General features: G+C 39.4%; 2 protein-coding genes across 4 annotated transcripts; both read left to right on the top strand.

The window, feature by feature from the left end:
- Window positions 1–15120: 15120 nt before the first annotated feature.
- On the top strand, window positions 15121–15971 carry LOC116870716 (transmembrane epididymal protein 1-like). The gene has a single exon (XM_032862698.1). The coding sequence runs from the start codon at window positions 15121–15123 to the stop codon at window positions 15892–15894; it is 774 nt and encodes a 257-aa protein (XP_032718589.1). The 3' UTR covers window positions 15895–15971.
- A 7633-nt stretch (window positions 15972–23604) lies between these two features.
- Window positions 23605–97226, top strand: RGSL1 (regulator of G protein signaling like 1). Of its 3 annotated transcripts, none has more exons than XM_032862695.1 (20): window positions 23605–23698; window positions 26657–26739; window positions 30201–30275; window positions 34501–34630; window positions 36122–36226; window positions 37229–37390; window positions 38493–39472; window positions 46706–46768; window positions 47180–47402; window positions 50129–50236; window positions 72071–72176; window positions 79541–79734; window positions 81010–81127; window positions 81521–81626; window positions 83907–84036; window positions 87724–87898; window positions 91701–91839; window positions 92073–92197; window positions 95451–95560; window positions 96856–97226. In XM_032862695.1, exons 1-20 carry the CDS (start codon window positions 23686–23688, stop codon window positions 96972–96974), a joined length of 3264 nt encoding a protein of 1087 aa, XP_032718586.1. In that variant the 5' UTR covers window positions 23605–23685; the 3' UTR covers window positions 96975–97226. The 3 variants fall into 3 exon arrangements, with proteins under 3 accessions (XP_032718586.1, XP_032718587.1, XP_032718588.1); XM_032862696.1 differs by having other exon boundaries at window positions 30188–30275; XM_032862697.1 differs by lacking the exon at window positions 30201–30275.
- Window positions 97227–128956: the final 31730 nt, after the last annotated feature.

The raw sequence follows: 128956 nt of genomic DNA, 5'->3' as shown, positions 1-128956 counted from the left end.
TCTCTGCTCAGCAGGGAGCCTGCTTTCCCCTTTCTCTCTGCCTGCCTGCTTCTCTGTGTACTTGTGATCTCTCTGTAGATAAATAAATAAAATCTTTAAAAAAAAAAAAAAAGAATGTTACATTGGGATAATAACGTTTTTAGAAAATGCTTTTCCAAGCATTATCACTTTCAATTTTCACAACACCCAAATATGTAAGAAGAATTGTCACTCCCTTTAATTAGATGATTGAGGTTCAGAGAAGCAATGTGACTTCCCAAGTAAGAAAAATTAGGATTCAGTGGGGTGGACCAAGTTCAATGCCAATTTTATTTTATCAGCATGTGCTGCCAGCATGAATGCTTGGAAAGAAGGGGACAGAGCAGTATGAGGCAGGAATGGGAGGGCACACAGAAGGAAAAATGAGAGGGTACCCAAATCCACAACTTTATGCATGGAATTAGATGTTAACTAGTGGAATCCCTGAGAATAGACCTGTCATTATACTCAACTCACCTTTGAAAGATCATGCAAAGGATAGTCAAGTATTTAGAATATAAGAACCAAGCTGATGTCCTGACAAGAGAAAAAAACTGTGACAAGCAGAATAAAACTTAAAAGCCTGTAACAATTTGGGTCTAAGTGTAGATACTCATAGTGCTCCCTCCATATCCTAACCTGCCTTCCTATATGATGACTGAACAAAATAGCCAAGCTATAAAAAGATAAAAAAGTAAAATATATTCATCATATCTTATCAAAGGTAGCAGATATGTTTTAATACATTTTAGCAATAATCATGCCTAAAATTGTTTCTAAAACCCATTTTTATTCCAATTTCCTGGGCAATTTGATGGCAGACAAAATTAGGTGTTATTGTCATTAAAAAGTAATTCACTTGCATAAACATTATTAAGTGCCTAGGACCAGTGCGTCAGATCTCAAAGTCATGGGATACCCTTTTCTGCTACGCAAGAGTGAGCCATTAAAAACTCAACTTGAATTTTGTTTCTGTGCATCAGGTAGACCTGGTGGAACTTTTCATTGTATGCTACGTATGTGTCCCTGGAGCAGTAATAGTTCCCCTTTCCGTCCTGGAAAAAGAGGTAGAAACTCATCCAGAAGGAATAAAAGACATTGTCCTAACTACACTGCCAGGATGGCAAAAAGAATTTTGTGTTCCTAAAGTTTGGAGCCTCCTCCTGGGGAGAGTGAATGGCTCTCTCTTTGTCCTGAAAATGCAGGCCTTTCCTCATGGTGCTCAAACTCTTGAAGCAGAAGAAGTCAGAATGGGCTTTTGGGCTTCAGGAAGTTAAAAGTGAACAGCTGCCTGACCCTGGAGAAAATCCCAGGGACTGGGAGTAAATTCAATCACGTCTTCTGAGTAGGGCCTCAGAGGGGGCACCAGGAGTCCTCCAGGATTGAATGGGAGAGAGAAGGTCCTGGGGCCCAGGTAACAAGCACTGGCATCGGAGGCCATACCGAGTGACTGTTACTCAGAATGGCCCTCCTTCCAAGGCCTCTGCTGGCTTGAATGGAGGCTAGACTGTGGCAGCCACTACATTACTGAGGCTAAATCACCAGAAACATAGAGCTTCAGCGCCCCTCCCGAGCTGGAAGGGCAGAGACATTGTTGCTGTATCAACAGCAAAAATACTACATCATGTCTCTCCTCTATCTGAGAAAGGCTGTTTGACAGACTACACGACTGCCTTAGTCATGGGGTTCTTGCAGAAGGAGGGAGATAGCGGTAGATGTGGTAGATGACGGAGGATCCATTTCCTGACAATCTGGTAGACTGGGGCTGGAGCCAGTTCTATTTTCATTTGAGAAGTGACTGACATTACTTCTGTCCAGAGAGCATGAAACCATTTATGTGTAATTTTTTTTTTTTTTTAACATCTCGGTAGTCAGAAGACCAGAGAAAAGGACTAGATCTTCTCATGTCTGATGTTCATAAAACCATACCATCCACTCTTATGGCTATTAAAGGAGGTGAGTAATTCTGATGCTCTTCCTCTTAGCAGTCCCATCTGCATCTACCAGATTTGACACGGTGATGCTTCCGCCAGCCAGTTAGTTAGCCAGCCCAAGATACATCAGAATAGCCTTGTGTTGCAACACTTAAAAAATCAAGTCTGGGTCCTGAATATGCCTCCAAGAGAGGAAACGTGCTTGAATTCCCCATCGTGAGAAATGAGAGCTTTCATATTGCATGGAGTACTTCGTAGTTTTTAGGGAGATTCCGAAAGCTGGCCCGCATCCTCGGCTGGCTGACTTGCTGGCTGAAACCTCACAGTGCCACATCTAGCAGATGCAGATGGGATTGCTAGGAACACTTCAGGGGACTTCAGGTTCTCAAGAGGCCTTAAAGTAAAGGACCCTCTCCTCCTTCCCTCACATGAGAAATTGGGCTCCCTTGTGGGCGTGAGTCTCTTAAGCTCATGATGGATATAATGTTAATGAGAATGGGCAGGTCCTCTTAGTTATGGTCATTAACACAGATTATGTGTTTAGTGGGATATTTCTGATGGCTGTAACCCTGACTTAAGTAGTTGGGATTTTCCGTAATTGGCTCCCTTATGTCTAGCCTCCCAATGAAAGGAGAAATCAAAATCCTTTTCAGGTGGTTTGAGACTCAGTTGCCGTCCAGCTATGTTCTCTGATTTCTCATAGGTATTGTAAAGCTCCTGAGAGGAATAGATGTGGGACGAAAGAGAGTTACATTAGGGACCCTCCTATGGGAACAACCTCAGCCCCCAGAGGAGGCTATTTCTAGACTGTGGAACACCCTCTTCCAGCCCCATGCATACAGTGGCTAGGCTGGACCAGCAACACCATACCCTCAGAAGAAAGCAAAGCACCCACCTAGATGTGTGAACTGCCCCAACAACTCAACACCTTTGCTCCCTTTAAAAGATGAACCTCTTGGGGCGCCTGGGTGGCTCAGTGGCTTAAAGTCTCTGCCTTCAGCTCAGGTCATGATCCCAGGGTCCTGGGATCGAGCCCCGCATCAGGCTCTCTGTTCGGCAGGGAGCCTGCTTCCCTTCCTCTCTCTGCCTGCCTCTCTGCCTACTTGCGATCTCTGTCTGTCAAATAAATAAATAAAACCTTTTAAAAAAACATAAACAATATAAATAAATATAATATAAATATATAAATATAATATAAATATAAATAAATAAATAATATAAATAAAAATAAGTAAATAAATAAAATCTTTTTTTAAAAAAAGTAAAAGATGAACTTCTCTTTAATAACTTCTCTTTCCTTCTCCAAGGACTTCTGTTTTTGGCAACATAACAGGCTGATCTAATCCCCCTCCCACTTCCACAGGAAAAGACATGGGGGATAAAATAAATAAGATGTAGCAGAACAAGATCGTTATTTTTTTTTAATCCAAGATCTAAAGAAGAAACCTCCCAATCCCCAGGTGATAAAATATAAACTGTAGCTCAGAGCTAGAGGACAAGATCGTGAGTTGATTCCGTGGCCCTGCTAGCTGGGGTTTTCATGCCAGTAGGGGTACAGGAGGTACGTGCTTGGGCTCAGACATTGGCAAAACTAAAACACAGATTTCTACATAAAGGCTGGATTTGGAAGTGATCCTGTCAGTGTAAGAGAGACTCAACAAATTCTTCCCACCAGCTCAGGAAGTAAGGAAGCTGTTCTCTGGTACGAGCCCAGGGAAGAAAATAAAACAAGGCCCATGTGAGAATCTGCACCCTCTTTGAATTCACACTATTTAAGGTGGGGGGGGTTGTCCAAGAATCTCAAGCCAAGAAATTAATGTCAAATGGAGTTAGCATCAGCCTAGTGTCCAGCGAATCACATGAGACTCTCAAAGGAAAAAGCAACCCTAGCGGAAGAGGGTTCACCATCAGATCCGTAGCCCCCTGCGCAAGGAGACTGTAGCAGTTTGCTAGAGGTGACGTAACAAAGTACCACAAACTGAGGGGTTCCAACAGAAATGTATTGTCTCACAGTTCTGCAGGTGAAGAATCTGAGTTCTAGGTGTCAGCAGGGTTGTTCCTTCTGAGGCTGTGAGGTGGGGTCTGCTCTGTGCCTTCTCCCTGGTAGTCTTCAGTGCTCCTTGGCTTGAAGAAACATCCGCTCTATCTCTGCCTTCATTTTCTTTTTTTTTTCCCTCATTTCATTTTTTTTCACATTTACTTTTTAAAATTAGTTTCAGAGGTAGCTTTCAGTGATTCACCGGTTGTATATACCACCCAGTGCTCATTATATCCTGTGCCCTTGTTAAAGTCCATCACCCTGTTACCCCATGCCCTTCCCCTCTCCCATAAGAATGTCTTATGGTTTGTCTCCCTCTCTGATTACATCTTGTTTTATTTTTCCCTCCCTTCCTCCAGGCTCCTCTGTTTTGTTTCCTAAATTCCATGTATGAGTGAGATCATAGGATAATTGTTTTTCTTTGGTTGACTTATTTTGCTTAGCATAATACCCTCTAGTCCCATCCACATTGTGGCAAGGGGCAAGATTTCATGTTTTTGGATGGCCGAGTACTATTCCATTCTGTATCTATACCCCATCTTCTTTATCCATTCATCTGTTGGTGAACATCTGGGCTCTTTACATAGTTTGGCTACTGTGGACATTGCTGCTATAAATATTGGGGCGCAGGTACCCCTTGGAATCAATACATTTCTATCTTTGCAGTAAATACCTAGTAATACAATTGCTGGATCATAGGGTAGCTCTGTTTTCAACTTTTTGAGGAACCTCCATACTGTTTTCCAGACTGGCTGCACCATCTTGCATTCCCACCAACAGTATAAGAAATTTCCCCTTTCTCCATGTCCTCGCCAACATTTGTTGTTTCCTGAGTTGCTAATTTTAGCCATTCTAACCATGAAGTGGTATCTCATTGTGCTTTTGAGTTGTATTTCCCTGATGCCAAGTGATGTTGAACATTTTTTCATGTGTCTGTTGGCCAACTGTATGTCTTCTTCGCAGAAATGTCTGTTTATATCTTCTGCCCATTTCTTGGCTGGATTATTTGTTCTTTGGGTGTTGAGTGTGATAAGTTCTTTATATATTCTGGATACTAGCCCTTTATCTGATATGTCATTTGCAAATATCTTCCCCCATTCTGTCGGTTGTCTTTGGATTTTGCAGACTGTTTCCTTTGCTGTGAAAAAGCTTTTTATCTTGATGAAGTCCCAATAGTTCATTTTTGCTTTTGTTTCCCTTGCCTTTGGAGACATGTCTAGCAAGAAATTGCTATGGCTATGGGCTCCATTTTTAATTCCAGTTCTACTGTGTAAAGTTGTATGACCTTGACCCAATTACTTAATTCTCCAAACTTCTGTTCCTTCAACTGTAAAATGGAAACAGTTATTTGTTTGCCTTCTTAATAGCCCCCTGCCTCTTCTTTTATCCTAAAGAAAATCCTCCCCCAAATTTGTGTATGTCCGTGTGTGTGTGCACGCATGTGTGCAGGTGTGGGCACACTTAGTTACTCTCTTCCTTCTGTGTATCAGAGGAGGCGGGCCTAGGCATCAGCCCCAGCAGCAGAGAGTGAAGCAGGTTGAGCCCAGTGGTGATTCCCTTGCTGGTGTTGGGTTTAGGAGTGGGCATGAAATCCAGGTCCTGTCGGGGAAATGTCCCTGTCGTAAAGAAATCCTTTATGTATATATTTAAATCTATATAGATATCTCTATAGAGATATATCTCCAGGCTGGGTGGCTTTATATACTTAATGAAGAAAAAAAGCTCTCTTCTCTGCCTCTGGACATTCTGTAAAGATGTGCCATTGGGAAGTGTGGCAGCAGCTTGAAACAATATGGTTGTTAATCTGTGAACAATACCAATGAGGATGGCAGAGAGAAAAACTAGAGAGAATCTGAGTCCTTAATGACTTTACTCGGCCACTGTACTAACCAGCTCTGGGACTAGTCTACCTGTGAAGTTCTTGTTAAGTGAGACAATACATTTCTTAATGTTTAAGTCAGTGGAATCAGGGTTTCCTACTGGTTACATCCCAAACATCCTAAGTGATTTATTACCTCATATATTTATGTAAATAAATGAGGTATTCCTATAAAGTGTTTAGCACTGTGAAATGTTAACAATTATCATTAATAAAACACTTAATTGAAGAATTATTTACTGCTTTCTTCCTTACTAAAGTGTGTCATAGTTCTCTAAAAATATATAAGAATGTTTTTGGCCAGAACCTAAGCTTCTGCTCCTTTAGTGCCCAATTTGGCTACCAGACAAAACACATAGTAGATATTTAATGTATATTTCATGATTAATTAATATATTTTTATTTTTTCCCTAAATATAACCCTGATAGACAATCTAACCTGGGTGCCTTGTGTTTGGTGGAGACTGTGTGTCACCAAGAAGAATATTTTATTTTGTCACTGGGCAGTGAATTCCAAGAGGATCTAAGTAGTTTGAAAAATGGGGAAAATGGCAGCCCTTTCTAAAACTGGAAAGTGCAGTAATCACAGGCTGTTGGGGCTCCCTGGAAATCCTCTTCATTTTATAGCTGAGGCCCTTCTTCATGTTCTAGAGGCCAGTCCAGGACAACAACCCAGCCTCCAGACCCTGCTTCCACCCCTTTCCTGCCCTTTGTCATTACTTTCTTGACTTTCTCCATAGTCAGCTTCCCTTACAACCTTAGTAATAGGGAAGCCCTCTCCCTAAAGGCCATTTGGGCTGCCAGGAATTCGTAGGAGTCCATGGGAATCTGTGGGAATCTGTGCATCCACTCCCTCCCAAGGTCATTCTGCAGAGTCACTGCCAGGGACCAGGTGGCCTGGCATGAGATCTGAGATTCGGCATCCTTTGCTGACTGCAAACATCAGCCCCTCATCCCTGAGGGGTCACTGAGGGCTAGAGGTTGAAAAGAAGCCTCTGCCTGTCGACACACTGATCAGCCCCTAGTGTGGAGGGCTGGTAACAAGGGTAGGGAGGGCCTCCCCATCCAAGTCAAAAGAGGGTACAGCATCTAAGCATGGATGGTGCCCTCCATCTCAGGGTGAGATCAAAAAGCTGTTAAAAGACTTTCGTTCCAATCTGTCCTAGTCTGGCTCTGTATATGGCCTAGCCCCACCCTCACCCCTGCCCCCAGACACCATACACATTCATAACTTTGTTCATGCCATTTTCCACACCTGAATGCTCCCACCTTCTCTCATCTGCTCCCCATCCCCATGTTATTGGCCTGTTGAATTTAAATTTCAGCGCAAATGTCTGCCTTTCCATCAGAGTTAACTACACGCTCCTCTATGTCCCACCATACTTGGTTTATTCAACATAAAATTTAACTCAAAATGGGGTCAGTTGGGTCTTTTTTATTAAATCAGTGCTTCTCAAACTTTATACACATAAAAATCACCTAGAGATTCAGATTCGGTAGGTCTGATTTGGAGCCTAGGAGTCTGCATTTTTAACAAGCTCCCAAGTGATGCTGACATTGGTGGCCTATGGGCCACTCTGAATGTCCAGGTACTGCTTTTGAGTTCCATGAGGGCAGGTGTCATGTCTTATCCGTCCTTGTAATATCAGCTTTTAGCACAGTGTCTGGCTGATTATATATAGTTAATACAAATACACTGAATTTAGATGAATCAAATTAAGGCATTGGTGGTTCTGAGGTGTCTCCTTTAAGTGCAAATGTGGGATCTGGGCAGCATTAGACAGCTGTAGCTGGGGTGGCAGAAAGTGAGGTGGGGCAGGAATTGGGGGTCATAGGAAACCAGAGTAAGTCAGCATTACAGATCCAGCCTTTATCAGCCTGTTTATGTTCTAAAAGTCTGAGTGACACTAATATGTAAACCAGAAGGCCAATTTATTAATTAACATTAGAGGATCTGTCTTTCCAGCGATGGAAATACCAGTGCCTGCCAATGAGATACTCTCCTGTTCCCCATCACCCATCCATGCTCCCTGCCCCCCAACCCCTCACTCTAGGATCAAAGTGGCTCTGGTTAATTTAACTCAGAACCTTGATTGAACATAGATAAACTAAATGAACTGGCAGGTAAAAGAAAAGCTTGACAGGGGTGTTTGGGAAGCTCAGTCAGTTAAGCATCTGCCTTCAGCTCAGGTCATGATCCCAGAGTCCTGGGATCAAGCCCCACATCCCATCGGACTTCTTGCTCAGCGGAGAGCCTGCTTCTCCCTCTCCCTCTGATTGCCACTCCCCCTGCTTGTACGCTCTCTCTCTATGTCAAATAAATAAATAAAATCTTAAAAAAAAAAAAGAAAGAAAGAAAACTTGATAAAATTTTTCCTTTCCCAAAAAGACTGTACTTCTGTAATACTTATTTTCTCCCAATAGTCTTTGTCCTTGGGTGGCACTGGATAAAGACAGATATATTCTTGTTTCCAAGTGTTTGGGTCTTTCTGGTGTCACAGGCCCCATCAGTGGAGGGACTAGGTGAAAAAGGGGGTCACAGCCTTCACCCACGTATTCTTTGCCTCATGTTGATCTGGACTTCCCTTGTACTTCTTAGTGACAGTCAACTTGAGACTAAGTGTCTCAGCGTAGACTTTGTTATGAACTAACCCACTAACCATGTTACATCCTGTGAATCACTTTCTGTGCTTCAGTTCCTTCCTTCCTTTGTGAATCTTCAGAGATTTGGAAGAAATAGGCTCTATGATCTCATCCAGCCCTAAGATTGCCAACTTAAAATACTTTATATTTATAACCTGCTTTAAAATACTATATTTCATGGGTGCCCCATATGTAAATGCTCACATTTACCTATGAGAAGAATGAATCTTAGAGAAAATGAATACCTTGTCTTAAAGCATCCACCTAGCAAATGGCCAAACTAGGTGTCAAACACCAATCAGACTCCTCATTTTCTTAATCACTACCTGATAAGGTCTCCTGGAGCCAGGACAAGGAGGGTTTTTTACTTCTCTCCCACCCTTGGGAAAGAAAGCACAACCTGCTCCCTTGAGTCCCTTTTTCTTTGTCTCCGTCTTCCCAGGGTCTGGGCTGCTTTCAACCTTTCTTTCCTTTCTGTTGAGTTCCCCATGTTCTCTCTGTTTCCTCCATCTCTCTTTCTCTCCTCCACCTTCCCTTCCCTCTGCCTGCCTGTCCATCCCTCATTTAGCCTCCTCCCACCTCTCTTCCTGCATGCCTGCATCTCTTGATAAACATTGTGCGTTCTGCTTTTATAAAGATGTCACCCCATACTCCTGGGTGAATCTGTGGGCTAGTTAGGGCAGGAAGATAGTGCCCATGCATGGCCTAATGATGAGGATGGTGTTTTCTAGTCTAGAGCAATGGTTTCCAAGCCTCAGGAAAGATGGTTTCCAAGCCTCAGGAAAGATGGCCTGCATTGGAATCACCAATAGTTAGGGGGTGGGGGGTTGGTTGGGTATAACTCAAAATTCAGATTCCTAGGCCCCTACCCAGAGGGACTTTATTCATTAGGGTCAGGGTGAAAATTTAGTGCTCTGTATTTTTAAAGCCTCTTCTGAGATAATTATTATGAACAGCCAAGTTTCATACCTTACTATTGGCCTGTGCCCACCAGACCCTGTCCCTAGGAGTGAGTCAATGAGTAGCCAAGAATCCACTACAGTACCAGGAGAGCTGCTTCTGGTGGAGGTCTTGTTTGTAGATTATAAAACATCAGTTTGTAAGTGGGCACTTGCTCCTTCCCCACCCCAGGAGTCTGCGCCATCAGTGGTGTATCTGGCTCAATATGGGGAACTCCTTGCTCCTGCCACATTCGGTCAAACAGAAGCTCTTGATTTACATTCCACCTATTTTTAGTCACAAAACCCCAAATCAATAGGATATGCCCATTCCTTTTATCCTTTTAGATGATACTTCTTCTTTCATACAGTAAGGAGTAAGAGGAGAGAAATTTTTGTTTATGTCCCTCTAATGGAACGTGAATTTTCCAATTATTGTATCAGGACTTTCAGCATGAAATCTGTGGGTTCTGAAAGCCACACATGTAGAGCCTGGTTTGAGGCCATCTAGTCTACCCCTCACTAACGAACCTCAATTGCTGAAAGACAAACGTTCTTTGAATATGAGCTCTGTGCGGCATTACCAAGCTCTTTGCTGGGATTACACTCTGCCCTTGGTTTATACTGTGTGCTCTCAGTACAGGGAATATTGCCCCCAAGAGAGAGAGTATTTGTGTTACAGTTATGCCAAGTCCTCCACACCCATAGATCCAAGGACAAAGGAGTCGAAGATAAAATTTGAACTCACATATGTTAGCCTCTCCAGCTGTTCACTGGGAATGATCATATTTGTCCTGACTTCTACAGCTGGGGTGAGCTCTTTCCTCTAATTAAATAGGTCTGGTCTTTTGTTTCACTTATTTGTCATTTAGCTCTTAGCATTAGTAGCCTTGCATCATTTGTATGTATCTGTTCTGTCTTTATAATTAGATTATAAAGCATTTTATGGTAGAAATCCTGTGTTCATGTGATACTTCACTCATATATTCATTTATCAAACACTCACTGAGCACCTCCAGGCATGGGGCTAGATTCTCAAGAGAAAAAGAAGACAAGACATGGTCTCCAACTTCAAATGTTTCCTAGTAAATAAGGAGTGGTAAAACCATGTGACTGTACAGATGAGTATAAGTGCATGTGTGTAAGTGTAACTATAGAGATGTGTATCATTCCTTGTTGAGAGGAGACAATACTCAAGCTGAGCTTTGAAGGAGAAAGGAGGAGTTTCCCAAACAGAGAAAGAATGTGGAATAAGAAGTCCATTGCAGGCTGAACTTGAAGCTTCTTATATGCCTAAAGACAATGATACATGTAGGAAGGGACCGGAAATGAGGCCAGGCCAAAGCGAGAGACACCTTCCAGGATTAATGTAAGGTCATGGATTTTATCCACAAAGCTATGGATGCTACTAGAGAATTTAAATTAGCCAATGGTATCATTAAGTCTCTATTCCCAAAGCTCACTCTGGCTGCAGTGTGGATAGGAATAGATGAGGATTGGAACCCAGTTAAGGGATGTGGCAACAAAACAAAGTTGGTCATGCTTGGACAAGGACAGTATAGGTGGGGATACAATGTCCAAAGAACTTGTTGATTAATACATTGAGAGGAGAAGGGAGTTGAGGGAAATTGGAAGGGGAGGTGAACCATGAGAGACTATGGACTCTGAAAAACAATCTGAGGGTTTTGAAGGGGCGGGGGGTGGGAGGTTGGGGGAACTAGGTGGTGGGTATTGGAGAGGGCACAGATTGCATGGAGCACTGGGTGTGGTGCAAAAACAATGAATACTGTTATGCTGAAAAGAAATAAAAAATTAAAAGAAAATATTGTAGGGGTGAGTGAAAATTTGTACTACCACTTTGAAGAGAGATACATCACTAGTTATTAAATTTTGAGAAGGTAATGGTTCTGTGACTCAGAAATGCTAGTTATGGTTATCTCCTCTAAAGAAAAATATTAACTCAGCATTGTTTGTTAAAAAGTAAATCAGCTAAACCAACACGTCCATCACTAGGGGGCTAGATAAAGAAAATAATATTAAATGTATCAGTACTATCGATATAACAAAATACTTCTATACATATAACAAAATAGTTCTGTCTCAAGCATCATTATGACTGAGTGAAAAACAGCCAGTAGTAGAATGATACATGTAAGTGTTGATGTCCTAGAGAAAAATCTCATTTTGGAATTTGGAGAGGCCCATTGCAAACAGCTGTCTTCCTACCTTCTCCCCATAAAGCAGACTGAATAGACATTCAGTCACACTTATCTGCACAGTGCTTCTACCTAAAATTCTTATTTTTGTAAAAAAAAAAAAATTAACACTAAGTAGATACAAAATAACATTATTAGAATACATATAAACTCTACAGAGTAGATGTAAGCAACACTCCTGTGGTCCCCACCAACTATAAGAACAGAAAAACATTGTTATTTTCCATGCCTGTGTCCCTCTCAAATCTATCCTATTCATTCCCCTCTGGGAGGTAACCACTTTCCTGAATTTTGTTTATGGTTCTATGTATGTGTTTACATTGTTTAATTTTGTGTGGTTTTGACCTTTTTATATATGTGGAACCTCACAGTATATGTTATTTTGTGACATTCTTTTTTCATCTAAATATATTTTTGAGGTTCCATGTTGGTATCAGTCAGAGTTCCCCAGAGAAGCAGAACCCACAGAAGATATATATAAAGGAGATTGATCATGAGGAAATGGTTCGCATGATTACAAAGGCACAGAAATTCACCATCTGCTGTCTCCAAGCTGGAGACACTGTAGTATAGTTCCAGTCAGAGTCTACAGACCTGAGACCAAGGAAGCTGATGATATAAACCCAGTGTAAGGCCAGAAGATCTATGTCCCAGATCAGCAGACAGGCTGGAAGAAAAAGGTATGAATTCCATCTTTCTCTGCCTTTTGTTCTGTTCAGTCCCCAAAGGATTAGATGAGGCCCACCCACATTGGGATGGACAATCCACTTTACAATATCCACTGATTCAAATGTTAATCTCACAGATATACTGGAAATAATGTTTAATCTGGGCATCCTGGGGTTCAGTCAACACATAAAATTATCATGATGTTGTTGAATGTAGCTGTATTTTTCATTCTTACTTCTCTACCATATTTTATTTTATGAATATCATACAAGTTCATCTATATATTTTAAAGTTGAGGGACATTTTTATTATTCTTCCTTCTCTCCGCCAGCTATAGACAGGGCTGCTGTGGACCATTCCTGCATATGATCCTTGTGTGGATGCGTTACCATATACCATATACAAGTAAGGCTGTAGATCTTCAACTTTCTATATTATGCCATATAATATCAAATTCTTTTCCAAAGTGATTGTATCAATTTATATTCTTATTAGCAATATGTTCATTATTCTGTTTTTTTCACATTGTCAGACAGTTAGTTGTCAAGCTAATTTTTGTCAGTCTAGTGGATGAGAAATGATAGTTAGCAAGCAAAGGGGGACTGCAATCCTACTGCTACAAATAACTGAATTCTGCTACAACCCCGTGAGCTTGGAAGAGGACTCAGATTCAGCATGAAGTGCAGCCTGGTCAACATCATGACTGTACCTCTTGAGACTGGGAGCAGAGGACTGACAAAGCTCTGTCTGCATCCTGACCCACAGGAAGTGAGATAAATGCATATTGTTGTGTTTTTTTAAGATTTTATTTATTTATTTGAGAGAGAGACACACAGAGATAGCTACAGAGATAGGGAGAAAGCACAAGCAGGGAGGAAAGGGAGAAGCAGCCTCCCCGCTGAGCAGGGAGCCCTATGCAGGCGTGGGTGCCAGCACCCTGGGATCATGACCTGAGCCAAAGGTGGACGCTTAACCAACTAAGCCACCCAGTCCCCCAAATGCATGTTGTTTTAAGCCACAGAATTAAATTGTGTTAAACTGTTACACAGCAACAGATAATGAATACATTAATGGATCCACGGAGAAGGAAATATAACCCCAATATGCTAATTAGTTCTGCTGTAAGCAGAACTGATATAATCTATGAAAGGGCTGAGAGCTGTTTTCTTTAGTTAAATTGTTGGCGAAGGGTTTAGATCAGCCTCAATGGTTTAGGCGCTCAATCCCTTGACTGATGTGTGACGAGGAAAGCAGGATTTGTCAGCAAGTGACAGCTCCCATTTAACCCACGTGGCTAGAGGAGATACTTCCCAGGAGAGGGGAGCTTTCACAGTTAAAACAACAACAGAATTCTGTCATGCTAATGCAATTGGGAGAGACAATTAGAAAAGACAGGTGCATCTAAAAGGAGATCATTTTTTCATTATTGAAGTTCATATGATTATAAAAAATCATTTGAAAATTAGCAAGAGCATAGGTACATGCAACAAGATGGTTAATATGAAGATCAATCTAAAATTGTGGTTTTTTTATATCAGCAAAAATTATAGGGGCACCTGGGTGGCTCAGTGGTTTAAAGCCTCTGCCTTTGGCTCAGGTCATGATCCCAGGGTCCTGGGATCGAGCCCCGCATCGGGCTCTCTGCTCAGCGGGGAGCCTGCTTCCTCCTCTCTCTCTGCCTGTCTCTCTGCCTACTTGTGATCCCTGTCTGTCAAATAAATAAATAAAATCTTTTTTAAAAATTATAAAATAAAATGGAAGATCCGTTGGTAGACCAAAAGAGAATTTACTAACAAATGAACCAAAATGGAAATCTGTAGGATCAGTATGAGAAAAATTTAACCTGAGACATTCCTGCACTTGAATGACTGTCATGAAGTGTTATATGACCATTACATTCTAACTAAATGCTTATTCCATGAGAGAAAATATTTGATGGCTACTTCACACTAAGCTTAGTTTAATAGGATCTTCTTTCTAACCAGTACATACATATTACTAAGTGATTCAAATTTTAGTCCGCCTAAGAGCTACCTGGGAGTGTGTCTTGGAATGCTTATTTCGAGACACCACCCTCAAGAAATTCCGAATTAGCACCTCTGAGTAGAACCTGTTCACCTACATTTTAACTTGGAAAAACATTGCTTCAGCTCAGAGGAGAGACTCTCAGGAGGAAAGATCTCTCTGGAGATCAGCAGAAGACAGATCCTCAGGTGGGAATATTTTTCTGGCAAGCCTCAAACAACGTCAGAGAAATTGAATATTGTACGTATATGTTTACCCAAGACTCTTTCTACCCAGGAGAATACATTTGTACCTAGCACTTGTATGAGATTATATATGAGGAATCTTAAGGGATATGCCCCACACTGTATCCTCTCCACGCTTTCTTTCGGTTCTTCCTTAAGATCTATGAATTTGGGAAGTAAGGAAGATAGCGATGGCATGAAGAGCATGTAGGAGGAGAGGCAAGGGGAGTCTATAGCATAATCTCTGAGAACTGTAGGTGTCCAGGCACTGTGATGGAGAATATGCTTATTTTACTGTTTGGCAATGCTTGGTTAGCTATCAATGAACCAGAGCAGAAGACCAGAACGGAAACCATGACACCCACCCCAGCATAAGTTTGGGTTTCCTCCAAAGCCATTTTTCCGTGTATGTGGATGCAGCAAGCTGGAGAGAAGATATAAGTAGGCTTCAGGAAGCTCCCTCCACACTCTAGAACCCAAGGCGAACATTTCTGAGCTGCTTCTCTCTCCCTTCGGTCAGATCTACCTTCAGTTCCATGGGAGGCTTTGAGGGCCATCTGTACCCAGGACTGTCTCTCTTCTTCTATGGACTTTATCATGCACGACTAGTCTCCAGGGCCTTAATATGCAACTACCCTGTCCAGTATCTGCCACGCTATCCCTGGAGCAAAGGACGATGGGCAAGACTGCAGCAAGTATGTTATGTTGGGCTGGTGAAGATATTAAGTGCCTTCATTTTAGCAGCCCAAGAGCTGCATAACATACAGGGACAGTTTGTACTTATCAGCAAGATATATCATCAGAGAAACTTTTTGTACCGCAAACAGTGGCAACATTTCACTCTCTATATGGCCTTCTTTCTGAGCGGGTGTGTGGATGTGGTGAGCCAGAACTTGCTGCCCCAGCGGTGTGCTGCTCTGGAGCAGGGCGCCCAAGCCCTGGGCATGTTTCTCTTTCTGCCTCTGATGGTGTCTCACATGCAGGACTCTGAAGGTGTGGAGCTGCAGTCCCACGTCCTGCTCACCAAGGCCATATTCCTGCTGGCACTGGTGGTGGTCGCAGAGCTGTGGGCTCCCGATATGCTGCAACTTTGGGTGATGAAGGCCTTTTTTTATATGTTGACAGGCTCTTGGCTGATTCAGATAGGTTTTATGCTGTACAAACCAATTTCTGGCTATAAATGGATGGACGATGATGAAAACAACATTATATTTGTCACCACCTTCTTCTGCTGGCATGTGGCTTTCATTGCCATTTTGATGATCTGGGTCTACGGCTTCTCCGTTGTGTGGTATTGTTACATTTGTTGATGTCCGAACCTGGGGAAGCCCAGAATGGTTCCTATCACCTGCACATTCTGAAACACCTGGATGAGAAGTTGTGGGAAGTGGTGGTGGTAGAGAGGAAGACGACAGAGGCAGCAGACTCTCCTGGGATGGACCTACACCGTCTCCCCTCTGGCTTCTCTCAGTCTCATTTGCTGAGCAGTGTGCTGGGACAGGCAACTGAAACACAAGAGGCATGTCACAATGACCTTCATTCTCGGCTCCCCAAGTATTTCCCCCACCTCCTCTTCCTCTCCTCAACTCCAGCCAAGGCATTCTCTTTGCCTTTCTCCTCTCTGTAATCTTCACATCTCCCCCAGGAGAACATGAAAATAAATGTACTATATCTTCCCTTTGGGTCTTTATATATATATATATCCTCACTCACCCAAGAGAATACTGACCACAAGTTACATTTAGTACATCATAATTTACCCATCATAGTAAGCACCTCCTCACCCTTTCTCTTTCTGGATCTCTTCAATACCTACACAAAATCTAAACTGTTATTTTAACTAGAAAGGGCTCAGAGAACAATTGCTGAATTATTTTCTTATGGTTTGTCAAAGAGATCTTTTGTTTTCAGCTTTATTAAGATATACTTAATTTACAAGCAATTGCACATATTTAATGTATATATTTTGGTGAGTTCGGGCATATGTGATACCATGATAACATCACCACACTCCTGGAAGGCAATTTCCTCCGCAGGGTCTAGCACAACAGAGCAGCACCTTGCACATAGCGAGGGCGCAAAAGGACCCGTGTGCTTCCAGGAGTGAGTCTCACTGAGTGTAGAGTCTGTCAGATTCTTCTGCTTGGATAGATCAGCCCATTATTCTGTACACACCTCAATCCATTTCCAAGTAGTAGACTCACCTGAAACAACTCCTTTCTGGTTCTCATGTGTCGTGAAATTCAGTGGCTTATTTATCCCACAAAAAAAAAATTTTTTAATCCTCACACCTATCTTATCATGTAGGTTTATAGATGATAATCTAATACTCAAAAGGTTTAAAAAAAACACTAGCTTAAGGCAGTCAGATATCTAGTTATGTCGTATAATGCCATGCCTGGGTGTCCACAGAGGTGGAATTCTAAGTAGTAGAGTTAAATTGCTGGCAACTTGCAAAACAATGTCTTTATGACCCCTGCTATGCTTCTTTCCCTGCTGTGCCCAGGATACAGACAATCTGTTAGGCTTCTCTTACTCTTGGTCATGATTATAATATCCAGGCTTACGACAGAGTGAGGCTGGGGCAGAGATTCTAGGGGGTCATCATCCTTCCGGTTGCCCTTTTGCTTCTAGTTCTTAGGAAAACTGGACATACCTGTCTTCCTTTGGTTCTGGACTTATTCTTCCTGGTTAATTTTCTAGTTCAACAGTTATTGTGTAGCGGGGGTGAATTATTGTCTTCTTCTTTTTTTTTTTTTTTTAAGATTTTATTTATTTATTTGACAGAGAGAGATCACAGGTAGGCAGAAAGGCAGGCAGAGATAGAGGAGGAAAATGGCTCCCTGCCAAGCAGAGAGCCTGATGCGGGGCTCGATCCCAGGACCCCGGGATCATGACCTGAGCCGAAGGCAGAGGCTTCAACCCACTGAGCCACCCAGGTTCCCCAAATTATTGTCTTCTTGTTAAGGTTTTCTACTCTGTGGTTTGAGGAGCTGTGAGCATTTAGAGTTACTGCAAAGGGGGTGGTGCTTCCCAGTGTCATTTCAGGGGTGGTCAGCAATGTCTCTGAATGCGGGATGGCATGCATGTGACCGGCAGGCACCAACTCTCCAGGGAGGGCTTTCACCTTGCACCAGTAGGGTATCCAATCAGGTTACAATGCTGCTCTCCACTGGGGATAACAGTGGTCTGTGGGGTGGAAATAAAATATTTCTTAGGCATTAGTTCAGCTTCTTTGCCTCTCCTTGGTCCTGGTGACCCGTGGAGCTTTGCAGTCCTCTCTGTAGGTCCTGCCCTGTTCCTGGTTGTCACCTCTGGGTCCCTTCCCCTTGTTTCTCCCTCACAGTCTTGGGTATTTTTCAGGACTTGCCTAACCTTGCAACTCATCCTTCCTGAACCCTAGCTGAACCTCTTCGAGTGTCGTGAAGTTGGGAAAGCAGGGAATCTGTTTTTCCTCTGCATTCTTTCCTACTGATATGGCAAACCTCTGTTTTCTACTTCACTCAGCCCTCCTATTTTTGAATTAAGAGCATGGTTTGGATTTTTTTAATCAAAAAATTGACTCTTCTTTTCTTACAATTACAATCAAACCTCATCTTGTGGCAGTGTCTGCCACTAACTGGGGAAAAAGTTATTTACAAGGGTGGAAAAGCAAAGCCTAATATTAATATATTAATATTTCAAGATATTATCTCTCTACAAAGATGAAGTTGAAGAGATACCATCTTCTGATGACAGATACCATCATCTACTGACAGATCTGTCCCTTTCTGAGTACTTTTGAGCTCCTGGTAGATGCTGATGAACTCATCTCCTGTAGTAAATTAATGCCTCCCGATATTATTATGTCTCACAATATGTACCTTTGAGGAAAATAATAAATATTAGCACGGTCACAACGCCACAAAGAATTATTACTAAGGGCTGATACAATGGTGGAATGGACAGACCTGATGTTTGGATGAAAGGGTCTTTCTGTTCTCTTCACATCACAGTAGGCATGAGCACTCTGAAAGTAATCCTTTGGATTTGTATCTTGGGATGTAAAACCTTTGGAATGTAAAACCAACTGAAGATAAATTTAGAAACAATAGCAACAGCAAAAACCCCCGAGTTGTAGAGAGAAAGGTGTAATCTTCACCACCGCCCACCAGAGGGCACATTTTTACATAAGCCTGGAAAAGGTCATTGCTCTGTTTGGTGTTGCAAGTATCAATTTAGAAAAAAAGGAAGGGATGAAGAGAAGGGCAAAAAAATCCATAAGCAGGTGTTATCCAGGCATCTGGTAGACATAATGAAGGTCTGTTTGTTTCTTGTTAGACTTAGGCGTGTGGACTTGAGTAAACACAGAATTCAAATACTAGGTATGGATTATAGATAGATAACTGGAAACATTGATATATAGATACATAAGGTATATAGGTGTATACATGTATAAATATCCATGCATTTATATATAGATAGATATGTGTGTATCTCAAAAAAAAAAAAAGTGTACAACGCCCTTCAAGCTGAAATGGCTGCTGTTTTTTTAGCAACTTTATAAAATAATCAAAATGCTTTTGTTTAGCTCATCACATAATAGATATGCATCAAATAGTTGGTGAAGGAGTAAATAAAATATCTAGGACAGGAGTAGCACAGATGAAATGTTGGTTTAATTCTCTTCTGCGTTTTGATGGATAAGTAGGAGTTTGTTAGAGGAGTTCAGGATAGGAATTCTGAGGTCTTTTGTTTCCTCTGCTCAGACACCAAAGCCCAGCAAACACAACCTTAGCAGAGCAGTTCCAGGGATGGAATTTCATGGCCCAGTGATACAGAGAACACTACCAAGTTCCTGTCCCTTAGGATGGGTGGCTAAGGAAGAGCCACACAAAATTGTTTAATGAGAAGTTTAATAATTTACTTTTCAGTTTGAAGGCAGAATATTATTAATGGGCTCTTACTAATTGAAGGGGAATATTGTTCCAAAATAACAAAAGCATTTGCAATTACTTGTATTGCAGTTAACATCCAATAGATTAGGCATACATTGATATACTAATTATTAAATTTTTTAACTTGACATAAAAAATTATTTATAAATGTAATATTATTTAAAATTGCTATCATTTGTTCACCATCTTTCAATAAAATCATGCATTTGATAAATCATGCATATCATAAATCATAGGAAAAAAATTTTCCTAAACAGATGCCATTTCCATATTTTGTTAGTTGAAATTCCTTAGTTGTTTCATATTATAAAATTTAAATTTAAATTTACCCACTCAACCAAAAGAAATAAAATTATTGTTGCCAACTTCTTGAGGCTTCTCTGTCCAAAACTCAGAATTTTTATACATATTTTAGGTCAAAGAATATAAGATCAAGACTAACCCTTTCTTTGTAGGATTATATACATTTTTGTTGTTGTTTGTTTTCTGTTTTACTTTGGTTTTTGTTTTTATATTTTTGTTTTGTTTTGTTTTTTGTTTTCTGTTTTGTTTTGTTTTTGTTTTGCCTTTGGCCAAGACTTCACTAATCACCAGTCACAAAAGATTGTACCTCTTGGGGCGCCTGGGTGGTTCAGTTGTTAAGCATCTGCCTTCAACTCAGGTCATGATCCCAGGGTCCTGGGATGGAGCCCCTCATTGGGCTCCCTGTTCAGTGGGAAGCCTGTTTCTCCCTCTCCCACTCCCCCTGCTTGTGTTTCCTCTCTTGCTGTCTCTGTCAAATAAATAAATCTTAAAAAGAAAGAAAAGAAAAAGAAAGGTTATACTTCTTATAACTTCAGTATCTTTCCTTAAAATGAATTGTTAGCTAAATAGCCCTATTTAGCCCTAAATAGCCCTATTTTAGTGAAAGTCTTTTCCAGTTTTTATTCTCTTTCTGTATTACTGTAGCTAAATGCACCAAGTCCTATTATGTACCATTATGTAGCATTTTAACCCCTTTATGTAGGACACAATTGCACTTCCTTTGACTTTAAGAATTACATGTATTTCATCGACCACCATTCTGAAGTCTTTGATTGAAATCTATTATATCAGCAAAGATGACAAAAATTAGGAGTAAGGTCTAAACTCTGCATGCTGCATCTTTTCCTTAGATAGCTAACAATGAGCAGTAATGCACACAAAGTTCTAAATCAGAAGGCACAGCTTTGCTTAGGAGAATTCTATTGTCTGTCGATATTATATCTCAAGCTTTCCTAAGTTAACACTGGGACAATGACTCTGTGTTACTTGCTTTATCTCTCCCGGACCCTCTTTCAGTGTCCCCTTTCCTCAATCACAATTTTTAGGTCTTTATATTTGGGCAGGACTTCAAGCTTTCCATATGGCCTTCACTTCCATTTCTCAGCTAAACTGAACATACATTAGCCGGTACCTACTACTGCCGGGCACTACGGGACGTGGAGTACCACTTCGTCTATGCCATTTCCTTTCAGCTCATTTCACCCAATTCCTAAGTAGTGTGATTCATTGTCCTACTGTTAAAAGAGGATGCCAGTTGGAGAGAACAGATTGCAAGGGAGCAACTCTTACAATTTACTGTCATCCAACTTTCTAGGTGTTTAACACCCTTTCTTCAGTCCCTTTCCAGATGGCTCATCCTCTCCCACCTTGGGACTTACGAATCACTAAACTCAGCTTCCAGGGGTTTTGTAAACTGGTGGGTATTATTTCGGCAGGCAGTATCTCCTGGCTATTCTGTTCACTGAAAACATCAGCCTACCAGAGTCTTGAATTCCCTTTCTCTGGAGGGCTGTCGGGCACTTGGTTATCTTATCAAACAATTCTTCCATTTTTCTGGTTCTCTTCCCATAGGAAGTGAATATTCAAATAAAAGACCATCACCTCTGTAAACCTTAATAATTTAGCCAGAAGTTACTGAGAAGAGTCAATCAGTGTCATACCCAAGAAAGGGTTAAAAGACTTGAAAAGTTCTGGAATAGTTGGGAAGCCTGTCATGTCTAAAAAATCTTCTTATCCCAAAGAAAAGAAATTCGGAAGGTGCCAGGCATTTAATAATGAGCCACCAATAATCATTTACATTTGAAAAAATGTTATGCTTCCTTTGGTTTATGTAAAGACCAAACACTCTTTTTTAAAGTGACTTTGATTTTTAAAGTGAAGAGATTTGTGTTCCAAGATGAGTTGGTAGCCTACCATATTTCTTCAATCAATTATCAGTTACCTCCTTTGTTAGTCAGTGTAATACACACACACACACACACACACACACACACACACACACACACGAGAGAAAGAGAGAGAGAGAGAGAGAGAGAGATATCAGGGCAAAGCTCTGGATGGTTTACTAATCTCTAATCTCATCTATTCCTTAGCTTATCCTGTCCTTTGGAAAAGAGCTATCACAACCTGGGCAAAGAAGAACAAACAAACAAAAAACCTTTCCAGTCTCTTCCTAAAAGAATGGCATATGTAACACTGATATATATACCCACATTCCTTAACGGATTGTCCTCAATGAGGCTGCGAGCTCTCCTCCAGATCACTCACCCACCCTTCCCTGAAGCTCAGAGAGGCTACTGGAGCTATTAACAACTTAATGGAGCCTTGTCACTCAACAGTGGCAAGGACTAAAAGCCAACATCACTGGCTACAGGCATTTCAAGCATGATCCCTGACCTTTCAAGACCTTTTAGTTCCCAAAAGGAAAGGGAATCAGATGTCTCCCAAACTTGTGTGATAAGAATCACGTGGGGTACTTGTACATTACCATGTCCTTCCTCTGAAAGCTCTGACTTAGAAGGGCAGGGGTGGGGCTCGGGGATCCATATATTTTACAGGTGCCCCAAGATGATGATTATTCACAGGCAACTACAGGAAATTTTTGAATTAGATAGATTTGAGTTCACATCTCAGCTCTGGTACTTAGTGGCTGTGTGTTGGGTCAGATCTATAATGCAATGATTTCCCAGATCTCTGGGTGTCTCCTTACCCCAGTGTATGTTTACCCTGGAAATGGCAGCAGATCTCTTCAGTAAAGATCAGGAAAGAGATTCATAGTAATTTCTGAAAGAAGTCCAGGGACTGAAAGAAGTCCAAGGGGTTTATTTTTAAGTCCATTCAAATGCATGTGAAAAGTAGGTATGATTTACTAGCATGTTTGAAATAACATGGGCTCTTGAATCAAATAGGCAGACTAAAATCTGTGTTGTACTTCCTATCTTTCAGTGAAAGGGAGGTAATAACCTCTAGTTTGTGGGTTAAGAATCGAATTAGAACAAACTATAAATACCTAGCCTAGCTTCTTCCTCATGGAAGATGTTCAACGAATGTTTATTCTATTCCTTTTCAATGCCAATGGATTATGAAGTAACCCACAGCCAACCAGAAGAGAAACTATCTGGGAAAGAGGAGAAAGGGTAGAAAACACACATGGATAGTTGGTTGAATTTGCCAGCTTATCTGGAAGATAAGTCAACTCATTAAACATTAAACATTCACCAAGTACCTATTAAATTTCTAGAAGGATCTTAGACACAAGAGACACATTAGAAATAAATGAACAGATCCTTGTTTCCCTGAAGCATAGAGTCAAGATAAAGAGACAGAACTAGGGCTGCCTGGGTGGCTCAGTGGGTTAAGCCGCTGCCTTCAGCTCAGGTCATGATCCCAGGGTCTTGGGATAGAGTCCCACATGGGGCTCCTTGCTCGGCAGGGAGCCTGCCTCTCTCTCCACCTCTGCCTGCCTCTCGTCCTGCTTGTCTGCTTTCTCTCTCTCTCTTTCTGACAAATAAATAAATAAAATCTTTAAAAAAAAAAAAAGAGAGACATAACTAAAACTCAGGACCTGTATAACTTGAAAATAATCTATGAAGAACTTGTCAGAGCACACAAAATAGTATATGGACTAAAAGCCTAAGTATAGGAAGAGTCTGGTACATTCCAGGAGATCCAGGAGATGAGGTAACAAAGACTTATCTTCAGACTGAGGTCTACACCAGACAGAAATAGGCCACTTCCTGATAGAATCTGGAACCCCTTGGAGGGGGTGTCACCGCATGTTCACAAGGGGTGGAGTTCTGTTGACTGGGGGCTAAAATTCTGCCTCCTAATCAATCACAGTGGCAGGGAAAGCATGGCAACATGAGCAATGCCGGTGAGTATCTAAAAGGGATGTTTCTGAGGCTTTTAGCTCCCCCTACATAAGGCAAACCTCTCACCTTCCCAGTCTTAAACCACATACGGCTTTTACGTTTCATGCCCTTTATTTCCTTTTTTCCTTCTCCTCCTCCCCAACTCCCACCCCCACTTTATGCCACCTGATCTTTAAGAAGAGGACAGAGCCCCAATCATAGAAGAGTAAAGCAACTAAGAAGGAGGAAGGAAAACACAGATTGGGCTATCACGTGCCATGTCTCCTCCAGGGAGAAGGCTAGCATGAGGTTTGGGATTACCCAATGATTTCATTTGGTCCCAAGTCAGTATTATTGTATGGAATGAATGTTGAAGGCCTGCCCAAATTACTAGGAAGTTTTAAGGCAGAACAGGTGAAAATAGAAACACAGGAATGAAGACATAGTAGGATAAGGAAGGGAAAGGTGTGGAAAACCTAGTTTCTATACCCCATTAAGACTGTCTTATTAGTGGCAAATTCTGTCATAGTCAAGCCCCTTGTCACCATCAGCATGTATAGCTATGGAACACAATCAATTGGGAAATTTCTGCCAAACCCCACTTTCCTGCATTCAGATTGTCTCAATAATCTTATTAAAAAATCCATGCCAGGCTCTCTGAATGATAAATCAACAATTGAACAAAAGCTCAAAAGACTGAAGAACTCTTGAAAGAACAGTTCATTCAACTTTTATAAAGCTTCGATATTAATGTAAGCACTTTAGTGCCTAGGAGAAGAATATTAAAAGACAGAGCTCCTCATCTCATTGAGCTCAGTCTATTGAGGAAGACAGATGATACATCAATGGAAGAAAACAGTGACTTGTTAATTATAATAATGGGAGATATAAATAATGGTGCAGGGGGTAGCGACTGACTTTATAATTGTGGTAGATTCTACCATGATTGGTTCACCAAGAAGATCATGTGTAAACCAGTTCTTGATGACTAGTGATTTGCAAACAAATGGGTTGAGAGGACATTTTAAGTGATGGGAATATGGAGATATGGAGATTGAAAGTGAGAGTGCATAGCACGTGTAGGAAAGAGCAATATCTTGGCTGGCAAACAGGAGGAAGCATGGTATGGTGCTGGCACATAACCCAAAGGCCAGATCTGGTGAAGCCTTAGATTTGTAGGATGCTGAGTAGTTTTGGAAGGACTTTAACAATCACAGCATTAAAAGACTATAGTGGCAGTATGTGGAAAGCGCTTGGAAGGGAAAGTTAGGGAGACCAATAGGTGAGAGATGATAGGACCTGAAAAAAGGACAGTGACTTAATGGATGGAGAGGAAAGGATAGATTCCAGAGATATGTAGGAGGAGAGACCACATAACATGGTCCTCCATTTCTTAGGGGAGTATTTGAGAGGAAGAGAAACAGAACAAGGGGGTAATCAAAGATGATTTTCAGGATTCTGACTTAGACAATTGAAAGAGTGGTGGTTCTAGTGATTGAGATTGGGAATACAGGAAAAAGATCAGGTTAGGAAGCAAAATGATCAGATCAGCTTTGAAAATGTTGAGATGGAAGTGCTAGTAGATGTCCATGGAGGGATGTCCCATAGCTCATTGGATATTTAGAACTAGAGCCAAGGAAAGAAGTCTGGACTAAAAACATATGTTTTGGAGTCATTCATGTGGACGACATAAAATAGATCAGTGAATGCTTCTAAAAAGAAGAGCAAAGATATCTGTGTAGCAAAGGGCAAACTGGACATCAGCTATATTGCAATAGTGTTTGATTTGGGGTTCCTATTTCTATTACACAAAGATAATAGCGACCATCATTATGAAAAATGTTTAGTTTTCTTATATTATCACAACTGCACTCTAGCAGCTGTGAGTGGCACTTACTATTCTCACCGGACATTTAACTAGACTAAGAGACAGGACTAATATAGTATTTATGTTGCTCATTTTATATGTTGTTCATTATAAACTTTGGGTATGATGGGAAAATGCTGGGCATTGATAAAACAACTGGATTATTCACTTGTTGGATATTGGGCATTAAAGAGCATACACAGTGAGTTAGAGCAAACTTTGAGGGGACACACAGTCCACCTGTGTGAGTACTTGGCTTCATGACATTCAACATTCATCCCCTCAGATTAAATTCCACTACACAATGATCAGCCCTGAAAGGAGTAATAAATACTTTGCATGACCCAATCAGTATTCAGAAAAGTTCTTGTTGGGTCTAAATCAACAAGTTGAAATTCAAATGGAATAAATGTAAGTTCCTGCCCTTGGTTTCTGAAAAGTGACTGCATGAATAAAGGATAGTGGATAGTGGAGTTAATAGTGTAATATGGCAGGACCCAAAGCTAACCCCATTTTGGGCCACACCAATAGAACATATAAATGGACAAAGTTGGCTCTGCTCTTCCCTGGGAAGCATGCAGAGTGCTTGAGTTGCAGGTGCCACTCTAGTCAGAGAGGGAGGACACAGGTAAAAGGAGGCCATTTGAAGAATGGCTGAAGAATTGTTTAGTGACTGATGAGCCAGAAGGGTTGGAGGTGGACAGAAGGTTGAGATGGTTTTATAAATATGGGAGCATCAAACTATTTAAGAGGACTTAGATGAATTCTGTTGAACTTCAGACAGCAGAATTTCTGCAAATGGAAAGAAGATAAAAGAAGACAGTTTACAATAGGAAAGTCTTCCTAACAATTTCATTTCTTCATAAATGGAATAGGTAGCCCTGGGAAGCTGTGAGTTCCCCACAGTTGGGAGTGTTTAAGCAGAGCATTATTGCACAGAAGAGTCCTGGAAAGAAGGAAAAATCAAGATAGATGACCCTAAAGGTCATCAAATGCTGAGATTTGGCCAAGTTAAATAATCTGTGCTATTTCTTTGTTTTCTCATCCCGAAAACAACCTTGGTTCATAAGGTTTTATTTGTTTGTTTATTTGTTTGCTTTTTCTCCCCATATAGAGATAATCAGTTCTACAAATCTTATAATTCTGCTAGAGGATGAAATCTTTGCCGACTTTTTCAACACATTTCTTTCTCTTCCGGTAAGTATTCCCAGAATTAAATTCAAATGTTTGCTCAATAGCCAAATAGTGAATCACACTGAGCTGAGTTACATTTAAAAAATAAATAAATAAACTACTAACTCAAGACTATTTAAATTTGAGCAAATAAGTAGGAACCAGAATCTCCTTTAAGATCTCTGGGAGTTTCCCATTACTGATAAATCCCAAACCCTCAGCTTTCTGGGTTGCATTTGCTTGTCTGGTTATTTCCCATCACATCCTCTGCTGGCACCCAGATCTGTAGGGACAGCAACTGCACCCTCACGTAGTACACCTGGCATTTTCTCACCGCTGCACCCCTTCTTGGCTGTGTTGTTAATTTTTATAATTCCACCTACCAAAGTCTTTTTTTTTTTTTAGATTTTATTTATTTATTTGAGAGAGAGAGAGGGAGAGCATAAGAGGGGAGGGGCAGAGGGGGAAGAATAAGTAGACTTCCCACTGGGAAGGGAGCCCTATGTGGGGCTCTATCCCAGAATCATCACCTGAGCCGAAGGCAGCCGCTTAACCGACTGAGCACCCAGGCGCCCCACCACCTACCAAAGTCTTAACCATTTTTCAAATCTCTACTTAAATCCTATTCTTGAGAAATTTCTATCTCCTAATAGAAACTTATTTCTCCCTGCCTTTGAGTCCCATTGGCACTTTCCAACCCTGTTGTATTGTATGGGTGTGTCTCTCCCACTTAGTTGTGAGACTGTGAATTCCTGCAGGACAAGGACCTTGAATTACGTATTTTGCTCTATTTTTCTTACCAGGTGTTTGGCATCTAGCACTTTCTAAGCTGTTGCCTGAAACCGAACATGTATTTCCTTAACCCATGCAGCTAAAATCTGAAACGTCAGATCCAAACGTTAGATCCAAACCTAGACTGATCCCTATCTTTTTTGGTTTAAGTTTCTGTTTATATTTTAAAGTTTGTGCCGTATAATTTGTGGCTCAGTGTGTCCTTTCCCATGTAACACTACATATTAAAAGGTGAAATTTCATACAACTGGGGAAAAAACATTTTGTGCTACTTCACAAATATTTATTGGGTAGTTACTTTGTGCCAGCCAGTGGGCTTGGTACTGGGGATACAGATATTAATGATGCCATTGCTGTTCTCAAGGAATTCCCAGTCTAATGAGAATAATATTTAAGGTAAGTGCAAATGGGGTTCTAAGTGACATGATAGGAGTGTCTAGAAGGCAGCAAGAGTATAAGTGCATCAGAGCTGTAGGTCAGGAAGGGCTTCCGTGAATAGAAGACACAAGCAAGTTTTTAAAGACAACAACATATTTGACAATTGGCTGGAAAAGAAAATGGGGAGCAAAATGTGAATAAACAGGTAGGAGGAAAAGATGGGGTGGGGGAGGGGTTGAGTATTAAGAAGCAGAGACCTTACAAACAGAATGGAGTAAGTAAAGGCACCAGAGAGAACAATCTTGTGGTACTTGGGGAGAAACTCTAAGCAGCTAAGGCAGGCTGAAGAAGTTGTGACAGGCAGACCTAGCAAGACACAAAACAGCACAGATGGACTCTGAGAGCAGGCAGGCATCATTCTGAAGGTACTAGAGAGCCATCAAAGGGTTTCAAGTAAAGAAGTAACATGACCAGACTTTGATTTGGGAAAATTATTTCTGCTGAAGTCTGACCATAGTTTGGTCTATCTGGGGGATCATGGTAGAGGCAAGGAGACCAGTTAGGAGATTATTTCAGTGAGGGAGGTCTAAAGGCAAGAGAATGAAGAGAATGGAATAAATAAGAGATTTTTTAGGAAGAAAAATATTGGACTTGTCACTGTTTTAATGCAGGGAGAGTTGGTACCTAGGGGAGGAGTCAGGTGCTACTGTCTTTTTTTAAATGAAAGGTTACAGAAGTAATCGTGAGGCATTCTCGTTAATTCATCAACACAATTTATGCAGCCTATACTAATGTTCTAGAAATGGTGAGAATGGTGTGGAAAGTAGAATGCCAGCCAAGAATGTAAGAAAGTCTTGGCCATTTAGGCAGCTATGGTCTATTTAGAGAGACAGTATTAGTTCCTGTTGAATACCACTGTCAATTTATAATTTGGCCATTTAATTTCTATAATCACCCTGGGTGATGGACACCATTCCCTTCTCACAGATGAATCTCAGAAATTAAATGACTTGCCTAAGAAAATATGGCAAGTCTGGGGAAGTTCCAGGACCCAACCAGGTTTTGAGGCTCTATACCTGGCATGTTTTCCACATCAGCCTCATGGGCTCTGTGGTACCAACATCATGTGGTGAGACTGCTTCCATGTGCTACTCCCACAATAACCTCATGACTCCTTAGCCCTACCACACATCTCATAAAGGCATTTTCACGTGCCGGGCAGGGCGTGTCACGTCAAACCCCGAGTGCAGAGCAGAGAGGGGTCACTAAGGACTGAGCCTCCTTCACAGCCTGATATTTGTAAGGTACAATAGGTACCACTGCCTTCCTTTTATATCTCATAGCCAAGAACAAAGGGGAGAGAAGGAGTGGGCCTCAGACTGACAAAATACGGAGCTGATCGTCTTGGGGAGATGGTCAGGCTGAAATAAAGTGCTGAGAGTGCAGCCAGGAGTTAGGGCTTTAGACCCTCTAGTTTATCACAATTGATGTGGGGATACTTCGAGACATGTTGGTACCTATGGTGAGAATGCTAAGCTTAGATACCTGTAAACATAGAACCCCATGCCCATTAGTCTCAAAGCTGGTTGTCCCTTCTCCAGGACAGTAATATAGAATTATCTATCAATTTTGGACACTCTAATTGCCTCCACTAAGTAATTTATACCCCTAGTCCTCATATTCTTCGGCCTCTCTACTTTCTCCAGTTCAAGAGTTGAGGCAAATCCAAAGCTGTTTCTCTTTATAAAAAAGCTTCAAGTCTTTGCTCTAACTCTCTAAATCCATGCAGAAATGAATAATGCAGAGTGCCTGGGTGGCTTATCAGTTGAGTGTCCAACTCCTGGTTTCAGCTCAGGTTATGATCTCAGGGTCCTGGCATTGAGCCCTATATCAGGATCTGCTCAGAGGGAAGAGGGAAGTCTACTTGACGATTCTGTCTCTCCCTCTCCCTCTACCCTTTCCCCCACTTGTGTTTTTCTCTCTTTCTCTCTCAAATAAATAAATAAATCTTTAAAAAAAAAAGAAATGAATAATTCAATGCAAAATAATATTATGGGCTTTGGCCTTTGTACACAGACAAGATAACTCCCAGGCTGGGGAAGAACAGACCCAAAAGATCAATGAATCTTTTAGTTTAGTCTATTTTGGGTGCTTTTCTGCAAGGCAAGTTGATTTAGGGGAATGAATTTAAGAGTTAATGTCCTTTGAGATAGGAAATCAATGGAATTCCCTTACCTTGTGGCTGCAATTGGAGTGTGACATATTTGTGAAGAGAAGCTCTACCTCTTTGGCTGTTTCCTAGCTTTCTTTTGCAGGTCTTTGGTCAGACACCATTTTATACTGTTGAAAATTCACAGTGGAGCTTGTGGCCAGAAATACCTTATAACTTGGTAAGATTCTTAAATGGTAGAGCCTTTGGGATGGGGAGAGAGGGACCTAAATCTGAAGTGTGAATTGAGAGATAGAGAGATAAAAGGAAGAAGAAGTCCAGAGGGTAACTCTGGAAGAAACTATAAAGCAGGTGAGTAGGACCTTGTAAACAGCATCAAGCCACTTGAGTAGACCTTTCTCCTTTTTGTGTTTTTACCACTTGGGCAGACAATCACTGGTGAATTATCTGTTCTATATTCTAGTCTATGGTCAGCAAATGATATTCATCTTTCATGTCTACTGTTATAATTGGGTAGCAAATGTTTGGAATGCCATTTAGAAGAACTCTGGGGCAGCACTTAATCAAGAAAAAGTCTGAGAACTGATTGACAATGCCTGCCATGTGAGCAGTATAGGAAGTGTCAGCCTATTGGCCACATAGTGATTATTTGCATTATAAGTTATAGCTTAAGGTAAGGTGTCACTCTTCAATTCCTAAGACTACCCTACGATTCTCCTTCAGAAACTTTCTCCCAATCTTTTTTATCTCTTATATGTTCTCTTTGTCCATTGTCTTTCTTTTCTCCTTTTCCCCCTTCCTGTTCTCCTTTTCCACTACGTACACCTTAGACTTACCAATGACTTCTGCATGCTGTACCAGTGGCATGTGGGATCAGAAAGATCACTCTAAACCATACTCATAACAAGATTTTGTTTTTCTCTGAGACCTGGACAGCTTAGAAAGACACTCCCCTCTGATTCTTATATCTGATTTCCCTAGGAAACCCCTAAAACTTAAAAAATCTTTATTTTCTTGAAAGAGAAGAAATAACCACCAACACCACAGAAATATAAAGAATTATGAGAGACTACCATGAAAAATTATATGCCAAAAAATTGGACAGCCCAGAAGAAATGGATAGATTCATAGAAACATGCAATTTCCAAAAATGAATCAGGAAGGAATAGAAAATCTGAATAGAACAATTACTAGTAATGAAATTGAATTGGTGATCAGAAAATTTCAAATACCAGAACCGGATGGATTCACAGGGGAATGCTACCAAATGTTTAAAGAAGAATTAATACCTATTCTCCTCAAACTCTTCTAAAAAATAGGAAATGAAGGAAATTTTCCAAATACCTTCTACAAGGCCAGCATTACCCTGATACCAAAACTAGACAAAGACACTATAAAAAGGGAGAACTACAGGCCAATATCTCTGAAGAACATAAATGCAAAACTCCTCAACAAAATATTAGCAAACTGAAATCAGCAATACATTAAAAGGATCATTTACTATGATCTAGTGGGATTTATTTTATGGATACAAGGATGGTTCAGTGCTTGCAATTCAATCAACATGATATACCACATTAACAAATGAAGGATAAAAAAATCATATGATAATCTTAATAGATGCAGAAAACACATCTGACAAAATTCAACATCCATTCATGATAAAAACTTTCAACAAAGTTTGTTGAAAAGGAACATACCTCAGCATAATAAAGGCCATATATATATGACAAACCCACTAACATCATACTTGATGATGAAAAATTGAGAGCTTTTCCTCTCAGATCAGAAATAAGACACAAATGTCCACTTTATTACTTTTTTTAACATAGTACAAACCACAGCAATCAGATAAAAAAAATAAAAGGCATCCAAATTGGTAAGGAAGAAATAAAACAGTCACTATTTGCAGATATGATACGTATGAAGCACTAAAGATGCCATCAAAAAAAGTTAGAAGTAATAAATGTAATTTATGTAATTCTGTAAAGTTGTAGGATACAAAATTAATAAACAGAAGTCTGTTGTGTTTCTATATACTAATAATGAAATAGCAGAAAGAGAAACTAAGAAAACAATTGCATTTATAATTAAACCAAAAAGGATAAGATACCTAGGAATAAACCTAATCAAGGAGGTGAAAGACCTGTACTCTGAAAACTGTAAAACACTGATGAAAGAAATTGAAGATGACACAAACAAATGGAAAGACATACCATGTTCATGAATTGGAAGAGTTAATATTGTTAAAAGGTCTGTACTACCCAAAGCAATATACAGATTCAATTCAATCCCTATCAAAATACCAATAGTATTTTTCACAGAACTAGAACAGATAATCCTAACATTTTTATAGAACCACAAAAGACTCCAGACTACCAAAGCAGTCTTGCAAAAGAAGAACAAAGCTGAAGGTATCAGAATCCTAGAGTTTAAAATATACTACAAAGCTGTAAAAATCAATATTGCACTGACACAAAAATAGACACATAGATCAATTTGGCTGGATCTGTGGATAAATCTACCCATAGATCTATCCATAGTACGTAGAGTCCAGAAATAAACCCACACTTTTATGGTCAATTAATCTATGATGAAGGAGGGAAGAAAATACAATGGGAGAAAATATAGTCTCTTAAATAATGTTGAAAAAACTGGACAGTTACATGCAAATGAATGAAACCACTTTCTTTTACTATACACAAAAATCAACTCAAAATGGATTAGAGACCTAAATGTGAGACCCGAAACCATAAAAATCCTGAAAGAAAGCACAGACAATAATCTCTTTGACATCAGCCTTAACAACATATTTGTGGATATGTCTCCTCAGCAAGGGAAACAGAAGCAAAATTAAACTCTTGAGACTATACCAAAATAAATACCTTTTGCACAGCAAAGGAAACCATCAGGAAACAAAAAGGCAACCTAGTGAAAGAAGAAAATATTTGCAAGTGATATATATGTAAGAAAGGGTTACTATCCAAAAATATATAAAGAAATATACAACTCAACACCAAAAATAAATCCAACTAAAAATGGGCAGAAGACCTGAATAGAAATTTTTTCCAAAAAAGATGTACAGATGGACGTGGTTGGGTAGCTCAGTCAGTTAGACGTTGGGCTTACAATTTTGGCACAGGCCATGATCTCAGGATCATGAGCTCGAGCCCGATGTAGGGGTCTGCACTCAGCAAGGAGTCTGCTTAAGATGGTCTGCCTCCCTCTCACCCTCTGACCCTCCCCCTGCTTGTGCTCTCTCTCATTAAAATTAATACAATCTTAAAAAAAAAAAGAGGTATAGATCACCAATGTACATGTGAAAAGATGTTCAATATCATGATTCATCGAGAAAATGTAAATCAAAACTACAATGAGGTACCACCTTACACCTGTCAGAATGACAAGCAAAAACAAGTGTTGGCGAGGATGTGGAGAAAAGGGAAGCCTCATTCACTGTTGGTGAGAATGTAAATTGGTGTCACCACTGTGGAAAACAGTATGGTGATGCCTCAAAAAATTAAAAATAGAACTGCCATAAAATCCAGTAATTCCGCTACTGGGTATTTACCCAAAGAAAATGAAAATACTAATTTGAAAAGTTATATGCACACCTATGTTTATGCATTATTTATAATATCCAAAATATGGACATACCCTAAGTGTCCATCAATAGAATACTACACGGCCACAAAAAAAAAAAAAAAAAAAAAAGAGATCTTGTGATTTGTGACAACATGGATGGGACTAGAGACTATAATGCTAAATGAAATAAAGAAAAGCAAATACTGTATGATTTCACTTATATGTGGAATCTAACAAAACCCCAAAGAACAAATAAAAGCAGAAACAGACCCGTAATACAGAGAACAAACTGGTGGTTGCCAGTTAGGAAATGGATGAGGAGGGATGAAAAAAAAAAAACCAGGTGAAAAGAAGTGAGAGGTACAAGTAAAAAGAAAAATTATATTCTTCTTCCTTCTCTGGTGGCTCAGTCCTTCAGGGATCCCACCTGTTCTATAAATGATGTGAGTCTTTGTGTCTTTTTGTACATGTTGTGCATTTGATATGGGTTAGGAACTTGTGAGAAATTTTAAGTGTGCTTACAAAGAAACAAGTTGAATAGAGTTATGACAACACCACAGATCAAAATCTCTTTTGCTTCTCTTCTACCTAACAAGACTTAGATCTTTTCTTAAACAACTTCACTCAGGAATAAGGACAATTTTTTGATAAAAGACCAAGGTTTTTCTTTCCTACCAATTCATTCACTCCTTTGGGAACCTCAGCTCAAGTCTTCACTCCCCTTAGATACTATTTTTAATCAATATACCTCTTCTGCGGGCCAGATACTGCAGGAATGAAGTTGTTTCCCCTTGCTAAGCTGTATTTCTTAGCATTCAGTTCCGTTTCTCTTTTCTGTTCCCATGTTGTTTGAACCCTAGATTGCAAAGTACAAAGGATTATTGACCTGGTTGGAAAAATACCGGTTACCTTTCTTCTGTAAAACCAACTTGTGTTTCCATTACATTCTCTGTCAAGAGCTCATCGGCTTCATTAACTCCCCAGAAGGAGGTAAGCATGAGAGTGTGTGTGTGGAGAAATATGGGAAACCAGGCTGCATAATGATCCTGTGCCTGTTATTTCATAGTAAGGTACAAATACTGGCCAGCTTTGTAGCCTTAGATGGGAGGGTACCTCAGCTTGTAATGTAATGCAGCAGTGGGTGAAATCTTGGGCTGAATTGTTGGTACCTAGAGCAATAAGCAGGGATCAGATAGGTTATGTGCATTAGTTGTCAGAAATGAGAGAATTACCGGTGGACACACAACATGGAAACATTGCCTAAAATATATCCAGAATCAAACATAGCTCACCGCCTGGTCTAAGCCTCCATCATTTCTCACCTGGCTACTGAACTCATCTCTTAATTAATCTCTTGCTTCTTCTCTTGTTCTCCTGTTCTCAGCAGCCAGAGAGAGTATTTTAAAACTTAATTCAGATCATGTCACTCCTCTACTCACTGCTCCATACCCAACCAATGGCTCCTGTCTCAGTGTAAAACCCAATGCCCCTACAATGGTCTTCTGGATCCTACCGATGTGGTCCCAGTACTTTTAGGACCTCATCTGCTCCCACTCCCCCCACCTTGCTTACTCCGTTCCAGTTATACTTGATCTGCTTGCAGTTCCTCAAACATGCTGGATACATTCTCACTTCAAGGCTTTGCATTGACTGTGCACTCTGCCTGGAATGCTCATTCTCCATATATCCACACTGGCTCTCTCTCTCACCTCTTCAGATCTCTGTGGAAATCTCACCTCCTCAGTGGAGAACTACCCTGATGACCCTAGTGTCCACTCATCCAACTCTTGCCCTAGCACTCCCAACCCCCTTTACCCTCTCTTACTTGTCCATTTTTTCCTGTAGTGCTTATGACGTTCGACCTCACCAGATAATGTATTTACTATGGTTATTATTTATTATCAGTCTCCTTCACCAGAATGTAAGCTCCTTGAGGGCAGGGACTTTGTTTGCTGGTGCATCCCAAACACCTAAAATGGTATGGTACTAAGTAGTAGACATGTAATAAATATTTATTGAAAAAATGAATCAATAAAATTTCCATCTAGAGCTGAATTGATAATTTGACTCTCAGCTTCAGCCTGGGGAAAGTCAAGATTCAGGAGATACAATTGATTAAAATGTAACAAAACACCCAATATACTCCTATCCTCTTCTCCTTCATCCATCCCAGTATATATATATTGGAAGAATTGCACTGGCAAAATCACTGTCAGGTGGGGATTACAGAAGGCAAGAGGTCTTGGTCAGAGGGTATTTTTAATCTGTGGGTTGTACTGTTTGTGGGTCCTTCATATTATGCATGTCACTAAGAGGGTCTTTTCCTATGTTCAGAAGTACCACATACTTATAACAAGCTCATCCAACTGGCCACTATTTTTCCTCACTCACACTGACTGAATGGGGGTCAGCTGTGCAAGGCTGACAGAGGTGCTCCGGGAAGAGCTCATTCTCTCTCTCATCATGAACTTCTCCTGGCAGCCACGATGATGAGATGGAGAAAAGCAGACCAGTGGCTACTCCATAAGTGCATTGGTGGGGTCAGAGGGATGTGGCGCTTCTGTACCTACCTCACCAGCAGTACAGGTAGGTTCTTGAGTTGTTTCTGGAGCCTTTGCAAGTTCTCAACAGCTTCCAGGATGCCCCAGAGCACTTACTGACAGCAGGGTGTGTATATGGGAAATATGGTGTTTTATTATTGTTGTTTGCATGAAAGTCTTTGAAAATGGGCCCACGGTATAGATTAGGGCAAAAGCAATCAGAGTGCCTTTCTTTTATCCATCCATCCACCCATTCATTTAACAGTGTTTGTGGAGCACCACCTGTATGGCAGCCACTGTGAACAGAGCCATAAATCCCCACTTAATAAAGCTGCCACATGGTGGGGAAACAGACAAGGAACAAGTAGATAAACAAACATGAAGCACAAGTGTTGGGATGCATAGCTTTCTATTCTGTTGGGTCCAGTGGTTGATGAGTGCTGGGAGGTCAGCTGCCACACAAGCCAGCACTCCAGTTCAGCAGCATTAAGTTTCATCTAAGGACAAGCTCTCATTTAAGGGTGAAATCCTGTGTTTCCAGGGAGTGGAGAGGGAAGAACTAGACAGACCATCTTTAAGTTTGTCACTCAGACTCCAGCCCTGGCAAAGTTGTGAAACAGGGAATGTAGTCTTTGACACCTTTGGGCTCCATTATTCTTCTTCTGGCTGCTCTTGGTCCACGTTATAGCAAATATTCTCTTTTCTTCTCATCTTCATTTTTTTTTTTTTTTGGCTAAAACTCAAATGTCTCACGATCCATCCTTAGAGTCTTGCAGTTTTTCCCTAAAGTGACAATTTTTCTCACAACAACAACAGAAGTCACAAAAGATCCCTACCCATTAAGCCCCTTTTCTCCGTCCCTCCATCTGCCCCTACATTATGACATTACTAAAGACCATGCCTTAACCTAAAGAAGTGACTAATGGTGATATTGGAGCCCAAAGAGCAGGCTGGTGGTGAGGAGTGGTATCAGCTGCTGCCCCCAGATGCAACCACTGCAGGGGCAAGACTGGGCTGTGGCTCTGTGCTCACCCTTTCTGATCTGTAGGTAAAGAACTGGTGGACTTCTGGATCCTTGCTGAGGAGATCTTGAGCATAGATGAGATGGACCTGGAGATGAGAGACCACTACCTGTCCCTCCTCCTTGTGCTGAAGGCTACGCATCTACAGGAGGGCTCAAGAGTGATAACTCTCTGCAACATGAACATCAGTGAGAATCACAGAGAATTACATCTGAACTGAAATCACTGGGGGGTGTAACAAAGAAGTCAATTTGGTGTCTGATAATACTCAGTTTCTCATTTTGCAGACTGCTACCCCCTCCATTTTCTATGTATCAGGGATGACACTGAGAACCCTGAACAGGGAAGGGTTGCAAGAGACCCGTTATCCTTAAGCTTCTTCCTGAGATACTGATCGCCTGTAAACGTTGGCTGGAAGGAGTGAGGAGGAATTGGGACAGGGTAATTAAACAGCTCCTGCATCTTCTGAGACTGCATGGCTTGTCTTTCTTTAAACTGAGATTCCCTAGAACAATCTACAGTTCACAGGCCAAACATAGTTCACGAGCCTATGAACTAAGAATGTTTTTGTATTTGTAAAGGGTAAAGGAAGAAGACTATGCAACAGAGCCTGCATATGGCTCTCAAAGAATATTTCACTTGATCTTAGCCAAAAGGCTGAGAAACAAGCAAAGAATAATATTTTATTATCTGGTCCTTTACAGGTTTGCCAGCCTCTTCTCTAGAACATCAGATTCATCTAAATTTATTTATTTATTTGTTTGTTTATTTATTTAGTAAGTAAGGAGACATTCCTAACCCAAATATAAATGTGTTCCAGAAGATTTGCCATTTGGGATTGGTCACACTCCTCTATTCTTAGAGATAAGTTGAGAATTTATGACATTAACATCAGGGCTAGTAATGACTTCTTCAAATTACCCATCTAAACCCCTTCCTCCAGGCAGATCTGACTCAGAAATCCCATTCTTAAACGTGTTTTCGTGTACCTTTTGCTTTTCCCTACAAAATATCATCCAGTTGTCTAAAAAATAATTCAAGGAATCCATAAACTGGTTTATTGCTATGGTGAAGAAGGAGGGTAATCAGAGAAAGGGGTTACTGTTCCCTGAGAAAATCCTAAAAATGTGTTTATTATATATTTGTCCTGTCCATACCCAAAGGTTGTATGAAGAACAAATGAAATGGTATGCACAATGATATTTGGAAAAATTCAAAAAACCACCCCCAACATCATCATCATCACCACCACTACATTATTTTCATCCTTCATGTCTCTTCTCTTTCCAGAGTCCCTCCTGAACCTCTCCATCTGGCATCCCAACCAGTCAACCACCAGGAGGGAGATCTTGAGCCACATGCAGAAAGTGGCTCTGTTCAAAATTCAGAGCTATTGGCTCCCCAACTTTTACACCCATGCCAGGACAATTATGGCCAAGGAAGAATCATGCCAAGGTCTGATGCAGGAATATGAGACACGCCTGTACACTATTTGCTGTACTCATGTAGGAGGACTCCCTCTAAACATGAGCATCAAGGAGAGCCACCACCCCCAGAAGCAGTACTCGAGCAGGAAGACCAAGAGGAGGATGTGGCAATTGATAGACCATAGCACTACTCTGAAAATGGATACCAAGCCAGACACCAATATTACACAACCCCAGAAGATGTGTTCTCCAGAGAAGGACACATACAAATATAAATATATACAAATGCCTTCCCCGAAAGTGACTTCTTCAAAAGAGAGACTAATCAGTTCCCTGGAAAAGGATATTTTATGTGCCAGGAAGTCTGACATGAAGAAGAAAGCCAAGAGCCACCTCCACATGGAGGGCCTCTTTGAGACAACGTTCTCTACACACCTGAACACTGTCACCCCTATCATCAATCACTCCCCCCAGATGAAAGTCAAGAAGGCCATCAAGCAAACCATCTCCTTAGGGTACACCCACTGGGCCTTGTGTGCTGATGCCTGTGCAGGGAGTCCCTTCCGGAACCACCTGAAAAAGCAGAATTTGAAAGTGGAGACCCAACTCCTGGACCTCTGGCAAGACCTGCACCATTTTCTCAGTGTCCTGATGAATAACAGGAAGACTGGGAATGCCACCTTTCGGCACATGCTGGGCAACCGAATTTGTGAGCTCTACCTGAATGAACAGATTGGTCCATGCCTACCACTCAAATCACAAACCATTGAAGGCCTGAAGGAGATGCTGCCTTCTGGGGATATAAACCCCTGGATTCCCAGAGCCCAGAGGGAGATCTGCAAGGTAGGAATTGCAAGGTAAAAGTGTGCAGTGTAGAAATTGGTTAGTATCTGGAAGATGAGGTCAAGACTGACCAAAAATCCTATCTGGTCATTTAGACTGGTTAAGTTAATGATATAATTACCTACATAATTTTTCACATATTGAAGACTTGGATGATCTCTTAGGAAAAAGCTATACAAATTCCTAAGAAACAGCCAAAATCCAAAGTAGAATGGAAGTGGGTGATTGGTCAACATCCACTTTTTATTTCTTCTTTAATTTCCCCTTATATGGAATCTCCCAAAACCATGAACCCCAGAGTGTTCTACTGAGGAAAGTTCCAAGAATTCTGTTCCAAACATAATGTATTGAAATGCAGGGTAGACTAGACTACCAAGAAGTAGCTAACTGGTAAGAGTTTATTCTTATCCCAAAACATTAGATAAAAGCATGTGACTATCCTGAAGACGCACAGCCAATGAGGCCCATAGCTTGAATATTTACGGTTAAGATCTTGGCAGAGACAAATGGCAGAATCAAGTTGGGTAGCAGATGAAAGTCTGATACAAGAGACTGCTTACAAAGGAAAGGGCATGAGGGTAGGGAAACCAAAAGAGATAGTGTAACACCTCAGGGCCAGTAAGCGTGGGTCACTTTTTTCTCCCTCTGAGACCCGAAGAATTGAGGAGAGGGAGCAGTTACCAGAACCAGGAGAGAAAGAGCTGTTTGGGGTGCGACAGTTGGCAGGAACTCTGTCAGGAAATGTATAGCCAGTACTCGGTGATCTGGCCAGAAGGGATCATGGGGAATAGCTAATTCCACGCTTACTCTCCTCCTGCTTTCCCATCTCCTGTTAGGACTCCTAACTAGATGAACCCAACGTGAGGTCAAGGGAGCCTGTTGATGTGGTCCATACAGGTTAATTTCCCAAGGCACAAACAGAGTGAAGAAGAATAGAGAGTAGATCTGGAAGGGTGGGTGGACATAAACAAATTATTTAGTGCATTAAAATGTATATAAATGTATATAAAGTAGGTATTAAAATGTACTATAAATGTATGTATATATGTATGTATATACATGTATATACATGTATAATGTATGTATGTATATACATGTATATACATGTATCAATGTATTATAAAGTATGTTTTCACATATTACCTCTTTTAGGCTTCTTAGAACCTCAGAAGTAGTAGACAGGGTAGTGCTATTGCCACTGTTATGTAACTGAGGTAAATGAGACTGACCCTAGAAGGTAGATGGGTTAGCCCAAAGGCACATAAGAGGCTAGTGGAGTAACCAGGATCAGAACCCAGGAGGTCTTAGCATGCCTCCCCTTCCCTGTTACAACTGCTCTTGTCTAAGACCCATCCAGTGTCACCTAGATTACTGCCTCCTAACTGATGCCTATGGATTTGTACTTGGACATGACAAGCAGGCTCATTTCCACACTGGCCGTGGTGATTCTGCAAAAACATAAACTGTGTAATGAAAATTGAAAATAAGTAAAAGGAATTGAGTGGGGACCTTGAAAACAGATGGCTTTCTGTCTTCAGTAAAATCCAAAGACCTTGCCAAAACTGGCAAGGCCAAATAATTTCTATAAATTTCTATAAATTTCTCTACCTCCCTCTTTGGTTTCATCTTCCACTGCCTCTGGGTACACCACTCCAGCCATGCTAGGCATACTGCCTGCACAGTGGCAGTGCTCCCACTCTGTGTAAAGTACAGATGCTCACACAGCTTGCCCCCCTTCAGCTGTTTGCTCAAGTCCTCTCAGCAAGGCCTTCCTTACCCACTTCATATAAAATTTCATCCCATCCCCACTTTATTTTTCTCCTTAGCACATATCATCCAGATCCAACCATCCATTCTTACATACACCATTCTAACATACATATGTACATACATTCACTCTGTGTGAGTGTGTGTATAATACACATATAATCCTTACAGTGTACACATATGCATATGTGCATACATCTATTATATACACATCTATTACATTATTATATACATTATTATATACACATCTATTACACATCTATTATATACACATCTATATACACATATACTTGTATTATTTTTCAGATAGATGCATAATATGTATGTGTGTGTGTGTATATATGTACATGTGTATGTATGTATGTGTGTATATATACATATATTTATTTATTTAACTTATTTTGCTTATTTCTCCCTATGAGGGCTGAGATTTTCATCGTTTTGTCAGTACTGTCTCACTGTATAGTATAGTATAGTATAGTATTCAGTGCTTGATAGTGCTAACAGACATTCATGCTCAATAGATGTCTGTTGAACTGATCAATCCTAGTTAGCAATGGCCCCCCTTTTGGCCTTGCCCAGAGCTCTTTTCTGATTGGAAACAACTAGACTTTTTTTTCTTTTTTCTTTTTCTTCTTTTTTTTTTTTCTTTTTTGAGACAACTAGATTCTGTGAGAACTCTGATTTTCATCCATCTCTTCAATCATTCTCCAATTATTCAGTCAACCTTTGTGAATTACCTATAGTACGTCCACTGATATGTCCATTTCCTGGCTTCTGACTCACCAATGTGGAAACACATCTATGTGGAGTATGGGAAAAGTTTTTAAAGTTCTGGTTGTGTCACTGTTTGGCTATGTGATCTTGAACAAACCCAAGGTATAATTCTTGAATTTCCCTAGGTCTCTTTGCCTCATATATAAAATGAGAAATGGGACAAAATCATATTTTGTCATTGTATTTGTGGATTTAATAAGTTTATAGACACATTGAGAACACTATACCATAAAAGGAAATGGGTAGAGAGAAGTAGGTGTGAACCTGGAGGACAGCACATCAGCTTAAAAATTGCCTCGGGTTCTAAGCAAAGAGGAGTGGATTGAGAGAAGGTACTGAAGATGCAGGAGTAAGGAGCTCCACAGACACTGGAAAATATTTACTATCTGGCCTTTCATGCACCGCTTTCAGGTTAGGGCAGGAGAGTTTTCCAAGTGATGGGCAAACTGAATTCTGAAGGAAACCCTAATATATTTTAATGAAAAGCAATTATAGAGTGAAACCACATAATTGTCTTTCTCTGCTTGACTTATGTCACTTAGCATAATCCCCTCCAATTCCATCTGTGTTGATGCAAATGGTGGAAATGCATCATTTCTGATGGCTGAGTAATATTCCATTGTATATATGTACCACATCTTCTTTATCCATTCATCTGTTGGAGGGCATCTTGTCTCCTTCCACAGTTTCACTATTGTGGACATTGCTGCTATGAACATTGGAGTGCATATTCCCCTTCTTTTCACTACATCTGTATCTTTGACGTAAATACGTAGTAGTGCAATTGCTGGGCCATAGGGTAGCTCTATTTTTAACTTTTTGAGGAACCTCCATACTGTTTTCCAAAGTGGCTGTACCAACTTGAATTCCCACCAACAGTGTAAGAGGGTTCCCCTTTCTCAACATAAGGAATAGTATGGAGGACATTAGGGGAAAGAAGGGAAAACTGAAGTGGGGGAAATCAGAGGGGGAGATGAACCATGAGAGACTATGGGCTCCATGAAACAATCTGAGGGTTTCAGAGGAGAGGGGAGGTTGGGGGATATGGTAGCCCCATGACAGGTATTAAGGAGAGCACATGTTGTGATAAGCACAACATGTGCTCAAGGTGTTATAAACAAATAATGAATCACAGAACAGTACATCAAAAACTAATGATGTACTATATGGTGACTAATGTAACATAATAAAAAAATTACAGAAAAAGTACATCTATATTAAAAATAGTAGGTCAAATTTTATGTAGATTCAATTAGTCAACATATAGTACATCATTAGTTTCAGATGTAATATTCAATAATTCATCATATAAACCCCTTACTCATCACATCACATGCCCTCCTTAAATCCCATCACCCAGTTACCCCATCTCCCCCACCTTCCCTCTAGCAATGCTTAGTTTGTTTCCTATAGTTAAGAGTTTCTCACTGTTTTTCTCTCTCCCTAATGACTTCCTATTCAGTTTTTCCTCCCTTCCCCCTATGATGCTCTGCACTGTTTCTTATATTCCACATATGAGTGAAATCATATGATAATTGTCTTTCTCTGACTTACTTCACGTAGCATGATACCCTCTAATCCCATCCGTGTCAGCGTAAATATTAAGTATTCATCCTTTCTGATGGCTGAGTAATATTCCATTGTATTTATACACCACATCTTTATCCATTCATCCGTTGATGGATATCTCAGCTCTTTCCACAGTTTGGCTTTTGTGAATATTGCTGCTATAAAAACTGGGATGCAGGTACCCCTTCGGATCACTACATTTGTATCCTTTGGGTAAATACCTAGCAGTGTAATTGTTGGGTCATAGGGTAGTTCTATTTTTTTTAAGGTTTTTTTTTAGATTTTTTAATTATTATGTTTAATTATCCAACATATAGTACATCATTAGCTTTTAATGTAGTGTTCAACAAGTCATTAGTGCAAATAACACCTCCATTTTTAACTTCTTGAAGTACCTCCATACTGTTTTTCAGAGAGGCCGCACCAGCTTGTAGTCCCACCAAGAGTGTAAGAGGTTCCCCTTTTCTCTGCTTCCTCACCAACATTTGTTGTTTCCTGTCTTATTAAATGTAGCTATTCTGACTGGTGTGAGGTGGTGTCTCATTGTGGTTTTGATGTGTATTTCCCTGATGCCAAGTGATGTGGAGCATTTTCTCATGTGTCTGTTGACCATTTGTATGTTCTTCTTTGCAGAAATATCTGTTCATGTCCTCTGCCCATTTCTTGACTGGATTCTTTTTTTGGAGGGGGCGGGTGTTGAGTTTGCTAAGTTCTTTAGAGATTTTGGATACTAACTGTTCATCCAATATGTCATTTGTAAATATCTTCTCCCATTCTGTCAGTTGTCTTTTGGTTTTGTCAACTATTTTCTTTGCTGTGCAGAAGCTTTTTATCTTGATGAAGTCCCAATAGTTCATTTTTGCTTTTATTTCCCTTGCCTTTGGAGATGTCTAGCAAGAAGCTATTGTGGCCAACGTCGAAGAGGTTGCTGCTAGGATTTTGATGGATTCCTGTCTCACATTTAGGCCTTTCATCCATTTTGAGGTTTTTTTTTTGTGTGTATGGTGTAAGAAAATGGTCGTTTCATTCATCTACAGGTAGCTGTCTAATTTTCCCAGCACCCTTTATCGAAGAGACTGTCCTTTTTCCATTGGCTATTTTTTCTTTCTTCATCAAATATTAGTTGACCATAGAGTTGGAGTGTCCATTTCTGGGTTCTCTATTCTGTTACTTTGATTCATGTGTCTGTTTTTGTGCCAGTACCATACTGTCTTGATGATTGCAGCTTTGTAATATAGCTTGAAGTCCAGCATTGTGATGCCATCAGCTTTGGTTTTCTTTTTTAGCACTCCTCTGGCTATTTAGGATCTTTTCTAGTTCCATACAAATTTTAAGATTATTTGTTCCATCTCAGTTGCATTCCTATATACTAACAATGAGACATAGAAAGAGAAATTAAGGAATCAATCCCATTTACAATTGCACCAAAAACCATAAGATACCTAGGAATAAACCTAACCAAAGGAGTAAAGGATCTATACTCTAAAAACTATAGAACACTTATGAAAGAAATTGAGGAAGACACAAAGAACTGGAAAAACATTCCATGCTCGTGGATTGGAAGAATATTGTTAAAATATCTATGTTACCCAGAACAATCTACACATTCAATGAAATCCCTACAAAAATACCATTGACATTTTTCGTAAGTCAAATTTAAAAACGTAAGTTTAAGTTTAGATATTGCTTTATTATATTTATTATTTATTACTATTATTTTGCTGCAACTGTATTTCTTCTAATGGGAAATGCTTCATTAAGCATTGTTGGTTAAGATACCAATTAGATCACTTATTCACTAGTTACTAGCGTCATAAATCTTTTAAACTAGAAGGAACATTAATAGGGTACTCATGTCACACGTTTATTTATTACTCATATTTAATATATATATTCAGAGATTATCCACTGGTCAATCACATCATATTACATTATATATTGCTAATATTCAATCACTGAGCTGAATTTTCTCAGGAATATACTTCACTCCAGTTCCCTAGGAGCCCAGGAGATCTGATGAAGTTACTAAAACTCATACTCTTTAACTCACTCACCTTTTGGCAGCATGACTGAGGTGGTTTACGGAAACAATCTTACATTCCCTAAAAATGACTGTTTTTGACTCATTCCCAGCAAACTAATGCCTAGACTACATACCAAGGCATTCGAGTCCTTCATGGATAGTCCCAACCAAACTTCACTGCCTCATCTCTTGCTACTACCCCACCCCTCTGCTCTCTGCAGGATGCTATAGCTCACCTATGCTGGAGTACTCATCATTCTCAAACTGTCCTTGCCCATGTCTATGCCTTTGCTTAAGTTCTTTCTACTGCCTTTATTCAACTTCCTGCTTATCCTGCAAAATGCAGATTCTGGTTCAAATTTCCTTGCCTTTTTGAATTCTTTCTGAATTTCCTGGACTCTGCTCCCAGAGGACGTTCTTCACCCTTGTACTGTAGCATGTGTTATCCTGTGTTATTCATCATGCTAGAAGGTGTGCTCCTTGAGAACAAGGTTTGTAATAAATTATCCGTATATTCCCAGCCATTTGCATAGTGCCTGGCAGATAGGAGGCCCTCAGAAACTATTTGTCAAATAAATGAATGAACGAAGGTGAGAGTACAGACAAGTAAACCTAGCCGAGCACTAACTCTTAGGTGTTTTTGTTGTTATGGTTGGTTTTTGCTTGTTCTAATGTAGTGAAATATCCTTCACAAATGGGTAAGGTCTTCAAGTGGGAAATCTTGAGAGAAGTCACTGCAGAAACGATCTTTGGTTTTCAGGGCCATTTTGAGGCTCAAATGAGATGGCACTTTATTTAGAAAAGAACAAGGAAGTAGGTGATGCCAAGTAATTGTCCTTCAGGAAGTTGTTATTCTTTCCTTAGGTAAATATCAATTACCGTTCTCTGAGATTCAGAGAGAGACTATGCAAGCTGCCATCTTCAGGGAGACAAAGGCTGCCTCCTGGTTGGTTATACTAATGCTTGCTGTTCCACTGTATCTCCAAAGTAGAGAATCCAGAATCTGCAGCCCGCTCTTCTCCCACATGAACACTAGCACAAGAGATGCAGCAAACTGAGCATCACCTCATAGCGCTTGTATCCTGTTTGGATTTCAGATGCTCAGCTCCTGGTATGATGAATTCCTGGAGGAAGAGGACCACTGGTTTCTCATTTTCACAGTAGGAGGGACTTTGAGTTGGGGAGGAATCATGAGGTTGTGGGAAGAAAAAGGAGTAACTGCTCTCTTAGAAGACTTATTTGTCAAAGTAAATGAAATTTTTATTTTTCCTAGAGGCCAGTGAGCATGGACATGGTCCCCGATATTCTAAACACAAACCTCGAGGAAAAAGACTCAAGTGCAGTAGCTAATTGTGAAGAAGTCACATTCATATAGAACTCCTCCCTTATAGATATGGGTTTGATTAGAAGAGGGTGGGGGTTGGTGTGGAAAGGAGCAGTGGTTCTTAAGAAAAGCAACCAGCATAAGCCCATGTGACGAGGAGGCACAGGAGGACGGGGTGGTTACAAAAATCTTGCTTCTGGTCTAGTTCCTTTAGCAAATGCTCTTTGACCCCATCCCATTCTCTTAGACTCAGGCCAAGTTCATCAGCAGCAAATGGCATAAAAAGGGATCTATAAGTAAAGAAGAGAACATTCATCTTTATAAGAGGTGTGAGGAATCCCTGGAGTTAAGCCAGGGTTTGGCTAACATGGAAGAAATGGATTCTATGCAGTGGCAAAAGATAGCAACCGAGGACCTGAAACAAGGCGGGTCTCTCCAGGTAGAACTAAAGTCTCCAGTGTTCCAAGCAGGTAAGGGCAGTCACCATAATTTTTTGACCCTAACATATAGGCAACTGGGAAATATTAATATTCAACATTTAGTGATGATTTACTGTACATCAGCACTGTGCCATGCAAAGATTACCTCATTTGATCTTCAAAATAACCTATGAGGTAAATACTGAGTAACTGAGTAATAGAGAGGTTAAATGACCTTCCCAAAGTCACACAATAAGTGGCAGAACCAAGGTCGGACTGACTGGCTATTTAAGTTTGGCCAGACTCCTGCCCATCAAAGCATCACCTTAGTTACAGAATAATTCTTTGTTGTTCATCGGATAAGCCTATTCCATCTTACCACACCTCCTCCAGAGTCAGGTCCAAAGCATTCTGTGAATATATTTTTAATAGCTACTCCTCTTTCCCAGCATAACACAGCAGCTCACACAGGCAGTAGAGAGGAGTGGTTAGGAGCACAAGGCTGTGCTGTCCCAGAGGACGGGGTTATATCCTAGGTCTTCTAGTGACTATAAACTTGAGCGATGTATTCATCCTCTCTGTAAGCCCCAGTTTTCTCATTTTTAAAATGGAACTAATCATAATAGGTTGTCGCTATTGTGAAGAAGCTCCAAGGTCACCTATGAAACCTATTACCACAATGTTTGGCAATAGTTAAAGTTCAATAATGTCAGCCATTAATATCTAAATTGAACAAACTGCTTTAATTATCTGTGCTGAGGCAGTCAGAGCACTGCAGTACTGCAATCCACAATAAGCACATTAGACATTGGGGAACATGTACTTGTGTATATGTGTGTGTGTATGTGGAAAAGCATTTTCACAAAGCAATATTTACCCTCATTGTATAATGTGATTTCCTCTAGTTTCTCTATTCTATTTTATTCTATTTAATTTTGTAAAAGTGGGCAATGACAATTTTTTGACATTATTGAGTCATGACCTGCACTTTTAAAAATACGGAAGAGGAATAAGCCAAAGCTTCAAAAATTCAATTTCACTGCTCCCTTGCTCAGTGAGCCTGGGCAAGTTACTTCATCTCTTTGAGCCTCATTTCCTCAGCTGTGGAGTGGGGATAATGGCCCTACTTGGTAGGATTCTTGAGGGGATTCGAGGCAATGCCTTTACAGAGCCAGCAGGTGCTCAGTAAGTACTTGTTAGATTATACTAAAAAACATTCAGCTTTTTAAAAACTTTGATGTGCACTCCATATACGAAACAAGATGCCTTGAATGCTTGCCTCTCATAGCCATGCTTGGGCATGAGTTATTAAATCTAGCATGAACAAACCCTGTGTTTCATATCAGAATTTCACCTTCTCTCTAAATACCGAACATGCCAGAACCTGTTCCAGAAATCAAGAGAAAAGTGGAAGAAAGGATGGCTGGTAAATTTGACTGCACACATACTTGGCAATAGGCATGGCTTTGGTGGTCTTGGAGTGCCAGGGATGGCCAGGAAGAGTGGGAACCACTCTCCATGAAGATGCTTCTTCCTTCCCTCAGCACACATCATTACTTCCTCCACCACTGCTTTTTGGAAATGCAAGTATGACCTGATAAAGGTCCTCCTGTATATTTGCCCAACCCAAGGCCCTGACTCCCAGGTGGGCTGATCCAGTCAAGGTATACCATAAACTCACAGCACATCAGAGCTAGAATACCCTCAGCTTTCATATGGAGAAAACGAGTCTCTGAGAAGTGGAAAGACTTGGTCAAGGTTGCTTAGCAAGGGAGGGTTTGGTCCAGGACTAGAAAACTGGATCTATTGTAGGAATGATCTACTGCTTTTAACAACTTATAGCCAGATTCCCCTGGCTGAGAGATGATAATGATAACAATGACAATGCTGACATTTGTGGCTCCACACCCCAGCCTTCCTTCTAGACTCCCACCAGTATGATCTTCAGAAAGTACTGGACTGCCTTGGGAGAGTTTCTGAAGAACTGTGCGCAATTAGACTTACTTTAAACCCCAGAACTCACAACATGATTGAGTGTTTTCACCTAGGTAGGAGGCAAGGTGCTGCTAATCTGTTTCTATTGTTCAGTACATGACTAAAACTTCCCCTTGATGTCTCAGCCTTCCTGTCTCATCGTATTTTGGATGCAAAAATGTATTCCCTCTCAATCAAGTGTGTATAGCTAGAAATAATGTATGGCTTTTTCTAGAAAAAATAATTCACTCTCAAAGGACAATGACTTGCAATTATTAATGATATTTACATATATGAGCTGTCAATTCTGAAAGTAATTCCCAAAGACAGAGCCAAGCAAGAGAGAAAGTTCCCAGCATGTTATTTGCCATATATTATCCCTAAGTGTATCAAATTCTTTGAAGCAATAGCAGAATGTTTGAAATATATTTGCAATTCCTTCCCACAACAGATGGCTACTTTGAAGGGGTCAGTAAAATAAATTACTTCTTGTATATGTGTTAACAATTAGTACCACTTTCAAAATCATATCTCAGTTACCCTAGTATCCCTCAGGCAGAAAATCTCCATGGGTCAGGTGTACCCAAGAAGGGCAGAATCCTCCCATTCTGGAGAGGAGGGAAGGTTATATTTCCTTGCTTCTAATTTCCCTGAGGAACTTATATTTCTTGTGTAAACATTTTATTAAAACATTATTATCTTCCTTAAATAACATTTTAAAGGTAATACTGTCAATAAAAGCGTATGAATCTTTGAACCAGAGTGGACAACCAGGCTCTATACCTTTTTCCCCTACTTGATAGACATCAGGAAAATGTCCTTTGAGGAACTCTGCTATAAGTTTCCAAAGGTGGCCATACAGAAGATCAGCGATGATTACAAAATATATTGTGAAAAAGCACCTAAACTAGGTAAGTGTTTACAACTCAGAGAGACATTTGAAACAATCAGGTAAGAGTCTCCCCAACCGCAAGAGGCATAAGCCAAGACAGGAACCAAGCTTCTTTTGAAATGAGGGATGGTCAGGGGAGAATTACCACATCTTTTTTTTCCTCCTACATGGCCACAGGAGGGCATCATGAAACTGACAGGCAATTATAAATGAATGAGAATGGTGATGAAAGTTGTTCATTCCTACCTCCTCACCTAGTTATTCTGGGACTTCATAATACAGATTTGTCTTCTACCATGTTTCTTAGAATCAGAGATGTGTGGAAGGAGGTTTGTTGGTGTGTGTTCTTAGTAATAACCCCTTTCAAGAAATAAGGAAAGCAGCATTGGCAGAGGTAGATGCTGGTCAGGCAGTTACAGTAGACCTCAGCAGGGGTCCCATAGAGGAAACCCTAAAGCTAGGATGGCCTTTCCAAGTTGTGCCTCACTGAGACAAAGGGTTTTTTGGTTTTTGTTTTGTTTTGTTTTGTTTTTTACATTCACATTGACTCATAAGGGATTTGGCTGCTTGTAGGGAAGAAGTAACCTTGGGTCATGCAGCACCCTTTGGCTGAGGCAATGCCCAGAGGGGGTCTCAACTATGAGCTGTCTGTAGCCAACTTCCCAGGCAGCTGAGAATGAGTGATTTGGTCCTAAAAGGAGGATCTGAGCTATGCATCAGCTGTGCACCACAGTACCCTGTTGACTTTTTTTGTATGGAAATTTCACTCCATTTTGGAGTAGCTACCCCAGTAACTTCTGGTTAGTTTTGTTGGTTTAATTTTTTCCCCCTGGGGAACTTAGACTGGAAGAGCTGGCTCACATGCCTATAGCTTATCTAGACCCACAGAACCTAAAGTTGTAAGGATTAGAAATTTCCCTAAGTAAGTCATTGATACTAATGTTAAATGTATCACTCCTACTTTTATCCTTTGTCCCATACACATGTACTCTAGTTATTGGGGATACAACACCTTCAGTTTAACCTGAAGGATGATGTTCCATGTCCCAAGATCATAATCAAGCTGGTTTCACAGCCGCACCTTCAAGAAATGGCTCCATTGCTCTACCAGGCCAGCACCTCTCACGGTTGATAGACCTAGTGGATCCCATCATCATATGTCCATTGCCAACCTCCTGGGCTGGAAGTGTATCCCCCAAACGTTACATGGGATCTCATTCAGGGATCTTGTAAGCCTCCTGATAGCAATGCTCGCTGAGGCCTTACAGGCAGGAATCCTTGTCACTTCCAAGCAAGATGAATTGATGGCCTTTCCAGAGTAGAAGTGATCCAATGTCATCAACTTGTCACCAAGTAAGCGGTTGGTTTTCTCTGAGAGTTATTGAAGTATGTGGCCTTGGCATTTGTCCCTGTCACTGACAAGTTGAACATTTGGCAGCAGTGGTAACTAAATCAGCCTTGGTGAGTGTGGGGCCCATGCCATTGGGTACACATACAACTTCCATCCCTAGTAGTCTAATACCCATCTAGCCACTCTGTTCACGAGTTCATTGGTGTATTATGACAGAGATTTGCTGAAATCAATCATCCAAGTCATTTTGTCTACTTGGTTACTTGGTGCCCTATTTCACAGTGGTTGTTTATGAGTGAACTTTAAGATACAACGCAAAAACTTTTGTTCTTCATGCTTACTCCCATAGATTCATCCACATGTGTCTTCCTTCCTCCCAGTATTCCTTTTTTTTAAAAAAAAAAAAAGGTTTTGTTTAGAGTAGTTTTAGATTCACAAAAAAATTAAGAGGGAAGTACAGAGATTTCCTATATACCCCATGCTCCAACACTTGCACCACCTCTCCCATCATCAACATCCCCCATCAGAGTGCTACATTTGCTACAATTGATGAACCTATATTAACACATGATAATTGCCCAAACCCATAGTTTACCGTAGGGTTTCCTCTTGGTAGTGTACTTTCTTTGAGTTTGGACAAATGTATAATGATATGTACCTGTCATTATCACATCATACAAAGTATTTTCATGGCCCTAAAAAATCTCTGTGCCCTAAAAGTCCTAATAACCTCCACCTATTCATCCCTCTCCATACTGCCAACCCCTAGCAACCACTGATCTTTTCACTACCTCCATAGTTTTGCTTTTTTTTAAATATCATATAAATTGAAATCATATACTATATAGCTCTCCAGATTGTCTTCTCAGACTTTGTAGTAGACATTTAAGCTTCCTCCATGTCTAATTTTGCCTTGATAGTTTATTTCTTTTTAACACTAAATAGCATTTCATTGGTTTACCAGCATTTGTTTATCCATTCACCTACTGAAGGACATCTTGATTGCCTTCGAGTTTGGTCAGTTATGAATAGAGCTCTTATAAACAACCATGTGCAGGTTTCTGTGTGGTCATAAGTTTTTATTGGGTAATACCAAGAAGCACAATTGCTGGGTTTCATGATAATAGCAGGTTGTGTTTTGTTTTGTTTTGTTTTGTTTTAATTTTATTTGACAGAGAGACAGTGAGAGAGGGAACACAGGCAGGAGGAGTGGGAGAAGGAGAAGCAGGCCTCCCACTGTACACGGAGCCGGATGCGGGGCTCATCCCAGGACCCCGAGGTCACGACCCAAGCTGAAGGCAAACACTTAAGTGACCGAGCCTCCCAGGTGCCCCAGGTTCAGTTTTATAAAGAAGCGCCTACAATTTTGCTTTCCTACCAGTAATGAGAGAGAATTTCTGTTGCAGATTTGGGCCATTCTAACGGGTGTGTGGTAGTATCTCATTATTGCTTAATTTGCTTTTTCCTAATGATATACGGTGTGAAGGTTCTTTTTAAATGCTACTTTCACGGTACCTGGGTGGCACAGTCAGTTAGACATCCCGTTCATGGTTTCCACTCAGATTGTGATCTCTGACTCATGGGGTCAAACCCCGGGTTGAGTTTGACGCTCAGTGCAGAATCTGCTTCAGATTCTCTCTCCCTTTGCCCCTCCCAGTTGTGCACTCTATCTCTTTCTCTCTCTCAAATAAATAAATAAGTATTCTTAAAAAGGTTATTTTCTATCTGTATACTCCTTTGCTGAAGTGTCTGTTGAGGTGTTTAGTCCATTTGTTAGTCAGATTATTTGTTTTCTTATTGTTGAGACTTGAGTTCTTTGTATATTTTGGAAAAACAGTTCTTTATCACATATGTCTTTTGCAACTATTTTCTCCCTTTCTCTAATCATCTAATTGTCTTCCATAGAGCAGGGTATTTATTTTGAATAAAGTACAGCTTATCAATTCTTTTTTTCATGGATTGTGCCTTTGCTATTATATCTAAAAAGTCATTGCCAAATCCAAAATTATCTCAATTTTTCCAATGTTATCTTCCAGGAGTCTAATAGTTTTGCATTTTACATTTGGGTCTACGATCCATTTTGTGTTATTTTTTTGTAAAGGGCATAAGGTCTCTGTCCACATTGGTGTTTGTTTTTTTTTTTTCATGTGGATGTCAAATGGTTTCTGCACCATTTGTTGAAAAGATGAAAAGACTGTCTTTGGGGTACCTGGGTGGCTCAGTCGTTAAGCGTCTGCCTTCAGCTCACATCATGATCCCAGGGTCCTGGGATCAAGGCCCACATCAGGCTCTCTGTTCAGTGGGGAGTCTGCATCTCCCTCTGTGCCCTCTTTCTTTCTCCAATAAATAAATAAAAATCTAAAAAGAAAAAAGAAAGAAAGAAAAAAGCTATCTTTGTTGTATTCTATTGCCTTTGTTCTTTTGTCAAATATCAGCTGTCTGTATTCACGTGGGCCTATTTCTGGGCTCTCTATTCTGTCTCATTGATCTATTTGTTTATTCTTTCACCAAGATCATATTGTCTTGATTATTCTTGCTTTACAGTAGGTTGTTTTTCATTTTTTTGTAGTAAGTCCTGAAGTCAGTCTTCTAACTGCTTTTCTCCTTCACTATTGTGTTGGCGATTCCAGGTCTTTAGCCTACCCACAGGAACTTTAGAGTCAGTTTTTCAACACAGGTGTAACTCATTTCATTGCATTTCATTTTATTATGCTTTGCAGATGTTGCATTTTTACATATTGAAAGTTTATGGCAACCCTATCTTGAGCAAGTCTATTGGTGCCATTTTTCTAAAAACATTTGCTCACTTTGTGCATCTGTGTCACATTTTGGTAATTCCTGAAATATTTCAAACATGTTTATTATTTTATTTGTTATGATGATCTATAATCAGTGATCTTTGATGTTACTATTGTAAGTGTTTTGGGGTGCCACAAACCTCACCCATATAATTGATGAAATTTGTGTGTATTCTGACTAGGCTGACGACTGGCCACTCTCTCTCCTTGGGCCTCCCTCTTCTCTGAGGCACAACAATATTGAAATTAGGCTATTAATAACCCTACAATGGCCTCTAGGTGTTTGAGCGAAAAGAAGTATTACACATCTTTCACTTTAAATAAAAAGTTAGAAATGATTAAGCTTAGTGAGGAAGACATGTCAAAAGCTGAGATAGGATGAAAGCTAGGCCTCTTGCACCAAACAGTTACCCAAGTTGTGAATGCAAAGGAAAAATTCTTGACGGAAATTAAATGCAACACTCCAGTGAATACATGAATGGTAAGAAGGCAAAACAGCTTTATTGCTAATACAGAAAATGTTAATGGTCTGGATAGAAGATCAAACCAGACATAGCCTTTCCTTAAGCCAAAGCCTAACACAAAGCAAGGTCCTAGGTCTCTTCAATTTCTATAAAGGCTGAGAGAAGTGAAGAAGCTACAAAGACAAGTTTGAAGCTAATAGAGGTTGGTTCATGAGTTTTTAAGGGAAGAAGCCATCTCCATAACATCAAAGTACAAGGTAAAGCAGCTAGTGTTGATGTAGAAACTTCTGCAAGATATCCAGGTGTAGCCAAGATAATTCATGAAGGTGGCTACACTAAACAACAGATTTTCAGTGTAGACAAAACAGTCTCATATTGGAAGAAGATGCCATTTACAATTTTTCATGGTTGGAGAGAAGTCAAGGTGTGCCTTCTAAGCTTCAACAAACAGGCTAACTCTCTTGTTAGGGTATAAGGCAGCTGGTGACTTTAAGCTGAAACCAATGCTCATTTACCTTTCTTGCCTTTAAGTGTAGTGTCCTTAACCATTATACTAAATCTACTTGCTTATGCTCCATAAACGGAACAACAAAGCCTGGGTGATAGCACATCTGTTTATAACATGGTTTACCAAATATTTTAAGCCCACTGTTGAGACCTATTGCTTGGGAAAAGATTCCTTTCAAAATATTACTGCTCAGGGCACCTGGGTGGCTCAGTGTGTTAAGCCGCTGCCTTCAGTTCAGGTCATGATCTTGGGGTCCTGGGATCGAGTCCCGCGTCGGGCTCTCTGCTCAGTGGGGAGCCTGCTTCCTCCTCCCTCTCTCTCTCTGCCTGCTTCTCTGTCTACTTGTGATCTCTCTCTGTCAATAAATAAATAAAATCTTAAAAAAAATATATTACTGCTCATTAACAATGCACCTGGTCACCCAATAGCTCTTATGGAGATGTACAAGATTAATGCTATTTTTATGCCTGCTAACATAACATTCATTCTGCAGCCCATGGGTCAAGTAGTAATTTTGACTTTCAAGTCTTATTATTTAAGGAATACATTTCTTAAGGCTATAGCTGCCATACATCGTGATTCCTCTAATGAATTTGGGCAAAAGAAGTTGAAAAACTTCAGGAAAGGATTCCCTCTGGATGTCATTAAGAACATTCATGATTTGGGGCACCTGGGTGGCTCAGGTGGTTGAGCATCTGCCTTCGGCTCAGGTCAGGATCTCTGGGTCCTGGGATAGAACCCCAAGTTGGGCTCCCTGCTCAGTGGGGAGTCTGCTTCTCCTTCTCCCTCTGCCTCTCTCACTCACACTGTCTCTCTGTCTCCCAAATGAATATCTTTTAAAAAAATTTCATGAGAAGAGTTCCAAATATCAACATTAGCAGGAGTTTTGTAGAAGTTGACTCCAATTTCCATGGATGACTTTGAAGTGTTCAAGACTTCAGTGGAGGAAATAACTGCATATGTGGTAGAAATAGCAAAAACTAGAACTAGAAAGGGCACCTAAAGATGGGACTGAATTGTGGCAATCTCATGATAAAACTTGAGTGGATGAAGAGTTGCTTCTTATGAAGGAGGAAAGAAAGGGGTTTCTTGAGATGGAATCTACTTCTGACAAAGATGCCATGAAGATTGTTGAAATGACAACAAGGAATTTAGAATATTACATAAATTTAGAATATTACATAAATTTTAGTTGATAAAGGAGTGGCAGGGTTTGAGAGGATCGACTCCAATTTTGAAAGTAGTTCCGTGGGCAAAATGCTATCAAACAGCGTCGTATATACAGAGAAATTTTTTGTGAAAGGAAGAGTCACTTAATGTGGCAAACGTCATTGTTGTCTTATTTTAAGAAGTTTCCACAGTCACCCTAACATTAAGCAACCACCACCTTGATCAGTTACAAGCCATTAACATTAAGGCAAGATCCTCTACCAGGGTCACAACTCACTAGAAGCTTTGATGATGGTTAGCATTTTTTAGCAATTACATGTTTCTTAGTAAACTAAACAAACTACAGTTTATAACTCTTATATGCGTTAAGAAAAAACTCTTATATGCATTAAGGAAAAATGGGGCACTTGGGTGGCTCAGTGGGTTAGGTCTTTGCCTTCGGCTCAGGTCATGATCTCAGGGTTCTGGGATCGAGCCCTGCGTTGGGCTCTCTGCTCGGCGGGGAGCCTGCTTCCCCACCTTCTCTCTGCCTGCCTCTCTGCCTACTTGTGATCTCTCTCTCTCTCTGTCAAATAAATAAATAAAATCTTTAAAAAAAGAAAAATGAAACCAAAAAAAATCATTTCATTCATTTTATCATGATATATACTTTATTGTGGCAGTCTAGACCTGCACCCAAAATATCTCTAAGGTATGCCTATATCCACAAATAACTAACTGGAATTTTCATTGTAACTGCATGAATGAAGTTGGGAATAACTCACATCTTGACAATACTGAGTCTTCCTATCTACGAACAGGGAAAACCTCCCCATTTATTTCATTCTTCTTTGAATTAGTTCAATAGAGGTTTGTAATTCCTCATATAGGTTTTGTACATATTTTGTTATATGTATGCCTAAAGGAAACAAAAGTATCTCAGTGTGGTTGTGCTAACATAAATGGCATTATGTTTTTAATTTCAAATTCCATTTATTCTTTGCTAGTATATATGAAAGATTGGCACCTGCATATTAACCTTGTAGTCTGCAACTTCACTATAATTGCTTATGAGCTCCTGAAGATTTCTTGTCAATTCTTTTAGATTTTCTATATACATAGTCATACAAACAAGAAAAGTTTTAATTCTTCTTTTCCACTCTGTGTAACTTTTACTTCCTTTACTTATCTTATTGCATTTGCTAGAACTTTCAGCACAATGTTGAAAAGGAGTGGTAAAAGGACATAACTGTCTTGTATGTGATGTTAGTTAAAAAACTTTCTCACCATTAATTATGGTGTTAGCTATAAGGTTTTTTTGTATGATAGCCTATATTACACTAAAGAAATGCCTCTGTGCCAAAATCAAGAGTCAGACACTCAACCAACCGAGGTGCCCTTATCTTTCTCATTCTGTTCAAGTTTCCACACTTCATGCTGGTCTGCTCCTTTATGTCCCAATGTCAGTGCCCTTCTCACCCCAGTTGAACTCCATATGCTGGGCCCTCCTTTGTGTAGATGTCCTCCTCATCTTGCTTGAGTTCTGAATTCTCCAATCCAAGTTGCTCTTCATGGGGTTATGCTCCTCACCCAGCTTGGGCTTCAGCTCCCAGTGCAGGGCAGTAACTTCTTTGGGGAAGTCCTCTTACCCTACCTGGAAACTTGTGGCTTTTTCTCCCTTTTTGTGTTGACACCTATCTTGTCTTAACCTTAGTAATGATTTTATAACTTAATTATTTAGGATATGAAGCCATCTCTTCAGTTTTTTAAGGGTAGCATTAGTCTCTACTATTATCCTCAGAATGTGATACTGTTTTTATCATCTTGAGTAGAAACATGGAAAAGAGTTTCAGAGACTTCCACTTGATCTTTCTCACCATAATAGCTCTTACTCCTTAGACCAAGGAAATAATGTGGAGATCCTACCAACTACCAAGTAATTCCATTCCAGTATACGTGTAGGGATTGGAGAAATCACTACTGAATGGGTTTGTGAGCCCACTGGGACCACTGTGAGCTATACCTAGGCCAGGACTCCATTTACTAGCTATCTTCATAAGTGCCTTCTCTTCTGGGGATCCAGACAGTGTTAACTAGGGCACTGTGTTCAATAGTCCTTGAAATGACTAGATATTTCCCTTCCAGTTACTGGAACAAATGCTCAAATGTCCCATTGGAGAGGGACTGTGAGTATCATTAGAATTCACTTTCCATAATGTTGTAGGGTCTTCCTTCATGGAGACCTTTCCTCAGTCAGTGCATCCGGGTCTGAAAATTGACTCATGTTTAGAAACTGAGCAAGCAATTATGACTTTCTTTGGTGCAAGTGCTCTCAGTCATTTGTCTTTGGTGTCTTTTTGTTGTATATATTAAGCAGTGATTTTTTTTTGGCTGCCTAGCTATTTAACCTCCAGGAACACCATGTTATATTAACCATATCCACAGCTTTCTGAGGGTCAGGTCGTCCTAGCTCCCATCCTTGTTCTATTGCCACTTTATATGTAATATATGTATAATATGTTATATATATAATATATGTGCTATATATTAAATATGTAATGTATATATATAATATATATGTATAATACTAGCATCTTCCTTACTTTTGGCAGTAAATTGCTTCCACCTCACCTCTACGATTCTGGGATTTGATTTCCATTGCTGTCAGAGACAGCAATTTAGTAATAGTTAGCCCTGACCTACAGAGAAATATGTGCTGGAAAACCCAGAGTTTATGTGCTAAGTATATGCAGACTATGACTTGCTGAGTGAGAAGGCACAAGCCACCCCTACAAGGTTGGCAGGTAATTCCCTTAGCATCTGAGCTCATTTTGGGAAGAGAAAACCCTAGGACCATTTTGATTGAAAGCACAGTTTCAATACACTCACACAGAAGAAGTCAAGTCACAAAATTTATTATTTTCAAGACTCAAAATGGGGTGCAACAAGCCAGAGGGAAAGCATTCCTACATCCCAGGTCACCAGCGAGCAAGAGAGAGAGCACAAGCAGAGTAGCAAACACCTATTATTTATAAGGAGATTGGCACAGCTGTCACTAATTTTTCATGGATCCAACTCTGAATGACCATTATAAAAGATGTCCCAGGAAAAGCAAAACAGGAACCTGGGGTGAAAATCCTAAGCTTGGATCCTTTTCTAAATGTCCAGACTAGGTATGAGCAAAATTACCACACAGCAAAATACCTAGGCAGCTACTCAAAATGGATGTTTTGTCATCACAGAAAGTCACCAAGAAGTTTCTCAGTGATGGTAATGCTGCTCTCATCAGGGGTTCCCACTCCTTCCCCACCTCCTCACCCCCCACTCTTTGGCTTTAGTAAAAGGATTGGCCCCTCTGTGACCTGTTGTTGGCTGGTGGTTTTTTTAGGCTTAAGTAATTTATCTTCTGTAGCAGGCTCAGTTCTATGAGCCATTTGATACCTTCCTTGCCTGTTTGTTTTGGCCACTAGAATTTCTACTTAGTTATGAGCCATTGCTTTCTCCAAACTTCTAAGAATCAGCGTAGCAGTGTTGCACTACTTTCCAGGATCCTTACAAGGCTCTTAAATCCTATATCCTAGGAGAACAATCCCATATTAATCAACTCTCCCTTAACCAAGTTACTATTCTGTCCCCTTGGAGCCAGCACCCTCAGCATTATTCCCGTATATTGTCTCCTAGCTTCTGCCAATCCATGTTGGCCAGGTTCACTGTTCCTATGAAAGGTTCACTACCGTGGGTTGAGCAACAACTCTTTCAGCTGAAGTCTTCAACTGTGCACCATCACCAGGCAAAATTTATAGCAGGTTAGGAGAATGAATGCTTCAACTCAGACAGGATGGATGGGATCTGAGTTGCTACAACATCTACTGAAGTATTCTTGACCCAGAAGAAGCTTAGGATATATCAGTAGCATGGTTAAATCACTACAGTGACAGGGAGAACTTCTATGTCTACTCTGAGCGTGTTTCTCCAGGCTCTACTCCCGTGTACATGGTTTATAGAACTTTATTCTGTGCATAGCTTAATAGTCTTAACATGATCTTGTGACCTGATGCATGTAGCATGCTCCCATCCCAGTATCTCAGCTCTGTTATCCCTGAGAGAAGGGAAGGAAGAGCCAAAGCATCATGGCCTTTTTTCATTTTTCCCAATATGGCATTAAAAATTTCTACTTCAAATCATCTAGCCTTTGTTCTTTTTGTCTCTTCTTTGCCCTAATTTGCCTCTTTTCTAATAACTACTAATAATTGTGAAGAATAGGAAAAGGAAGAATATGTTTGATCCTCAAATGCCCTTTTGAACAAAGGTCACCTTTATTTTACCACCCCATTTTTAATCCTTCCCTATTTCCCAAGGATAATGGTAATTTAGTTTTATCTGGTTTTTTAAATTTACATAATTTTTTGATATTTATATAAATTGAGTCATGCAGTATGTACTCCCATGACAGCCTTCTTCAACTCCAACATTATGCTTGTGAGTTCAATCATGTTGAATGTAGCAACTGTTGATTTTTTTTAGTAATGCAGAACAGTTGCATAACACTCACCTCAATCTTTTTTATTATTGCACCCCCACAAGGAGCCTCTTTAGACATAAATTTTAATGCCATAGATATACTACATGTCTGTGGTATATAAAGGAGTAAGACTCTTCTGACCCTCGAAAACTAATTTTCACCTATTGGAAACAATAGCATCCTTTGAGAATGCATGCCGTGTAGTATTCTGATATGTGGATACACCATTTTTAATTCATTCAAAAGTGATGAATATTTGAGTTTTTTCAGTTTTTTAATGCTCTTATGAACATCTTTGTGCATATCATTTGATACACATATGAACACATTTCTGTTGAATATGGACCTAGAGTTTCTGGGTCAATAAGATACACATACATTCCACTTTGGTAACTAATTCCCAATACTTTTACAAAGTGTTTGTATATATTTATCATGTTTATCAACAGGATATGAGAATTCCAATTGCTCCGCAACCTCACCAATATTTAATGTGCCAAATCTTTATTCTTAGCTATTCTTATGGGTATGTAGTGATGTGTCACTTGTTGTTTTGACATTTATTTCTTTATTGAGTAATAACACTGAGTGCCTTTACATTTGTTTAATATTCAATTGGATATGATGTGTGTGTGTGTGTGTGTGTGAGACATTCCTATTTAAGTTTCTTGCCTACTTTTCCATTTGTATTCTCTCTTTTTTTTACCGATTTGTATGGGTTACTTATATACATGAGTCACCTATCAGTCACAAGTCTTATAAGGATAATATTCTCTCTCTCAATGGTATCTCTAACAAACAGAAACTCTTAATTATAATTCAGTTAAAACTGACTTTGTTTCTTTACTCCAAGCATCTTTATTCCATAAAGATACTCATGTTTTTAACTATAACTATAAGCTTCTTTGCATTGCCTTTAATGTAAAGATCTATAGTCTTAACTCTTTAAATGTTATACTATAGAATTCATCAGTGAAGTCATGTGGTCCTTTGTTTTTCTTTGTTGAGAGGTTTGTCATTACTGATTGTCTCTTGTTATAATATGTTCAAATTTTTTATTTCTTCTTGAGTCTGTCAGTTGTACCTTTCTTGGAATTTTTCCATTTGTCTAGATTATCTAATTTATTGGCATATAATTTATCAGCATATAATTGTTTATAATGTTCTCTTTTTATTTCTGTAATGTTAATTACTTTCATTTCTGAGCTTAGTAGTTTGAGCCTTTATTTCTTTATCAGCCTAACTAAATATTTATCAGGTTTTTCTTTTTTCTTTTCAGAGAAGAAGCTGTTGGTTTTGTTGATTTTCTATATTGGTTTTCTGTTCCCTATTTTGCTTACTTCCATTCTAATCTTTATTATTCTGTTTTTCTGCTAACTTTGGATTTAGCTTGCTATTCTTTATCTAGTTCCTAGAGGTATAAGTTTCATTTACTGATTTGGTGTCTTTTTTTCTTCAATATCTGCATTTACAAGAATCAATTTCTCCTTGAGCAATCCTTTTGCTACATCTCATATGGGCTGTTATCTGATTTTTTAATTTCATTTAGCTCAAAATTATTTTACTTTTCAGCTACAGAATTGCTATTTGATTTCTTTTTGTCATTTCTATTCTTTTATTGATACTTTTTTTGGTAAGACACCATTCTCTTGACTTCCTTTTGTTCTTTGTCCATACTTTCCTTTAGCTCTTTGAACATTTAAGACAGTTGATTTAAAGTTTTTGTCTAATAAGTACAATGACTGGACTTCTCATGAACACTTTCTATTGATTTATTTTTTTTCTGTGAGTGGGCCATACTTGGTTTTTTACATGCCTTATAGTTTTCTTGTTGAAGACTAGACATTTTGGACATTATATTGTGGCAGCTCTGAAAATGAGATTCTCCCCTCTCCTTCAAGTTTGCTGCTGCTGCTTTTGCGGGTGTTGTTTTCTTTGGTGAAATTTCTCAACAATTTTTGTAAAGTCTGTACTCTTTGTTATGTGTGACCACTAAAGTTCTTGTTCTACTTGCTTGTGGCCAACCAGTGTTTTGATAGTTTCCTTAAATGTCAAAAAGAAAAAAAGAAAAGGAAATAAACAAAACAAAAAGAAAAATTACTCTACTGGCCTTTGCAGTTTGGCTATGTGTTGGAATACTCTTTCAATGCTCAGCCAGGCTATTTACAACTCTGCCTTAGCCTTCATTTTCCATTTGCCTGGACCCTGAAGTTCAGCCAGAGGGGAAAGTTTTGGATCTTCTCATGACTTTTCTGAGCACACTTCCAGTTTCAGGCATGTGAATAGCTTTCTTAATTCCCCAGTATATGTGGGAGCTTTAAAAGCCCTTACTACCCCATGTATACACTTCTCTCCCCAACTTCGTGTTGTCTGATGTCCCAGCTGTTGGCCCAGTCTACTGTACCCAGCACTTGTGCCTATAAATGCTTTCAACAAATGTCACATGGGATGCCTCTCAGCCCTAAAAATACTCCTAAATAGGGAAAAACAAAGGCTAGTCTTTATGCCAGTTCTTCAGAGAGCCACATTGTTTGAAAATTAGATCCCTATTGCTATCTCTGGCAATAGAAGCCTGCAGCAAGAATGTAGGTTGCTGTCATATGGCCACCACTGATGTGGCATCATGAAGAAATGGGAGGTGGACAACTTAAAAATGTTGCAACTCTTTCTTAGCAGACGCAGACTCTTCTTTCTTCACTAAGCCTTTCCCTTTCAAGAACTTATTATAAGTTCTTGACCAAGTTCAGAATTCTATAAAACCCTGATTATGACCATTTTGCCACACCTTTAGTTGTTTATATGGAAGAATCCCTGGAGCACCCTACTTAATCATTTTCTGTGATGTCATTCCCTATTGTACTTTTTAATCCATGAATTTAGTGTATTCCTCCACTTATTTAAGTATTCTTTAATTGCTTTCAATAATGTTTTCTGTTGGGGCACCTGGGTGGCTCAGTGGGTTAAGCCGCTGCCTTCAGCTCAGGTCATGATCTCAGGGTCCTGGGATTGAGTCCCACATCGGGCTCTCTGCTCAGCAGGGAGTCTGCTTCTCTCTCTCTCTCTCTCTCTCTCTCTCTCTGCCTGCCTCTCTGTCTACTTGTGATCTCTCTCTGTCAAATCAATCAATAAAAAATCTTTAAAAAAAATAATAATGTTTTCTGTTTTTCCATGTAATATTATTTTATAGCTTCCATTACATTTGTGTTTAGGCCTTTGATGTTTTCTGATACACTCGTAAATGGTTATAATTTTTAAAGTTTCATTTTTAAATTGTGTCTGGCATATAAAAATATGTTGATTTTTACATATTGGCCTTGTCTTCTACTGCTTTCCTAAATTGTAAATTCTAAAAATTTGTTTGATTTTTATACACACAATTATGTCCTCTGCCAATAAAGAGTTTTATTTATCGTGCTAAAATATTTATTCATTTGATTTCTTTTCATTACCTCATTGGTCTTACTAGGTCCTCCATTACCCTTTTAGATAGAAATGGTGTTGGCCATCAGGGATGTCCATTATCACCACTGCTATTCAACACAGTACTAGAAGTCCTAGGCTCAGCAATCAGATAATAAAAAGAAATTAAAGGCATCCAAATCAGTAAAGAAGAAGTCAAACTATCACTCTTTGCAGATGATATGATACTTTATGTGGAAAACCCAAAAGACCCCACTCCAAATCTGCTAGAACATGTACAGGAATTCAGCAAAGTGTCAGGATATAAAATCAATGCACAATCAGTTGCATTTCTATACATCAACAACAAGACGGAAGAAAGAGAAATTAAGGAGTCAATCTCATTTACAGTTGCACCCAAAGCTACAAAATACCTAGGAATAAACCTAACTAAAGGGGCAAAGAATCTATATTCAGAAAACTATAAAGTACTCATGAAAGAAATTGAAAAAGACACAAAGAAATGGAAAAATATTACATGCTCATGGATTGGAAGAACAAATATTGTGAAAATGTCTATGCTACCTAAAGCAATCTATACATTTAATGCAATCCCTATCAAAATACCATCCTTTTTTTTTTATTTTTTTTCAAAGAAATGGAACAAATAATCCTAAAATTTATATGGAACCAAAAAAGACCTCGAATAGCCAGAGGAATGTTGAAAAATAAAGCCAAAGTTGGTGGCATCACCATTCCAGACTTCAAGCTCTACTACAAAGCTTGTCATCATCAAGACAGTATGGTACTGGCACAAAAACAGAAACATTGCTCAATGGAACAGAATAGAGAGGCCAGAAATAGACCCTCAACTCTATGGTCAACTAATCTTCGACAAAGCAGGAAAGAATGTCCAATGGAAAAAAAGACAGTCTTTTCAATAAATGGTGTTGGGAAAATTGGACAGCCACATTCAGAAAAATGAAACTGGACCATTTCCTTACACCACATATGAAAATAGACTCAAAATGGATGAAGGACCTCAACGTGAGAAAGGAATCCATCAAAATCCTTGAAGAGAACACAGGCAGCAACCTCTTTGACCTCAGCCTCAGCAACTTCTTCCTAGGAACATCACCAAAGGCAAGGGAAGCAAGGGCAAAAAATGAACTATTGGGACTTCATCAAGATCAGAAGCTTTTGCACAATAAAGGAAACAGTTAACAAAACCAAAAGACAACTGACAGAATGGGAGAAGATATTTACTTGCAAACAACATATCAGATAAAGGGCTAGTATCCAAAATCTATAAAGAACTTATCAAACTCAACACCCAAAGAACAAATAATCCAATCAAGAAATGGGCAGAAGACATGAACAGACATTTCTGCAAAGAAGACATCCAGATGGCCAACAGACACATGAAAAAATGCTGCACATCACTTGGCATCAGGGAAATACAAATCAAAACCACAATGAGATACCACCTCACACCAGTCAAAATGGCTAAAATTAACAAGTCAGGGAATGACAGATGCTGGCGAGGATGTGGAGAAAGGGGAACCCTCCTACACTGTTGGTGGGAATGCAAACTGGTGCAGCCACTCTGGAAAATAGCATGGAGGTTTTTCAAAAAGTTGAAAATAGAGCTACGCTATGATGCAGCAATCACACTACTGGGTATTTACCCTAGAGATACAAATGTAGTGATCCAAAGGGGCATGTGCACCTGAATGTTTATAGCAGCAAGGTCCACAATAGCCAAATTATGGAAAGAACCTAGATGTCCATCAACAGATGAATGGATAAAGCAGTGGTATATATATACAGTGGAATACTATGCAGCCATCAAAAGAAATGAAATCTTGCCATTTGTGATGATGTGGATGGAACTAGAGGGTATTATGCTTAACAAAATAAGTCAATCAGAGAAAGACAATTATCATATGATCTCCCTGATACAAGGAAGTTGAGAGGCAACATGTGGGGTTCCGGGGGGTAGGAAAGGAATAAATGAAACAAGATGGGATCAGGAGGAAGACAAACCATAAGAGACTCTTAATCCACAAAACAAACTGAGGGTTGCCGGGGGGAAGGGGGTAGAGTGGATTGTGGACATTGGGGAAGGTATGTGTTATGGTAAGTGCTGTGAAGTGTATAAACGTGGCGATTCACATACCTGTACCCCTGGGGCTAATAATACATTATATGTTAATTTAAAAATTTTTTAAATTTTTTAAAAAGAAAGAAATGGTGTTGGCAAGCACATTTGTCTCAATCTCAAGGAGAGATTTAATTACAAACTTAATTTCTTTAAAATATGTAGGATTTTTCAGACTTTCTATTTCTTCTTGTGTCATTTTAATATGTTGTATTTTCTACAAATTTGTTGATTTCATTTGAAATTTCAAATATTTTGTTAAGTTATTTATGATACCCTCTTATAATTAATTATCTATCTCTAAGCATATAATTTTGGATGTAATATTCTATATCTGCAAGTAGATGTATTTGATTAAGTATGTTCAGATTTTCTATATCTTTTTTTTTAAGATTATTTATTTATTAGTCAGAGAGAGAGAGAGAGTGAGTGCACAGGCAGACAGAATGGCAGGCAGAGGCAGAGGGAGAAGTAGGCTCCCTGCTAAGCAAGGAGCCCGATATGGGACTCGATCCCAGGATGCTGAGATCATGACCTGAGCCAAAGGCAGCCGCTTAACCAACTGAGCCACCCAGGCGTCCCTCTATATCTTTTTTTAAGGTTTCATTTATGTATTAGAGAGAGAGAGAGAGAGAAAGAGAGCATGAGTGATGGGGATGGGCAGAAGGAGAGGGAGAAGACAAATTCCTGCTGAGCAGGAAGCCCAATGCTGGGCTCAATCTCAGGACCCTTGGATCATGACCTGAGCCAAAGGCAGACATTTAACCAACTAAGACACCCAGGCCCCAGATTTTCTATCTTTGATGGTAGTTTTAGAGTACTTTTGTATCCATTATTGAAAGAGAAATTTTTTAAATCTCCCCTCTGGATTTTTACTTCTTTTTCTAAGACTTGCAGTTTTGGGGGCTCCTCGGTGGTTCAGTCAGTTAAGCATCCAACTCTTCATTTCAGCTCAGGTCATGATCTCAGCATCATGTGATTGAGCTCCACTGGGCTCCATGCTCAGCAGGAAGTCTGCTTAAGATCCTCTTTCCTCTTCCTCCACCCTTCCCTGCTCTCACTCTCTCTCTTTTTCTCTCTCTAAAATAAATAAATAATTCTTTTTGAAAAAACGACTTGCAGTTCTTCCTTTATATTATTTGAGGTTACATCTCTAGATACAAGCAAATTTGGAACTATTATAGCTTTACGGTAGAAAATTTCATTATTTCTGATGATGCTTGTTTATTGTTTACTTTGTCTGATATTATCTGATCTAATTAGATATCTAATTATATCTAATAGTCATCACCTTTCTTTCTGGCTAGTGTTTGCTTGTTATATCCTTTTCCATTCTTTTATTTTTTTAATATCTCCTTTTACACTAAGGTAAGCCTTTTTTAAGCAGAATCTCTCTTTTTTGGTATTTGCATTTTTGTTTAATCCAATTTGAGAATTACCTTCTAATTATTTAGTCTGATCACATTCACTGTAACTTCTCGTGTATTAGGTTTTAAATGCTACCTTACTATTTTCTGTTTGACCCTTCTGTTCTATATTCTCTTTTCTCTTTTTGGCTTTCTTTAAGATTGCAAATTGTTTTCTGATAATAATTCCATATATTATTTCTGTTAATGTGTTATTTTTACATGTTTTCTTCTCTTACTGGTTACTGTACAGATTTCAAAATGCATCCTTGACATTAAAGTTTAATGTAAGTTACTACTTTTACTACATATATATTACTATTTTATAAATTAATATTCAGTTATGCTTACTCACAACATATTCACTTTTTCTTTTTCATCATTTCCTGCCCCTCTAAGTTGCCTCTAAGAACACCTTTTGGCATTTCCTTTAATGTAAATTTTAGAATTATCTTTATTTTGGCTCTGTTTGATAATATGGTCTTTGGCTATAGATTTCTTGTTGGAATTACTTTCTTTTAGCACTTTGAAGATACCATTTTATTATCTCTTGGCTTCCTTAGTTCATTTTGAGGAGTCAGCCTAATGTCTTCATTGGCATTGTTTAGTAGAAGGAAATATTTCTTTTATTCATTGCCCACCCCCCCCTTCATTTTCTCTTTGTTTCTACTGTCATGCAATTTTTTAAAAAAGATTTTATTTATTTATTTGACAGAGATCACAAGTAGGCAGAGAGGCAGGCAGAGAGAGAGAGAGGAGAAAGCAGGCTCCCCACAGAGCAGAGAGCCTGATGTGGGGCTCTATCCCAGGACCCTGGGATCATGACCTGACTCGAAAGCAGAGGCTTTAATGCACTGAGCCACCCAGGTGCCCCTGTCATGCGATTTTAATAAGACATATCTAAGTATTTATACTACTTGTGGTTTCAGGGCTTCCTGTATTTCTGATTTGATGTCATTTGTCAGTTTTAGAAAATTTTCAGTTATTATCTCTTCAAATATCTGTCCTGCTCTGTTTTATTTTTTCCCTCTTTCTGATAATCTTACTTCATATATTTTTTACATTATAGCCACTTGCTTATGTTTTATATGATTTTTCTTCATTTTTCATATTTTTCTCTGTATGTTTCAGTCTGCATATTTTCTTTTGATCTAACTCCTAGTTCAGTAGTTCTCACTTTGTTGTATATAATTTGTCATTAAACCAATTTATTAGTTCTTAATTTCATTAATTTCAGTCATTAAATTTTTTATTTTCAGAATTTTTTCTTTGTATGATACTTAGTCTCTGTTGATATTTTACTCCTTTTAATTCCATATACTATATTAATAATAGTAATTTTAAAAGTCCATATTTGGATTTCCTGTATCAATTTCAACTATCAACTCCTCCTCCCCTCTTTTTTTTTGGTCAGGTCTTTTTAAATACCTTGCTATTTCTGCTTTATTTTTTTAACATGGTTGGTTAGAAAAAACTGTAGTGATAATTTGAGGCTCTAGAAATGTTATTTTCCTCAGAGAGGATTTTATCTTACATCTGACATACACTAAACTAGTAGCATCCAAATAACCTTATGGAAAACCCAAAAGACTCCACCCCCAAACTACGAGAACTCATACAGCAATTCAGTAACATGGCAGGATACAAAGTCAATGTGCAGAAATCAGTGGCTTTCTTATACACTAACAATGAAAATACAGAAAGAATTGATTCCATTTACTATAGCACCAAGAGCCATAAGATACCTGGGAATAAACCTAACCAAAGAGGTAAAGGATCTGTACTCGAGGAATTACAGAACACTCATGAAAGAAACTGAAGAATACACAAAAAGATGGAAGACCATTCCACGCTCTTGGATCGGAAGAATAAACATTGTTAAAATGTATATACTGCCTAGAGCAATCTATACTTTTAATGCCATTCCAATCAAAATTCCACCAGTATTCTTCAAAGAGCTGGAGCAAATAATCCAAAAATTTGTATGGAACCAGAAGAGACTCCGAATCGCTAAGGAAATGTTGAAAAACAAAAATCATACTGGGGGCATCACGTTACCTGATTTCAAACTTTACTACAAAGCTGTGATCACCAAGAGAGCATGGTACTGGCATAAAAACAGACACATAGACCAGTGGAACAGAGTAGAGAGCCCAGATATGGACCCTCAACTCTATGGTCAGTTAATCTTCGACAAAACAGGAAAATATATACAGTGGAAAAAAGACAGTCTCTTCAATAAATGGTGCTGGGAAAACTGGGTAGCTATATGTAGAAGAATGAAACTCAACCATTCTCTTACAAATAACCTTAATCCATTTAGGGAATGTGTTGGTTCAAAGCTGATTTTTATTCCTTTTGATGGATGAGCTATTTCTGCTTTCCTTTATTTCTTGGGATCACAATTGAAAGACTGGTACTTATCAGAGCCCCTGCTCCTGCGCTGGTTTGCAATTTGCCTTCTTCTGCCCTGAGACTCTGCCAAAAGTCTTGTTAAATTTTTCAGTAGCAACTGTCATAATTGATGAGTGTTTTGAGAATAAAAGCAGTGCCAGGGTTTGTGGTTTTTTTTCCTTTTTCTAAAGGCCAATGGTTTTGTCTTCTGACCTGTTGTGGTTTTAACACTGTGAACACCTCTAGGATGTCAACTTAAACTTTCTGGTTTCTAACATCCTCCTTGTTTCTAATTTCTATGTTTTTATTTTGTTTTATTGTAATTTTCTACAAACTTATATATGAGTTTTAAAATGTATCACTTTTTAATCCAGGATTTATAAGTGTTTATACTGGGTTTTTGAGTTTCATTTGTGTGGATTTTTTTTTTTTAATATCTAGTCTTCCATCATCGGGATTTTATTTTTTTCACCAATTCAATTGCATTTACTTAGAAGCAGTATATATATATATATATATATATATATATATATATATATATTTCTATTGCTTTTCAGTCTTTTTTCTGTGCTATCACTGCTAGTATTACCAAACCATATAAAAATATTCTGTTCTATTTAATATATATACTCTATTTAATATATATTCTATTTAATAAACATTTTAAGGCATTAACTATATAACTAGGACATGTTCCAATTTCTGGGTGTGAGATAAGTAATATATCATCCTTGCCCTTAATAAGTTGATAGTCTATATATTTTCTTATACAATACTCACCCCAAAGGGCTTTCCTAAGATACTGAGATCCTTGGAATCTATTATTCTTCAATAGCAATGTTTTAATATACTTTTTGAAATAATGTTTTTATATGGTAATAGGGAACCAGACATCCACTCTAAATTGTGTATGGTGTGATAGAATAGCTTTTAAGAGCTTGCAGTGTGGGGCACCTGGGTGGCTCAGTGGGTTGAACCTCTGCCTTCTGCTCAGGTCATGATCTCAGGGTCCTGGGATCCAACCCCGCCCGCATCGGGCTCTCTGCTCAGCAGGGAGCCTGCTTCCCTTCCTCTCTCTCTCTGCCTGCCTCTATGCCTACTAGAGATCTCTCTTTGTCAAATAAATAAAATCTTTAAAAAGAAAAAAAAAAGAGAAGCTTTCAGCGGAAGCAGTGTTCTCAGAAGAGAGAATGATTTAGTTAAATCAGTTAAAGCAAGGAGATAGAGGGAACATTTAACAAAGAGCTCCAGATTCTGTGAGAGTTTGCTGATTACAGAGCAGGAGCTCCTGAGGGCAAGTGAAAGGGCATAGGATGGGATAACAGAAGTGTCAGGCAGACTGAATGTCTTGTGGAATATAGTCCAGTCAACATGGCTGATTAGAGGAAGGATAGAAAACATTTGGTGTTAAAATGGGAAGAAATACAATAGGCTTGGTCTTAGGAAGTCTTCTGAGGAAGGTGGCTTCTTGGCCTAATGACCAACACACTTAGATAACACAATCTGGACTGAAGTCAGGGTAAAAATCATCCCCAAGTCTCTTTCCAGCAGTAATGTCCTGAGATGCTGGGCGGTTGTGGGAACTGTGGTTCTTCCACATGTACTTGATGTCTGATAAGTATCTTTTTTAATTTGTCCCTTCTTATGCTCTGGAATATTCTTTATAACATGGTGTTACCTAACTTTGTGATTTTTCATTAGATATTGCATTGGAAGTTGTCAGAGAACCAAATGTGTTTTCAACCTCACATAGGAAAATGTCCTTCTTCAGAAAGGCGGGTATAAGGAAGCCCTCGCTTAGACCCAGGTAAGACATAGGATCTGGTTACAGCAATATACTCCAGACACAAGTTCTCTTTAATCTCAACATGTTTAATGCTGAATTTATCTTTCTGTACATGGATTTTTTCCTTCTTTCCACATGTCATACACATATGCAAGGCACACATTATTATTTATTTATTTATTTATTTATTTATTTTTAAGGTTTTTATTTTAGTCAACATGCAATGCAATATTGGTTTCTGGAGTAGAAATCAGTGATTCATCACATACATACAACACCCAGTGCTCATCATAAATGCCTTCTTAAATACCCATCATCCATCTAGCACATCCCCCACTGACCTCTCTCCATCAAGCCTGTTTTGTTTTGTTTTGTTTTGTTTTAAGATTTTATTTATGGGGCACCTGGGTGGCTCAGTGGGTTAAGCCTCTGCCTTCTGCTCAGGTCATGATCTCAGGGTCCTGGGATCCAGCAGGGAGCCTCCTTCCTCCCCTCTCTCTTTCTGCCTCTCTGCCTACTTGTGATCTCTCTCTATGTGTCAAATAAATTTTAAAAAAAAAGATTTTATTTATTTATTTGACAGAGATCACAAGTAGGCAGAGAGGCAGGCAGAGAGAGGAGGAAGCAGGCTCCCAGCTGAGCAGAGAGCCTGATGTGGGACTCGATCCCAGGACCCCAGGATCATGACCTGAGCCAAAGGCAGACGCCTAACCCACTGAGCCACCCAGGCGCCCCAAGCCTCAGTTTGTTCTCTATCATTAAGAGTCTCTTATGGTTTGTCTCCCTCTGTCCTTTTTTCTTTTCTCTCTTCCCATATGTCCATGTTTTCTTTTTAATTTCCATATATGAGTGAGATCATATGGCATTTGACTTTCTCTGACTTATTTCACTTAGCATAATATACTCTAGCTCCATCCGTGTTATTGCAAATGGTGAAATTTCTTTTTTTTTTTTTGATGGCTGAGTAATAATGCACTATATATATATATATATATATATATATATATATATGGTGGAATACACACACACACACACACCCCCACACACATCTTTACCCTTCATCAGCTGATGGACATTTGGGCTCTCTCCATAGTTTGACTATTGCTGATAATGCTGCTATAAACATTGGGGTGCGTGTACCCCTTTGACTCAGTATTTTTGTATCCTTTGGGTGAATACCTAGTACTACAATTGGTGGATCATAGGGTAGTTCTATTTTTAAGTTTTTGAGGAATCTCCGTACTGTTCTCCAGAGTGACTGCACCACTTTGCATTCCCACCAACAGTGCAAGAGTGTTTTGCTTTCTCTGCATCCTCACTAACACCTGTTGTTTCTTGTGTTGTTAATTTTAGCCATTCTGACAGGTGTGAGGTGGTATCTCGTTGTAGTTTGGACTTGTATTTCCCTGATGATGAATGATGTTGAGCATCTTTCCATTTGTCTGTTAGCCATTGGATGTCTTCTTTAGAAAAGTGTCTATTCATGTCTTCTGCCCATTTCCTAACTGCATTATTTTGGGGGGAGGGCGTTGAGTTTGATAAGTTCTTCATATATTTTGGATACTAACACTTTATCAGATATGACATTTGCAAATATCTTCTTCCATTCTTTAGGCTACCTCTTATTTTTGTTGATTGTTTCCTTTGCTGTGCAAAAGTTTGTTATATTGTTGAAGTCCCAATAGTTCATTTTTGCTTTTGTTTCCCTTGTCTCGGGCAACATGTCTACTAAGATGTTGCTATGGCTGAGGTCAAAAAGGTTCCCGCCTGTGTTCTCTAGAAAAATTGATAGAGTCCTGTTTCACATTTAGATCTTTCATCCATTTTTAATTTATGTTTGTGTATGGTATAAAAAAGTGGTCCAGTTTCATTCTTCTGCATGTTGCTGTCCAGTTTTCCCAACACTATTTGTCAAAGAGACTTTTTTCCATTGAATAATCTTTCTTGCTTCATCAAATATTAGTTGACCATAGATTTGAGGGTCCATTTCTGGGTTTTCTATTCTGTTCCATTTCATCTATGTGTCCGTTTTTATGCCAGTACCATACTATGTCAATGCCTCAAGATGCCCCCAGGTTTGTTTTTCTTTTTCAGAATTGTTTTTGTTATTTGGAGTCTTTTGTGGTTCCATACAAACTTTAGGATTGTTTGTTCTAGCTCTGTGAAAAATGTTGGTGATATTTTGATAGGGATAGCATTAAATGTATAGATTGGTTTGGGTAGTATAGACATTTTAACAATGTCTGTTCTTTCAATCCATGAACACAGAATGCTTTTCCATTTCTTCGTGTCCTCTTCAATTTCTTTCATAACTGATCTATAGTTTTCAGAGTACAGATCTTTTACCTCTTTAATTAGGTTTATTCCTAGGTGTCTTATTGTTCTTGGTACAATTGCAAATGGTATCAATTCCTTGAACTCTTTTTCTACCGCTTCACTATTGGTGTATAGAAATGCAACAGATTTCTGCACATTGATTTTATACCCTGCAATTTTGCTGAATTCATGTATTAGTTCTAGCAATTTTTTTGGTGGTCTTTTGGGTTTTCTACATAGAGTATGATATTGTCTGTAAATAGTGACAGTTTTACTTCTTCCTTACCAGTTTGGATGCCTTTTATTTCTTTTTGTTGTCTAATTGCTGAGGCTAACACTTCCAGTACTGTGTTAAATAGTAATGGTTGAGAGTGGACATCCTTGTCTTGTTCCTGACCATAGGAGAAAGTTCTCAGTTTTCCCCCATTAAGAATTATATTAGCTATGGGTCTTTCATATATGGTCTTATAATGTTGAAGTATGTTCCCTTTATCTCTACTTTCTGAGGGTTTTAATCAAGAATGGATTATCAAGAATGGTTTATTAGGAAATTTTTTATTATCCATTCAATTTCTTTGCTGGTTATGGATCTGTTCAATTTTTCTATTTCTTCCTCTTTCAGTTTTGATAGTTTGTAGGTTTCTAGGAATTCTAGGAATTTGTCCATTTGTCCATATGTTTGTTGGCATATAATTTTTCATAGTATTCTCTTATAATTGTTTATATTTCTGTGGTGTTTGTTGTAATGTCTCCTCTTTCATTCATGATTTTATCTATTTGGGTCCATTTTCTTTTCTTTTTGATAGGTCTGGCTAGGAGTTTGTCAGTTTTACTAATTCTTTTGAAGAACCAGGTTGAGTTTTATTAATCCATTCCACTGGGTTTTTGTTTGTTTCTATATTGTTTGTTACTGTTCTAATCTTTTATTTCCCTTGTTCTGATGGTTTTAGGCTTTATTTGCTGTTCCTTTTCTAACTCCTTTAAGTGTAAAGTTAGGATGCACATGGGAGACTTTTCTTGCTTCTTGACATAGACCCAGCATGTTTTCCATCCTCTCAACTTGACCATGATTCTCTTGTAGACCATGCCATCCATTCAATAATTCATTTTTTATTCAGTAATTACCTCTTAATTACTAGGTATATGAAAAGTCCTTAAAGAAGATAAAGTTATAGTAACACATACAAATTTGGTAGTCAAAGTCATTGGGAGAATATTTTGCACAGAGAAAGCTTTCTGAAGTATGCTTTCAGTTATTGATAACATTCGTCGAGCATGGTAAGTCCTCTAACTCTTCTAAATACTCTAGAGAGACCTCCCTTCCCTTCAAGGAACTCAAATTATTCTCTGAGCATCAATCATTTATTCCTTTTGCTCTTCCAACTTGTACCACTCCCCACTCTCCATTATGTTTACAGAAATACCTATTTTCCAATATTTTTGAGTGTAAATATCACAGAAATCATATAGTCCAGTTTCATATCTTCAGTTAAGACCAAAAGAGAATGGCCCAGGGATACCATAGTTGCAATTCTCTTAAACTTTGTCTTAGCCCTCATTCAATATAATTAACAATTATTGACCATATACTGTGTCCCAGACACTAACATTACAAAAAATAAAATATAATCCTTGCCTTTAATCTAATAGAGAATTAAATAAAATACAAGGCTGACCTTATAATGTTACAATAAAATATTGACTAATTGCTATAAGAGTATAGGAAGGAGAAGGAAATTTTGAGTGAGGATTAGGAAAAGTCAGAGTATCAGAAGAGGCCCCAAACTACATGTACAAATTCCTGTGCATGTTCAAAGAAAAGTGAGTATTTTGGGGGTAGGGCTAAATCTTCTAAGCTAAAGAAATGACACCAACATATAAACTCACAAATATAAAAGTACTTAAAAACTTAAAAACAGCCCAGTGATGTTAAGCATAGAATGCATGAGGTAAAGGGACATAAAGCATAAGATTAGAAAGCCATATTGAGATCAAATAATAGAAAGAAGGTCTTGAATAAATTATTAAGGAATTTGTATTGTTTAACTGGAAATAATAATTCCTTGGCATTTGTTAGAACAAGAGTACCAGAAATGTCTGTTATATAGATTTAAAAAACATTACCCTGGGGCACCTGGGTGGCTCAGTTGGTTAAGCGGCTGCCTTCAGCTCGGGTAATGATCCCCAAGTCCCAGGGTCGAGTTCCAAGTTAGGCTCCCAGCTCCATGGGGAGTCTGCTTCTCCCTCTGCCTTCTCCCTTCTCATGATCTCTCTTGTTCTCTCTCTCAAATGAATAAAGAAAATCTTTAAAAACAACAACAACAACAACAACAACAACAAAAATTACCCTGGCAGAAATAATAATGATATATAAGAAGTCTGAGAATCAGAGACCAAAAACAGAAATAATAGAAGTTCACTGCAGTTGTTCAGACAAGTGATAATAAAAGTTTGAATTAAACAGTGGGAGTAGAAATGGAAGGGAAGATACAGATTTTAAAATGACTGAAGAGGAAGAATCAGATTTCTGGAATTGTGGAGTAAGAACATCACAAATAGTTGCCCCATAAAAGCAGTGATAAACCTGAACAAACCTTTCAAAAGAATTCAGAATTAATTTTATTAATAAATTAATTAATGAATTATTTTATCTAATATGTCAGTTTTAAAGAACAACAACAAAGTATGAGACATACCCCCCACCACCTCCCAAGAAAAACACACAGGAAAGTATGGTTCATACACAGAAGGAAAAAAGCAGTCAATAGAAGCTGCCTCTGAGGTGATTTAGATATCGGACTTACCAAAGTCTTCTAGGCAATATGTTTCATGAAACAAAGGAAACCATGTTTAAAGAATTAAAGGAAAGTCTAAGGATAATAACTCATCAAATAGAAAATGTTAATAAGGTAGAAATTGTAAAATAGAACCAAATAAAAATGTGGAGTTGAGAAGTACAATAACTGAAATGAAAAACTCACTAGAGAGAATCAACAGCAGACTTGGCAGAAGCAGCAGTGAACTTGAAAATAGCTCGATATACATTATCCAGTCTGAAGAAGAAAGAATAAAGAAACATAACCAGAACCTCAGAGATCTGAGAAATTCCAGTAAGCATACCAACATGCAAATAAGGGAAATCCCAGAAAAAGAGGAAAGAGAGAGAAAGAGGCAGAAAATTTTTGTATATATAATGGTTGAATATTTTCCAAATTTTATTACAACCCTAATTAAGACATACAAAAAGCTTCATGAACTCCAAGTAGGAAAAACTCAAAGGATCCACATCTAGACATATCATAGTCAAAATGTTGAATGACAAAGAGAAAAATCTTAAATGCTACAAGAGAAAAATTACTTATATTCAAGGGAACTACAAAAAGATTGAAGTTTACTTGTCATCAGAAACAATGGAGACCAAAGTTGGGATGATACATTCAAACTAAAAGCAGAAGGAAGTAAATAATAAATGTCAGAGTGGAAGTCAACAAATGTAGACAAAAAAATAGAAAAAAATCAAGGCACAAGTAGGTTTTTTGTAGAGATTTAAAAAAAAGAAGAAGAAAAGAAAAGAAAAAAAAAGAAATGATAAATCATTAGCTATAGTGGCCAAGGGGGGGGAAAAATGAGATGACACAGATCCCCAAAGTCTGGACTGAAAGAAAACATAATCACTGACTCTATAGAAATTAATAAGATTTTAAAGAAATGTAAGGAACAAATTAGACAACTTTGATGAAATTAATAAATTTCTAGAAATACCCAAGTTTCTGAAACTGACTCAAGAAGGAGAAAATGCAAATAAATCTATAACAAGAGAAAAAATTAAATTAGTAACCTAAAATATTCTCACAGAGAAAAGCCTAGATACAAATGGCTTCACTGGAAAAATCTATGCAGTAGTTAAATGACAAATAATACCAATAATAGTCCATAAACTCTTTGAGAAGATAGAAATAAGGAACACTTGCTAAATTATTCTATGAGGCCAAAAAAGTATTATCCTGATCCCAAAGTCAAACAAAGATATCACAAGACATGAAAGTTACAGACCAATTTCCCTCTCAAATCTTGATATAAAAATCCTCAATGAAACAATAGCAAACCAAGTCCAGCAAGATATAAAAAATATTATACAACATGACCAAGTGGGATTTATCCCAGGAATGCACAGTTGCTCTAACATCCAAAGATCAATTAATACAGTATGCGAGATTGATAAAGTAAAGAGGAAAACTCCACATGATTATCCCAATTGGTAAATGAAAGCATTTTATAAAATCCATCACCCGTTCATGATACAAATTCTCAATAAAATTAAAATAGAAGTGTACCATCTTATTCAAATAAAGCTCACCTATTAAAAAAAAAAAACTTAGGGCTAACATCATACTTAATGAAATAAGTATGTAAAGGAGGAAGGATAAGTTGGACAACATGTGGATGTATGTATAGAGGCTTAAATAATAAGTATGACAAAGATGAGGTTGAATGGACAGTTGAAATTTTGCGGTGGAGGTCATGAGAACTAGAGATATGGTATCAATGAAAATCAAAATGAAATGAAACCACTTCCTCATATCAATGAAAACTGAAAGCCTAGAAGATGCAGACATTACGCAGAGAGGGGGGAAATCATAGGGCAAAAGTAAAGAGGATTGAGGATAAAATATTAGGAGTATCTATATTTAAGGAAATGTGAAAAAATAAGTCAACTAAAGAAATTTAGAAATATTAATCAATAACAACTGATCACTCATGCTCTGCCTCATTGAAATGAGTGCCAATTAGAGGTTGCTTTGAATCAACAATGTAAAAAAAAAATTTATCTCCTTTAAATACCTCTCTTCCTCTTCTATTGGGGTTGTCAAATGATTGGACTAAGCTTAGGGTAGATATATAAAAGTTTAAATTTATCTCCAAGGAGATAGGCATAGCAACCAATTTATTGACTCCACTTTTCACATATGGCTAAAGTCTGGGAGATGCCCCTCCACATTCCTCAACTGGAGCTGAATCTCGGGCTACCATCCTTTTCTCTTCACCAATGATGCTTTCTTATTTTCCAGAAACTTAACAGAAGTCCTCCTCAATACACACCACTTGGAGTTCTTCAAAGAGTTCCTCAAAGAACGGAAGGCTGAAAGCCCCTTGCAATTCCTGGTAGCCGTACATAAGATCAGTATTGAGACAAACGAAAAAATGTACAAGTCTCTCTTTGAAAATATAATCAAGACTTATTTCCATGGCAAAAGTTCTGCTGGTATACACCCTCTTCTCCTGATATTGTTCCCTTCTCCCTTTAGTATGTTAGGGGTAGAGTTTGGCAGAGAAACTGTCTCATATGAGACCCCAGAAAGAGCAGAGCAGAGCAGTGGCCGCATGGGCAGTACTGAGGCAAAGATTAAAAGGGACAGTAAAAGCAGAGAGCAACAAAAATAAATCTAAAGTAAATACTACTGCAAGAAGCCAAGTGCAAGACACTTGTACTTAAATATGAAATTTAACCTCACATTTAACTCAATTCAGCACTGAAAATAGGATTTTATTTAATCTCTATAAGATAGAAAGAATAGCTCCATTTTACTAATGAGGACGATGAAACACAGAAAACTTGAATTCAAACTCGAGTTATTTTACCCTTAAATCAACTAGACAGTAATTTAGATAGAGAAGTAAGAGTCAGCCGTCTGTAAAGTTGGGGTGCTTGCCCACTGTAGATTGTAGAGAGAGTTGTCTTGGGAAGAACTGTCTCCCTGAAAATCTTTGTTTCATAAATTTTGTTTACTTGCCTGTGGAGGGAGGGCAATCTGACCCACGTAAATTCATCTTGGCCAAAAACAGAAGTTGCAGATAAAGTGTTGACCTATAATTCTAGAGGGGAGAAAAGGGAGGTAAGCATAATCCCCTCCTCAAAGTTAACAAACCTATAGCAAAGCAATGAAGATTTTGCCACAAAATGAACAAACAGGGGTGTGTGTGTGTGTGTGTGTGTGTGTATTTCCTTGTGATAACCAAGATAAGGTTATACGTTTTATGAAAGTAAAAAAGATGTAAATCTGGCAAATGTTTACTTATAAGAAATATTTACTTGTTGATTCTCAGGAAGAAGACAAAGATGAGTTTGCAGATCTTGTCGTTGATAAATTTTCAAGTCTTATTAATGAACACAGTAGTATCTGAACACCTGAGAATCATAGTGCCTTCATGATACTTATTTGTAATCTTGGATTCCCTCCCATCTGCCCCAACAATTTAACTTTAATCCTTACTGTTCTGCTCTCTTCCTAAACCAAACACTTTAACTGCAGAAATGAGTCTTTTAAATATTTCCTTCCCTTGAAGCACTTGTTTTTGAATTTGAATGGAAGTAATTGTTCTACAATTATGCTTTTGAGATTTTCAAATTGTGGAGAGCTCAGAGTCTGACCAGATTAAGAATAAGGAACTGTGAGACTCTAAGATGAAAAACACACCAGGTACCTCAGAAAAGGTAGACAAGTTGATGACTTTTTTCTCTCTCTTGGCACTTTTTTAGAAGAAATACTGCAGTGTGACGCCCCTATTGTCAAAGAAATCTCTGGAATGCGTCATGTCAGCACAACCACACTGTTAATGATACAGGGCTTTGTCATGAAATCTCTGGAAGAGAAGTGGTGAGTATTGCTCGGAAAAGGTGATAATTCTTAATTCTTTCGGGAGCAGCTCATTGGCTTCTGAAAGCCATCGTACTCAAGGAGTCTCAAATTTACTGCCCGAGCTTCCCTACAAGAGAAAAATCAAATTTATCTTGAATCCTCTACCTACATACCTGTGCACACACACATTTCAGTTCATTTACCTGAACAAGGAAAAATACAGTATTGATCAGGAAGGATAGGCTGACATTAGCAAAGGACCAAAATGGTAAGAAGAGTCCTTGGGAGTGTCCCACCATTCCCCAGTTCCCACTTTGACTTCCTCCAAAAGCTGAGGTAGGTTTGCCTTGACCGTTACCTTTTTTGTACCAGGTGTTTGCCTTCTTGATGTTCTTGGTTTCCTTCTGGCAGGTTTAAAGATTACCAAGAGCTGTTCCCACCTTATCCTGAAGGGCATGTTGAAGTACAAACTTCTAAGAAGACCTCAAAGACCGCAGCTCACCTACAAGAATCCCAGGTCAGTGAGGAAGGCAGTGAAGACCACACACTGGGGGCAAGGACATCTTACGCTTTGTCAACCGTGCAAAAAAGACTTTCCCTGTTAGCTTATTTATTCACCCAAACAACTACTCTTTGGCTATGTTTCTTTTTGTTTGTTTGTTTGTTTATTTGTTTGTTTGACAGAGAGAGATCACAAGCAGGCAGAGAGGCAGGCAGAGAGAGGAGGAAGCAGGCTCCCTGCTGAGCAGAGAGCCCGATGTGGGGCTCAATCCCAGGACCCTGAGATCATGACCCAAGCCGAAGGCAGAGGCTTTAACCCACTGAGCCACTCAGGCGCCCCTGGCTATGTTTCTTAATTCACATTTTACAATGGAGGACCCCGAGGCTCAGAGAAATTGTTACAGTGGGAATTTGAGGAAAAATCCTTGCTTTCACTCTGTGACTAGAACCAGATAAGCGAAAGACATAGGGGTCCGATACATGGAGATCAAAATGTGAGGGAGTTTTTTTACTGCTAAAAGCTGGTTTGAAGGACGTGGATTGGCCATAACGTCCGATGGGTTTAATAATCCTCTCTGCACCCAAATTAAACTTAGTCAGGTATGCAGCCACTGGCATAATGGAACAACTTGGGCCTTCTGGGTGAACCCCTTATTGAATGACAAACCCCTTATGGATACCTGACATTTCTGCAGGTATCCTGCAAACAAGCCACTCCCAAAGAGAGAATGCAGAGGGCTGAGAGCAGAATATGCCCATTTTCTTCTTCCAAACTCACCAATTATTTAGCTCATTCTTTCTCTATGCCAGCAGTGAAAAAAAAAGGAGGAGTGGGTGGGAGAAAGAAGAGACAGGATTTTTTTTTCCAGTTTACATAAAAGCATTTTAATGGACAGTATACAATTTTGCAAAATATAGTTTTGCAAGAAAATGGCAATAATTAAATATTGTCTTAAAAATAATTAAATATTATTTTTACAAAGAAGTTTCATCAGTAAATTCCAGTGTACTTCTAAGGCCTGTCAACCAAGACACATGCTCCCCTAGACAGGAATGTTATTCAGGAAACTATCTTCATATGATTTGAGAAAAAAATACATGCTCCATTTTTAAATAATCACTTGCTCATTGTGTTGTAGAGTTGGTTAGTATCAGAAAAATTTGAGCCCAGCTATGACTCCAAAAATCTTGCTAAGATATTTCTGAAAACAGACATGGACTATGCTTATATGAAAACGTCTACTCCCTCTTTTCTCTTTTTTTTCCCTCCATACATGAGTCAACTCTGTGTCGGGGTACCATGAATGCTCATGTAGGACATTAAAAGGAATATTGTACCCAGAACCAGACTTCATTTTAATTTCAGGTCTTCCATTTGCTCTTAGATAAGAAAAGATAAAAATAAACTGACACTTACTTAGTGCCTACTTTGTACCAAGCACCACATTAGAGTTTAAATACATAATCACTAACCCTCACCCCAATCCTGAAGGCTATTGTTTCTCTCTTATACATGGAGACACTGAGACACAGATTAAGTAAATTGACCCAAATTACATAGTCAGGGAAAAGCTAGGCTCTAGACTCCAAGTTTCTGAACCCAGACCCAGTGATTTTTATATATTGCTACTGGCTCTCTAAATTCATGCTTGCCTTGAAGATCCCTCTTTGTGGAATGAGACAACTGATCTAGTTGATCAATAAGATTCTTTCTGACTCCAGATATCAATTTGTCAATGGGTAAATGAATTACAGAATGGTCACTGGGCATTAAGAAACAGATAATGAACTTATAAAATGCATTTGGGTGTGTGTGTGTGTGTGTGTGTGTGTGTGGTATGCATGTGCATGTAATTATACTTTTCTCTTTTTAATGATTAGAAATGATTTTGTTCATTTCCTTATTTCTTCAACATTTCAAATTTTCCTGAGCTAATACTCTATTCTCGTGAGTTAGGCATATCTCCCACCCCTCTTTCTTCCTATTTTTAGCACTCACACTCTCTCCTAATCATGTCCTCTCAAATCTTACTGTTGAAAGACTATGGTAGAAGGAGCATTGCCAGTGGCCCCGTGCCTGGGTAAAGCCAGAATCTTCTGCTCACTAGCCACTTAATTTGGAGAAGGTTTACGATTCTGTTTTTCCTCACCTTTAAATTGGAGTTTAAGATTATTCCTTACAAAGGAGGTATTGTGAGGATAAATATAATGAATGTCAAATATCTGGAATATAGAAGACTTTTGGTGAACAGCAGCTATACTAATGAATATGGCGTACCCCTCTCTCTTCCCCCAGGGGAGAGGCTGGCGGAAAATGATTGGCTTCATTAAGAGCTTTTGCAAGTACCGCAGATTTGTGTCTGATCCCCATAAGCGCCAGGAATTTGAAGACTATCTTCACCTAGAAGTACAAAATAACAAGGAAAGTAAGTCATCTCTCTATTTACTGTCTTTCCTGTTGATATTTCAGAAACAGGGGTCAGCCCTGATAAGAGGCTGCAGAGCTCTTGCTTTTTGTCTTGCCTGTGTTAGCCTGGGGTCCGGCAAGGACTCCAGGTCCTGCGTGCAAAGCCAAGCTCAGGCCTGCCTAGAGAGGATGTGAGTCCAGTGGCTTCTTCTCCCAGAGCCAGCAAGGGTGGAAAATGACTGAAGTGCAACAAGATCTGACATTTCACAAAACTGTTGTCCATTGTATAGATTTATTCAACTACTTCATTTCTTAGTTCATTCATTCATTCATCACACTTTCTGAGAACCCACTACGTGGCAGGAACTTTACCAGGTGCTGGGGATACAGTGGTAAACATGCAGGATAGGACATGTCTTCATGGCACTTAAATTTTGAGGGCAAGACAGAAAGTAAGAGCCACAGGTGTTGGAGCCAAATATCCTGGGTTTGAATATGCCTGAAGGACCTTGTGAAAGTGGTTTTATACCTCAGTTTTTTCATCTGTAGAATGATAATAATAATGGTGCTTAACGCCTAGATTGTTGTGAGGATTAAATGAGTTAATACATGCAAAGTGTCTTTACCCATTACTATAAAAGGGTTAGCCAGTGTTACTGCTGTTATCATATGGTGAGTAATCCCAATGACAATTGTAGGGAGACCCTAGTTAGTCAGGGAGGAGGATCAGGGAAGACTGCTAGAAAATGACAAATCTGTCTTCATGAATGACAAGTTAAGCAGGCAAAATAGATGGGGAGCAATTTTAAGGTCTACATAGAATCCTAAAATAAGAAAGAGCATGGCTTATTGCAGGAACTGCAATCAGGCCAGTTGGACTGGAGATTACTGATTATGATTAATTAATTAAGATTAGTGAGATGGCCAAGGTGCCTGAGATAATACTGGAGGAATTGATAATGAAAATCTCATCTCTCCCTTTTTTTAGTTTTTTAAATTTAAATTCAATGAATTAACATCGTGTATGATCAGTTTCAGAGGTAGAGTTTAGTGATTCATTAGTTGCATGTAACACCCAGGGCTCATTCCTTCAAGGGCCCTCCTTAATGTCTATTGCCCTCATGTCTCTTGCTGACTTTTGAGTTGTTTTAATTGTCGGTATGACAAATAATGCTGCAAAACACACATATTTAGCAATCGTGTATTTCTATGAGATTAATTCCTTAAAATGGGAGAAATGGGTAAATGGTTAAAAATAGTTAAAATTTAAAAACATTACACTAATTAAACTCTCACCAACTGTATAAATAAGTGCCACGTTGTCACCAACCTCTGGGATATTAGGCACTTTTTAAAAACTGATAATCCTGGGGCACCTGGGTGGCTCACTGGGTTAAAGCCTCTGCCTTCTGATCAGGTCATGATCTCAGGGTCCTGGGATCAAGTCCTGCATTGGGCTCTCTGTCCCACATTGGGCTCTCTGCTCCATGGGGAGCCTGCTTCCTCTTCTCTCTTTGCCTGCCTCTCTGCCTACTTGTGATCTCTGTCTAAAAACAAAACAAAACAAAAAACTGACACTCCAGTAAATGAAAACTAACGTGCCATTCTTATGTATATTTTTTTAGTAATTGAGTACCTTTATTTGTTGGTCATTTGCAGTCCTTTTTGAATTGTTTACGTCCTTTGTCTATTTTTCTATTGGAATTTTAATTTTAATATTATGATATTTTCTAATTTGCAAAAGTTTTTGTATGTATGTTTTAGGAACTGCTTCACAAACATTTAGGGTTTTCGAATAGTTCTAGCTCTTTTGTTTCTTCTTTTAAATAAAATTAGTTCAAACCCTCGTGCCCCAGAATGGTTAGGAAGTCTAATTTCACCCTACTTCAACCTTCCACATCCTGAGCTTTGTATAAGACAGCCCAAGAAGAATGCTTCTATAGCTCAGTGGGAGATCTGTCTCCCAGTGGTCTGTTTTCTATCATTATCATTTAGACTTTTCTGGGATTGTTATGTCCTTCAATCAATTGACCCATTTGTCATTACAAAAAAAATATTTCTATCCTTGGTAATATTCTTTTCTCTGAAATCTACTTTGTCTGATATTAAGACAGTCACTCCAGCTTTCTTTTTATTAGTGTTAGCATGTATTATATTTTTCATTTCCTTTACTTATAACCTATTTATGTCCTACAGTTAAAGTATTCTTATAGCTAGCATAGAGTTGGGTCTTGCTTTAAAAAAATAATACAACCTGACAATCTCTACCCAATTGAGAGTCAACTATTAAATATTCGGGACATTTTGTGAACCATCAATAGCTGAAACCAGCTACAGTGGAAGTATTTATTATAGAAATCAGCAAAGACCACCAAAGCCAGTCTCCCCCTTCCCCTACCAGAGCTGGTTTACAAGTATATCACTGCTCCCAGATTTCTTGAATGGATTTAGCATACTCTTTTCCTAAAATCCCTGGCCATCATACCAACTTCCAAGTTCTATTCAAACTTTGTTTTCCCCTTTGAACTCAAGTCTAAGAGATAGAGAGATTATAAGATAGGAAGGAGGAGGCTTTGCTTTATTTGGTGCTGTAACCCTAGGACCTAGCACAAGGTCTGGGAAATAAGAGGTGCTAGCTATTTATTCAGTGTTGTAGTACCCTCCCATTTTATATGTAACACTTCTCCAAAAGGAATCCCACTTACACCATAGGAAGCACCATACCACATCAACGATTCCTGAACAGATATCCAGAATAACGGATTTTATAGGAAGAATTGTAAATTCTAGAGCTGGATTAGACAATTTTCTTAAACCCAGCCAGGCAATTAACCAGGGTCTGCTTGCCAGATACAGTCCAAAACTGTTGTCTTCTCTATCCTAAATCCCAATGAATGGATTTGTGTATATCCTACTCAAGAAACTTTCTAAAATAAATGTCTTGTTTTTCTAGACACAATCCAAACCTTCTTGAATCGTCTATTCTTCTTTACTCATTTGTGTCTGTTTTCTACTCTAGCACCCTACTCTCTATTCCATTAAACATCTTTACTCTTGATATTTTGACTTTTTTATTGTGCTGCTTTCCCAGTTTCCTTCTAAATTACTTCCTTGATAAACCTAGAATAAGCATCATCAGAATGGGTGCCTGGGTGGCTCAGTTGGTTAAGCAACTGCCTTCAGCTCAGGTCATGATCCTGGAGTCTCAGGATCAAGTCCCGCATCAGACTCCCAGCTCCATGGGGAGTCCTTCTGACCTTCTCCCTTTCATGCTCTTTCTCATTGTCTCTCTTTCAAATAAATAAAAAATCTTAAAAAAAAAAAAAAAACACAAACTCCATTTTGAAGGTCACATCTGCATATTCAATTTCTGCAGAAATGTTAAGGATTGGCATAACTACAGTGCAATTATATTTCCATGAGACATGCACCAGGAAAACACCTTTCAGTACTCAGTTGATTTTGTGTGTGTGTGTGTGTGTGTGTGTGTGTATGTGGTCATACCGTCTGAGCAGATGGCTTTTTTAGCAGTCCTTCAAGTCAAAGTAAAACATTGAGCCCAAGGGTAGGAAATCACTATTTCAACAGCCCCAAAGATAGGTCCACACTTTCCTTTCTTCATTTTAGTTATGCCCAAGTCAAAGGCTTCACGTTTAAGAGCAACTTCACCAAACTAGATTTTAATTCTTTCGTCTATCTCTCTCAGATTTCTCCACAACACCAAATGCACCAGGACGCCCAACCGCAAATACCGCCAACGTCCGGAACGCAGACCTTGAGAATGGGGATGTAATACTGATGAAGCGTCGAATACTTGGCCACAGAATTATCACCGTCAACTTCGCAATCAATGATTTGTATTTTTTTTCTGAAATAGAGAGGTAAGTTTCCCATCTCTCCCTATCACGGCTTCCCCTGGTTAGTACCTTCCTGCAAAGCCTGTAAGTGACACAGTGATTTCAGCCCTGCCAGGCAGAAATCTCCAACCGAAAATCTCACTGAATTCTGCCCGTCACCGTATCAATTTCGGCCATCCTTCCCTTTAGGTCCTAGATGCTCTTCAGTATTCTGGAGTTGCCAATATTGAAATGATTGAAATATTGAAATGATATTTATACCCAGGAAGTGGAGCGCTTTTTTCTCCTTATTATTTGCTAATATAATAGAAGTCCTCTTATGGAGCACCATAGAGCCAATAGTTCCTTAGTTAGAACAAAGAATGATAGTAGTAAAAATTGTGTGTCTGTGTGTGTGCATGACATTGAACAGAGACATATAGTTATAGATATAGATATTATTCCTTGCTTTATCCATGCATCTTATGAAAAAAGCAAGTAGTAGAAAAAAATTGGAGGTCATTCCATTACAGCTTTGGTGAAATACAGAAAGCGAAATGTCTTTCTGCCCTGGGTCAGATTATTCTTACCTGTTGTTTAGTACAGTTTCTACTTAGAAATATTTCTCTGGGCAAAGAAAAGCAGAAGGAGAGGGAGAGAAAGAAGCCTGAACAAGCTCTATATCCAGTGCAGAGCCGGACGTGGGGCTCAGTCTCACGACCTTGAGATCATGACCTAAGCTAAAATCAAAAGTCAGGTGCTTAAGTGACTGAGCCACCCAGGCACCTCTCTACTTAGAAATACTCTTAACCTAGTGTGTCTCATGTGTGCAGCTCTTCAATTTGTGAGCCCAGGATCTGAACTTGCAAAACAATCGTACTGGGGTAAAGGAGTTAGTCAGTAGTTCTCAACACTGGTGCACATCAGGGTCTCTGGGAGCTGGTGAATACCGCCAATGCCAAGGCCCAGAGATTTGGATTTCAGGGGTCCAGTGTGGAGCCTGGGAACTAGTACTGTCATAAGCTGCTCATGGGATTCTGATGGCAGCACAGTTGAGAACACAGGTCTAGCGCCTCTAAAGGAGAAAACTGACTTAAAATTTTCTTGAACATTTGCAGATAGAAACAAGTGACTCTAAGAGAAATAAGAGTTTCTGCTTCTTTCTCTGTCCTCATCAAAGGGAACATCTTTGCCACTAACAGAAAGGGTATGTTCCTGGAACACTGATCTGAAATTTGGAATACATTTCCACATAGAAATGATGTACTGCATGGTGATTTGGTATCTTATGTACTAAAGTAGAATGGCTTATGAGTCTATGTTTTAGAATGTGGTGGGCTTTTTTTTTTTTTTTTGAGAACTTTTAAAAGTTCTGAACTAATTTAGAAATAAAGATAGAGATGCATAAATGGTATTTAAGTTGATATAAGTTGGAAGTCTCCTGTACATGCATACAGGCTACTCAATCCTCTATATTACTTCACTCATTGTGTATCATTATTATTGTCATTTTTGCCTGCTTTTGGTTGATTAGCTTTTTTAAAATTTTAATTCCAATATAATTGACATACAGTGTTATATTAGTTTCATGTGTAGAATATATTGATTAAACAATTCTACACATTATTCAGTATTCATCATGATAAGTATATTCTTACAACCTATTTCACCTATCCCCTGCCTCCCTCCCCTCTGGTAACAATCAGTTTGTTCTCTATAGTTAAGACTGTTTCTTGGTTTGTCTCTTTTTTTATTTGTTTTGTTTCTTAAATCCCAAATATGAGTGAAATCATATGGTATTTGTCTTTCTCTAACATTTCACTTAGGATTATACCCTCTGTCTCCATCCATGCTGTTGAAAATGGCAAGATTTCTTTCTTTTTCGTGGTTGAGTAATATTCTATTATATAAATATACCATATTTTCTTTATCCATTAATCTGTCAATGGACACATGAACTTCTTCCATAATTATGCCATTATAAATAATGCTGCAATAAACATAGGGGGTGCATATATTTCTTTGAATTAGTATTTTCGTATTCTTTAGGTAATACCCAGTAGTGGGATTACTGGATTATATGGTAAATCTATTTTTAAATTTGTGAGGAACATCCATACTTAAATAGATATTATTATGTTAAATCATGCTAACATACTTCAACTCACCTGTCAAACTTTCAACGTAAAATCAAAGCCATTCCTCTAACTGGAGATCCATATATTTTTCTTCATAAATTATATCCAAAATGTTATCAGCTAATTCTAAAATTTCTCTCTTTAAAGTGAGTGAGAATATAAAGGCAGTTTAATCCTTCTGAATTTTTATACGTGTTTTTTCAAAGTTTTAAATTGCTTTGTCACACCTCACTCAATAGTAACCTTTTTTTTTTTTTTTTCAATAGCAACTTTTTAAAAAACAACTTGCTTTGACTGGAACATTCCAACACATTCAAATTTATTTTCTGAGAAACAACAAATATCTTTTCCTTTTATGTTCATATTTTATTAATTTTCATAAATTACAAATTATAGGAACAAGTACAACAGGCAAAAATCTTTGAGAAGAGGCATGAATAATTCTCAGTATGTATCTGCCTCAACTCATTGTGAAAATGTGAGAGTACATTACAGAAGGTACAACCAGTGTATATGATGAGCATGTCGTAGGCATCAGTCGGTGTGTTTTGAGAAATACAGAGTATCTATCTGGTCATTCAGCACACTAGTTAGGGGAATTGGTTAAGAGATCTTCTTAATCTGCACCCCAATGAGGCATTTAGTTCAGTTCCACAAATGCTTACTGATTGCTTGGGCACTGGGTTTGGCACTGAAGATTCAAAAGACAACTAAGACGTGTTCCCTATTCTCTGAGATCCTGCAAACCAATCTGGATGACAGACAAACACAAATGAGAGTTAATAAGTAGGATGATAGGTGCAGGAAGTGCATTTAGACAACTAAAAAGAAGGCAGAACTTTGTTTACCAAGTCACTGCTGAATCCCTGCTCTTGGTATGGCACCTGTCACAGAGTAAACCCTTTCAAGGGTCCACTGATTGAATAAATAAATGGATATGCAAAACAAGGTTATAATGGGAAGATCTTAGTATTCTACTCTTAGGAAAAGTTTAAATGGTTAAGATTTAAAGAGTCCGGAGAGAAATAAACTGTGTACATAAGTCAAGATAAGGTATAACTGACAGGTATTTGATGGTTAGTGAAAGAATATGTTGCTAGGAGACAGAAAGTAGTTGCCAGGGGCTGTGATATGGGGAGAATGGAGAGTTACTGTTGGATGGCTTAGAGTTTCAGCTGCGGAAGATGAAAAAAGTTCTGGAGGTGGATTGTGTTGATGGTTGCCCAGCACAGTCAATGTACTTAATGCCACTGATTGTATGTTTAAAAATGGTTAAACTGGTAAATGATATGTTGCATATATTTTACTATAATAAAAAAATTAAGAAAAGTAATATGTGGCTTCAAAGAGTGGTGGTAATTGTGAAAGCATCAGGAGGAAGGTAAAGAAAGAGCAAGATAACTCTTACCCCTTAAAGTCTTCAGAGGCAAAACTGGTACGGAGGTCAGGATGGAAGCAGGATGGGATACATAAGGGAGTTTATGGTAAAGAAATACACTTGAAGAAGCACTTAGCATATTACCTGGCGTGTGGTAGGTGCTCAATTTGCATTTGCCTGTGGAGGCATTATGATTGAATGAATTAAGTTTCAACCTGGCCCAGGATTGGCCCTGTCTTTTTTAGGCCAGAAATGGGTCTGGGCTGGCTGCCTATTTAGTTGCTGCTTTTATCCTCTCCCCACTGATTTCCTACTTACTGCTTCTTTTTAGATTTAATGATTTGGTGAGTTCAGCTCACGTGCTGCAAGCCAACCGGGCATACAAGGAGAATGATGTGGCCCTAATGAGGTCTAAAATTAACATCATCCTAAAGCTCTACCTGCATTCGGAAATCCCTCCAAGGCTGAGGGTAAAGGGGATTCCCGTTCCTCTCTGGGCATTTACCAAGAAGCATTTCTTCCTCAAGAACTCTGAAAGCTGATAGGCACCTCCTAAGTCTTGGGTCAACCAGATGTCCTTTCCCTAGCAGTTGCATGAAAAGCTTCTGGGGAGGGGGTGGTCTTATAGGTCCTGGGGGGTCAAGATAGGTTTTCTGCCTTCCCTGGAGCCTCAGCCAGTAACATGCTCCCATTCTATGGGTAGGTGAACATCTCTGAATCCCAGAAGGATGCCATCATTGCTGCCATTGCAGAGGGCCACCTAGATCGGAACATCTTCCATGGAACTATCATGTCTCTCTTCCCTGTCATTATGTACTTCTGGAAAAGGTAACTCTCCTTGCCCAAGACCACGAGGGCAAAAAAACACATTTGACTTTCTAGAGTAGCCCTCTGCTACTCTTGGGAACTACAGTTTCCAGTCTCTTGGGAACTACAATGGTGTATTCTTATGCCACATGATATACCCCATCCCTCCCACTCTCACTGAAACTGAGTCAGAGGATGGAAGGCCAAGTAAGACTGGGGATCAGAGTACCTGGCTCTCTCCCAGGTACCTCCTCCTTGCTTAGAAAAATGATGTTAATTTTCTTAGGCATAGGTTCCTCACCTAAGAGTGAGTCTGGACCTCCATACCTGGGAAGAAGACCTGTCAAGTTTAATACAACTATAATTGTGCTTGAGGAGCTTCATGAGAGAGTAAGACACAAAAGTTCTACTCTGTTATGTCCAAATCCCATAATTACCATTAGAGGCACAGTTGCTAGATATTACATTCTCAAGAGGAGCTTAGAAATTTAGGAGTTTTGTTGTTGTTGTTGTTGTTGTTATTGTAAAAGATTGATTTATTTGAGAGAGAGAGAGAGAGAGTGAAGGAAGGCAGAGAGGAAGAGAATCTTCAAGCAGACTCCCTGCTGGGCACAGACCCAGACACAGGGATCCATCTCATGACTGAGATCGTGACCTGAGCCAAAACCAAGAGTTGGTCACTCAACCAACTGAGCCACCAACGTGTCCCAGAAATTTAGGTTTTTATGTCCTATCTCCCAATGTTAAAGTGTCAAATGTGGCAACAAACTCAAAACTAAAACATGGTGAGGAAATTATGAAGGCCAAAGAGCAAAAATGAAACAAACAAAATATCTGCAGGACAAATGCAACCTGTGGCCCACTGGTTTCTAACCTAGCCTGCCAAAGTTTGGGCTGAGACACCGGTCCAGGTTCTCCCAGCTGGTTATTCATTCCTACAGTGTATAGTGCCAACCTATACACTGGACACTGGACACTGGTCCAGGTTGTCCCAGCTGGTTATTCATTCCTATAGTGTATAGTGCCAACCTGTATGTTCCACACGGGGCCCTGTATGACAGTGACCAGAGGATAACCGGCTGAAATGTTCCAAGACAGGGCTAATTAGGATATTTAGATTATTATATGATTCTGGCTCTTAGGGGACCTCCCCTCCCCCCCCCACACCCACACACATACACACACACACACACACACATACACGCTTAAGTGTTACTTTAGTGGAAGAGACGTGTAAAGGTTGCTTACCAATCTCCAACCTTTATTTTAAAATCTCTATGATACATAGAACTATCCTATGATCCAGCAATTGTACTACTAGGTATTTACCCACAGGACACAAAATACAGATTCGAAGAGTTACCTGCACCCCGATGTTTACAGCAGCATTATCAACAACAGCCAAACTATAGAAATAGCCCAAGTGTCCATCAGTTAATGAATGGATAAACAAGGTGTGGTATATAGACACAATGGAACATTCCTAAGCCATCAAAAAGAATGAAAGCTTGTCATTCGCAGTGATGTGGATGGAGCTAGAGTGTATTATGCTAAGCAAAACAAGACAGTCAGAGAAAGACAAATACCAGGTAATTTCACTTACATGTGGAATTTAGGAAATAAAACAGATGAATGCGTGGGAAGGGGGAAAAAAGAGAGAAGGAGAGAGGGGGGAGGAAAACAATAAGAGACTCTAAATGTTAGAGAACAAACTTGAGTGTTGATGGAGGGAAGAGGGTGGGGGATGGGGTAAATAGGTGATGGGTGTTAAGGAGGGCCCTTGTTCACTTGTTATGATGAGCACTGGGTATTACAAGCAAGTGATGAATCACTAAATTCTACTCCTGTAACAAATATTATACTATATGTTATACTAATTAGGATTTAAAGAAAACTTTGGAAGGAAAAAAATAAATATACTTCAGTTCAATTAAAAAAAAATAAAATCTCTATGATAATACATTATTTAATACAGGATTAAAAGAATTAAAAATTGAAGTTCAAGATAACCAGTTTATCCTTTGAACATTAGTTGTTATCTAGCACCAAGTCCAGACTTGATTCTAGTTCTGCTAAGCAGGATTAAACAGAAATTTGTCCTGAAACTTTCTGGAGGATCAGAACCCTGAGAAATGCATGCTGCTCCTGGCTTGAGTTAGTGCTCAGCACTGCCTCACACCAATTTAGGAAGTGTAGACTGCTTCAGGGAGGCTTTGGATCCCTAATCTTTATGTAGCTGGTTCTTCACTTGCTTTCCTATACACTCCTATATAAAGAGTTTTATATTGCACAAACTGTGTCTACTTATGTCATCCCAGATGAACCTCTCAACAGCCCTTTGAGATGGGTGGGGCAAAGTGTCATTATCCCTATTTTATAGATGAGTAAATTGAGGTTCAAAAGGGCTAAGAGATGCCTAAGAGCACTTGGAAATGGTAAAACCAGGATTAGAAACAAGGTCTCTCATTATTTTAAGCACCATAAAGTATGCGTTGTGGCAGACTGGGAGCTTCCCACACAGTCTCCATCGAGTGGAATGAGAGAAACCAGCTGTGATCAAATACAATGCCCCTTGGGGACATGGGAAAGAGAGCACCAGTTAAGACTATCAGAGCAAAGGTGGGATAGAAAATAAATCCAATCTTAGCCAAGACCAACCTCCAAGGGGTCCAATGCAAGAGTAGGCTGATAGACAGCAAGCATTAGGGGCCAAGGAGGAACATATGAAGAGTGTTATGAGGGACTCCAGGGAGCAACAGTTCTTAGACTGAGTTAAGTATATGAGTGCAAGTTCATGTGAGGAAGGGGTTTACTCAGACTGCTGGGAATGTCATGACAGGGTCATGACATTCAGTAAGGGACAGGATGAAATCAGGGATCAGGACCTGAGAGGAAATCAGTCAGACACTCTGGCTGTACCACGTGGGGTTAAGTGGAGAGCTCATAGTCTGAGGCTCAAGAAAGCATTGGAGGGATTGACTCTTCCTCAGATCTGGATAAAGCAGATTCTTTACAGTCTCCATTCACTGGTTCTGAAAGGGAATCCCAACATACTGTCCATACCAGGTCCTCACTGGAGCTAGGCCTGAACACAGAGAGGGCTCAGAAGAAGGGCCTCTGACAGGCAACACCCCAAGGCCAAGACTTTCCTCTTCTCTATTGCACACTTTACTCTCTGTAAGGAATGGTCCTGACCCAGTTGCCCCATGCTCAGTGTTCCAGCCTCCTCAGCGGGTAACTTTTTCCATGTGACCAGAAGCCAATCTTCTCACAGGTTTTGTTCCTGGAAGGCAGCCCGCTCTTACTTCCAGTTCAAGGGGAAGACACACAAGGATAAAAAAACTTCTCCTAAACCCACACACAAGACTTCTCCTTGGAGTGGAGGTAAGCTCTACCATGACCTATAGTCCCATTCTCTAGAAAATGAGACTCACAAAGGAAAAGCAAAGGTCCAAAGGACCAAGGTAAGACTTCATAGAGGGTATTTCCTGGAGGGGTGGGCATCTCATTAACTTGGCTCTCAGAGAAGCATTAAAGTATGTTTTGTCTGTTGATATCAGTAACAGCAAAAGGGTACCCCACCCATGTACCACAATTCTCAGCAGTACCTCCCAACAGCCTCAGGATGTAGGTCATGGTCCATGTGGTGGGTAGATAGAGGTGGTGACTTGCTTTACTGCTATTTAAGAAGCCCCTGCTCCAACTATCTCCAGAAACCCTATCATTTGAAAAGCATCTGTTTTATGGTGTTAAATGAGAAAATTAAAAAGTGGATTTAGGGTATGATTTTCATGTGGTAAATACATATATATCCTTATGCATGTATGTAATCTTTATGAGAGCATGGGAAAAATTCATAAAGTATTAATAGGCTTATCTCTGCATGGTGTGATTATGAGTGATCTACATATTTATTATTAATATACTCTTAATATGTCATTCATATATTGCATATTATTAATATATTTATAAATAAGCAAATAGGGTGCATTTGAAAACAAATACAGACATGTCTTCTTAGCAGAGCAGTTAAACTCAATCCCTTTCTTAATATCTGCACTGAGATCAGTAAGGAAATTTTAAAGAGGGGGAAGAGGGTGCACAGAGCAGTGCCTGGAGAGAGCAGGACTGGATGTCTCTGCAGTGGAAGGTTCTGAGAACCAAAGAGAACAGGTCTGTGAGTCTGAAACTGGTACCAGCATCAGAACAAAATAAGGAGATAAGACAGGAGTCTTAAAGACAGCAACAAATTGTCCTGTAAGAGAGCTGAGCATTCCAAGTTTTTAGTTTCAGCCTATGCAGTTCTCATGTCCATTTTTTCCAGATACTTAACCCTGCCCCCCTTCCAGCCTCCTCACAAACAAGCGTTCCACTCCCTTTGAGGAGTACAAATGAGACTTTTGAAACTTAACCCATCCCTAGCTTGCATGAAGAGTGAGAGAAGCAGCTCTGGCTGGTTGTGGAGCCAAGTTCCTGCCCCTCTGAGAGGAGCACCTAAGTAGGAAATAAATCACCTTTACCTCCCTGATCTCAAATATAGAGGCTTGGATTTAGATAATATCTGTCAGTAACATCCTATACTCCAAGGAATGTTGTCAAGAACTTCCTTGCTTACATATAAAGATTTATTTTATTGGGTGTTATAAGGGATTTTAATGTTCCCTGTCTTTCTTCTCCAGGAGACCATGCCATCTTAAGATTCACCTTGCTCAGAGGTATTGAGTGGTTTCGGCCTCAACAACGGGAGGTAATAGCAAGTCCAGGCCAAAATTGTGAGTTGGAGTTAGAATCCCACTGATCTAACTACTAAGATGGTGACTCTAATCCAGTTTGGCCAAGCTCCTTAATGACCACAAGGAGACTGAGGTCCCCGAAATGTGAAGCGATTTGCTCCAAACCACCCAGCATGTGAGTGGCAGAGATGGGATGAGAAGCAGGTCTCCTGACTGCCTTTCTGGGGCTCTGTGCACAGCTCTCATCTGAATAATTGTATCTTCCTAATTCTCTTATAGCCCCTTGAAGGCAGGTACCTTGGGCTTGTCTGTATCTCTGCTGGCTCCTCTGTATGTGTAGTGGTTCCAATGTGTGTGTGGACACAACTGTAACATCCCAGTTGTTATTTTCCCCTCCGTCTGAGAGCACCTGCTAACTTGAACAGAACCTCCATCCCATACCTTCTGCTTCCTGGAAGTACATGCTACAGATCATCTTATCCTAGTAATAAACACTCTTGTCCTAGCCACCCATATCTGAGCCACGCTATAACCTTTTTCTCCCCCATCTTTAGCCTCAAGGAGTTAAGCCCCTTCCAAATATTAAAGTTGCCTTGGTTTCCACATGGTCTCTCATGACAAGCTTTTTCTTTCCCCCTATACCAATTGTTCACTGCTATTTCTAGGTTGGATATACTGTTTCTTTCTGCTGCTTATGGGCATGAAACACCAGCTTGCCTTTTCTGCCCATTTGCATATGTCCCCTCATTCCCTAGTGGGGGAGGCCACTATGGAATATTGCCCATGATCCATAGGGTCCAAACAGCCTTAAGCTTTGCGATTCCAGTATTCATATGGCTTCATTTCCTTTTGTTACTTCCCTGGGTCTTTGGGGTTGTCATCATGACCTTTGTATCCAGATAAAATGTCTCCTAAGACCAAAGGTACTGCAGCACTCAGACCAGGTCTCCTTGATGTCCTTGGAGCATCACTGCTTCACCTTCCATTTCCCCACTCCTTCCCTGAAGGTGTTTCCCTGGAGGTTGTTCTGGGATGGCCTTCCTGGGCTGGAGGCCCTCAAGTGTACCCTGAGTTCTGATGCAGTTTTTCTCTACATTTGTCTTTAGCTTCTTCTAGCAACCTTACCCCATCAAGACATAGGCTCACCACAGTGCAGCTGTGTCCTGTACCAGGGTAGGCATGGGGCAGAAGTCCTCTTCTTCAGTTCAGAGCTGCTTTGTCCAAGTGTACAATGGGAGATGGGGGAGAAATTTCCCAGAGACCTAGCTCCACATCCTGACACTCCTTAGCATATGAAAACCAAGAAGTTGAGGTTGCTTCTTCCGGAGAGTCCTATAGTCAAGATAGTTAGGGAAGGGTTTCTCTGTGGGTTTCCTTACATGTCTCCAACTAAGGCACTTTTAGGAAGTTGGATACCTTGACCCACCTTCTAGGAGAACATTATTGCTAGGAGAAGAGTGTCCCAGATGATCTTTTATTACCAGCCTCCCTAATACTCAAGCTTTTCAAGGTAAGGGGCATAAAACGGAAAGAAAAAGAATTGTTCTACTTGGCAGAATATTGTCAATAAAATCATAAAGGACTTGAGCCTGTCAAAATCTGATTCAGCTTGGGGCACCTGGGTGGCTCAGTGGATTAAGCCTCTGTCTTCAGCTCAGGTCATGATCTCAGGGTCCTGGGATCGAGCCCCACATTGGGCTCTCTGCTCAGCAGGGAACCTGCTCCCCCCACCCTCTGCCTGCCTGGCTACTTGTGATCTCTGTCTGTCTTATTTATTTATAAATAAAATCTTAAAAAAAATCTGATTCAGCCTAACTCACTTCTGTACAAGCACCAAAGTGGAATTCATGCTACGTTAGAGCTCTGAGAAAATCGCTAGGGGGTCGTGGAAGACAAAACTGAGCCAAAGAGCTGCTTGAAAGTCAGGGTTATAGACACCAGCCTATGTGACTGGAAGGCCTGGTTTCCTCAGCAGCCAGCCCATCTTCTCAGACCTTCTACAAGGCCAACAGGAGTTTCGAGCTGCCCCAGTATCAACTTGCCTAGAAGAAAAGAACTTTGGAATTGTTTGTACAGAAAAGCAATACGTAGCTTCAGGGATTATTAGTTCTTGGAGAGGAAGGTAAGAAGAATTATTCAAGGAGCCCTACCCTGAGGTCAAAGGGTTTTGGTTTGGACCACTGCTATTCCTAAAGGGAATGACAGCAACAAACCAGCATAGTATGCCAGTTATCTCATTGCCATTCTAATAACTGGTCACTCTTCTCTCTTCCTTCAGACCAAAATTACCTGGCACCAAAAAGGAGAGAAAGTAGTCCAGTCAGACTCCCAACAGAGGCACATCATCTCTCAGAAGCCTCTTAACACTGACAGAAACTTTTATGGTCAGAAATGAAATGGCCCAGTGTCATCTGTCCTGGAATGATCAATGGGATGTCAGCCCAGACATGGTAGGATGGGACTTCAATGGGTAAGATGTGAGCAGAGAGCATGAACAGAAGCACCTCTGTGCTCCTTGATCCTGGGGTTTCTGTCAGAGATGCTCTTTCTACAGTGGGCATGTAACATCACCTGACTCTCAGGGTCAAGAGACCTGAGTTCTTGATTCATTCTGGAGCTGCATAGCCTTGAGCAGATCTCTGACTCATGAATGTCAACGAATCCCATGACAAATATGTAGATGGCATTAAACACTCTAGTAAACAAGGTGCTGTTTTTATCAACAGTAAACAGATGGGATCTTAATGCTGGGATCTCCAATTTGGACAATGACTCAGATCCATCCTTAGGAAATCCTCACAACCCTGTGAGTAACCATGTTAAAAATTGCTTCTTTTTCTTAATTAATTTTATTTTTTTTAAACATATATTTTTATCCCCAGGTGTACAGGTCTGTGAATCACCAGGTTTACACATTTCACAGCACTCACCATAGCACATACCCTCCCCAATGTTCATAACACCACCCCCCTCTCCCAACCCCCCTCCCCCCATCAACCCTCAGTTTGTTTTGTGAGATTGAGTCACTTATGGTTTGTCTCCCTCCCAATCCCAACTTGTTTCATTTACTCTTCTCCTACCCCTTCAACACCCCATGTTGCATCTCCTCTCCCTCATATCAGGGAGATCATATGATAGTTGTCTTTCTCCGATTGACTTATTTCGCTAAGCATGATACCCTCTAGTTCCATCCACGTCGTCGCAAATGGCAAGATTTCATTTCTTTTGATGGCTGCATTGTATTCCATTGCGTATATATACCACATCTTCTTTATCCATTCGTCTGTTGATGGACATCTAGGTTCTTTCCATAGTTTGGCTATTGTAGACATTGCTGCTATAAACATTCGGGTGCACGTGCCCCTTCGGATCACTACGTTTGTATCTTTAGGATAAATACCTAGTAGTGCAATTGCTGGGTCATAGGGTAGTTCTATTTTCAACATTTTGAGGAACCTCCATGCTGTTTTCCAGAGTGGTTGCACCAGCTTGCATTCCCACCAACGGTGTAGGAGGGTTCCCCTTTCTCTGCATCCTCGCCAGCATCTGTCATTCCCTGACTTGTTAATTTTAGCCATTCTGCCTGGTGTGAGGTGATATCTCATTGTGGTTTTGATTTGTATTTCCCTGATGCCGAGTGATATGGAGCACTTTTTCATGTGTCTGTTGGCCATCTGGGTGTCTTCTTTGCAGAAATGTCTGTTCATGTCCTCTGCCCATTTCTTGATTGGATTATTTGTTCTTTGGGTGTTGAGTTTGCTAAGTTCTTTATAGATTTTGGACACTAGCCCTTTATCTGATATGTCGTTTGCAAATATCTTCTCCCATTCTGTCAGTTGTCTTTTGGTTTTGTTAACTGTTTCCTTTGCTGTGCAAAAGCTTTTGATTTTGATGAAATCCCAATAGTTCATTTTTGCCCTTGCTTCCCTCGCCTTTGGCGATGTTCCTAGGAAGATGTTGCTGCGGCTGAGGTCGAAGAGGTTGCTGCCTGTGTTCTCTTCAAGGATTTTGATGGATTCCTTTCTCACATTGAGGTCCTTCATCCATTTTGAGTCTATTTTCGTGTGTGGTGTAAGGAAATGATCCAATTTCATTTTTCTGCATGTGGCTGTCCAATTTTCCCAACACCATTTATTGAAGAGGCTGTCTTTTTTCCATTGGACATTCTTTCCTGCTTTGTCGAAGATTAGTTGACCATAGAGTTGAGGGTCTATTTCTGGGCTCTCTATTCTGTTCCATTGATCTATGTGTCTGTTTTTGTGCCAGTACCACGCTGTCTTGATGATGACAGCTTTGTAATAGAGCTTGAAGTCCAGGATTGTGATGCCACCAACTTTGGCTTTCTTTTTCAATATTCCTTTGGTTATTCGAGGTCTTTTCTGGTTCCATATAAATTTTAGCATTATTTGTTCCATTTCTTTGAAAAAAATGGATGGTACTTTGATAGGAATTGCATTAAATGTGTAGATTGCTTTAGGTAGCATAGACATTTTCACAATATTTATTCTTCCAATCCAGGAGCATGGAACATTTTTCCATTTCTTTGTGTCTTCCTCAATTTCTTTCATGAGTACTTTATAGATTTCTGAGTATAGATTCTTAGCCTCTTTGGTTAGGTTTATTCCTAGGTATCTTATAGTTTTGGGTGCAATTGTAAATGGGATGGACTCCTTAATTTCTCTTTCTTCTGTCTTGTTGTTGGTGTAGAGAAATGCAACTGATTTCTGTGCACAGATTTTATATCCTGACACTTTACTGAATTCCTGTTTGAGTTCTAGCAGTTTTGGAGTGGAGTCTTCTGGGTTTTCCACATATAGTATCATATCATCTGCGAAGAGTGATAGTTTGACTTCTTCTTTGCTGATATGGATGCCTTTAATTTCCTTTTGTTGTCTGATTGCTGAGGCTAGGACTTCTAGTACTATGTTGAATAGCAGTGGTGGTAACAGACATCCCTGCCGTGTTCCTGACCTTAGCGGAAAAGCTTTCAGTTTTTCTCCATTGAGAATGATATTTGCGGTGGGTTTTTCATAGATGGCTTTGATAATATTGAGGTATGTGCCCTCTATCCCTACACTTTGAAGAGTTTTGATCAGGAAGGGATGCTGTACTTTGTCAAATGCTTTTTCAGCATCTATGGAGAGTATCATATGGTTCTTGTTCTTTCTTTTATTAATGTGTTGTATCACATTGATTGATTTGCGGATGTTGAACCAACCTTGCAGCCCTGGAATAAATCCCACTTGGTCGTGGTGAATAATCCTTTTAATGAACTGTTGGATCCTATTGGCTAGTATTTTGGTGAGAATTTTCGCATCTGTGTTCATCAAGGATATTGGTCTGTAGTTCTCTTTTTTGATGGGATCATTGTCTGGTTTTGGGATCAAGGTGATGCTGGCCTCATAAAATGAGTTTGGAAGTTTTCCTTCCATTTCTATTTTTTGGAACAGTTTCAGGAGAATAGGAATTAGTTCTTCTTTAAATGTTTGGTAGAATTCCCCCGGGAAGCCGTCTGGCCCTGGGCTTTTGTTTGTTTGGAGATTTTTGATGACTGTTTCAATCTCCTTACTGGTTATGGGTCTGTTCAGGCTTTCTATTTCTTCCTGGTTCAGTTGTGGTAGTTTATATGTCTCTAGGAATGCATCCATTTCTTCCAGATTGTCAAATTTGTTGGCGTAGAGTTGCTCATAGTATGTTCTTATAATTGTCTGTATTTCTTTGGTGTTAGCTGTGATCTCTCCTCTTTCATTCGTGATTTTATTTATTTGGGCCTTTTCTCTTTTCTTTTTGATAAGTCTGGCCAGGGGTTTATCAATCTTATTAATTCTTTCAAAGAACCAGCTCCTAGTTTTGTTGATTTGTTCTATTGTTTTTTTGGTTTCTATTTCATTGATTTCTGCTCTGATCTTTACGATTTCTCTTCTCCTGCTGGGTTTAGGGTTTCTTTCTTGTTCTTTCTCCAGCTCCTTTAGGTGTAGGGTTAGGTTGTGTACCTGAGACCTTTCTTGTTTCTTGAGAAAGGCTTGTACCGCTATATATGTTCCTCTCAGGACTGCCTTTGTTGTGTCCCACAGATTTTGAACCATTGTGTTTTCATTATCATTTGTTTCCATGAATTTTTTCAATTCTTCTTTAATTTCCTGGTTGACCCATTCATTCTTTAGAAGGATGCTGTTTAATCTCCATGTATTTGGGTTCTTTCCAAATTTCCTCTTGTGATTGAGTTCTAGCTTCAGAGCATTGTGGTCTGAAAATATGCAGGGAATGATCCCAATCTTTTGATACCGGTTGAGACCTGATTTAGGACCCAGGATGTGATCTATTCTGGAGAATGTTCCATGGGCACTAGAGAAGAATGTGTATTCTGTTGCTTTGGGATGAAATGTTCTGAATATATCTGTGATGTCCATCTGGTCCAGTGTGTCCTTTAAGGCCTTTATTTCCTTGTTGATCTTTTGCTTGGATGATCTGTCCATTTCAGTGAGGAGAGTGTTAAAGTCCCCTACTATTATTGTATTATTGTTGATGTGTTTCTTTGATTTTGTAATTAATTGGTTTATATAGTTGATTGCTCCCACGTTAGGGGCATAGATATTTAAAATTGTTAGATCTTCTTGTTGGACAGACCCTTTGAGTATGATATAGTGTCCTTCCTAATCTCTTATTATAGTCTTTGGCTTAAAATCTAATTGATCTGATATAAGGATTGCCACTCCTGCTTTCTTCTGATGTCCATTAGCATGGTAAATTGTTTTCCACACCCTCACTTTAAATCTGAAGGTGTCTTCGGGTCTAAAATGAGTTTCTTGTAGGCAACATATAGATGGGTTTTGTTTTTTTATCCATTCTGATACCCTGTGTCTTTTGATTGGGGCATTTAGCCCATTAACATTCAGGGTAACTATTGAGAGATATGAATTTAGTGCCATTGTATTGCCTGTAAGGTGACTGTTACTGTATATTGTCTCTGTTCCTTTCTGATCTACTACTTTTAGGGTCTCTCTTTGCTTAGAGGACCCCTTTCAATATTTCCTGTAGAGCTGGTTTGGTGTTTGCAAATTCTTTCAGTTTTTGTTTGTCCTGAAAGTTTTTAATCTCTCCTTCTATTTTCAATGATAGCCTAGCTGGATATAGTATTCTTGGCTGCATGTTTTTCTCTTTTAGTGCTCTGAATATATCATGCCAGCTCTTTCTGGCCTGCCAGGTCTCTGTAGATAAGCCTGCTGCCAATCTAATATTTTTACCATTGTATGTTACAGACTTCTTTTCCCGGGCTGCTTTCAGGATTTTCTCTTTGTCACTAAGACTTGTAAATTTCACTATTAGGTGATGGGGTGTGGACCTATTCTTATTGATTTTGAGGGGGGTTCTCTGAACCTCCTGGATTTTGATGCTTGTTCCCTTTGCCATATTGGGGAAATTCTCTCCAATAATTCTCTCCAATATACCTTCTGCTCCCCTCTCTCTTTCTTCTTCTTCTGGAATCCCAATTATTCTAATGTTGTTTCGTCTTATGGTGTCACTTATTTCTCGCATTCTCCCCTCGTGGTCCAGTAGCTGTTTGTCCCTCTTTTGCTCAGCTTCTTTATTCTCTGTCATTTGGTCTTCTATATCACTAATTCTTTCTTCTGCCTCATTTATCCTAGCAGTGAGAGCCTCCATTTTTGATTGCATCTCATTAATAGCTTTTTTTATTTCAACTTGGTTAGATTTTAGTTCTTTTATTTCTCCAGAAAGGGCTTTTATATCTCCAGAGAGGGTTTCTCTAATATCTTCCATGCCTTTTTTGAGCCCAGCTAGAACCTTGAGAATCGTCATTCTGAACTCTAGATCTGATATATTACCAATGTCTGTATTGATTAGGTCCCTAGCCTTTGGTACTGCCTCTTGTTCTTTTTTTTTTTTTTGTGGTGAATTTTTCCGCCTTGTCATTTTGTCCAGATAGGAGTATATGAAGGAGCAAGTAAAATACTAAAAGGGTGGCAACAACCCCAGGAAAATATGCTTTAACCAAATCAGAAGAGATCCCAAATCCTGAGGGGGGAGAAAGGGGATAAAAAGAGGTTCAGAAAGAAAAAAAAAAAATGAAACAAAAGAAAAAAACGAATAAAGAAAAAATATAAAAAGTAAAAAAATATATATATATTAGATAAACTAGTTAAAAAACGTTAAAAAAGAAAAGGGTAAAAGTTAAAAAAAATTTGCAGAAGAAGAGAAAAAAATTGAAAAAGAAAAAAAATTAAATTAACTGCAAGGCTAAAGAATCATGGGGAGAAAGCCATGAGCTCCGTGCTTTGTTTTCTCCTCCTCTGGAATTCCGCTGCTCTCCTTGGTATTGAAACTGCACTCCTTGGTAGGTGAACTTGGTCCCGGCTGGGTTTCTTGTTGATCATCTGGGGGAGGGGCCTGTTGTAGTGATTCTCAAGTGTCTTTGCCCCAGGCGGAGTTGCACCGCCCTTACCAGGGGCCGGGCTGAGTAATCCGCTTGGGTTTGCTTTCGGGAGCTTTTGTTCCCTGAGCACTTTCCGTAGAGTCCGGAGGACGGGAATGAAGATGGCGGCCTCCCAGTCTCCGGCCCGGAGTAGCCGAGAGCCTAGCGCCCCACTCCTCAGTGCGCCCTCAGAGAACAGCGCCCAATTGCTCCCGTCACCCTGGCCTCCGGCCGCGCTCCGAGCTGACCGAGCCTGAGACCGGTTCAAGGTAACCCCGAGCTGAGAGTCACTCCTCGGCTCTGTCTCTGTAGCCGGCTTCCCCGTTCTAATACCTGCAAGCTCTGCGACACTCAGACACCCCGATCCTTCTGTGACCCTGCGGGACCTGAGGCCACGCTGACCCCGCGTGCGCTTCTCCCCGGTTAAGCCTCTGGAACGATGTCCCTCAGCGGAACAGACTTTTAAAAGTCCTGGTTTTATGCTCCGTTGCTCTGCCGCTTGCCGGGAGCCGGCCCCTCCCCCCGCGGTCTATCTTCCCGTCCCTTTGGATTCACTTCTCCGCCAGTCCTACCTTTCAGCAAGTGGTTGATTTTCTGTTTCTAGAATTGCTGTTCTTCTCTTCGATCTCCCGTTGGATTTGTAGGTGTTTGCAATCTTTAGATAAGCTATCTAGCTGATCTCCCGCTACCTGAAGTAGTCTCAGCTGCTACTTCTCCGCCATCTTGACTCCTCCCCTAAAAATTACTTCTTTTTAAACAGTTAAGGAAAGCCACACAGACTGTAAGTGTCTTTCCCCAGATCACCAGGTAGTCAGTGGCAGAGTCTGGACTAGAACACACCACTTCCAAATCTTTGGCTAGTCCTCATTCCATGATCATATAACTCTATATAACTTTTCATGCCCAAAAGGAATAGTTCTTCCCTAGAGTTCTGTTTAGTTGTCAATTAATAGACAAAGAGACTCTTTGGGAATTTTTTAACCTAAAGGCCCAAATTATTGTCATGGTTATAGAGCACTAGGTTCATTCTGAAGAAAATCAGGAGTAAAATGACCAAATGTCCTAAATGAGCCTTCCGCTTGAGATAATTGAGAAAAGATAGGCTCAACCCTGTGAGCTGCAGAACAAGGAAAGACTAGAAAGCTTACTGGGGAAGCCTCTCAAATTTCCAGGCAGTTTCCTCCTATGTTCACATATTTTATTTCCTAGACTTTCCTCAAGAATGAAAAATGTTGTAATGTCCTCACAGGGCTCACAAATGCCTGGGACAGTGAGATCTTCTGAATGGAGCTTTGATTGTGACAGGCCAAGAAGACTCTAGGCCGATGTGACTAGAAAAGGTGTTGCCTCAGACGACGTGTGGAGAGCCTCAGGCCACTGGGAGAGGGTCCAATGAAGTAAAAATTCAGCCTAAGGAAGGCCCAGAAAAAAGGAGTGAGAATTTCCTCCCCTAATGAGGCTAAGGTTCCAAGACAGAATTTGAGTTAACAGATCGATTAGAGGGCATGAGACAGAATTACAGTTTTTAAAAATCAGGCAAGAAACTAAGGCAAGAAGAGAATGGGAAAGAACCCTATTACTGGAATTGAGCTGTCAGGAATGATCTTGGTCAAAGATAAACAAGTCAAAACCTTGCACACGGAACCAGAGAGGATGTTAGGCCACAACAAAGCAATGATGAGGATCTCGTAAAATACTGACTCAGGGTCATGTGCCTAAATATCCTCCCATTGGACTGAGGCAGAGCTGAAACTGTAGATTGGTAGTAGGTGGGTCCCACTGAAGGAAAAGAAACCTCACTCAAAGAATTCATCTGAAACTGTGATTTTTGCCCATTTCATAATTCTCTACCTATATACACTCATCCATAGGTATAGTCACACACAGAGGTGCAAGCACACATGTTATTCAGAAGACCTCATGATACTTCATAGGACCACCCTGAATTGAAAAAAGTAATTCTGTTCATTTATTGAGTCTTGCTGTTGCTTCCTTTGCTTTTGTATCCTCTCAGTTCAGAGATCCCAGATCCAGTATGTTTTCACTCTAGATTTAGGCTAGTGTCACAAAGGCAATCAGCATGCAAACAGGTAATATAAATGAGTAAACAACCCATGAGAGGTAACAAGGAATGCTAGAAACTGAACACTCATCAAAGGGGACAGTAACACTCAGATCCAGGCAGCCAGCTCAATGGGGCCAGAGCTCCTTAACTTTTTTTTTTTTAAGATTTTATTTATTTGACAGAGAGAGAGATCACAAGTAGAGAGAGAGAGAGGAGGAAGCAGGCTCCCTGCCTAGCAGAGAGCCCAATGTGGGACTCGATCCCAGGACCCCGAGATCACAGAGCTCCTTAACTTAAGGCAAAAATAAGGAAAGAAAGAAAAAGAAGAAAGGGAGGGGGGAGGGAAAACACAAAAAGGAAGAGAGACAAAGAACACAAAATTTAAAGTTTTTATAATACTATGCAAGTCAAACAAAACTTGGTGGTCGGTAACCATGACCCACAGCCCAACAAATGCAAATCTTTGCTTTAAACTTTTTCTTTCCCCCTTGTAATTATATTTGGGTCCGGGGTCTATCTTAGAAAACATTAGGAGGGAGGAGGAGAAGTCCAAACATTAGACCCATGAGGGTCACTGGCATCAAAGTCATGAGGAAACAGAAGGCTGGCTGAAGAAAGCAGCAGCGATCCCCTGCAACCCCTCCCCACCCCCCATTCCTGGGTGGGACAGTTGTGACGTTCTTCCAGGACAATCTCCCAACTATCTAATGTTAATGCCTTGCTGGAGGGGAAAGACAAGCTTAACTTCACAACTGGCAAAGAGTCTCAGTATCTTGAAGGTCCTCTTTAGCGTATGAAAGTTCTTTTTTTTTTTAATATTTATTTATTTGTTTATTTATTTATTTGACAGAAAGAGACACAGGGAGAGAAGGAACACAGGATCAGGGAGTGGGAAGGAGAAGCTGGCTTCCCGTGGAGCAGGAAGCCCGTTGTGGGGCTCGATCTCAGGACCCTGAGATCATGACCTGAGCTGAAGGCAGACGCTTAATGACTGAGCCACCCAGGCGCCATGAAAGTTCTTTTAAAACCTCCCCTTTTCCTTACCTCTCCCAACCCCACAGTATATAATCAGCCACAGCCCCACAGCCCCAGTGCAGCAGGGCTTTCTGGCCCCGGGTGCTGTTCCTGGGCTTTAATAAACCACTGTTTTGCCCCAGAGACGTCTCAAGAATTCTCTCTTGGTCACTGGCTCTGGACTTCACTCCACTGAAACCCACATATATTCCAAAGCCAAATCAAAAGGGAAAGGCCAGGGAAGGAAGGTGGCTTCCTCTAGTCCCTGTATTAGTGTTCTAGCTATCATAACAAATTACCAGACACTCACTGGCTTAAAACACCACAATGTTACTATGTTACGGTGCTGTAGGTCAGAAGTCAGAGCTGGGACTCAACGGGTTAATGTCAGGTGTGCAGAACTGCATTCCTTCCTGGAGGCTCCAGGGATGAACCCATCCTCCCGCTCATTCAGGTGGTTGGCAGAGTTCAGGCCCTGCAGGTGTAGCACTGAGGTTTGATTCCTTGCTGGCTGTCAACCCTTCTTTGCCTGACTGAAAAAGCCCCAACTCCTTAGTAACATAGAAGACCACTGTCGATTTGACCCCAGTCTGGGTTTCCATATTCATCTCTTGCCTCTCTTCCTCACGCATTTCATTCCCCAGCAACATTGTGTAAAATGTCCTTCCTCTTCCCCTCCACCTGGTGTTGAGACATCACAACAGTGACACCTCCTGGTTGTCTCCTCTCTCTTCCCACCCTTCTCTTTCTGCAACACTTTTTCCCCTTCTTGAGATTCTTGTTTATATATATTCCTCACCTGCTAAACTATAAGCCTTTGTAAGACAGAGACCAGACCATGTCATGTTTTTCTTTATGCCTCTAATAGATAGCAGAGTGACATGCAGATAACAGTTGCCCCATAAATACATGTTGAATGCATGAGTCAATGAACTGTGCTAGGTTTAGGAATGTAGTGGAAAAAACAGAACGTGCACTTTATGCCTGTCTGACCTTAAAGTTAATTAGGCTCACTTCACAATTAGTGTAGACCACGATATTCACCAGGAAAATAAAATAAGTCATCAAATCTGATTGCAACTAGCCCATTAAAGAAGAAATATATAATTTTCCTTACGAATTTTTTTTTTATGTTCAATGACTCTTAATGCTTTAAGGGCTCTGTATTTTTTTTAGGAAGTTCTTACAGCCCATTCAGACTAAACAGTAATGAAAGCGGCAGGGAAAACGGCAGGAGAGACAGAGGTCCACCTTCCACCTTCAGAAACCTTCCAGTTGCACGTCTGGAAATGACATAAAATCTTCCCTCTTTTTACAAAAGCGGAAAAGATATCTGTCCTTCATTCTGAAAGCTTCCAGTTGATCCAAGTGTTGCTGCAGAGGAAGGGGCAGCTTGTGTGCAGCACTTCGGGGTGCCAGTCCCCACCCCTATACTTCAATCAGAGCTGAATCATTAACCAGAATAAAGGACATCCATATTCACAATCGGAGGGCCTCCCATACTCTTCTTAAAGGAAAGGACACAGGAAAACAATATGTCACTCCCCAGAGGCTCTTAAGGTCATTTTCAATTCAAGAAATTAATGGAAATATTACTACCCCTTCTGGATTAAGACCATGGACCAGCCAGGCTCATCCAGAAGCTCTGACGCATGGGCCCACCCCTGACCAAGAGTCCAGGCCAGGAGCCCTGGCTGCCATTCCTATGAGCTCATGTTTTTCCACGAGGCAGGCTGGTTTTAAATCCCATCTCCACTCCTTCGTACCTTGGCAATCATCAGCAAATTACTTAATCTTGTTGAGTCCCAGCAAGTGTAAAATAAAGATAGTAATGTCTGCCTCCTTGGTTTGTTTATAAACCATTTGGGATAATGTAGGCCAAGTGCATTGCATGGTGCCAGGCACAGAGCTGGCATTAAGGACATTAGTTGCTCCCCCTCTTTCTACCTTTTCCCTAAATTTCCTGAAACATGAAGGAAATGATTGACCCAGAGTGACATAGTTGAAAAGTTAAATCCTGAAAAAATTCCGAATGCTCTTCTTCATGTTGTTTATTAGCATTGAATAGCCGGGACTTCCACAAACCCATTAATTTCTAATGCGTAATTTCTACATAGTCATTTGGAGGATTTCTTTATGTTCTATAAATCTACTATTTATAGGAGGCTTAAAAAAATTTTTGTTGTTGTTCCTCCCGAGCCCCTAACAGATACTTCAAAATATTCAAGACCCTTCATTGAGCATTTACTATGTGACAGGTAGGATAGGAATCACAAGATTTATTTTACAGGTGAGCTGATGGAGGTCTGCAGAGAAGTCTCTTTTGCCTCTTGCTTGTGTGGTTACTGAGAAGTAAGATGTAACTCTTATCTTTGTTCCTTTATAGAGTAAGTGTTTTATTCCTCTCGTTTTTTTCAAGATTTTTTCCTTTATCTTCAATATTTTATAGTTTGGGTAAAATATGCTTAAGTGTAGTTTCTTTTTGCAGTTATTCTTCTTGGCATTCTTTAAACTTCCTGGATCTGTGGCTTGGCATCTAGCATTAATTTGGGGAAATTCTAATCATTATTGCTTCAAATATTTATTTTTTTCCTTTCTTCTTTTTCTGGTTTTCCCATTACATGAGTGTTACACTTTTTGTAATTGCCCCACAGTTATTGGATGTTCTCTTCCCTTTTTCCAGGGTTTTTCTCTTTTTAACTTTCAGTTTTGGAGGTTTCAACTGACAAAACCTCAAGCTCAGATTTTTTTCTCAGCCATGTGCAAACTGCTAAGGTAGGTATCAAGGACATTCTTCATTTCTGTTAGCTTTTTTTTTAAATCTCTAGCATTTCCTTTTAATTTTTTTCTTAGGATTTTCATCTCTCTGCTTACATTAGCCATCTGTTCTTGCCTGTTGGCCACTTTCTGCATTTAATCCCTTAGCATATTAAGCATAATCATTTTAAATTTGTGGTCTGATGATTCTAACATCTCTGCCATATCTTGGTCTGTTTCTGATACTTGCTCTGTCTTCAGACTGAGTTTTTTTGCCTTTTAGTATGCCTTGTAATTTTTTGTTGAAAGCCAGACATGATGTACTTAGTAAAAAAACAAAACAAAATAAAACAAAACAAAAAACACCTGTGGTTGACAGGCCTTTTATAAGGTAGTGGTGTGGTGTAAAAGAAGAACATTCTACAGACACACCTTGTTTTATTGCCCTTCACTTTACCGTACTTTGTAGACATTGCACTTTTTAGAAGTTGAGGTTTATAGCAACCTTGTGTTAAGTCTATTGGCACCATTTTTTCTGACAACATTTGTTCACTTCAGGTCTCTGTGTCATATTTTGGAATTCTTGAAATTCTTACACTATTTCAAATTATTCTGTTACTATTATATTTATTATGGTGCTCTGTGATCAAGTGATCTTACTGTTCTGGGGAGCCACAAACTGTGCCCATATATGACAGCAAACTTAATACTAAGTATCATGTGTATTTTGATAGAACAGCTCTACCAATTGGCTGTTCCCCTGCCTCTCTATCCTCAGGTCTCCCCATTCCCTGAGACACAACAATATTGAAATTAGGCCAATTAACAACCCTACAATGGCCTCTAAATATTCAAGTGGGAGGAGGAGTCACATGTCACTCACTGTAAATCAAAAGCTAGAAATGATTAACCTTACTGAGGAAGGCGTGTCAAAAGCTGAGGCAGTCTGAAAGCTAGGCCTCTTGTGGCAAAAGGTTACTCAGGTAGGTTGTGAACAAGAAGGAAAAGTTCTTGTAGGAAATTAAAAGTACTATCCCAGTGAATACACAAATGGCATTTTTACTGATATGGGGAAAGACTCAGTAGTCTGGAGAGAAGATCAAACCAGCCCCAACATTCCATTAAGCCAAAGTCTAATCAGAGCACAGCCCTGACTGTCTTCAATTTTATGAAGGCTGAGAAGGGTGAGGTGACTGCAGAAGAAAAGTGTGAACCCAGCAGAGGTTGGTTCATGAGGTTTAAGGAAAGAAGCCATCTCCATAACACACCAGTGCAAAGTGAGCCTGCAAATGCTGATGTAAAAGCTGCCGCAAATCATCCAGAAAATCTAGCTATGATAATCAATGAAAGTACCCACACTAAACAGATTTTTATTATAGATAAAACAGTCTTACATTAAAAGATGCCATCTAAAACTTCCATAGCTAGAGAGAAGTCAAAGCCTAGCTACAAAGCTCATTTGTTAGAGACTAAGTTGAAATCAATATTCATTTCCACTCCAAAAATTCTAGGGCCTTCAAGAATTATGCTAAGTTTTCTCTGCCTATGCTCCATAAATGGAACAACAAAGCATGGATGATAGTATCTTTTTATAACATAGTTTACTGAATATTAAACCGACTGAGACCTACTGCTCGGGGTGGGGGGGGCGGGGGCGGGGAGATTCCTTTTAAAAGATTCCTGTTCACTGACAATACACCTGGCCACCCAAGAGTCCATGGAGATGTATAATGACATTAATGTTGTTGTCATGCCTCTTAACACAACATTCTGCAGCCCATAGATTAAAGACTAGTTTTGACTTTCAAGTCTTATTATTTAAGAAATACATTTCTTAAGGCTATAGCTGCCATACATAGTGATTGCACTGCTGGATCTGAGCAAAGTAAATTGAAAACCCTCAGGAAATTGTTGACAAATGAACTTTAAGAACAGTCGTGATTCATGGGAAGAAGTCCAAATATCAACCTTAGCAGGAGTTTGGAAGAAGTTGATTTCAACCGTCATGGATGACTTTGAAGTTCAAGACTTCAGTGGAGGAGATAACTGCAGGTGTGGTAGAAATAGCAAGAGAACTAGAATTGGAAGTGGAGCCCAAAGATGTAACTGAATTACTTAAATCTCATGGTCAAACTTGAATGGATGAGGAGATCTTTCTTATGGGCAAACAAAGAAAGTAGTTTCTTGAGATAGAAACTACTCCCAGGGAAGATGCTGTGAAGGTTGTTGAAATGTCATCCCAGGATTTAGAATATTATATAAACTTAGTTGAAAAAGCAAGAGCACATTTTTGAGAGGATCAACTCCAATTTTGAAAGAAGTTCTCCTGTGGGTAAAATGCTATCCAACAGTATTGATGCTACAGAGAAATCATGTGTGAAATAGTCAATCGATGTGACAAACCTCATTTTTGTCTTATTTCAAGAAATTGCTTCAGCCACTCCAGCCTTCAGCAGCCACCACCATGATCAGTCAGCAGCCATCAACATGGAGGCAAGACCCTCTATCGGCAAAAAAGATTATGAATCTATGAAGGTTTCAATCACGGTTAGCATTTTTAGCAATAATTTATTTTTTAAATTAAGGTATGGATATTTGTTATTTAGACACAATGTTACTGCGTACTTACAGACTACAGTATAGTGAAAACATAAATTGTATATGCACTGGGAACAAAAAATTCCCTTGACTCACTTTATTCACTTTATTATGGTGGTCTAGCACTAAATCTACAGTATAGCCAAGGTATGCTTGCACAGTCTTACCATTCCATCCTAGGCTTTTAAGTGAGGCTGTGCTGCTAAGATGTCAAAAATTTTGCAAATGCTTCGCAGTTTTTCTTTCTTCTTCTTCTTCTTCTTTTTTTCTTTAACCATTTACATGGTCCAGGATGGCCAGAGGGGGTCGGATTTGTGTATTGCCTTCCACTTGGAAGGCTTGAGTAGCTGGAGTTGGCTATTTGCCTTTCACCTGGGTTGGTTAGACTCTGATAAAAGCCCAATATGTTAGGTCTGGTAAAATAGTTTCTCTTGTGGGCCTGCCTTTCTCAGAATGCGCTGGTGTGTTTCAAAATGCTTACTTTTTGCCTCCCTTTCCTTAAAGCCCAAAGGTATTTTTCTCTGATCTTTACTGTGAGAACCTGGTAAACTTCCTGGAGGTAAAATGCACAAAGTGTGAATCTTGCCCCTGTGATTGAGTCTTCCTGAGTTTTGCTTTGTTTTGTTTTGTTTTATCTCCCCGACTTATCCATACAGAACCCCCAGCAATTTTTCAGTTACAGCTTAGATTTCTTCCCCCATTTTTGGTCTCACTGAGGTGGGTTTCTGCTCTGGTAAGCTGAAATTCTCTCTAGTTCAAGGAGCAGCAGTTTGCCCTGTGATCTTGCTCCTTTGATAGATCTAAGAAAGTTTATTGATTTTTTTTTAAGTTTGTTCATTTTTTTCCTTATTGATAGAATGGGATGATGGCTTCTAAGTTCCTTACATGCTGGATCAGAAACCTGAAGTCCTGGGGGAGATTTTTTAAAAGATTGAACCTGGGGCCCAGACCTAATTGGTCTGGGATGGGGCCCAAGTGATTCTAACACAGAGCCAGGGTTGAGAACTACTGACAGGTGCCACATACACTTTTCTACTGAAGGAGAGAAATGAGCAGTGAGAATGCGAACAGACAGCTTTGTCTTCTCTGTCACTCTAGTCAGTCTTCTCTGGGCTAGATCCAGTTCTTTGGGTATTATCAAAGGAAATAGCTACATGACATTTGTGGAATTTTACACTTTTTAAAATATATTCACAGGGTCGGGCAGTCATCAACACAAACTAATTTTAGGACATCTTTTGTTGATCTGCAGTTCAACTTGGGGAGTACTGCCATCTTAATATTAAGTCATCCAATCCATGAACATGAAGTATCTTTCCATTTAGCATAATAAGACTGAGACTTATATAATCCTAAAAATCAGCATTGTAGGTATGTCTTGCTTTCTATAACAGCTGAATTTGGTAATAGTTGAATAAAAATCCATCTTTATATCAAATTACTTTCTTAATTAGGACTATTTTTAGAGCAGTTTTAACTTCATAGTAAAATTGAGGGAAAGGTACAAAGATTTCTCATATACCCCTAACCCACACACATGCATAACTTCTCTATTATCAGCACCCCTCCCCACCAGAGTGGTACATTTGTTACAACTGATGAACCTACATTAACACATAACTGCCCAAAGTCCATAGTTTAGAGTTCACTCTTGGTGTTGTACATCTAAAGGGTTTGAACTAATGTATAATGACATGCCATCATTATGGTATCATACAGAGTATTCTTACTGCCCTAAAAAGCCTCTGCTCTGCCTGTGTATCTCTTCTCCCCTGATAGCCCCTGGCAACCAATGATTTTTTTTACTGTCTCCATAGTTTTGCCTTTTCCAGAATGTCATATAATTGAAATCATGCAGTATGTAGCCTTTTTATATTGGCTTCTTTCACTTAGTAATATGCATTTGAGGATCCTCCTTGTCTTTTCATGACTTGATAAATCATTTAATTCTAGCATTGAATAATAGTTAATTGTCTGGATGTCCCAGTTTGTTTATCCATTCACCTACTGAAAGACGTCTTGGCTATTTCTAAGTTTTTGTAATTATGAGTAAAGCTGATGTAAATATCCATGTGCAGGTTTTTGGGTAGCCATGTTTTCAGTTCCTTTGGGCAAATACCAAACAGCGTGACTGCTGGATCATATGGTAAGAATATGTTTGGTTTTGTCATCCAAAATGGCTGTACCAGTTTGCATTGCAGGCAGCAATGAATGAGAATTCCTGTTGCAACATACCCTCCCTCACCAGCATTTAGTGTCATCAGTGATCTAGATTTTAACCATTCTAGTAGGTGTGTAGTGATACCTTGTTCTTGTTTTAATTTTTATTTCCCTGATGACATATAATATGGAACATCTATTCATATGCTTTTTGTCTATCTGTCTATCTTCTTTGATAAGGTACCCATTAAAGTTTTTGCCTATTTTTAATTAAATTATTTGTTTTCTTTTCTTTTTTTGTTTTTTTAAGATTTTATTTATTAGTTTGACAGAGACACAACGAGAGAGGGGACACAAGAAGGGGGAGTGGGGGGGGTGCCTGGGTGGCTCAGAGGATTAAGCCTCTGCCTTCAGCTTGGGTCATGATCTCAGGGTCCTGGGATCAAGCCCTGCGTCAGGCTCTTTGCTCGGCAGGGAGCCTGCTTCCCTTTCTCTCTCTGCCTGCCTCTCTGCCTACTTGTGATCTCTCCCTGTGTCAAATAAATAAATAAAATTTAAAAAAAAAAAAAAAGAAGGGGGGCTGGGAGCGGAAGAAGCAGGCTTCTCGCGGAGCAGGGAGCCTGATTCAGGCCTTGATCCAGGACCCTGGGATAATGACCTGAGCTTAAGGCAGATGCTTAACCACTGAGCCACCCAGGAGCCCCAAATTATTTGTTTTCTTATTTTTGAATCAAGAGTTCTTTGTACAATTTTAGAGAACATCCTTTATCATGTATGTCTTTTCCAAATATTTTTTTTTTCTGGTCTGTGACTTCTCTTCCCATTCTCGTGATACTGTCTTTCCCAGAGCAGAAGTGTTTAATTTGAATGATGACCAGCTTATCAATTTTTCTTTCATGGTTGATATCTTTGGTTTTATATCTAAAATATCTAAAAAGTTATTGCCATACCCAAGGTCATCTAGGTTTTCCCCTGTGTTTTTCTTCTAGGATTTTTATCTTTTTTAACTTTAAATTTAGATCTGTGGTATATTCCAAGTTAATTTTTGTGAAGGGTGAAAGGTCTGTGCTTACATTCATTTTTTTTTTTTTTTTGCATGTGGATTCCAGTTGTTCCGGCACCGTTTATTGAAAAGACTACCTTTGCTCTATTTTATTACCTTTGCTCCTTTGTCCTTCATGGGGGTCTAATTTTGGGCTCTCTATTCTAAAAATTTATCTATTTGTCTGCTTTAGCTACTGATAACTTTGTCTGTTCTGCTGATCTATTTGTTCTTTGCCAATATCACATTGTCTTGATTAGTGTTGCTTTATTATAAGTCTTGAAGTTAGGTTCTCTGACTTTATTCTTCTCCTTATATATTATATTGCCAATTCTGGGTCTTTTACTGTCTGTGTATAAACTTTAGAATAAGTTTGTTGGTATCCACAAAATAACTTGCTGGAATTTTTAATGAGTTTATATTTAACACAGAGGTCAAGTTGGGAATTGACATCTTGATAATATTGAGTATTCCACTACAGAAACATAGAATATCTCTCTACTTACTTTCTTCTTTGATTTAATTCAACAGATATTCGTAGTTTTCCTGATATAGATCCTGCACGTATTTTGTTAGATTTATATCTAAGCATTTCATTTTGGATGGTGCTAATGTAAATGATATTGTGCTTTTAATTTCAAATTCCACTTGTTCATTGCTGGTATATAGGAAAATAATTGGTGCTTGTATATTAACTTTGTACCCTGCAACTTTGCTATAACTATTATTTCCAGTAGATTTTTTGTTGATTCTTTCAGTCGTCCACATAGATAATTATGTCATCTGCAAACAAAACAGCTTTATTTCTTCTTTCCCAAAATGTATATATTTTTAATTTTTTATTAACATATGATGTATTATTAGCCTCAGGGGTACAGGAGTCGATTCACAGGAATCACCAGGTTTACACACTTCACAGCACTCACCATAGCACATACCCTCCCCAGTGTCCATAACTCAACCACCCTCTCCCTACGCCCTTCCCCCCAGCAACCCTCAGTTTGTTTTGTGAGATTAAGAGTCTCTTATGGTTTGTCTCCTTCCTGATCCCATCTTGTTTCATTATTTCCTTCCCTATGCCCCAAACTCCCCATGTTGCCTCTCGAATTCTTCATATCAAGGAGATCATATGATAATTGTCTTTCTCTGATTGACTTATTTTGCTCAGCATAATACCCTCTAGTTCCATCCACATCGTTGCAAATGGCAAGATTTCATTTCTTTTGATGGCTGCATAGTATTCCGTTGTATACATCTTCTTTATCCATTCATCTGTTGATGGACATTTAGGTTCTTTCCATAGTTTGGCTATTGTGGACATTGTTGCTATAAACATTGGGGTGCACATGCCCCTTCAGATCACTACATTTGTATCTTTAGGGTAAATACCCAGTAGTGCGATTGCTGGGTTGTAGGGTAGCTCTATTTTCAACTTTTTGAGGAAACTCCATGCTGTTCTCCAGAGTGGCTGCACCAGCTTGCATTCCCACCAACAGTGTAAGAGGGTTCCCCCAAAATGTATACTTTTTATTTCTTGTTCTTCTCTTACTGTGTTAGCTAGAACTTATAGTATGGTGCTGAAAAGGACTGGTGAGAGGAAACATCCTTGCTTTGTTTCTAATCCTAGTGAGAAAGCTTAAGTTTCTCACTACTAAGTAAGATGTGAGCTATAGCATTTTTGTGGATATTAAGTTGAAAAAGTTCTCTATTCCTAGTTTACTGAGGATTTTTATCATGAATGGTACTGGACTTTTAAAATAGTTTTGATATTATTGATCTTTTCAAAGAATCAGCTTTTGATTTTATTGATTTTCCCTATTAATCTCCTGTTTTCAATTTCATTGATTCTGTTCTGGTTCTTGTTTCTTTTTTTTCCATGCCTACTTTGGATTTAATTTGTTTTTCTTTTTCCAGTTTCCTAATGTGGAAACTTAGATTATTAATTTTAGGTCTTTCTTATTTTTTAACATATCCACTCAATGGTATAAACTTCCCTCTAAGTGGTACTTTTTACAGTACCTCATAGGTTTAAAAAGTTGTATTTTTTATTTAGTTAAAAATATCTTAAAATATTTTCTGATATATCTTCTTTGACCTGTGTCTTGTTAGAAGTATGTTGTTTAATCTCCAAGTATTGGGGGATGTTCCAGATACCTTTCCATTACTGGTCTCTAGTTTCAATGCACTGTGGCCTGAAAGCAGATATTGTATGATTTCTATTCTTTTAAATTTGTTAAGGTGTATTTTATGACCCAAAATGTGGTCTATATTGCTAAATGTTCCATGTAAACTTGGGCATAAGAAGTGTTCTGCCACTGTTGGATGAAGTAGTCTACAGATGTCAATTATACCCAGTTGATTAATAGTATTACTGAGTTCAACGATGCTCTTTTTTTTCCCCCATTCATTCATTTATTCATTCAGCAACTTTCTATAGGGTTGCTCTCATATAGATTGGGCTTTGTCTAAGCACAACGTGAGGTAGAAGAAGAAGAAAGATATTATTATATCCTGGCCTTCTGTTCTTCTCAACTCCTACTATCCTTGGTACTTCCCTTGATTTCCAGTGGTTACTCGAAAATCCTCAGCTGAAAACAACTTCCAAGGGTTCATGCATTCAGTCCAACCCCTTCTCTCCTGCCTCCATGCAGAATGTCATTTGATGCAAGTTTGTGTGAATACACATTATTAATTAATGTTAAGTTACAACAATGACCGTCTTTCAACAAGTTTGGCGCTCAGACCACAAAAAAGCTGTATCTTCTGCCTCAAAGTGAGAAACATCTCTATGGTGATCTCTGACATCAGAAAGGCAGGAATACTTCTTTAGATTTTGTTCCCCAATGTGAACAGCCCTGGGAATACTTGCTTCGTTTCTTAGAAAGAACCTAGAGCTGTGGATGCCTAAGGGAGTCATTCCAACAGAGACTAGAATTTCAAGAGAGAGAAAATGTATCCAGCTGCCTTGTCTGGTGCTTTGTCTTTTTTTTTTTTTTCACTGTTCCCAAATTCATTGTTTATGCACCACACCCAGTGCTCCATGCAATAGTGCCCTCCTTAATACCCAACACCAGGCTCACCCAATCCCCACCCCTCTCCCTTCCAAAACCCTCAGTTTGTTTCTCAGAGTCCACAGTCTCTCATGGTTTGTCTCCCCCTCCAATTTCCTCCAACTCACTTCTCCTCTCCCATCTCCCAATGTCCTCCATGTTATTCCTTATGCTCCACAGGTAAAACTATATGATAATTGACTCTCTCTGCTTGACTTATTTCATTCAGCATAATCTCTTCCAGTCCCATCCATGCTGAAACAAAAGTTGGGTATTCATCCTTTCTGATGGAGGCATCATACTCCATTGTATATATGGACCATATCTTCTTAATTCATTCCTCTGTTGAAGGGCATCTTGGTTCTTTCCACAGTTTGGCGACTGTCACCATTGCCACTATGAACACTGGGGAGAGGAGAAGTGAGTTGGAGGAAATTGGAGGGGGAGACAAACCATGAGGGACTGTGATGGCCCTTCTTTTCACTACATCAGTATCTTTGGGGTAAATACCCAGTACTGCAATTGCAGGGTCATAGGGTAGCTAGATAAGGAATCTCCACACTGTTTTCCAAAGTGGCTGCACCAGCTTGCATTCCCACCAACAGTGTAAGAGGGTTCCCCTTTCTCCACATCCTCTCCAACATTTGTTTCCTGTCTTATTGATTTTGGCCATTCTAACTGGTATAAGGTGGTATCTCAATGTGGTTTTGATTTGAATCTCCCTGATGGCTAATGATTATGAACATTTTTTTCATGTGTCTGTTAGCCATCTGTATGTCTTCTTTGTAGAATTGTCTGTTAATGTCTTCTGCCCTTTTTTTAATGTGATTACCTGTTTTGTGTATGTTGAGTTTGAGGAGTTCTTTATAGATCTTGGATATCAGCCGTTTGTAGTGCCATTTGCGAATATCTTCTCCCATTCCATGGGTTGCCTTTTTGTTTTGTTGACTGTTTCCTGAAATCCAAAATTATACAGGAGAGTGTATTTTTTAACTAACAAATTAACAGGGCAATGGGGGTCGGGGGGAGCGTTTCTTCTTTTTTTTAAATGAAGAAACTGCTGCTTGCCAGCATGAGGGAAAAAAGAAACCCTCATATACAGAAAGGAGAAGTTTACCTGATAAAACTCTTCTGGAAAGCAATATGGTAATGTAAAACAAAAATATGAAAATACTTAAATCAGTTATTCCAATTCTAGAAGTTTAATTCTAAGGAACCAATGATAAATGTTTACAAAGGCTAATTTCAAAATAATTGTAGTATCAGTAACTATACAGAATTAAAATAAAACTACTAGGTGTCCAACAAGAAGGATGCAATTAAATAAATCATGATGCAAGATACAAACAAATATTTAATAAAATGAGAAAACATTCATGAATGGAAGCAGATGCAGAAGCAGTTATGACTCAAGCTGTTACTGATTTTATATATCTATATCTATATATATCCCAGATATTATTTGATAACTATATAAAGAATGTGCATCTTTATAATACCAGAAGTTTCTATGTGTTGGGATTACAAGGTGGTATCTATTGTGTTCTTTCTTCTTTCCTAAAATTAACTTTCCTGGAACTCCGGGGTGGCTTAGTCCATTAAGCATCAGATCATGGATCCTGGGATTGAGTCCCACATCCAGCTCCTTGCTCAGCAGGGAGCCTGTTTCTCCCTCTGCCTGCAGCTCCCCCTGCTTATTCTCTCTCTCTCTCTGACAAATAAATAGATAACATCTTTTTAAAAAAATAAAATTAATTTAACTTTCCTTCAATTAACTAAAATTAAACATATACATTTAGACACATATTTCATATATTTCAAGCGACAATTACAGTTTTTTTATTTGCAAAAGGATGAAGTTATGTGCTTAGAGTAGCTTCTTGCAGTGTTATTCATATTAATAAGAGGAAGCAAATAAAAATAAGTCAAAAAGATGATGTTTAAACAATCTTTGATAACATAATTGATAGAATATTATCACCATTTTAAGTAATTATTATAAATCAATGTAATGTGCTTGTAGTATATTAAGTTTTTTTTAAAAGCAGCATCACAGTGGAGCAATACAATAGAATATCAATTATGCAAAACTCTCTTATGCATGTAAATAAAGTCTGAAGTAGAATATGGAATATTAAAATAGTTTGTTACCCATAATGAGAGTGGTTTTTTTTAATTGCTGATGTTCTTGTGGTATTATTTATCAAATAATATGAATTATAATATAAATTTGACTTATCATAAGATACAGCTATTAACCTTTTTATAATAAACTTGACTACTCTTTTTAAAAATTAATTTGTTTCTTAAAACTCAAGTTTATTTCCATTCTGGTTTGTTTTTTTTTTTTTAAGATTTTATTTATTTATTTGACACAGAGAGATCACAAGTAGACAGAGAGGCAGGCAGAGAGAGAGAGGGAAGCAGGCTCCCTGCCGAGCAGAGAGCCCGATGCGGGACTCGATCCCAGGACCCTGAGATCATGACCTGAGCCGAAGGCAGCAGCTTAACCCACTGAGCCACCCAGGCGCCCCATTCTGGTTATTTTTGACTCACCTTAGTTATTTAAAAAAGAAAAGAAACCTTACACCCAACAAGTCTTGTCTTGCTTTTAATTCCCTTCCCATCCAAGAACATCCAAGGAACTGAGCTGAAGTCTGGAAGGACCCTGGCCTTGACCTGCCTTGGCACTGGCTGTGTGGCATTGGGCAAATTATTGAGCATATCTGAATCTGTGTTACATCCACTGAATGGGCATTATACCACCTAACTTGGGAAAGAGGCAGGATGGTTGCTATTCATACCTTGGGGCCAGTAGAACTTTACCATGGAGGACCATGATTTATTCCTTACCTTGGGTCACCAAAGTGGAGAAGCAAACTGAAGACACAGTCCAGGGGCAATGGCAAATAAGCTCTGCTCTCTTGAGGCTCTTTTCCACCATGCGTAAAAGACACACCAGCGTATAAGACCAATGTTTTTTTGGCGGGGGGTGGGGGGGTGTGGAGGGGTGGGGGGGGAGGGGTGGTTTGCATTATTTCCCACTCGCTAGTCTTTCATGTTGCTCTAAATGGCATAGGAGAAACACCAGTCAGTCAAGAAGACTGATTTGTAATTCTGGAGTGGGGAAAGAAGCTGCTTTTAAGGACACTGGCCTGCCAAGACATACATAGAGGAGACCTTGGGAAGGTGGCATCCAGTCTAGAGCAGAAGTGAAGAGAAGTGTAATACTGTGAAACAATATATTCCATATATCAGTGACTTCAGAACCGTGGGGTACAGCCACCATCTTCAAGTGGACGGGGTGGTGATGTCACACACCCCTTTGGAATTGCTGTCTTCTTTATAGACTAATTCAAACCTTCTAATAAATACCTTTATACTTCTAAGTGGGGTCACTTAATTAAAGTCAATAAACAAAATCTTATAAGAACTAAAGGAGGGAGCCAGCTTGGCATTATGTTGAAAAGGATGATTCCATGAAAGAATGCAAGTATTCTAGGCTGGAAAGCATTATGCAAAAATAATTCTCAGTCAGATAATTACTTTATATAACTTCTAATCTAGTGAGAGGGGGACATGTATACAGAGGAAAGACCATAGGCGTCTGAGCCAGATAGAGTTCCATTTCTGTGTCTTAATAGCCATGTGATCCTGGTCAGATCATTTACTCTCTCTGCACCTCATTTCCTCCCCCGTAGAATGGAGAAATAAAACGATCTTTCAGGATGATCATATCAACATAGAAAATATGTAACAGCCTAATAAAATAGGAGACTTACAGCATATGTTGAATAAATGTTTATCCCAGCCCACCACCACACCACCCGGCACCACCATTCTTGTGGGTTGTCTCCTTATTTTAGCAAGACCAGAAGGAGACATGATAAAGCATGTCACTCAGCCATGTCTTGGGATCTCTGGGAGGGAAAATTAAGTTCTTAACGAGGTCCTGAGTCATACACAACACAAAAAAGACATTTCCTTTGGACATTCTGAGGCCATGTCATGCTCAATTTTAGCTGAGATTTCTACAAAATGAATCTTTGCATTTGTAACCATATACAGGACAAGCTTTGCCCATGCCTGCCTGACTAAATGAGATGTCCTTACAGCATTTCCAGACTCACCATTTTCTATGCCAACACTCCCTTTATTTATCCATGTTAGGACTTTGTGGTCAAAAGTCATTCTCCTCTGTCAAGGGTCTCCTTTATTTGTTTCAGAATAGGCTGTTGAGTTTAAGTGTAATTAGCTTATTTTATGTTAGTGGCTCTGTATTTTGTAGGACCTTACTGAGTGCCCAGGGCAGACTTTGAAATGACTGGTATCTGTTCTTAGACCATGGGTACTTAGCCCAAAAGTGTCCTGCGTGTTTTTATACTCAGACACCATTTGCAATCCTCTGTGAATATAGGTTATTTCATTTATATTAGGAGTCCTCATTAGCTGGTACCAACGTATTAAAATTTCTGACAGCATTTCTAAGTTAAGTTTGCCTCTTGAGTTTCTGTCCTTCTGAATTCCCTACTTAAACAATAGCACCCCCTACTTTTCCTAGTTATTTTATAAATGTGTTTTGATATGGTCTTCTTATGTGGTATGTGCTCTTTCCAATATTGAAATAGTCCTATCAGTTTGTGACCTGCTGCTTTTGTGATAGGAGTTTATACACTATCTTCTTTATAGTTGGGTCAGTTCTTTCTCTGCCTTCAGAGGACCAAATTATACTTAGAAATTCTACTGTAGTGTGGGGTCCTTGGACATTACTTGAGTCATTTGTCCACCTTCTGAGTGTAAGGGATTCCATTAACTATAATGGGTCTCTAGTCTGTTGTTCAAGTTATCTCCATAAATAGGGATGTCATGGGTAGAAGAAATGATGGTTTGTGTACGTGTTGTGGTTTCCTGGAAGACCTGGATGTCTTGTGTTAGAATGTTGTGGGCTATTACTTGGTTGTTAATGTATGTTGTTGATCAGACCTAATGTATTTGGTATCACGGGAATGTAGTCATGGGTTGGCTCTCCTTATCAACCGGAAAAGCAAAAAACATGTCAGATAAGCCTATCCCCATGTGATCAGTTTCAGATCCAGTGGTGGTGTTGCTGATGATAGCACCTATATCTAGGTTCCCCACCACCACCAATCTGGGGAGGTTGTTTAAATTCCTATAATCTATAACACTCATCCAGCTTTTTAATAGGCTGGATTGGATTATTATATGAAACAGTAAGCACAATAATTTATTCCTTTAGGAATTCCTGAATGTGTTTCCCTCAAATTTTGTGTTATTACCTCCATTCCAAGAATGTTTTCTAAATCGGGATTTATAAGGCATGTAGCCATAATGCACAGTCTATCCTCAATTGTTAGACTCTATAGACCCATGTGCCCCTGGTGTTAATTTTCATCCTAATCATTCAATTAGTCCATTTGTTTGTTTGTTTGTTTAAATTTCCTAAATAGGGAACCCTGTGTGGCTCAGTCAGTTGATGGGCCGACTTTTGGTTTTAGCTCAGGTTGTGATCTCAGGGCCCTGGGATTGAGCCCTGCATGGGGCTTCTCTCTCCCTCTCCCTCCCTCTTCACCCCTCTCCCTTTGCTCCTCCCCTGGCACAGGTGCTAACCACCCCCTCAAATAAATAAATAAATAAAATCTTTAAAATTTTCTAAACAAGTAGGATAGCCCTGTATCATTGTTACTTGGGCCTCTGTATCTAACAACATAGTGGTATATGCAGTATTTCTGCTTGCAAAATAGGTTTCTATTGATATGGCCTATGTAATATATGGGCAATTATCTCTGGCTTAGGCCAAGAGACAGTGACCACAGAGTCTCGGGGGGCAGGGGTGGCTCATGGGGTTTACTTTCCTTTGACTATCAGCGGCTTGTCTATTAATGGAATTAGGTTTGATAAAGCAGTTAGTATTTATAGTAAATGGGGTAGTGGATATATGTGGGCTTATTTTCTGTAGGTCTATTTACCATAAAAGTGTGGCTGTACATGCTTTCTTGGGTTCTTATTTGAGTTTCTGTTTTTAAAATTTGTGTTCAAGGGTGGTGGTCTAAATGGTTTAGGAAGCCCAAACCGCCAAAACAAAAAAGCCAGAAACTTAAGTCTAGATAGTCTGTTTTGACTTGGTTTATTTTCATTAGGTATAAGCCTGTTTTGTGTATAGACAGGAAGTTTAACCTTTATCTTCAGTTAATTCCTCAGTTGGTCTTATCAAGTCTATCAGTTCTGTTTTTCTGGCTTATGCAAATACTGTAAATAATGATATTCTATCCTGCAGGGTACAAATTTTTTTTAAAGATTTTATTTATTTATTTGGCAGAGAGAGCACAAACTGAGGGAGTGGCAGGCAGAGGGAGAGGGAGAAGCAGTCTCCCTGATCAGCAGGGAGCCCACTGCTGGCTCCATCCCAGGACCCTGGGATCATGACCTGAACAGAAGGCAGACACTTAACCAACTGAGTCACCCAGGCCCCCCTAGGGTACAGCTTTTAAGCTGACTTTTTAATTTGTTCTGTTGCTGCCACACGTATCAGTGAGGATCTATGTTCTCTATCACAGATCAGAGTTAATAGTCCTAATTTCATAATATGAAATATAATAGTGAAATGAAATATATTAGTAGTTTCCTCTGCAGTTTTCCATGGAGATGTTTTAAGGGATAATATATCAGGAGTTGGTCATCTTAATCTCCAGTTTGCCGCTACCCAAAGATCTTTGTAAGTTAATATTATTTTTTCCAGATGTTCTGGGGTATTGATTGATTTTAGCATCAGTGGTAATGGGTTTGAAGTGCATGATCTCTATTCTGGCAGGATCAGGTTTTGTTCTCCTTGGACCATCTGTGTCCAAATGAGGTTGTTGTAATTCCATTCTAATTTTTGTCATTTCTTGTCCAGTATTAGCGTTCTCGTCATTGACTCTGATTTGGTTTCATATTAATCATTTGTTGTAGTTTTGTCTATTATAATGGGCTTTTAGCTTCTAGTTAATGTTACTGTTGCAGACTTCTTTTCCTTTGGTGCCCACTGTTCTTGGTCACGCCATTTTGGGGAATGAAGAGGTAGACCAGAGAAAGAGTGGTGGGCAACAAAGCAAAGTTTATTGAGTGGTAGCACCACACTCCTAAAAAGGGATGGGACCAGAGAGGGTTGCCAATTTGGCATTTATATGTAGAAATTTTTATGGGCTCTTTATTATGGGCTGTTTTAATCTGATTAACCCTCCCTGCACCTGTCACCAATCAAGTTTTTGACCTTGAGCTCATCTACCTCCCAGGCAGTTGTTCCTGTGGGAAAGGGTGGAGGGCTCCTTCCAGTGTGGGGTTTCCTAGCCTCAGGGATCAAGAGGGTGGCCCCAAGGCAGGCCAGCCCACTCAGGCCACCAGATCAAGCTCTTTATTTAAATATCCCACTGGCTGCTGAGCTGGCCCCCAGGCCTGAGTTAGGACACCCAAGGCCATTCATTTCCTTTCTTCCTACCCTGGGGATAACTTTTTGTGATTGCACTTTTCTATTCTGCCTGTTGGCATCTGTGTTAACGAATGGTTGTTACAGTAGCATTGGATTATCTTCCTTGGTTGCTCTTTTAGGGACTGGATTGGGTGACCAGGCCAACATCTGGAGGTTTCTTGATTTTAAGTTTTTCCCAAAGTCTTCAATAGGTCTCTAGGGATCCTCAGACATTAATAAATAATCCATTCTACCCATAAACCATCTCTTGAATAATTTTGGTAAGGTTATTAAGTGAAGTGTATATTTGCTATTATTCTTCTGCCTTTAACAACTGTGTTCAATGTATGTTTCATCATAGAGATTACGTAATAGGATTCCAGATCATTTATAATATGGTAAAGCAGAGTCAGATAATTGTTGTGGCAACCACTAGCATCCAAATTGTAGTAGCTCTATCAATTTTATCTATTCAAAGGCTGGTTATAATCTCAGTAGGATGACATAGATAGTAAACTGTATATTAAGTTTAAATTTTGTTTATCAGATTCTGGCTAATTATACATGTATTATAATTTATCACCTGTTTTTAATTTACACGGAATACGACATTTCACAGCAATGGCCAATGTTCATTACTATTACTTTGGTTCCAATTGCAGATTATACCATTTATTTTGTTTGAGGATGTGAGTTAAAGCTCAGATACTGAGTTTGTCTTTGCCAAAAATTTACTCGATGTAGGTGATGTGGGAAGCAAAGGCAGAAGAAAAATTGTTAAATTTCCTTACTACCTACAGACCATTAACAAGTCCTTGAAATGGGCAGAGTGACTTTCTCTAGGGACTCAACTGCTTTGATGTTGATATTTTGCAAAAGACAATCTTAACCCAACCTCCAGGCCCCTGTGAATCTACTTAACAGATAAAAATTCTTTTGGAAACTTCCTTTATTTCTAACCATCCCCCCCCAACTGCAAGATGCATGTTGGCATTCATCCCCCAAGCATATCGGCCACCAGTATACATTGGAAGGAAGGGTCTCAAGACTAAGGTTTTATTAGATGGTAAAAAATGACTTTTTCCCAACAATAGCTAGCCCCTTCAAGGTCCTGGAAACCTTGCTTCCAAAATCCCTTTAGAGACTTACTCTATCCCTAACCCTCTCCCAACTTGAGAAGTGTAGAATCAACCAGTCCTCACAACCCTGGAGCAGCAGCTTTTTCTGTGCATGGGTCCTGTCCCTGTGCTTTAATAAAATCACCTTTTTGCACCAAAGACGTCTCAAGAATTCCTTCTTGGCCATCAGCTTCAAACCCTAATGTCTTTCCTACATCTGTGAAATTTTCCACTGAAATTTTACAAGTCAACTGCACACAGGATAATGTGGTTTACTAAACCAATAAAGAAATACCGTAGTCCAAACCAATGATAGATGAATCACACTATTGTTCCAGGAAAGGGGA

Source organism: Lontra canadensis, unplaced genomic scaffold, assembly GCF_010015895.1.
Source record: "Lontra canadensis isolate GAN:19392208 unplaced genomic scaffold, GSC_riverotter_1.0 scaffold24, whole genome shotgun sequence".
Classification (NCBI taxonomy): domain Eukaryota; kingdom Metazoa; phylum Chordata; class Mammalia; order Carnivora; family Mustelidae; genus Lontra; species Lontra canadensis.
This window is presented reverse-complemented; position numbering and strand designations above follow the sequence as displayed.

Bases quoted from the DNA above. Each gene is read 5' to 3' on its own strand.
- RGSL1 (XM_032862695.1), top strand. The intron at 36,227-37,228 runs GTAGGTTCTTGA...TCTGATCTGTAG, and splicing joins CTACCTCACCAGCAGTACAG to GTAAAGAACTGGTGGACTTC. The intron at 84,037-87,723 runs GTAAGTCATCTC...TATCTCTCTCAG, and splicing joins AGTACAAAATAACAAGGAAA to ATTTCTCCACAACACCAAAT.
- LOC116870716 (XM_032862698.1), top strand. From the start codon at position 15,121: ATGGGAGGCTTTGAGGGCCATCTGTACCCAGGACTGTCTCTCTTCTTC.